This window comes from Schistocerca nitens, chromosome 6 (genome assembly GCF_023898315.1).
Source record: "Schistocerca nitens isolate TAMUIC-IGC-003100 chromosome 6, iqSchNite1.1, whole genome shotgun sequence".
NCBI lineage: Eukaryota > Metazoa > Arthropoda > Insecta > Orthoptera > Acrididae > Schistocerca > Schistocerca nitens.
Window position 1 is genome coordinate 477,732,881 of NC_064619.1, and position 111,616 is coordinate 477,844,496.

At 41.5% G+C, this 111,616-nt stretch overlaps 1 protein-coding gene across 1 annotated transcript; it reads left to right on the top strand.

The window, feature by feature from the left end:
* Positions 1–16,408: 16,408 nt before the first annotated feature.
* Positions 16,409–79,956, top strand: LOC126262616 (V-type proton ATPase subunit d). The gene is made up of 7 exons (XM_049959372.1): positions 16,409–16,659; positions 16,741–16,912; positions 17,203–17,381; positions 22,564–22,721; positions 56,662–56,838; positions 59,583–59,660; positions 78,961–79,956. Exons 1-7 carry the CDS (start codon positions 16,539–16,541, stop codon positions 79,120–79,122), a joined length of 1,047 nt encoding a protein of 348 aa, XP_049815329.1. The 5' UTR covers positions 16,409–16,538; the 3' UTR covers positions 79,123–79,956.
* Positions 79,957–111,616: the final 31,660 nt, after the last annotated feature.

Below are 111,616 nucleotides of genomic sequence, written 5' to 3' on the forward strand. Positions count from 1 at the left end.
AGTGATTACAAGCTACACTAAGATGGTAGCAGAAAGAGCGCTAAACCCAGACTGCAGTACGTAGTAAAGACAATGAAAGATGTTCAAATACAGGGTGCTTCAAAATGAATATAGGGGTTTTAAGGCTTTATAGCACATATTACATTAACCTTACAATTATAAACAATACACCAATTGAAACCGAGCGAGGTGGCGCAGTGGTTAGACACTGGACTCGCATTCAGGAGGACGACGGTTCAATCCCGCGTCCGGCCATCCTGATTTAGATTTTCCTTGATTTCCCTAAATCACTCCAGGCAAATGCTGGGATGGTTCCTCTGAAAGGGCACAGCCGACTTCCTTCCCCATCCTTTCCTAACACGATGAGACCGATGACCACGCTGTCTGGCCTCCTTCCCCAAGCAACCAACCAACCAACCAATTGAAAGAGAAACACAAACAGTTTTATTTTATTTTTTTTACAGTTATTCAGTGTGAACACCAATCACACATCGAGTCGACAGGCGAGTTGTTCCCAGTCCTTGATCAATGTGTCAGGAGTAACTATTGCAATAACACTGTCTCTAAAGTCGGATAGGTCAGCTGGTATCCGAGGCACATACACATAATTTCGTCAGATCGTGTGTGAACGTGGAGGTCATGCATAAAATGCTGTGTCAACCGGCCCCTTGCGCCCACTCTACAACGTCGTTTAACACTGAGTTATGCCAGTGAGGCGTGCACCATCTTGCTCCCTAATAAAGATGTGCTGATCAGCTTCTTCCCATTGAGGTATAGGCCATAGTTGTAGCACATCAAGATAAGAAACATCAGTTATAGTTGATTCATCGAAAAAGAAAGGCCCATAAACTTTCTGCGAGGCTCTTTCTTGGGGCTAAGCCTGAAAGACTCGCACTCGTTCAACACGTTTATCACTCTTTGTCATTCCACACTCTTCCCAGTGTGCACAGGTATACAAACAAAATTGTTTGAGATGCTCTTTCATTTGGAGTATTATTTACAATTGTAACTTGAACGTAATAAATACTACAACACCTTAAAACCGGTATGTTCATTTTGATACACCCTGTAGTTGAATGTTTCCCCCGCCGCCCGTGAACGGCTGGTGACGTACATTAAATCTCGTCACTCGTTATGTGTAACATCGCTCGTTAAGCGAGTCAATTTTTTTTACAATTTGTTTTACTTGTTACGCGAATTGCACGTTTTGGGTGGTGCTCGTTATGTGAGGTTCCAGTGTATAGTGAACTAAACAGAAATCCACGTCCCCGACAGTACAAGATCGATGAAACAACTGATGCGAGGTTTTGCAAACATGAGAAAATTAATCTTCTTCATCATTCCTCGCTAGCACCACAGGCTTGTTTCCTGTGGGCATATCGCGATATAAAACTGCTTAGGCGAATGAATGGATAAAAATACACATAAAAAATAAAATGTACATCGATGTAAGTGAACTAGCATAAATCCCAATAGGTGCCCCCCCCCCTACCATATACTGGCGTGGTCCACGATTACTGGACTACAGTATACAGTAGCGGTGCCCTTTTCGATATAGAATTGTAACATATTAAAATTTATTTTCAGTTATATTGCATCTTTGGCCCTACTGGGGTTTAAAATACCTTTATTGATGGCCAATCTCAGTTTAATGTGTACTATAGATAGGCCAGCTCTCTCTTATTTTAAAGTATTATTTACATATTCTGAAAGTTTAATATTCCAAGTCCATCCTGCGGAAAAGGGTATGTTCAAAGTTAGAGTCCGCGGCTCCACGATTGCAGAGTAACCACTACACGGCTCTTGCACGGCTACGCTCACATTAGATTACATAAGATTTACTTTCATTCCAATTGATCCGTAGTGAGGAGGTCCTCCAGGATGTAGAACATGTCAGAAAAACAACAATACATGACAAATACTTACAACTAAAACAAATAAGCTAATGTACCATTCCACAGGTCCCAAGTGGAATGATCGTCATTTTTTAATGAACACTAAGAGTCATTTTACAAATACTAATGCACTGAATTTAAGATAAAAAAGTTTTTTATTTATTTATTTATAAGGTAATAAACATGTAATACAACTACTGTAATACTTATTTACAATGAAGACATTACTGCACTGAAATGGTGCAGAAGTTAGATTATACTTACACACACACACACACACAAATTTTCAACGAACACATTACTGCACTGAAATTGTGCAGAAGTTATGTTGTACTTATATACAAATCAGTTGGTTTTACTAAGAAATTCATCAATGGAGTAGAAGGAGTTGGTCACCAATAAATCCTTTAAGCTTCTCTTAAACTGAATTTCATTGGTTGTTAAGCTTTTTATGGCTGCTGGCAAGTTATTGAAAATGTGTGTTCCTGAATAATGCACACCTTTTTGTACAAGACTAAGTGACTTTAAATCCTTGTGAAGATTATTCTTATTTCTAGTATTGATTCCATGAATTGAGCTGTTGGTTTGAAAAAGTGATATATTTTTAATGACAAATTTCATTAAGGAATAAATATATTGGGAAGCAGTAGTTAATATCCCTAGTTCCCTAAACAGGCTTCTGCAGGATGTTCTTGAGTTCACACCACATATAACTCTTACTGCACGTTTTTGTGCCCGGAAAACTTTAGCTTGGCTTGATGAATTACCCCAAAAATAATCCCATATGACATTATGGAATGAAAGTAAGCATAGTATGCCAGCTTTTTCATTTTTATATCCCCTATGTCTGACAAAATTCGCATTGGAAACAGAGATTTGTTAAGACGCTTCAGCAGTTCTGTGCTGTGCTCCTCTCAGTTGAATTTATTATCAAGCTGTAATCCCAAGAATTTAACACTGTCCACTTCTTCTATCTTCTTGTCATTGTATGTTAGACATATACTCTTGGGACACCCCTTACAAGTTCTAAACTGCATGTAGTGTGTTTTTTCAAAGTTTAGTGACAAAGAATTGGCTAGGAACCAGTGACTAATGTCCACAAATATTTTATTAGCTGATCTTTCTAAGACTACACTTGATTTGCTATTTATTGCAATGTTTGTATCATCGGCAAACAAAACAAACTTGGCATCTGGTAATGTTACTGATGAAAGGTCATTGATATGCACAAGAAAAAGTAAGGGCCCCAAAATGGAACCTTGTGGGACCCCACATGTGATTAGTTCCCAGTTGGATGATGCCTGATAGCTTGATACATGTCTCTTTCCTAATAACACCCTTTGTTTCCTGCCAGAGATATAAGATTTGAACGATTTTGCAGCATTTCCTGTTACACTATAATATTCTAGTTTACTTAAAAGGATATTGTGATTTACACAGTCAAATGCCTTTGACAGATCACAAAATATACCAACTGCCTGCAATTTTTTATCTAATGAATTAAGCACATTTTCACTGTAAGTGTAGATAGCCTTCTCAATATCAGAACCTTTTAGAAAACCAAACTGTGACTTTGACAGTATGTTATTTGAGATAAGATGGTTATAAAGACGAATGTACATTACCTTTTCGAAAATTTTTGAGAATGCTGGCAACAGTGAAATTGGAAGGAAATTTGCTGCTATTTCTTTATCTCCCTTCTTAAACAGTGGCTTAACTTCAGCATATTTCAGCCATTCAGGAAATATTCCACTGATAAACGACTGGTTACACAGATAGCTTAATATGTTATTTAGCTCAGAATCACATTCTTTAATTAACTTTGTTGATATTTCATCATACCCACTATATGTTTTTGATTTTAAAGATTTTATTATGGAAATTATTTCTGTTGGGGTAGTGAGGGTCAAATTCATATTATGGAAGTTAATTGAAATGTCTGGTCTAAGGTAATCCATAGCAGCATCTACCGAACCTGACAACCCCATCTTTTCAGTAACAGTTATAAAATGTTTGTTAAAAAGTTCTGCAACACTATACACATCTGTCACCAATGTATCATTTACTCTTAATGCTATTTGTTCCTCTTCATTTCTGCTTCTACCGGTCTCCTCCTTCACTATATCCCATATAGCCTTTATTTTGTTATCTGATATGACTATCTTTTCCTTGTAATATATTTACTTTGACATCCGTATTACAGTCTTTAATATTTTGCAGTATTTCTTATAATGTGCTATAGCATCAACATTGGAAATGTTTCGGATTGACAGATACAGTTTTCTTTTTTTTTACAAGATACCCCTATTTCTCGAGTAATCCATGGCTTCTTTGTAGACTTTGCTCTAACCTTGGTAAGTTTTGGGGGAAAGCAGTGTTCGAATAAGGTAAGCACTTTATTAGCGAAAATGTTATATTTTTCATTCATGCCATGAGCTCTGTAAACATCAGTCCAGTGAATGTCTCTGAGGAGTGTACTAAAATAATCAATTTTTGACTTACTGATTACCCTCTTGAGCTCAGATTTAACAGATTTTATATCCTGTTCAGTATTAACATTTAACAGAAGGAACTGCATGTCATGGTCTGAGAGGCCATTGGCTATTGGTTTTGTAATATAATTTTGTTCATTGGACTTTTCTATAAAGACATTATCAATGGCTGTTTGTGAGCAAGTGGCTATCCTAGTGGGGAACTTTACAGTGGGAATTAAGTTAAATGATAGTGTTACTAACTCAAATAAGGTCTTATTGGGAGAGTCTTTAAGGAAATCTACATTGAAATCACCAGCAACCACTATTTCTTTGTTTTTGGTTGTTAAATGGGCCAATACAGCTTCAAGGTGGTTTACAATCAGATTAAAGTTACCTGCAGGTGCTCGATATACACTTAATATTATGAAGGATTTTTTGTGAAATTCTAATTCTGTTGCACATGCTTCCATATGCTGCTCTAGGCAAAATTTATGAATGTCTATGTTCTTAAATTTATGACAGTTCCTGATGAATGTGGCAACTCCTCCTTTCTCCATTTCTGATCTACAAAAGTGAGATGCTAACCTAAACCCTGTAACACTTAAAAGTTCTATACCAGTGGTCACATGATGTTCAGAGAGGCAGATTATGTCAGTGGGGTTTGAAGACTCTAATTCATCTATGCAGATAGTTAATTCATTAATTTTATTTCTCAGTCCTTGAATATTTTGATGCAATAAAGATAGCTGACATTTCACATTGACTGAGTTAAAATTGGGTGGAGTTAAAATATCTGCTGACAGTTGAAAATTCTTAACCAATGGCTGTTTATGCTGATGTAATGAGCTGGAATTATATTTTTTGATTTCTTTCTCAAACTGAAGGTTTGTCTCAGTTCTAACCTCTATTAAAATTTGCTTTCTTTCTGTCCTCCCTACCCTAAAAAAGGGTCTTTTCTGAATCCTATAACCACTGGTATTTTACCACTCATGACAGTGCCTCCCCCCTTTAACGTTCATGCTATTTCCCCAGCCAATTTACCCTTCCCCTTCCTGTTGAGGTGAAGGCCATGCCTAGTATAATCCCACCTACTGAGAGAATCAACATGAACCACACCAATGTGTGACCCCGCTCCCGACATGAGCAGCCGTTCCAGCTCCAAATTAACTCTCAGCAATATTTGATGCGCGTGCACCTCACAAGTCCATTGGTGCAACATGGCTAGACAGTGCAGTTTGTTGACATAGTATTAACACTCTGCCATCCTGCGACACCACACTGGTATGCGTGAAATAGCGGTCAACGGCCGGCGACACAGCAAGGGTGTCGTGAGCGTAGTATCGCGCAGTGGCTGGCGACAGCACTTTAGTATCTTTTGCATTCTGTTGGTGTTTTGTTCAGGTAACAATAAGTTACACACGTCAACATGGTTTTTTTTGTTTTTATAAGTTCTTGTGCCCTTTCATCGTGGCAGATGAAAGAGACGTTAGGATTATTTACGATGAATGCGCGGACGTCTTGTCTGACGTTCCGGACGACTTGGCCGATTGGGAAGATGATTATGAAGTCCTATACTCCTTGACAGAGCATAGGGGACGATGCGGGAGGCCCGCATCACTGTACTAGACAAGGACCTAGCGGAGGTGGTTTGCCATTGCCTTCTGCCAACCGTAATGGGGATGAATGATGATGATGATTATTTGTGGGGACTTCAATGTTGATTCACTGAAAGAGTGTTATAGGAAGAATGACCTGGAAGTCTTGCTCGGTTCTTTCAATTTGACATCTGTCATTAATTTTCCTACTCGGGTAGTAAAGGACAGCAGCACATTGATAGATAACACTTTCATAGACCAAGATAGGTTTAAAAACATAAATTCTTGTCCTGTTGAGAATGACCTTTCTGATCATGATGCTCAGCTAGTTACAGTATATGACATAGCTCCATTCAGTAATTCAAAACTACCCTCCAAAGTTGTGCATTCAATTAATGACTCAACAATTAGCAATTCCAGAGAAAATCTTCAGCAGTTAGACTAGGATGGGGTGTACAAGGAATCCGATGCTAATTTAAAATATAACTTATTTCATGATACACTTGTAAGAGAATTTGAAAACTGTTTCCCCAAGAAAGTAGTTAAATCTAATTGTAAGAAACCATGCAAAAAACTCTAACTTACTAAAGGAATAAAAATATCTTGTAACAACACAAGGGAACTGTATCTAACAACAAGAAAGGGTAATGACCCAGAAACAGCCCAATATTATAAAAACTAGTGTGCTACATTAAGAAAGGTTATTAAAAAGTTCAGAAGCATGTGCATCATGTCTGAAACTAATACTTCTGATAACAAAATCAAAACAATTTGGAATATTATTACAAGGGAGACAGGGCAACCAAGAGTACAGGATGATGGCATCACCATCAAAGCGAATGGAAACTTGATAAACAACACTCCGTAAGTCGAAAACATGTTGAATAATCATTTTTTAAATGTTGTAGAGAAAATAGGATCTAAATGTTCATTAGAAGAAGCAAGGCAGTTAATGGAAGAGGCCTTACCCACACCATTTGATGCAACTGAAATTCCACCCACCTCTCCTTCTGAAATTAGGAAGGTAATAAAATCTCTCAAGAATAAAAAAATGGTTCAAATGGCTCTGAGCACTATGGGACTCAACATCTGAGGTCATCAGTCCCCTAGAACTTAGAACTACTTAAACCTAACTAACCTAAGGACATCACACACATCCATGCCCGAGGCAGGATTCAAGCCTGCGACCATAGCAGTCGCGCTGTTGTGGACTGAAGTGTCTAGAACTGCTGGGCCACCGCGTCCGGCTCTCAAGAATTAAAGCTCACATGGAATTGATGACATTTACAGCGGGATAATAAAAGCTTGTTCCCAATAAATTAGTGTGATTCTTAGCCACATATGTAATAGCTCTCTGAAGCAGGGTATTTTCCCAGATAGACTCAAGTATGCCATTGTTAAACTACTGCATAAAAAAGGGAATACGTCTCATGTCAACAACTACTGCCCAATCTCTCTTCTGACTGCCTTATCAAAAATTCTTGAAAAAGTGATGTATTGTAGAGTAGCTTCACACCTTTGTAAAAATAAAGTTTTAACAAAATGTCAGTTTGGTTTCCAGAAGGGTTTTTCAACGGAAAATGCTATATATACTTTCACTAATGAAATATTAAATGCTCTGAGTAACCGGAAGTCATCCGTTGGGATTTTTTGTGATCTATCAAAGGCTTTTGATTGTGTTAATCATGGAATATTTCTAGATAAGCTCAAGTACTGAGGTATGACTGGGACAGTGCTCAAATGGTTTAAATCATACCTGACTGGAAGAGTGCAGAAAGTTGAAATAAACAGTTCACATAATATGCAAAAAACTGGTGATTTCCAAACTGGAGAACAATCAAGAATGGGGTGCTGCAAGGTTTGGCCTTGGGTCCTCTGCTGTTCTTAATATATATTAATGACTTGCCATTCTATATTCACAAAGATGCAAAACTGGTACTTTCTGCCAATGATACAGGTATAGCTATCACACCCAACAGACAAGAATTAATTGCTAAAATTGTAAATGATGTTTTTCAGAAAATCATTAAGTGGTTCACTGCAAATGGGCTCTCATTAAACTTTGACAAAACACAGTTTACACAGTTCCACACAGTAAATGGAATGACACCATTAATAAATATAGACTTGGATCAGAAATCGGTAGCTAAGGTAGAATACTTAAAATTTCTAGGTGTATTTTTATTCCATTAAAATTGCTACACCAAGAAGAAATGCAGATGATAAACGGGTATTCATTGGATAAATATATTATACTAGAACTGACATGTGATTACATTTTCACGCAATTTGGGTGCATAGATCCTGAGAAATCAGTACCCACAACAACCACCTCTGGCCATAATAATGGCCTTGATACGCCTGGGCATTGAGTCAAACAGAGCTTGGATGATGTGTACAGGTACAGCTGCCCATGCAGCTTCAACACGATACCACAGTTAATCAAGAGTAGTGACTGGCATATTGTGACAATCCAGTTGCTTGGCCACCATTGACCAGACGTTTTCATTTGGTGAGAGATCTGGAGAATGTGCTGGCCAGGGCAGCAGTCGAACATTTTCTGTATCCAAAAAGACCTGTACAGGAGCTGCAACATGTGGTCGTGCATTATCCTGCTGAAATGTAGGGTTTCGCAGTGATCGAATGAAGGGTAGAGCCACGGGTCGTAAAACATCTGAAATGTAACGTCCACTGTTCAAGTGCCGTCAATGCGAACAAGAGGCAGCAGTCGAATATTTTCTGTATCCAGAAAGGCCCGTACAGGACCTGCAGCATGCGGTCGTGCATTATCCTGCTGAAATGTAGGGTTTTGCAGGGATCGAATGAAAGGTAGAGCCACAGGTCGTAACACATCTGAAATGTAACGTCCACTGTTCAAAGTGCCGTCAATGCGAACATGAGGTGACCGAGATGTGTAACCAATGGCACCCCATACCATCACGCTGGGTGATACGCCAGTATGGCGATGACTAATACATGCTTCCAATGTGCGTTCACTGTGATGTCGCCAAACGCGGTTGCAACCATCATGATGCTGTAAACAGAACCTGGATTCATCCGAAAAAATGACGATTTGTCATTCGTGCACCCAGGTTCGTCGTTGAGTACACCATCATGGGCGCTCCTGTATGTGATGCAGCATCAAGGGTAACCGCAGCCATGGTCTCCGAACTGATAGTCCATGCTGCTGCAAACGTCGTCAAACTGTTCGTGCAGATGGTTGTTGTCTTGCAAACTTCCCCATCTGTTGACTCGGGGATCGAGACGTGGCTGCACGATCCGTTACAGTCACGCAGATAAGATGCCTGTCATTTCGACTGCTGGTGATACGAGGCCGTTGGGATCCAGCACAGCGTTCCCTATTACCCTCCTGAACCCACCGTTTCTATATTCTGCTAACAGTCATTGGATCTCGACTAACACGAGCAGCAATGTCGCGATACGACAAACCGCAATCACGATAGGCTACAATCCGACCTTTATCAAAGCCAGAAATGTGATGGTACGCATTTCTCCTCCTTACACGAGGCATAACAACAACGTTACACCAGGTAACTACTGTTTGTGTACGAGAAATCGGTTGGAAACTTTCCTCATGTCAGCACATTGTAGGTGTCGCCACCGGTGCCAACCTTGTATGAATGCTCTGAAAAGCTAATCGTTTGCATATCACAGCATCTTCTTCCTGTCGGTTAAATTTCGCGTCTGTAGCACATCATTTTCGTGGTGTAGCAATTTTAATGGCCAGTAGTTTATGTATCGAAAACCATATGCTGGTGAAGCCATTCAGAAAAGGATTATTGTATGTATGTCTGGGATCTATCCCCATACTCCAGGGTAGAATTCAGCTAAATTTGACACACAAACAGCAAACTCGCCTAGTATTAACACTGTGGGGTTTATAACCCCCTAGGACCCATAGGGATGGAGATAGGTCATAATGAATTTTTTTTAGACCATGTTTACTTGCTGCCCTGCACAACAGGAAAGATGTGTGAAACATCAGCCTGCATTATTGATCTGCTTTGTGAGGCAGTCTACACATTGGTTGTAAGAAAATTTTTTCCAACTCTCCGACATGCCTACATCATCAACCTGCTTTGCATATGTCAGGGGAAAACCTGTTTTCAAAGCCTTGGTGTGTACGTTGCCCTGCATGATAAGCATGAGGTGGGAGTAGTATTGGCCTGCCTTATCATCTATTGTAGGGGCTACTCCTGTGGTTAGGAATGGCCGTGGGGAAGTTTGATATGGGTAGAGGATGGGATATACAGAGAGGGGCAGAAGGGGATGGATAGAGAGATGGGGCAGTAGAGGCTGATAGAGGAGGAGACTGAGATGATCAGGGAGGGGAGGAAGAAACAGATAGTCAGAGAGAGGGGAGATATGGAGATAGACAGAGAGGGGGGGTAGAGGAGATGTACAGAGAAAGAGGGGGTGGAGGAGACGTACAAAGAAAGAAGGGGAGGAAGAGATAGACAGACATCGGGAGAGTAGGTGGACAGAGAGAGGGGTGGGAAGGATAGATGTGGTGATATGGGGAAGAGGAGATTTGCAGGAAGGGAGGTCAGTCGAAATAGGCAGAGATGCTGAGAAGAAGACTGCAAGAAAGGCGAAGGAGGATTTGCACAGAGACTGGGTTGAGGGAACAGATTGGCAGAGAGAAGGTTGAGGATGAAATTGGCAGAGAGGTGGAGAACGAGATGGACCTAGAGAGGGGAAGAAAGAGACGGGTGCATTATGTGCGATATACTAGTATGCAGATTAAGCTGTGGGGGGCAAGGCTAGTATATTATTTACTTGTGTGCATGTGGGGGGGGGGGCTGTGTGTGTGTGTGTGTGTGTGTGTGTGTGTCCATGACCTCCTCCCAGCCCTCTGGATCGTTTTCAACCAAATTTAGCACACAAACAGCAAAAGTCACGTGTATCAGCCCTATGGGATTTATAATCTCCAAACTACCATAGGCAGAGAAATAAGCAAAAAAATAATAATTTTTTTAGCCCCTGCTCTATAGGCTATCCTTCATGAAACACAAATTTTTTGGGAGAAGTATCGGCCTTCTGGGACTATTGAAGAATGAGATACAACCTGTCGGCCTTGAAAAATGACATCACAAGTCACCACAGATGATACATTGCAAAGACACAGACGAATGTTGAGAAGAAAAGGAATGTAGTACAGTGAACACAGATTGTAGACATATACCACATATATCCATATTTCGAACGTCATTTAAAGATATCACTTTTATCACAGTAGAAATTATTAGTATCCTATTCTTTAGTTGATTTATATAGGTCAACTTCTTAGTTCAACTTGGACACAAGATGCTATTGTTATGTATGCCACCGTTCTTACTTATGCTAGTACTAGTAACAGTAACTAGTAAATAGAAACAGCAATTGGAACGACTCACTATGAGACAAAGGTACAATTCAAAATGTGTACACAAATGATTTAAAATTACCACAAAAGCATACTCAATATCTAATCTCTTAATGACACATTCATCTATTTTTATTTACTATTACACTTTGCCACAGAAGGTAACAAATTTGTTATCATTGCTCGAAGCTGACGAGTTGTATCCCATTCTTCAGCTGACCCAGCGTTCCTTATCGACCTGCTTTTAAGGGCAGCCTACGTGTCGGGACAAAAAAACGGAGAGGACAACCAGTGAAAGGGGAGAAGAAGGAGATGTGCAGAGAGAGGGGAAGGAAGGGATGGTCAAAGATTTTCCAGTGCAGGAAGAAAGAGAAATAGTTCTATATGACGTGGCCTGCTCCTCATCTTTATGCAGTTTCGGTACAGGTAACACTACTTGAGTTGTCTAATCTTCTGTTAATGCGTTGTTCATCCAAAGTTAGTTAAATATCTATATCAGTTTCTGGAGTGCTACTTCAGCGAGATTCTCTATAATTTGGCAGTGGGTGCTGTCCTTGCCAGGTGAAGCATTTGCCGCACTCTTAATACTCCTCATCAGTTCGTCATACAGAAATAGCACCTTGAGAGGATGGCTGTGATCCCTATGTTCTGGGAAACGAAACTGCTGCTTGGCTGCAGAAGCTGAAGCTATTAATTTGACGAAAGCTTCTAAGGAAACATCAGTCGATGGCTGATGATTAATCAAGTTCTTGTGTTTAAAAAAACTTCAATTCTTTCCATACATCAGCAAGACTAACATTATTAGTTCAAGATTCACAAAAAGTTTCCCAACTGTTCTATTTAATGTCATTTAATTGTCGTCGAACTCCCACAGCTATTTTCTGATACGCAAGGAAGTTTTCTATTGTCTGTTGTTTCCGAAAGGTACTGTACCCAAGTTTTCGCTGTGCTATAGCTCTAGAGCACTTCAGTGTCCACCAAATAGGGGGGCATTGTTTTAAAGCAGTGATTTCTCTTTTCCTTGGAATGGAAGCTGTTGCAGCCTCTTCAATAATTGAAAGGGGCTGTTGATAGGCATCTTTTGTAGCTAAGAAACTGTTACAGGAGTGAAATCCCTTGGCTTTAGCATTGTACAGTGGCCATTCTGCTTCCTTACTATGCCAGCTGCTGGTTGGATAAAACATTAACTGGATTTATGCCGTAATCTAGCGCAATTTTCAGAGGAACATGATTCGAGCTAAGAGTCTTTTTTGACTGTCCATTCCATAATACGGTGAAAGTCAGTACAGCAAAATGTTTATCAATGGCTGACGGTTGTCTGTATGGGTCACTAAGAAGTACTAAATTGAGAATAACGAGAAGTAAAAGAAACTCTTTGCCACCTACGTCGTCTATTTCACAACCCCATGCAGTGTGGCGTGCGTTAAAGTCTACACAGAGGAGAAACGGCATTTGAACCTAGTCAAGAATCTAATCTAGGTCAAGGTTTCGTAATTTACACTGAGGGGGTGTGTAAATTACAGCGGCCACTGTTTGGAAGTCCATCATCTTAAGATTGGTAACAGATTTCTTGCACTGAATGGCATCCCTAATTAAAATGGGACACCTCCTTTTCCATCCTCTCTGTTTTGTCTAAGTGTTGCATACCTGTAGGCTTTGAAGTATATCTGCTGGGATGGCTTAAACCAAGTTTCGCAGATACTAGCTACCGATATGTGATTGCTGCTAACTTCTCTACAAAGACTTCCTCTGTTCGAAACAGACAATCTTGCATTCCGTTGGAGAACTTTAAAAGCCACTGTCAGATTTGCAGATGCCTTCAACAGCATTCCAAATGAGCCCATGTCCTTACTATGTCACCGACTTTACTAGTTTTTTTTAAGGGAAGAAAGATCTGCAGTATTAAAGCTCAAAAATTTTTAAGCGCCTTCTCAGTGTGGCTGAGCGGTGGCCAGAGGAGTGGGATGATATGGATTTCTTTGTATTGAGCGCTGTGGGCCCTGAAAGTCATATAATATGTCAGAATAGCCATGCCTGTATGGACTGTGAGTGAATGTCTTCTTTTTGTAATACCTGGGACCTGAAACCGATCTAACTGCATGCTTAAAGCCTGGATGGAGTCTGTTTTCTGTCATTGGCAAACTCACTGCTTTCCCATATATTTTAGGCCAGCCACAAGGGGAGAGATCACTCGAGACGGAGGAATATCGGCTGTAACTTTCGCAAATAATGGTTGCTGAGGCGGAGCACCAAATATGTAAGAAGTACTGTCTGCTTCACTGTGCTTGGCTTCCATGTACTGCTGATAAATTGGGTAAGAGCGGTCGTTGGCAACGTGATTTGCGTTGCAGTGCAAACATCAATGCTCCGCTATGGAAGCACTGTGAAGTCTCATGGGCTCCTGGGTATTTAGCACAATGGGCACTACTGTGACACTGTTTAGTTAAATGGAAACATCGATGGCAATTTTAGCATTTCAAAACTGACTTGTTATACAGTGCAACTAGACAGCAATTACCGCACAGATGTACATATTGTGGAAGTTGTAGAGATTTAAATGTTAAGGCACATTTAGGAGTGGGAATGTGCCTCACCTCATCATCTTCAATGACTTTCTTGTGGAACCTTCTCATGTCAGTAACTAAAAATTCATACTGCATTTCTGCAAGGATGTCTTCATTAGATAACTCAATATCAACATCTCGAATGACGCTCCACCTCTTTCCAAGAAAACTAAAAATGTAAGCCTCCATAATCCCTCTTCCAAAAGATATCGGACAACCATAATTTATTTGCTGACTGCCCAGATTTGGTTTCAATTTTATATATGTTTCTGCCAACAGCGGAGATATTGAGAATTTCATGCCACAAATCTTTACTTTCTTTAAAGGACATTCTGCCCAGTGCTATTGGATGCATCTTTCCCACATTACCATTTTGTCTTCTACAAATACAACATACAGACCCACATCTGTTGACTGGTGTGCATTATCCCTGCTAGCAGTTAATACAAGCATGGCTATTCTGATATGTTATATGCCTTGCAGGGTCCACAGTGCTCAATATGAAGCAAAATCCACTGCTCTGGCCACCTGGAAGTTCGTAACATCTTCACGGAACTGCCTGTCTCAAGTTACCGGCCAATATCCATAGTCCCAGTTTTCTCAAAAGTTCTAGAATGCATAATTTACCAACAATTATCTGTTTACTTTGATAACATAGGATTAATAAGTGGATCACAGTATGGCTTGAGGAAAAACCTGTCAACCATTGATGCCATAGACAATGTTGTTAAATACATCCATCAAGTATTTCAACATAAATGCTTTGCCCAAGTGACTTTTTGTGACCTAAGCAAAGCCTTTGACTGTGTAGAACATACACTACTACTCGAAAAAATGGACTTTTAGGGTGTTAAAGGTAACAGCCTTAAGCTATTAAGATCATATTTACAAAACCGTAAGCAAGCCGTCTGTGTTGGGAAAGAAATGTCCAGTATAGAACAAGTTGAGGTAGGTGTTCCTCAGGGATCCGTGCTGGGCCCTTTCCTTTTCCTAATAATGATAAATGACCTGCCATCATTTATCAAATCCAGAACAGTACTCTATGCTGATGATACAACATTTCTGAACAGCAGTAATGATCTTAATAGCCTTAAAACATGTGTTACACAGACAATTGAGCAAGCTTCACTCTGGTTTGAAGCAAATGGGTTCTTGCTTAATTAAAGCAGTTATATTTTTGGGGGTATATTTGGATGATAAACTTTCTTGGAATCCACATATTAAGTATATTAGCGTTAAATTGTCTAGGGTAATCTATTTGTTAAGGCGATTAATGCACTGTGTACCTAAAAATTATGTTAGAGTATCTTATTACTCATTTTTCCAAAGCATCATATCCTATGGCATTATTTTATGGGGAAACTCCACTTGTGTGCATGATATACTATTGCTGCAAAAGAAAGCTATTGGGATAATTACAGGCTCACCATACAAGGCTCATTGTAAACCTTTGTTTACCCAACAAAAAATCATGACAGTAATAAACCTATATATTTATTATGTTTTAATCTACACAAAAAAGAACTTACGTAAAGTAAAACGCAGGGCAAATATACATTGTTACAGCACTAGGATAAACAGCTCTATCTATACGCCCTACCACAGACTGTCAAAATCAGTTAACAGTTATGAACTTATGGGCCACAAATTATTTAACAAACTTCCACAAGGTATACAAAATTTACCAGAGCAACAATACAAACAAACACTTTATGACTGGTTAGTTGTAAACCCATTCTACAATGTAAAGGATTTCATGACCTGTGATATTAAACTGTAAAGTTCTTAACAATTCTGTCCTTCTATAGCATGTACTGTACTGTATTGTATTATATGTATGACTTTGTCTATTGCTGTAATGGCTTAAAGGCAATAAAATTATTATTATTATTATTATAAAACTATTATTATTATTCCGTATTTGTTCGCAAATAGTTTCGCCAATCGTTCGGTTCGCCTTGTAACTTGACAAGTATATTAATATTTGAGTATTACCGTTGCTTAAGGAGCCATTGTAGATGGTTTCATCTGCCTCTGGCACTAATTCATTTTTTTGGAAGATAAGTTACGAATACTGGCCTCAGAAGGATTTACTCCGTTTCGAGTTTGGACTTAAATATCCGTTACAAGATGACTGGCCAGCATAAAATTGATACTGTGTGTTGTGAACGCACAAGTGTACCAGGTATTTATTGCATGCACAGACAGATCGTTGCGTTTGGACAGGGGCCAGAGCCAGCCAGGTTGTTTCCACAGGCAAGTTGACTTACCGGCTCGGTCGTTCAGGGATGCTTGCGCAAGTTTCGTATTTGTGGGAATGCGGTTTACTCTATGGTACGACGCAATCCGCTGGAAGCTACAAAACAATTATGGAAGGTAGCAAAAATATTGTCGTTGAGAAACAGGAGAGTGCGTTGAATGTGTATCTTACAGGAATATCTAATTAATTATGACAATTTATTGAGGAAAGGCCGTGATGATAAGACTATTGCTTGTCAAATAAAGTCTCTGACACATCACATGACAGTTGATTGGAAGTGGAGCAAGTGGGAAGGGCCGAGTGTTATAGAAGTGCAGTGTAAATATATAAAAAAATCTATAGTTATTTTCTGTACAAATTCGAAATGATTGGGTGTATGTTCAATATTGATGCTGGTTACTTGGAAGGCCTGTGTAGAGGGTTCAAATGTGGAATTTTAAAACAGTCAGATTACTTGAACTTAGTACAATGTGAAACTCTTGAAGGTAAATATATGAATAATATTTTTATGACGTTGGGCGTATTTTAATTCTGAATACCTTTGTCAGGAGTTTAACTTGTTCCAGATCTGAAGTTACATCTTCAGGGCACAGATTATGGAAGCTTCTTAGCAAATGAACCAAGTCCACTCCAAGTGTCTGTCATCGATGATAAGCTGAGGGAAAAATTGGTTATCGAATTTCAGCACATGAGACATCATGCAGTTGAACCATTGTCCACTTTTCTGGACTATATTACGTAAGTAACAGTATAGCATGCAAGTTCTCGTCTGCCCTGTTTAACAACTACATTGACTACTGCATCGATCTTATTTGGCTTAATCTTTCGGAATTAATATGAAATTGATGACGAGAAGTTGAACATAAGCGTATAAATCCCACAGCGCTTTGCGAATAAAAATATTTGATGGCGTAGAAGGGTGCTAGGAAAGTCCCAAGATTCATTTTACCACTCTCCCTAAACTATATTGCATGATCGAATTTTTCTGACAGTGATTGATGTTGTGAGATAAAATATTTACTTTTCAGGTACAGCTACATGATAGATAACATCATTCTTCTTATCACTGGAACCTTACACCAGCGACCAATATCAGAATTGATCCCAAAGTGTCACCCACTCGGGAGTTTCGAGCAGATGGAGGCTATTCATGTTGCTGCAACACCTGCAGAACTATACAGTGCAGTCTTGGTTGACACACCACTAGGTAGGTAAAGCTGTATTCTGTGCTTATAAAATTAGACACGTAGCTACTAATTGAACTAAGATTAAAATGTGTATGGTAGATATAGAAAACCGCACTGTTTCTGTACTTAGCCAAGCATAGTTAAGTATTACATTGAAAATAAAAGCACTCAGTTTACATTAACTGTTGAGGGATGCATAAAGAAAAATATTTACAAAGAGACAGAGGTCTGAATGGAGGCTTGCCGTGTGGCCAGGATAAAAAAAAAAGCAATAGACGGTCACAGTCAGAAACTGGATGTTTACTAGGAATTTGACACATTTGTTTTGGAAGCTTGTCTAGATCCAAAAATGCACTGTGTTAGCACCCTTACGTGCCTCCCTCTGCCTGCTGTGTTTTCAGTGTTTAATAATTGCGGAGAGTGTAGTCACTTAAGGATTAGAAGTATGAGTTCTAAAAAAGACAACAGAGAAAATAATTTCTGGATGTGGTACTGTAGGATTACTTTACTAGTCAATATTGGGTTGATGGAAAATACAATAAGCACGAGAATTAAAGGTACCCTTCAGGGAGCAGCCAGAGACGGACGCTGGGACATGAACCCCGCACACGCATCCCCCCTACCACCGGCTGCTCCCGGTGAATCGGGCGATTCCGTGGGGACGTGATTGGCTGGTGGCAGGAAGCGGAGAAAGGTGCAGCAGAGATATCAGCCCACGACCGACAATATCCTGACACTTCGGCTGAAGATAGAGATACATTCCATTGAAACATTGCTACGAGATGACGACGCTACTCGTCTGACAACCTGTGAAGACTTCATATATGAAATTCCCTGAGAAGGCCCTCACTGACATAAAAGTCAATGGCTTTATTATAACTTTAGGAGCTACACTCAGATGCTGCAGTATGGTGGCCATGCCCCTAGCAGCATATAGTGAGGTGGGTGCAAGCAGTGCGGTGTTGACCGGCATCCGACCAGCAGCCTCTGACATACATGCTCCAGAATGCTGATGACTCTGACTGACTGACCAGTAATATGTAGCCCAGTTACACATGCCACACTGTGCATGTGCTGTCTTCAATGCAGGAGGGGACCAGAACTCTTGCAGAGGGTGCCAACCTCCAAGGGGGAAGTCATGTGCCCATGAGTGGTGGCACAAGGTGCCAACACCAGCATAGAAGGGAGGGCAACTGTACCACCCCAACTACCCCCTAGCACAACCAGCTGCCCCCTGGCAGGAGTCGAATGGTGGTGCTGGTGCTGGTGCTGCTGCTGCTGCGTGAGCCTGGAGTGGCCCACCAGTGAAGTGAAGACAGTCCCAGAAGGCAGATTTGGCACTAACAGGTGAAGCCGTGGTGACTGCTTGGTATTCCTTAGTGTGATGGTGCCCGGCATAGCCCCTTCATCATTGGTCTGCAAGGCTGTGCATTTCTGCTAAAAAGTCACAGCTATATATACGAGATAGTGTCTCATTTGCTGTGTCGTGGCACCACATCTAGTCAAGTTTCTGACAACATTTCTGCACTCTACCAGTTGAGAAACTACTTGACCCAATCTGTAACACCCCTGCTTTATTGCTGTGCTGGATGGTTTGTGGTGCTGGGCCTATTCTGTCTTTTAATACGAAAACAGCTGTGTTCTTTTAATCAGTATAGCAACATCCTGTGTCTGCTGGCTGGCTGTGGCATCTGCAATGCTATGCTTCTGCAGAAAGTGGTGGCGGCTCTACAATCGAGACGAACATCAGAATTCCCAGACTCCTGAACAAGACTTGACAAGAGGCTCATTAACTTATACCACATATTGCTCATACTGCTCATTTTGGAGCCAAAAAATACCCTCTGCAAATAAGATGACGTACCTCAGAATATAATAGCATGCACAAATGAATGAAAATAAGCAAAGTAGACTAATTTTCCTGTTCAACTATCACTTAACTGCAGATACTGTTCTGATGGTCATTATAGCAGCATTCAGGTTTTGAAGAAGATCCTGAATATGGGCTTTCGATGGCAGCTGGTTATCTATTTAAACAGTAGGAATTTGAATTGTCCATGCTGTGTAATCAAAACGTCAGTTTCAGTTGAATGGTGTGATAGAAACTGTAAAAACTGAGTCTTACTGTGATTTAGAATCAGTTTATTTTCTACAAGGCATGAACTTGTCTTAACTGCACTTTTTGATACATTGCCTATGTTCCACTCAACATCTGTTAGTACCAGGAATCATCTGTCATATCATATATAAGAAACAGCAATGGTCCTGGCACTGACCCCTTAGATACTTCCTGTTTAGTTGTGCCCCAAACAGGTGCCACCTCATAGCCTTTCTCATTACTGTATAGAATGACCTTTTGCTGTCTGTTCTTAAAGTATTTGTGGAACCAGTTGTGAACTGCTGCTCCTATTCCATAGTGGTTCAGTTTCTGTAGTAATATTTTGTGATCAACACAAATGCCTTAATTAAATCAAAGAAGACTCCTAATGTTCTGAATTTTTTATTTCATCTATCCATTGCCTCGCAAAGAAAAAAGAAGATAGCGTTTTTAGTTGCTAAACCTCTTCTGAAATCAAACTGTACATTTGACAGCAAATTATGTGAACTGAAATTATCAGTGGCCCTTATAAATACAGTCTTTTCAAAAACTTTTGCAAACACCTATGGCTTAGAAAAAGCTCTGAAATAAAGCAGTTTCACTATTACTTTGACTGGAAGCTGTTTGATCATCTACCATACAGTTCTTTCCTTGCTCCTAGTAATTTCCATCTTTCTGTAAGTCTTGAGAAAATCAGAAAGCATTTTTATAATGATGAAGAGCTGAAGACTGCCACACACCGGTTCCATTTCGAAGTGGCAGACTTTTGAGACACAGGAATACAACAGTTTATCTCACAGTAAGATAGATATCACAATTCTCTGGTGATTGTCAAAAAATAGCTCGAACATTGCTGTATCTGTTGCCAGTGAAAGCTCTCTTTTTTGTAACACATTGGTGAAACTTTTCTGTAGGTGTGTCTAGTATGGAGGCTAGTTCTGGCAACACAGATTCCCCTACAACTGTTGATTATATTTTTTATTGTGTTGTATAGTATTATAAATCATCTGCAACAAGCCCCCATGACTGTTATCACGAACAGCTATTGTGAAATATGTCTTAACTGATTTGAATTCTGATGCTTCCACTTTAATCTTCCATCACAACATAATTTGAGTTGACTCTTCTGTTTACTTAAAGGTTTCTACTTCAAAGAATGTTCCTTTTAGACTGTCACTCCCAATAAAATGTCACATTCTCATTCATAATTTAAATGATGTAGAGTTAAAATTAACTCTCCCTCTTTCCCCTTGTACAGAATCTTGAACTGAAAAGATGTATAATATTCAAAATTTTGTGCAATATTTGATGATAAAATAAGTTGTCTTTCCTCTGTGGATAACTGCAGGATTTCACAAAAGATCGACCTGATTCATGCTGCAGTTGGCTGTATGCTGGTAGCAATTGCCGTAACTTTTACGGGGTTCAACAGAATTAACAGTGGGATAATATAACACCATACGAATAGTCACCATCTCATTCTGTGCATTCCTCCAGGTGGCAAACAAAAGCTTCCATCACCTGACCCAGTATGTTCAGTGGGATCTTCTCCACAGCTGTACACATGTTTTTCTTGCGTTCAGCCACAATGTGACGAAATGTAGCTTATGCTTAACTCTTCAGTATCCTCACTAGAAAAACTCAGACACATTTAAATTGGGTGATTGAGCTGGCCAGTGAATGTCTGCAAATGTGGAAATAAAGTGACCAGGAAAATGTCACTGCAAGACATTCACTGACTGGCAAGCCATATGATTTGTTGCACAGTTCTGGTGAAACCGCATTGTTGCTCAACATTTAAAGAAAAAAAGTCATTTAATATTTGGATCTAGCTATCACTAATGACCATTGGTGCATTGCCATATCGGTCCTCAAAAAGATATGGACTGGTGATGCCAGATGAAGCTACACTGCACCACACAAATGTTCACTGTATAGGGGTTTCTAATGCAGCCAGTGAATATTATGTTGGTTATGTGATACTCAGTACCTATAATTCTGTTCATTTACTGCACTGTCTATATGAAGTGGGCTTCATCCGACATCAGTACTGTTTTGCATCTGTGGGTTGGATACTAAAAGTTCCAGAAGGTGCAAGGCAAAGCTTCATCGGGCAGCTGCATCTCTTTTGTTTAGTTTCTGCACAGCCTGAAATTTGTATGGGTGGAAGTGTAGGTTATCATGAATAATACTCCACCGGGAACAGTCTTGACATTTTTAGCACCAAAGCATATTTGGCTGAATGGTAAGGACTTCGGATGAGTTGCTTGATGCACCTGCTTCACTTGCTTTGTGGTCTGCTGCATCCTTTGTTGCCCTTCACTTTTCTTCTTTGCACAAGATGCAGTTGTCTGGAATTGTTGCAACCCCCCCCCCCCCCCCCACTCCCCACAATACAATCATCTGATGATCCAGGACTTTCATCATGTCATTTCAACTCAGAATAGTGATGAAAGAGTCGCTAAATTGTGATGAGAGTCCCTTTTTTTATTGCTTTGACAGCGAATGCTTGATGCTCTGAACTACACAATTTCATAATTACAAATGGCCATTTCCTCAGTGCAGCATGTGCATACTTTTTTTGCAGGCACAACAATGATACTATACTATGACTCAGATTGTACTGTTCATTGTGTTGGACCCTGTATATGCTTTGCCAATTCATGGAACGATATTTCTATTATCTGCCTTTCTGCAAAAGTTACCATGTAACTAAAGGGAAAAAAAAAATTGCTACCTACGTTACCATGGGTGGTGTGAGTTTTAAAGTTATTTCATTTAGTGTAATTGTTTTGGAATTGTCACTGTTCTTATCATTTTTTTCACCTAACAAATAAGTATGTACTCTTTCTAATTAAACATATTGTATTTGCAATATTCCTCAAATTTTGTACTGACTGTTCCAGAAATATGTTTCTTGACACACAAATAGTTCTGACTGAACCTTCTTTATTAGCTGTCAGTTAATCTTTTTCTGCTGTTTAAGAGCATGGCATTTCTTTGTTTTTGAATGTGAGCATTCTGACATTAATTTAACTGAAAGAATAACTACACAGATGAAGACATTGAACTTGTAATATTACTTAACTAAATGTTTTTCCCAGCTCCGTTCTTTGTGGACTGCATCAGTGAACAAGATCTTGATGAAATGAATATAGAAATAATACGAAACACTCTGTACAAGGCGTACTTAGAAGCATTCTACTCTTTCTGCAAAGAACTTGGTGGTACAACAGCTGACACTATGTGTGAAATTCTTGCTGTAAGTGAAACAGTACTTTTGATTTGTTACGAGTAATTAAGCTACTAATAATTTACATCTTTTGTTTGTGTTTATATTATTGTCTATGAATTTCTGCCAAATATGGGAGAAAGGCATGTACCCTACCTCTGCATCTCTCTTGTTTAGCTAAGAGAGTAATTAGTGTTTGAAAATGTATGAATTTAAGAAATGTTTCACCTGTAATACCATATCTTCCTTTGAATTTTTAGTGTTTACTGGAAAGGGAGTAAGCAGCAGTAGCATCCTGTGGGATAACTATCATCTTTATGTGACAATCTAAGGGAGGTGTTGCAATGTTTGACATTGGATGTACATTCAGGAGGCATTGTCTCGATCCAGATTTAAGTGTTCCATTGTTTCCTTTAATCACTGGAATTGAATGCAGAGATGATTCCTTAAAAAAGGACACAGCTTGTCTCCTCTTGTCCTTGCTGAATCTGAGCTGGTACTCATAGTTAACGACCTCCAGATGAATGATGCATTTAGTCTAACCTTTGTTCCTTCTTCATGGCCCCTTAGAGTATGTAGCGAACCCCTAAGTCCTGCTAAGGCGGGGATGTGACAGTGTAAATTGAAATTTAACAACCCACAAAATCTGATCTCCATGATGATGAATATTTGGTGTACCCTTTGTGTTAATCGAACTGCAGTAGCACAGATTAAATAGGCAACATAATTGATGGCATTCATGTGGCACAAATAATGCTCTGAATGGTTTCATCACTTTAGATTTGTCGTCATTTGCTCCTGGCAACATTCCACAAGCAGATGTTCAACAAGGCTAACTATACACTTTACAGCCAACAATCTGTGTTTCAGTATCATTACAATGGTCAGGATTGGTGAGGCACATTACAATTGTGATCTATCGAACTGCTGATGCATCTATTTCAAGTCTTGGGGCAGCTTATGAAGATGCTTGTCCTGAGTGAGTGAGGAATGCTGGTCTGCAATGAGTGACAGGTGTGTAGCCCTGTGATAGTTCAAAAGCTGACTAACTGCAGAGAACTGCACAGCCTGTTGAGTAATGAACACTATCTGCCATAGAACTGATAACCCTCTGACTAGTTAACTCATCATGCACTGGTGCTCCCCATGTGCTATGGATGTGTTTGTGTGGCCTCTGCATCATCCTTGAACGCTGTTGACGTATTTATATGTCCCATTCTGCCAGCCGTCTCATTGCTGTCGATGAGATTAAGCACACTGAGCCACAGGTACCCGTGTTCTCTAGAGCGTTAAGACACAGAACTGAATTTCTACAGCATACTTTGAGCTCCAGTTGCGTATTGGAATGTGCATCTACATTTGCTGCTGTGGTCCCTCACTGCAGATTTCGATATTGATATATTCGTTTTTGTCAGTATTGACTTCACATTCTTCTGTTGTGCATTGCTGTGGTTCCACAGATAGTATCCGGAAATGATCACTAGGAGTGACAGAGTGTGTAAATTCTCTGATGTCAGTACAATGATGAGTCATGAATGGTGTCTCAAAGTAATAATCCTCAGCCCTAAAAATGAGCTGGTACAACACACTAGTTTGATGTTTCTACAAGAGGTGGAGTCAGGAGACATTCAGGATCTGTAGAATCAGAAAATGAAATACTTCAGCGAAGAACACACCTTAGTAACACTTTTGATCAGAAACAAACTTATTTCCAGCCATTAAATAATGTGTTTGATGAGTTGCCTCCAGGGCACACATGTCAGTCAGTTAATGACTCAAACATACTGTTATTTTTTATGATATTCCTGTCAGAAGACCTGTTTCATTCTACAACAGACAAAATATGTCGATTTTGCATATATACCAAGGGTACTTGTGACTCTGTGCATTATTGACTATCAAGGTGGAATGGTAGGCGATTTGAGGAACTATAGTTTTGTTGCTATTTGTCTTCTGATTTTTCAAGTTAAAAAGTTGAAAATAAATGCTTATTGGTCCATATATATACTTTTAACACTCCAGTTTTCAGCAAAATTATTTCTAGAGACCATTTTATTTTACTTTTGGAAGTGCTACTTTCGAAAATGCTACACTTTTATGACAGGTGACAGTTTGTTCAAAATTAGGAATATTGTTGATAAAGTTCATATGTCATTTCACAGCTCATTTAGTCCACATTGGAAGCTTTACATGATGAAAATCTTTCATTGTTTCAAGGTTGATGATCTTTTAAACAATTTATCCATTCAAGCAAAGTAGAATCAGAAAATACATATCTGTGCTGTTTGCCTGCCGTACTGGGTACATTTTGAAACTCGTATAGAACAGTGCACTGTTTATCGTCATCATCTTCATCATGATCATTGGTAAAGGTTACCTTAAACCCCATGAATTAAAATAAATAAAACATTGATCTTGCCAAAAGCTGAGAATTGGATTTTCTTTGAGTTATATCTCTCTGGGCTGCCCTTGGATAGTTAGTGTCCCTGGGTGACTCAGTGGCTCGATGCAGGCTTGATTCCACTTGTGCAATGAGAGCTGGCACATCTTGCAGTGCGTCTAGGTTTGTTAGGCACGGCAGACGTGTTTACCAAACCGTATGTGATTACCACAGTCACCAGTTACAGAAATATTTTTCGCAAACTCCATGTCTTTTAAACCAAATAAAAATAGTTTCAGTACTGTCTACTTTTCGTGTACTACAAGTACAGAGTGTCAAGACTGTATCAGAAACATAGTACGACCTACCAAAGTCTTTATTCGCAACCTCACCAATATGATGAGTGAGATAACAAAACAAATGACAAGAACACAATAGCAGTAGAAGCATTACTACCAATGCTTACAGTAGCAGTGGTCAACCAATCATTACCATGACTGAAAGTATCATTGTTACTAATAATAAAGTTATAATAGAGGGAAACATTCTACGTAGGAAAAATATATCTAAAAACAAATGTATCTAAAAACAAAGATGATGTGACTTACCAAATGAAAGTGCTGGCAGGAAGACAGACACACAAACAAACACAAACATACACACAAAATTCAAGCTTTCGCAACAAACTGTTGCCTCATCAGGAAAGAGGGAAGGAGAGGGAAAGACGAAAGGATGTGGGTTTTAAGGGAGAGGGTAAGGAGTCATTCCAATCCCGGGAGCGGAAAGACTTACCTTAGGGGGAATAAAGGACGGGTATACACTTGCACACACACACATATCCATTCATACATATACTGACACAAGCAGACATATTTAAAGACAAAGAGTTTGGGCAGAGATGTCAGTCTAGGCAGAAGTGCAGAGGCAAAGATGTTGTTGAATGACAGGTGAGGTGTGAGTGGCGGCAACTTGAAATTAGCGGAGATTGAGGCCTGGTGGATAACGGGAAGAGAGGATATATTGAAGAGCAAGTTCCCATCTCCGGAGTTCGGATAGGTTGGTGTTAGTGGGAAGTATCCAGATAACCCGGACGGTGTAACACTGTGCCAAGATGTGCTGGCCGTGCACCAAGGCATGTTTAGCCACAGGGTGATCCTCATTACCAACAAACACTGTCTGTCTGGATAATAATAAAGTTAAATACACATCCTACAAATACACAAGTACCATCAAGGATAGAGGTGGGGGAATCTACTTTCAGTTTATTCTTCACGACATTGGCTAGAGGGGCATTCCCAATTGTTAAGTCTATTGACAACATTTATGTGAAGAGTGGAACTGGAGTTAGTGTCAGGAAGAATAAACTGAAAGGAGTTGCCTGTGCCTCTGTCCTTGTGTATTTGTAGGATATGCATTTAATTTTAATGTTAATAATAATTATACTTTGTCATGGTATTGGTTGGTTGACTGTTGCCATTGCACGAGTTGATAGTAATGCTTCCGCTGTGGGGTTCCAGAGTGTTGATTCTCATAATGTGATTTGTTATCACACTTATCGTATTGGTGAAGTTATGAATAAAGACTTTGGTAGGGCATACTGTTTCTGATAAGGTCTTGACACTCCATAGTCATCAAGACTGCCCGAGGCAAATTTAGGTAGCAGAAACATTGCTTGAACTGAATGATGTTGCATGGCTGATTATCTGAGAGTATCTAAAGATATTATTTTACAATATTTCAGACCAGCGCCGTAGCTAAATGCGTTTACAGATGGGTCTAAGCAGGACATCAGTACCTTGTGCTGTGGCTTACCCTGATTGTGTGTACAAGATCTGCTCCCTGAATGAATTCACTGCTTATGGTACATATGTACATGCAATTTTGAGGACAGTGGAGGAGATTAAGCACGAAAGTTTCTCTCATCTGTTTTGACTGTGTTCACTCAGTGATACCTAGTACTTGTATCCGAAAGGGAAACTATCCATTTATCCAGAACACGACTTGCCAGGCATTGTGATTGATGAACTCTGGCACAGAGTCGAAGCAGGATAGAATGACGTGTGTTAGATCAGTTGCTGCTGCCATATGTGGCAAATCTGTGTAATAAATTTCGCATCCTGTCTAACACCAGATAACCTATAAATTTAGTTGTGTATTCTTCCTACTGTACTTTGTACCCATAGTAAGTAAAATTTTGAATTTATTACCCTTTCTGGTGTTGCAGTTTTAGTGGCCAGCAAACACCAAATCAGAAGTCCCCAATTTTTTGCAACTCCAGATTCTAGCACTCTGGTGGAACTAGTTCTTTTTTACCTGCAAGAGAAAAAACAAAATCTATGAGTACAATACATACATTTTCCTTGTACCAATAATTCCTACAACCATCTATCTCTTTTTTAGCCTGTGGCACCAAGAATTCCTTGCTTCGATTAGCAAAACTGAGTGTTACATATGTTGCCATCAGTAATATAATCTAAAATTACTATTTTGCTTTATGGATATGTTCAGCACATACATTATGGTTTGTTCTGGTAGAAATGCCTCTACCTCCATAGTTTTGAGATGCTGGTAGCAATTCTCAGTATCTGCATCTACATCTACTCTACAAACCACCATGAGGTGTAGGGTGCAGGGTACATCACACTGTACCAATTATTAGGGTTTCTTCCTGTTCCATTCGCATATGGAGTGCGGGAAGAATGATGATTTGAATGGCTCCGTGCATGCTGTAATTATTCTAATCTTATCCTTATGACCTCTGTGTGAGCAATATGTAGGGGTTGTAGTATATTCCTGGAGTAATCATTTAAGTCCAGTTTTTAAAATTTATTAATAGACTTTCTTGGGATAGTTTGTCTGTCTTCAAGAGACTTCCAATTCAGTTGCCTCAGTATATCTGACCCTCCACCATGGATTAAACAAACCTATGATGATTCATGCTGCCCTTATCTGTAAAAGTTCAATATCCCTGTTAGTCCTATCTGTACAGGTCCCACACACTTGAGCAATATTGTAGAACTGGTCACATGAGTGATTTTTAAGCAACCTCCTTTGTAGACTGATTGCGCTTCCGTAACATTCTATCAATAAACTGAAGGCACCTGCTTTATCCACAACTGAATCTGTGTGATCATTCCTTTTCATGTCCCTACAAAGTGTTACATCCAGGTATTTGTATGAGTTGGCAGGTTCCAACAGTGACTCATTGATATTATAGGCATAGGATAATACATTTTTTCTTTTCGTGAAGTGCAAAATTTTATGTTTCTGAACATTTAGAGCAAGCTGCCAAGCTCTGCACCACATTGAAATCTTACCAAGATCTTATTGAATATTTATGCTGTTTCTTTCAGATGGTACTTCATTATAGATAACAGCATCATCTGCAAAGATCCTGATTTTACTATTGATATTTCTCGCTAGGTCATTAATATACAAAATGGACAGTAAGGGTCTCAACACACTTCCCTGGAGCACACCCGAAGTTACTTGTACATTTGATGATGACTCTCTATCCAGGATAACTTGCTGTGTCCTTCCTATCAGAAAGTCCCCAATCCAGTCACAAATTTCACTTGATACCCCATATGATTGTACTTTAGACAATAATCGTAGGTGTGGTTCTGAGTCAAATGCTTTTCAGAAATCAAGAAATACTGCATCTACCTGATTGCCTTGATCCAAAGCTTTCAGTATCTCGTGTGAGAAAAGTGTGAGTTGTGTTTCACATGATCAGTGTTTACGAAATCTGTGCTGGTTGGCATTGAGGAGGTCATTCTGTTCAAGATATCTCATTATGTGTGTGCTCAGAATGTGTTCTAAGCTTCTACAACAAATCAATGTCAGAGATATTGGAAAGTAGTTTTGTGGATCACTTCTACTACCACTCTTATGAACGAGTGTGGCCTGTGCCTTTTTCCAAGAACTGGACATGGTTTTTGTTCAAGGGATCTATGATAGGCTATAGTTAGAAGAGGGGCTAACTCAGCTGCAAATTCAGTATAGAATCTGACAGGGATTCCATCGAGCCCCGGAGCTTGGTTCAATTTTAACGATTTCAGCTGTTTCTCAAGACTACTGGCACTAATACTTATACCATTCATCTTTTCAGTGGTACGAGGATTAAATTGGGGCACTTCTCCTGGGTTTTCCTTTGTAAAGGAACTTTAAAAGTTTCTGCTTTGCTACCCTCAATTTTGGTTCCTATCACATTCAGTAGGGGCTGGACACGAACTTTGGTGTAACTAATAGCCTTTACGTATAACCAGACTTTCTTTGGGTTCTGTGAAAGATCGCTTGACAGTATTCTGCTACAGTAGTCACTGAAGGCATTATGCATTTCTGTCTTGACAGCCAAACACATTTCATTAAGCATCTCTCTATCTATAGTCCTAAGCTTTGTTGTACAACTACGAGGGGCATTTAAAAAGTCTGTGCAAAGTCCGAGAGATGGCACCACCGGCATGTATCGAGGTAATGTTTAGTTAGTAGCATCTTTGGAAAGAATGCACACCAAGTTTCAGTCATATTGGTCTATTTCTTTGTGTTTGGCATTCGTGTGAATCAAGGAAATTGAGTGATTGTCAAAAAATGGACGAAAAAGAATTTCGTGTGGCGATTAAACATTACGTAATGAAAGGCAAAACGCCTCAGGAGACTAAAGAGAAGCTTAATAAACATTATGGTGACTCTGCACCTTCGATTAGAACAGTTTATAAGTGGTTTCAAAATTTTCGGAGTGGTCAAATGGGCACAAGTGATGCTGAAGGCTCTGGACGCCCTGTGGAGGTTACGACTCCAGAAATCATTGATAAAATCCATGATATGGTGATGGAGGACAGAAGAGTTAAGGTGCATGAGATTGCTAGTGCTGTGGGCATCTTGAATGAACAGGTACATAATATTTTGCATAAACATTTGGACATGAGAAAACTATCCGCAAGATGGGTTCCGCGATTGCTCACGCTTGAGCAAAAACGGAATCGTCTGAAGTGTTGCAAGTGTGGTTTGCAGTTGTTCAGGAAGAATCTGCAGGACTTTAAGTGTCATTTCTTCATGGTGGATGAAACATGGATACATTATTATACCGCTGAGACCAAACAACACTCTAAACAATGTTTACCAAGGGAGAATCTGCACCAAAAAAGGCAAAGATCATTCCTTCCGCCAGAAAGGTTATGGTGACTGTCTTTTGGGATTCGCAAGGGATAATCCTCATCGACTATCTGGAAAAGGGTAAAAATATCACAGGTGCATATTATTCATTGTTATTGGACTGTTTGAAAACAGAGCTGAAAAAAAAAAGAAAAAAAAAAGGCCAGCGATTGGAGCGCAAAAAAAGTCCTTTTCCATCACGACAATGCACCAGCACACACCTTAGCAGTTGTGGTTGCAAAATTATTTGAAATGGGATTCAAACTCATTTCACATCCCCCCCTATTCTGCAGACTTGGCTCCCTTGGACTACTATTTGTTCCCCAATTAGAAGAAATGGCTGGTGAGACAAAGATTTTATTCAAACGAGGTGATTGCAGCAACTAGTAGCTATTTTGCAGACTTGGACAATTCCTATTATTCGGAAGGTATCAACAAATTAGAGCAGCGTTGGACGAGGTGTATAAGTCTAAAAGGAGACTCGAAAAATAAAAAAGGATTACCCTAAACACGTAAGTAGTTCTTATTTTTGCACGGACTTTTCAAATGGCCCTCGTATTATGCAGTAATCTGTTTCTTTAGGAGTTTCTTTACGGTGACTGTATACCATGGAGGTTCCCTTCCATCATGAACAGTCAGACATTTGGAAATAGTTAATGAGATGAGGCTCAGTGATTCCCTTTCATGACTTTGCCTTTGATGGTTAGGTAGAGCTAATATTTTTGTTGCTGCTGGAGAGATTCATGAAGACAATTTACTTGTTTTCTGTCTGTAGCTTCTTGTTCATTATTATAAAATTGTCAGCTTCAGGCAGTGTCACCCATCTTGAGATCTGCATTTCTTGTAGTTGCAAAGTTGTCAGTCTTAACAGAACAGTCAGTTTGTTTCATACATTTGTTGTTTTGATTTTTAATCATAATTGGCTGCAAGTATGTATCACTGTTTAAGCCTTTCATTGCCTAGGCTTCCAATACCCATCTCACATAGTGCTGTATCAAGCTGTAAGATATTTTTAATTGGCATATTGGTGGTTGCTGAGTGAGTGATTCCTTTACCAATTTCACTAAGTCCATGCCAACACAAGTCATTGGCTCTCCTCCTCCTCCTCCTCCTCCTCCTCCTCCTCCTCCTCAGGAAGATCATATTCTCTCTTCCCCATTACTGGATCCTACTTGAATGGCCTCCATACCCTTGATTTGGCACTGAATCAAAAGCATTTTGAAAGTGTAGAAATGCCAGATTAATCTGGTTTCCTGTACCTATGCCATTGAAGATATTATGTACGCAGGGTGCAGGTTCAAGTTTGCATGATCAACATTTTCAATACTGTTTTAAATGTGAAATATGTTTTAAGCTTTTGTCACAAATAAATATGAATGATATAGACACGAGTCTGTTTAAGTAAAAGTAAGGTTGCTGATTGATCTGTGTATAAATAATAGTAGTGGCTTCCAGAATTAACTGAGTATAGATGATTCCAGGAATTATAGAATGAAAGTTTCACTGTGGAGTGGAGGGATGCTGGCAGGTTAAAACTGTGTGCTGAACCAAGACTCAAACTTGGGATCTTAGCCTTTCATGGTAAAGTGCTCTACCAACTGATCTATGTAAGCACAACTCACAACCTGCCCTGACAGCTTTGCTTCTGACAATACTGCATCTCCTACCTTCCAGACCGCTTAGGGCTCTCCTGTGAAGCTTACAGGACTAGGATTCCTGAAAGAAAGGACATTGCACTCTTGGAAGAGAGTATATCGCAGAGATTTGGCTTAGCCACAGCCTGCCGGGAAGTTTTATATCAGAGCACACTCTTCTGCAGAGTGAAAATTTCATTCTGGAAACATCCCCCAGGTTGTAACTAAGCCATGTCTCCACAGTACCCTTTCTTCCAGGAATGCTAGTTCTGAAAGTTTCGCATGAGAGCTGCAGTGAGGTCTGGAAGACAGGGGATGAGGTGTACTAGTGGAAGTAAAGCTGTGAGGAGAGTATTAGCTCACCAGAAAACAATAGTCAGGAAAAATGGACGTTCTGTCTGGGAGATTAACCGGCCACTATAAAAGCCAGAAGGCCGACACCGGATACAGAGGATACTATGATGCCAAAGTCCATAACTTTCATTCCATAAGTTGCCAAAGTTTTGTCTAAGATAACCAGAATCTTACGAAAATCTAATCAAATGCTGCTAGTACTAACTTTACTAGTTCTTAGTCAGGACTAATCATTCACATTATCTCTACATACATTCAAAACATTTTAATTATATTAATACTATTTGATAACTGTCAGTGATTTTAAAATTATTGTTATTTCCTAGGAAACTATGATGTAAAACAATACTGTATTTGGGAAACACTGGTCCAATATGAGAGGGCCTGAAGACCTTAATCTGATAAGGTGAAATGAATAAATTTTCTGCCCTCTGTCTAAGATTGAAGACAGTCTGAGAATTAGTGAAGGATGATTTACTCTTGTGAAATGAAATGTGAGAGTTTATAAAATAACTTGTCTGTGTGCTATGTCCTACATAGATCAGAACATTTTAGTGACCACAAATGCTACTCTAACCATTTGCAACCCACAGAGTATGGTATTACTGTATTTTCACTGTGTATTCAACAGATATAAAAAAAAATTCTACAGCAAAATTGTTTGGAGACTCTTTGAATCCGTGGAGTGAAACTTATTGATGTGATAACAGATATTAGTCGGATAATGCTTCGACTTGTGTTATTTCAACTGTCCTCTCTCTGTGTGTGTCAGGCTATGCAGAAGGCCACCCAATTGAACAGCTTAGTGTAACACTTCATGTGTTACTGGGTCATGTGGATAGTCTTTCATTATGATGATGATACATACACAAAATGCATACAGTGCACTAATAGATAGTGCGACATGGGAAGCCTATGTTGGTTACCATTGACTCATCTGAAGATAACTGGTATATGTCAGATTGAAATAGTGTGCTTGGAAGTAAATGACAACTGAATAAAATTCTCTCTAATGAGTATGTTGGGGAAACACTAAGATAAACAATAAAAATGTTTTATTTCTGACTATTCACATTCATAATGTCAGTATGTTATCTCCCCACTCCAGGGGGGCCCACAGTCCCTTTTGTGGGTATGCGTGTGGCCCGCATGGGGTCCCGAGCCGTTACAGTCTTCTTCCTTTCTCCAGACTGCATTACCATCCCTGTTCCTCTCCTTCCCTGTCCTTGCTCCTTTTTCCCTGCCCCCTCCTTTCCCTCTTGGCAGACTTCTTTACTTCAAACTGGCTCTCCTCCCGGCTTTGTTTTGGTATGTGCTATTGTTTAGTTTGCTGTTTCCATCTCCTTTTCGGCGTTTTTGGTCCCCTTGGGGTTTGACCTCCATTTCCAACGTTTTCTGTTCAGTGTGAGCCACTTGGGGATGAACTCCCAACCTAGTTTCCATGGTGCAGGTTCCTCTCCTACTCCCCTCTCTTCTCCCCTTGCACCCTGGCTCCCTTCCTGCTAGGTCACCATCACAGTAGCCAGTCCAAGTGGTAGGGCTGTTAAGTACCCACTTGGCTGAGCCCCCTGACAACACAGGGATCACACTGCTCACTGCTGGTACCTGAGCTGTTAACGCCTCGTGTATGCCAAGGTGTCGATGCTCATCACTTTGGGGCATCAGAACTCCCGGCAACGGCCGCCGTGCCAGATGGCCCTTGCTGTGGCTGGGTGGTGCCCACGGGGCAAGCCCCTGGTCGGAGTGGGTGGTACTATGGCGGACACCTTGCACATGAAGCAACAAAAGCTTCAACATCCTGGCCATACTGTGGCTGTCTCTAAGAGTGATAGACGACATGACACACCTTCTTCTGATCCTTCAGCCTTCCCCTCCCTGGCCACCCCCTAGCTTCCCAGCTCGCCAACTTCTGTTGAAACCTTTCCCTTGGTACCTGTTTTGTACCAGGACTGATGGTGAAAGTTTTCCCATGACCAAGCCTTTGTTTTTCATGCAGACGATTGAAGATAAGTATGGTGAAATGGAATCCATGAGTAAAATGCGGTCTGGTTCTTTGCTCATAAAGACATCTTCTGCTGCCCAATCTGAAGCCCTGCATGCTTGTGACCATCTCGGTGACGTCCTGGTCTCCGTCGCACCCCACCAATCTTTGAATTCAGTACAGGGCATCATTTTACACCGGGATCTTCTTCTCCAAACTGACGAGGAGCTCAGTACAAACCTCAAGCGGCAAGAATTTCGATTTATCCACCATATACTGCGAGACCTTGAAAACAATCACACCAGTACAGGCACATTTATCTTGGCCTTTGACGGGGATACCCTCCCAGAGAAGGTCAAGGTGAAGGTGTATCGGTGTGATGTAAAACCTTACATTTCACCACCGATGACATGCTTTAAATGCTTACGGTTTGGACACACGTCTTTCCACTGCACCAATGATCCCCTCTGCAGTGATACTGGGTGCCCCCTCCATGAGGGAAGTGCCTGTGCTCCCTGCAAGTGTGCGTAAATTGTAATGCGCAGCATCCCCCACGCTTGCCAGCATGCCTGGTGTATGTGGAAGAACGACGGATTCAAGATAGAAGACCTTAGATCGACTTACCTACACCGAGGCTTGTTGAAAGTAAGACTGGCTCCATCCCGTGCCTATAACTTCTACTTTTACTTCAGTTACTTCCATTCCCCCTCTTACTCCCTCATGTTCCCAGCCCTGCTCCATTAACTCTACACTTTCCGCCTAGCACTCCCTCTCGCGTGCCCCCTCCCTCTCCCCACACCCACCCCTTCGGGTGTTGCTCTCACTCCCCTGCCGGAGAAGCGCTCCCCTTCTTTGGCAGCCGCTGGTTGTGGAGCTCCTTCTTGAGACTCTTCTTCCCGGCACCCCCCTGAAAAGTGATCTGCAGCACTGCATTGGCCGCAAGATCTGCGGCTGGTGGGCGCCAAGATTGCCAGGTGTAATTCTGTGCCTGACCTCGCTGCAGTCTTCCCTTATATTCCTTCACAAGAGAAGAAGCAGAGACACAAGAACAAGGGTAAGGTCAAGGCTCCTCCGGTACCACTTGAGGTTCCGCCGCCTTCCCCTCCTCCAGCCAATGAACCAACGGAGTGTGACCCCACCTATATAGACATTGCCCCATCCTTATCGGTGACAGATGGTGACTCGGCGGCATGACCGGCTTCAGTTTGTTCACTTGCCATTTGCACTCCAGCTTGAGAATCCTCCAGTGGAATTGTAATGGATATTTGCATCACCTCCCGGAGTCGCAGCCCCTTCTTTCCTCCTACTCTGCTGCCTGCATTGCTCTCCAGGAGACCCATTTTGTCAATTCTTACTCGCCCACCCTTCATGGGTTCCACACTTTGTCAGAACTCAATTGGCCTCTTGCAGGCTTCTGGTGGTGTTTGCACCTTGGTCCGAAAGGTCATTGTTAGTAAATGGGTTCCCCTCTATACCACTCTGGAAGCAATTGCTGTCAGGGTCCATCTGGCTACTCCAATCACAATATGTAATCTCTACCTCCCTTCTGACAGGCCGCCCACATTCCTTGCCCTAACCACCTTTCTTCAACAACTCCCTTCTCCCTTCCTGCTTCAAGGGGACTTTAATGGCCACAACCCTCTTTGGTGTAGTCACTCGACTACTGCCCTGTGCAGGACTGTTGAAGCTGTTCCGGCAGGGCTTGACCTCTGTCTAGTAAACACCAGCACTCCCACACACTTTAGTGTGGCACGCAGCACTTTCTCTGCCATTGACCTCTCCATCTGCAGTCCCAGCCTTCTTCCCTCCATTCAGTCGGGTGTCCATGATCACTTATGTGATAGCGATCATTGGCTAATTGTTTTGCCCGTCCTTTCAGTGTATGTCACTCTGTCACCCTCCCAGGTGGGCCTTCTCTAAAACTGAGTGGGGTGCCTTCTCCTATACTACCATCCCCCCTGTACTACCACACAGCAGTATAGATGAGTCTACACAGACTTTGACTGCCACCATTCTTTCCGCAGCTGTTTCAGCCATCCCTTTTTCCTCAGGTTCCCCCCGTCGGAAGATGGTCCCTTGGTGGACTCTGGAAATTGCTGCGGCCATAAAAGACTGCCGCTGTGCTCTTAAACACTTCGGGCAGCATCCTTCTACAGCTCTCCTTCTTGAATTTAAACGATTCCGCACTCAGGCCCATTACCTTATCAAATTTCAGAAACGGATGTGCCGGGAACAATATGTGGCTGCCATAGGACCACACACACCCTCTTCACAAGTCTGGGCGAAACTCAGGTGAATTTTTGGCCATCGTCCTCCCCCCAGCATTGCAGAAATTTCTGTGCATGGTGTTGTTCTTACCCATTCAGACTTTGTCGCAGAGCATTTTGCTCAACACTTTGTCCAAGCCTCTGCATCATCTCAGTATCCACCCACATTCCTCCTGAACGCTCAGAATGAGTGTCTTTGTCTTTTGCTCCTTGCTGCTTGGAGCCATATAAAGCCCCATTTAGTGAATGGGAATTCACCAGCGCCCTCGCCCTTTGGCCTGACACGGCTCCTGGACCGGATCGGATACATAACCAAATGCTCCAGCATCCATAGGTGGCTGGGCACCATCGTATACTGACCCTTTACAACCGTCTGTGGAGTGACGGGGTATTTCCTACCCAGTGGTAGGAAGGCATTGTTGTTTCGGTGTTCAAGCCAGGGATGCCATCTCTTCAGTTGGATAGCTAGCGTCCAATTAGCCTTACCAACACCCTCTGCAAGCTCCTTGAATGCCTGGTGTGTCAGTGGCTGTTTTGGATCCTTGAATCTCATGACCTTTTGTCATTGACTCAAGGTGGTTTTCGCTGTGGCTGCTCTACAGTGGATAACTTGGTGCACCTGGAGTCTGCTATCCAGTCGGCTTTTGCCCATCAGCAACACCTTATTGCAGTCTTCTTTGACCTGCATAAAGCCTATGACACCACCTGGCGCGACCACATCCTCACCACACTTCGAGAATTGGGCCTTCGTGGCACTCTGTCCATTTTTATCCATAACTTTCTTTTTTGTCGCTCTTTCTGGGTCCAAGTTGGTTCCTCCTATAGCACTTCCCATTGGCAAGAAAATGGGGTTTCACAGCATTCTGTGCTGAGTGTCCCTTTCTTTCTCGTAGCCATTAATGCACTGGTGGTGGCTGCTGGGCCGATGGAGTCCCCCTCTTTGTATGCTGACGATTTCTGTATCCACGTCGCATCCTCCGTCATGGGCACTGCAGAATGCTGTCTACAGGGGGCAATCTTCTGGGCGCAATCTTGGGCTCTATCCCATGGCTTTCAGTTTTCGGTGGCCAAGTTGTGTGTCATGTATTTCTGCCATCGCCATACAGTCCATCCCCATCCGGACCTGTATCTCAATGGCCAATCCCTTGAGGAGGTGGACACCCATCGCCTCTTGGGTCTGGTCTTCGATGCATGGTTGACATGGCTCCCTCATCTTCACCAGCTGAAGAGGATGTACTGGTTACATCTCGACGTTCTTCGATGTCTGTACAATACCACCTGGGGTGCAGACAGCTCTATCCTACTGCGACTGTACCAAGTGCTGGTCCAGTCTCATTTAGACTACAGGAGTCCTGTCTATGGTTCTGCATCACCTTCGACATTGCAGATACATTGTGGTTTACAACTTGCGACTGGTGCCTTCCAGACTAGCCCCGTGATTAGCCTTCTCGCAAAAGCGGGGATTCCACCACTGGGAGTTTTGCACCAACAACAGCTAATATCTTACGGGCTCTGCATTTGCTGCACGGCAAAAGCATCCTAATTATGGCCACTTGTGAAACTTCCTGGATGATTAAAACTGTGTGCCCGACCGAGACTCGAACTCGGGACCTTTGCCTTTCGCGGGCAAGTGCTCTACCAACTGAGCTACCGAAGCATGACACGCGCCCGGTACTCACAGCTTTACTTCTGCCAGTATCTCATCTCCTACCTTCCAAACATTACAGAAGTTCTCCAGCGAAACTTGCAGAACTAGCACTCCTGAAAGAAAGGATACTGCAGAGACATGGCTTAGCCACAGCTTCGGGGATGTTTCCAGAATGAGATTTTCACTCTGCAGCGGAGTGTGCGCTGATATGAAACTTCCTGGCAGATTAAAACTGTGTGCCCGACAGAGACTCGAACTCGGGACCTTTGCCTTTCGCGGGCAAGTGCTCTACCAACTGAGCTACCGAAGCACGACTCACGCCCGGTACTCACAGCTTTACTTCTGCCAGGAAGTTTCTTATCAGTGCACACTCCGCTGCAGAGTGTGAAAATCTCATTCTGGAAACATCCCCGAGGCTGTGGCTAAGCCATGTCTCCGCAGTATCCTTTCTTTCAGGAGTGCTAGTTCTGCAAGTTTCGCAAGAGAACTTCTGTAAAGTTTGGAAGGTAGGAGATGAGATACTGGCAGAAGTAAAGCTGTGAGTACCGGGCGTGAGTCGTGCTTCGGTAGCTCAGTTGGTAGAGCACTTGCCCGCGAAAGGCAAAGGTCCCGAGTTCGAGTCTCGGTCAGGCACACAGTTTTAATCTGCCAGGAAGTTTCATATCAGCGCACACTCCGCTGCAGAGTGAAAATCTCATTATGGTCACTTTTATCCAGACACGGAGATTAACCTCCCGTGGTGGTGGCCACGATGTTTGCTTATCATGGCTGCCCGCATTCAGTCACTCTTTTCTGAGCTCCAGCACTTCCCTTTACCACCCCTTTTTTCCGCTCATGCCTGTACCCCTCCATGGTGCGTCCCTTGGCCATAGTTCTGTCTTTGTCTCTCCATCAATTTAAAGGATTCTCTCCCTCCGGAGGCCCTTCACCACCAACTCTACTGTCTCCTCAGTTCATTTAATGGTTCAGAAGTGGTTTATACTGATGGCTCTTTGGTTGCTGGTCACACTGGTTATGCTTACATCTATGCAAGACACACGGAACTTCGGTCCTTGCCAGGTGACTGTAGTGTTTTTACTGAAGAATTGATAGCCATCTTGCGCACACTGGACTATGTCCACGTCTTGTCAGGTCTGTCGTTCACTATCTGTAGTGACTCCTTGAGCAGTTTGCAGGCTATCGGCCAGTGCTTCCCTCGCCACCTGTTGGTCATAGCTATCCAGGACTCCCATTCTCTCCTTGATCAATGTGGATGCTCAGTGGTTTTCATTTGGACCCCAGGCCATGTTGGGATCCCTGGCAATGAACTTGCCAATTGACTGGCTAAATTGGGTACTAACAGGCCATCTCTTGTTATTGGCATTCCAGAAATAGACCGCTCGGCATTACATTGTCAGGTTTGGAGGCTTTGAAATGCAGAATGGCACACTCTTTCTTCGCGGAACAAGCTCTGGGCGATAAAGGATTCTACAACTATGTAGCGGTCCTCCTTACGGGTCTCTCGTAAGGCTTCTGTCATCCTTTGCTGGCTCTACATAAGTCATACCTGGCTGACACACAGTTATCTCCTCCATCGTGAGGACCCTCCTGTCTGTCGTTGTGGATCGATGTTGACTGTGGTTCACCTCTTACTGGACTGTCCCAACTTAGCCGCCGTGAAACGGACTTCTAGCTTTCTTGACTCACTACCGCTGGCATTAGCTGACAATGCCTCAGCAGCTGATCTTGTTTTACGATTTCTTCGCAATGGGGTTTTTTATCGCTTTATTTAAGAATGAGACCTTCAACCTGATTGTTGGGTGGAGGCGATGGCAGGCCGTCTTGCTCCCACCTTTGCCCCGACTGGACTGGATTCGACTGGGCTTGGTGGTTCACCCCTGCCCTCTGCCTTCCCACTTCTTTCCTTATGGGGTATTTTTTATCTCGAGTGTCTATCTTGTCTACCTGTGCTTCTTCCTCCATGCCCCTGTCATTAGTCACTTTCTTTCCCTCCTCTCTTCTTTCGCCTTCCTTCTTTGTCAATAGTTTGTAATTTTATGGCCATTGTAGTTCCCTTGTATAGTGTGAGGTTTTGTGGGTTTAAGTTATTCCAAGGTCGGAGGGACTGATGACCGCATAGTTTGGTCCCTTCTTCAATCCGACCAACCAACCATGTTATCACTTGCATTTGTTGTCCATATTTCTGTTTTGCCCAGGACTTTATCATTAAAGTCCTGGGCAAAACAGTATCATTACTCTCAAATAAATAATATGCAGTTGCCCATGAAATACTACGTGCAACATCAATGTCTCTATAATAATGCAGTGTGTCAATATTTCACACAAATTTTATAGCAGGACTCATACCAAAGAAATGCAAAAGTTCAGTGAGCAAGTGCAAACTATCGAAACAGCTGCTACAAGAACTCGGAAGTTCAGTGCATAGCCTGTGGGTGACTGAGTGCTGTTTGGCTGAGCAATAGGCATGTGCATCAGAAAATTACTAAAACCTTTGTGAAAACTTCTAAAAGCATCGCATGTCTCAAGAATCCTTGTGGCAAGCATTTTCCTATACTTGTTTTGGTATCTTTCACCTGTCCTCGATGCAGTTGTCAATGATACAGCTCGAGGCTTGCAAGGAAGTTGCTGTCAGTTTGACAAGAAATTGATGATGCCAGCAAAAACCCACAGAAAACTAAGTGTATGGGCCTATTAATTCAGCATTCTGTTTGTTTGTCTTGGAGGTATATTGTAAGCCTTCTGATGCCTCTGTGTTGTTAGGTAGTGTCATGCTGAAAGGATGGCGGTGGTGATGGCTGTATTTGCCAGTAACATAAACCAATGAACTTTTTTGAAAACTGGCATTATGAGACCTTGGTATGTAAAAATAAAAGATAATTCATTTCCATTTTGGCATATTTGGCCTCCCTTTGGGGTTTGACTTTCACTTTTAAATTTTCTCTCTGTAGTGTGAGCCATATGGGGAAGAACTCCCTCCCTGGCATCTACAGTGTGGATTCCTCTCCCACTTCCCCATATCTCTTCTTCCCCTCTTCCTTCCACACCCTAAGCCGATTCCCCCCACCCCCGCCAATACTGCGCCATTATGTCACCAGCATGTCTAGCCAGTCAGTGTGGTGTGGATGTTATGTACCCATCTGGCTGAGCCCACTGAAAACACAGGGCTCACATTTATGTTACCAGAGCTGTTATCTCCCCATATATGCCTAGTAGTGGTTGCTTGTCTTTCTAGAGCATTGGAACATCTGGCAACAGCCGCAACACAAGACGGCCCTTGCTGTGGCTGGGTGGCATCAGGGTGGATGCTTTGGGTACACGATGTATTAAGCACCAAAAAACTGTCTGTTCTTGTACGGCCGTCTCTTCCTTCCCTGGCTGCACCCTGGGAGGAGGGTCAGTTTTTCTGGCTTGGAGTGAAACACCTTCCCCACTATCTGGTGTGCACCAGGACTTATGGGGACACTTTAAACACCACCAGGCCATTACGTTTTGTGGAAAGTATCAAGGACAAGTTAGGTAAAGTGGACTCTCAATAAGATGAGGTTGGATTCACTGTTGATCGAAACTACTACTGCCACCCAAACTGCAGCCCTCAGTGCTTGTGACCATCTTGGTGACATCCTGGTGTCCATTACTTCTCACCAGTCTTTGAATATGTTTCAGGGAATCATTTTTCATAGGGACCTCATCCTTCAAAATGATGAGGACTGCCAGGCCAATATGGAACGATGGAGCATTTATTTTGTTCGGCACGTTCAGAGAGGTAGTCAGGACAATTGCTCAGATGCTGGCGCCTTTATTCTGGCATTTGAGGGAGATACCATCCCGCAGATGGTCAAGGTTGTGTGTTATGTGATGTGAAGTTGCAGATCCTGTCACCCATGCAGCATTTTCCATGCTTGCGCTTTGAACGTGTATTCCAGCTATACGCAGTGAATGTGGGCATCCACTCTAAGATGGGAGCCCCTGTGTTTCGCTACCCATGTGTGTTAATTGTCGTGATCATCACTCTCCACACTCACCAAATTGCCTGGTTTATAAGAAAGAAAAGAAGATATAGGTGTATAAGTCCCTTGACTCTTTTATCTTACACTGAAGCTCATCAGAAAAATGACTGACTTCATCCTGTGCCAATGACCTGTAACTTTGCTTCTGTTATGTCTGTTCTCCGTCCTCCCTCTTCCTTACCCCAGTCCCATCCCCCTCTTCTCTTCTTCTGCCCTGTGGTTCCCATGCCTTCCCCTCAGGGGTGCCGCTCCCTCTCCCTGGCTGGAGAAGTGTCCCCCTTCTTTGACACCCGCCAGTGTTGGAGATCCGTCCCAGGACCCCTTGCCCCTGACATCTTAGAGGCAGTAGGCCTGCTGCAACAACTCAGCCACAGGACCCATAATCCGTGCGCTGCAAGGATGCCCTCTGTGTGTCAGATCCGGATCTTGCAGCAGCCTACTCTCCCTCTGTGCACTGCCCTCCTCATCCTGTGAAAGAGAAGAAGAAGAAGAAGAAGAAGAAGAAGAAAAAAAACATAAGATCACCCCCCCCCCCCCCAAACACACACACACACAACCTGAGTCTGATCTCTTCTTTGATGTCACCTCATCATTGTTGGTGACGGATGCTGACCAAGCGGCACGATTGGCTCCAGCCCATTCACCTCCCATTTGTGGATCCCTGTTCTCTTATTCAGTGGGACTGTAATGGATAATACCATTACCTCCAGTAGTTGCAATCCCTTATTTCCTTTTATTTGCCAGCTTGTGTCATTCTCCAGGAACTGGGTCAGTCCTTTGATGGTTTCCAGTGACGTTTGCATCTTGATTTGTATCGATGTTGTTAGTACATGGACCCCCCTTCATACCACATTGGAAGCAGTTGCTATCTGAGTCCACTTGGACTCTGCGGTCACACTTTGCAATCTCCTTCCTGACGGGCCACATACCCTTCAGCAACTCCTCCCTCCCTTCCTCCTCGTCCTCGTCGTCCTCCTCCACGTCGTCGTCGTCGTCGTCCTCGTCCTCCTCCTGCTCCTGCTTCTGCTCCTGCTCCTTGGGGTTTTAATGCTCATCACCCTTTGTGGGGCAGTGCTTCATCGTCTAGTTGGGGGCTCCTCATAGACCAGTTTCTTGCAGACTACATCTTGTACCTTCTTAATGATGGTTTCCCTACTCATTTTAGTGCCACATGTGGCACATTCTCTGCCATTAATCTTTTGCTCACTTCCCCTGCCCTTCTTTCTTCCTTACACTGGTTGCTGCATGGTGATAGTGGCCACTTCCTGTTGATTCTCTTGTTCCTGTCCCATCTACCGGTGGCAAGGCTGCCCCACTGGGCTTACCATCGTGTTGGCCTCTGTATACCTCCCAGGTTGTGTTTACACCTTCTTTTTGAGGCTGTAGTGATGAAGTCTTTTGTGATCTGTCGGATAAGGTAATTGCCACTGCCACTTGGATCATCATCATGCCTTGCAGCATCTTAATGACATCTGTCCTCTGCCGTTCTTATTGTCATTAAACATCTTCACGACAAAGCCCATTACTTAATCAAACAGAGCAAGTGGACGTGTTTGAAATGTTGTCTCCTCCATAGGTTCTTGCATCCCTTCGTCACAGTTGTGGACTACATTCCACACTCTCCAAGGTTGTCAGAGGCCGTCTTCTATTCTGAGCCTTGCACTTCCAGGGGATCTTTGTACGGATCCATCAGTTCTTGCAGAACACCATGCGACGCATTTTGCACACCTTCGGCATCAACCTCATATCCCGCCACCTTCCTCGTCTGGAAACACTGGGCTGAAGCTTCCCGCTTATGTTTTACCCCTTGTGAGGCAGAATCCTACAGTGAACCTATTACTGAATAGAAACTTCTTCTGGTCCTCTTTTCTTCCCATGATTCAGCCCCTGGGCCTGATTCCATCAATAACAAGTTGCTTCAACACCTCAATCCTCCACAATGACAATATCTGCTCTGGGTGTTTGACCATATTTGGCTCCAAGACATTTCCCCCTCAATGGATAGACAGTATTATAGTTCCTGTCCATTATTCCTGGATAGTTACTGGCCAGTCAGTCTGACCAACGCCCCTGCAAATTACTTGAAACGATGGTGGCTTGTTGGCTCAGTTGAGTCCTCAAATCTTGGGACCTTTTATCTCCTTACCAGTGTGGCTTCTGGGAGGGACAGTCTCCTATCCATCATCTACTTCAGTTGGAAACTGCTGTTCGACTGGCCTCTTCTCAGTGTTGCCATGTTGTCACAGTTTTCTTTGATCTTTGTAAGACCTACGACACAGCTTGGTGCCACAATGAGCAGTGTCTTCTGGGCTCCCTCCGAATTCTTATTTGCCAGTTCCTGTCCCACTGGTCGTTAAGAATTAAGGTTGGCACTGTTCTCATCTCTCCACAGATCCAGTACAATGACTTTCCACAGGGCTCTGTATTAAGTGTCCTTGCTTCTCTCATTGCTATTAATGGACTTGTGGCCTCTGCCAGACTGTTGGTCATCCCTGTTCCATATGTGGATTATTTCGCAGCTCCAGGGTGCTATTCGGCGCATATCCTTGTGGAGACTCTTTAAAAAGTTTTCAGTTCTTGGATTGTGTTTTTTTAACAATAAGCTTCTTTGTTGCCCCAAATGCCCCAAATCTGCCTTCTAAAGGTTGGCTGTTTTTGTAAACTCAGTGTCCTTCGCATTACCTCTTGGGATGCGGATCATTTGACCGATTTCTACCTTTATCGGGCATTGTTCTGTATCATCTGGACTATTGCTGTCAAGTTTATGGATCAGCTGCCCCTTCCCTACTGCTCCTTTTGGAACCAGTTCACCATTGTGGTATCCATTTAGCCTTTCACAGTAGCACTGTCTATAGCCTTCTCGATAACGCTGAGATTCCCCACCCCCCCACCCACAGTTTTGTGTGGTGATCCCAGCTCCTGGTTTCCTGTGCCATCACTATCCGCTCTTCCTCTGCTCACAACCCCTGTTCTATTCTTCTTGCGGCTTCAGGACATCGCCCACCCACTGCCTGTTGTTCGCCCTTGGGTGGGTTTACCTGGTGGGCACCGCCTCACTTTTCTCCAGTGTGATTTTCATCTTCCCCTCCTTGTCCTCTTCCCCATGTTCTCTCCTGACCACCACCACCACCACCGCCACCACCAGAGCCCAGGGCACTCACCATTCTTTGGCGGTTTCTTTCTTTTCTACCATGGGGCCCCAGCCTTTGCAGCATCTTTCTCTCTCTGTGCTGCATGTCTACCCCCTTGCTATTCCTTTCCCCTTCCCTTGGGAACAGGTCTGGGTTGTTTTTGGGAATGTGTTCCACATTTTCGGTAGATGACATAAGAACAGTCTCACCACTGTTTTTTCGTTCCTATTTTCCTTTCTTCGTGCACCTTCTCCTATACTCCCTCCACTTCAGCGTTTGAGGCTCCTTTTTTCCTTCTTCCTCCCTGTGCATTCCTGAAGGCCAGCCCACATGGCCAACGCATAACAGGTGACCAGGTAAAGCATAATTCCTAGCCCCAGGTCAAAAGGTATGGCTCGCACATACCCCCGTACAGGCCAGGCCCAGGGAGGGATGATTTCCTGAGCTGCTACCTTCGCAAATTGCCGATTGGTCTCTTGGTCATGTGTTTGGGAGGTGTGATCTGAGGTGTGAACAGTCACCTAAGGCGGGTGGCCATGCAGACATGCTACCTCAAATTCAGCACTGCGGTTCTGAAATTGCACATTGTCATGGTAGCTTCGCCGTCTCCTTGTACAGCTGTGCAACAAGCCACCAAACATTCACCTCCTGGGGCAAAGCCACCTGCTACACAACTGGCCGGCCGGGAAGGACAGGAGGAATACTACTGCAAAGACTTCCTATGTCCCTCCAGCCAACCAACATCTGAGTCTTCCTCTGCCAACTGGAAAGACTCCAAGAAGTGAAACAGAGGGAAACAGTCTTCTTCTTCGCCAACTCAGAGATCCTCTTAGACAGTGTCGCCACATGATACCCTCACTCGGCTGACCTCCGGATCACTGGTGCACACCACCAACTGTTTTTCTGCCCTGAACTAGACTGATCAACAGAGGGAGAATGCTGACACCTTTGGAGATCTGATGAAGCAGGATCCTCCAGCCTCTGTGCCCTGTAGCAGCGATCTTTGAAGGCTGGCACTCGGTAGCCGCCAAGGTGACACCCCTTCATTTTTTTCCGTCCTCCCCTTTCCTCGTCATGACTCTACTTCAATGGAACATTCGTAGCCTTCAAACAAAGAGAATTTACGGCTGCTCTTAGAATCACAGTGTCCGCATATCCTCTGCCTCCAGGAAATAAAAATGCATCCTCACAACCACTTTAAGCTTTCTCATTTCTTCCCGGTCCATTTCGAACTTTCCCCAGAAGACAGCATTCATGGGGGAGTCGTGCTGCGCTTATGGGATGATGATCATAGTCAACCCATCTCCCTGACTACCTGCCTTCAAGCTATTGCACCCCTCAGGGGCTCAGCAATCGTTTGCTGAGTACAGGCTTGACGACCCTCGGGTTTCTGAGTTGGGTACTGGTAAGCACTACCAGCGATGGAATGTTGTGTGTTTCGGAGAACGGGGCTCTTGGCTTCACCGCCTGGACCACGAGGAACATACACACCCCTATAAAAAAAAACTCAACCTCAAGGTGTGCTATGTGCTGAGGAGGTGAATGGCTGTTGAGGTAAAACAGTCTTTAGCAGGCAACCTCCGGGGCACCTGTCACCCCCCAGTTGTATCAGGCTTGTTCAGGCATGCAGGGCTCTGCCTGGTTCGACAGTTGTTTCCCTAGCATCTCATGGGATCCCTATGGAACTGTCTCATGAAGCTACTACTCCTGACGGGATGGGTGTACCGTCAGGCAGCACCTACACGCTCTCCTCAAAGAGAGCTCGGTTAGTCAGTACTCCTGAAAAGAAGCCTCAGAGTAATAGTAACAGGGCATTAGTGTGTCATAACACTTTCATTGTAATCAAGCGAAACGGGGGAAGCTTTGAGAAGATATCCCCTTTCTATATTGACAAGGCATTGGAAGGTATTGCTGGGTCTCTGAAAAGTGTCAAACGACTTCGTAATGCAATGCTTTTAGTTGAAACTACTAATTCCAACCAAATATCTGAGATTCTGGGATGTAAGGCCTTAGGTGACTACCCAGTCGAGGCTGAATTGCATAACACCCTTAACTATAGTAAGGGCGTGGTTGCCTGCTCGAATGTAATGGAGATGGACCCCGCTGAGTTACTTGAAGAGTGAAAGAATGTGGGCATCACAGAGGTGCAGAGTTATATGAGGAGAGTCAATGGCAAATTGGAAAAATCTGCAACATTTATTCTAATGCTTAGTACTCCCGAATTACTGGAACATATCCTTGCTGGCTGTATCTGCCTTAAAGTTCACCCATTTGTTCCTAACCCCAAGCGATGCTATAAATTTCAAAGATTTGGCCATACCACTGTGGGATGTAACAGGAAAGCTACCTGTGGCAATTGTGGAGGCTCTGCTCATGAGTCAGGGACTTCTTGTACACTTCCTCTGAAATGTTTAATCTGCTCTGGGGATCACCCAGTGTGGAGCAGAAAGCGTGGGGTTTACAACGAGGAAAAGAAAATTCAAGAGTTGAAAGAAAAGAGACGCATACCTTATGGTGAAGCTAAAAAGGTTTACAAAGCCATACAGCCACCGGTTTTTGCTGCTACTTTTGCATCAGCCCTAAGACAACAATCGCTAAGTGTGATGCCTCCACACAAACTCGGACCACAGATTCCAGTACGAGCACATGCACTTGTCGATGTACCTGTGGGGGAAACGCTCCACCTGCAACTGATGTCATTTGGAAGCCATCAGCAGTAAGCTTACTACCTAAGCTACATACCACTCTCCAACATTAGAAGCCAACTAAGCCATCCCCACAACCCAGGCAGCTGCCGCCTCCTGTCAGTAAAGAAAAACGTCCTTTGAAAAGTAGTTCTGAGTCCAAGAAAGCGGTAGGTAAACCTTCGGATCGACGAGCTCTCTTACTTTCTGATAGTGACTATGCTCTTGAGGATATAGACTTCCAATCGGAGGAACCAGAGCGCACAGAACTGGCTAATATTCCCCCTGACCTCCCCCGCAAATCACCACCTCCGAGGGAGAACGCAAAGAACCACCATTGCTAACCACTGGCTTCCACAGGGACTTCTGTTTTGCAGTGGAATTTGAATGGGTATCACTCATATTTGGAAGAATTGCAGCTGCTGGTCCAGGATAAACCTTTCTGCATCTGCTTACAAGAGACGCATCTTAAAGACGCACCTGCACTACGGGCTACCACATATACAGAAAGGACGATACTACTGGAGACGGGCTAGAGGAGGAGTGGCTATTTTCCTTGATGACAGATGCCACTCCTCTCCTGTCCCTCTTACCATGACCATGCAAGCAATTGCTTTGAAAGTTAAGTTCTCGCACCCTTTACTATCACAGTGTGTTCTTTGTACCTGTCGATTGGCAATCAGGGCCAGACGGACAGCTCTGCGGAACTTCAAACAGTGTCCAACCAAAGACAATCTTCATGCCTTCCGGTCTGCAAATGCACATGCAAGGCGAGTGATGAAAGAACGGAAGAGGGATTCCTGGAGGGAATTCCCAACTTCCATTAATCAGTCCACTTCCGCTGCGCACGTTTGGTAATTAATAAGATGGATTTCAGGCAAGGGTAGTCCACATTCTTTTATGGCCTTGTCAAATAACGCGGTCTTGGTGGACACGCCAGAGACACTGCTCCAGGACCTGATGAGATCCATTATACCATGCTTCATCATCTGTGCCCTGAAGCGAAAGGTCAGCTCCTCTTGTTTCAATCAGATCTTGTGTGATGGGCAGTACCCCATGACTTGGAAGGAGGCGATATTAATTCCATTCTGGAAACCAGGCAAGGACTGTAGTACCCCTAACAGTTATCGGAGTGTAGCTCTTACCAGTTGGAGGGGTTAAGACTCTTGAACGCACGGTCAACCACCGCCTCGTCTGGCTGCTCGAGTCCCGAGATCACCTGAGCCGCTTCCAGTGCGGTTTCAGGCACTACTATTCCACTCTTGACAACTTAATTCTACTGGATGCGGTGATACAGGAGTCCTTCTTATGCCAAAACCATTTAGTTTGTGTGTGTTTGGCCCCGAAAAAGCATACGACACTACTTGGAGGTATAACATCCTTCGCCAACTTCATGAATAGGAACTAGGTGGATGCCTGCTGCTTCTGATCCAGTCCTTTCTTGAAGACCGGTGTTTTCGTTATCGCATGTGCAATGCAATGTCTGATTGCTTTGTTCAGGAGAATGGTGTGCCCCAGGGCAGTGTCCTCAGTGTCACGTTGTTTGCCATTGCTATCAATGGCACTTCCTTCGCAGTCAGGCGCCCTGTCAAATGCTCTGTTTGTGGATGACTTTGCCATCTTCTGCTCTTCCTTTGACCTTGAGACGATGACGAGGCAGCTACAACTGAACATTAGGAGGCTGGAAACCTGGGCCCAGACAACTGGTTTTCGGTTCTCCCCCGAGAAGACTGTGTGTGTCAATTTGATTCGTGCTCATCAGAGTTTAAACCAACCAGAGCTTACAATGGGGGACCGTATTTTACATTTTCAAGACACTGTGTGCTTTTTGGGTTTATTATTTGACTCTAAATTAACCTGAAGACCTACGAACAAAGGGCTTCTGGTTGTCGAACATTTTGAAATGCCTTGGTGGAGAAACATGGGGAGCTGACAGGTCCCGGCTCCTGCAGTTTTATAGGGCATTTGTTCGATCACGCTTAAACTATGGCGGCATGGTCTACTCATCGGCCCATCCTTCCTACCTCCGGATGTTAGATGCTGTCCACCATGAGGACATTTGGATATCAACTGGAGCCTGTCGGATCATCCAAGTTCAGTGTGTGTAGAGGCTAGTGAGCCACCACTCAGGAGTCGGTGATGTATCTTTTTGGCTCAACAGGCGCTGAAAATCTCTGTGTCACCTCAGTCTTTGGCATTTAGTTCAGTGATCCAACCCACCTTCGAACGACTGTTCAGGAAACAGTCCCAAGCGACCCAGCCATTTGGTATATGTGCTACGGGCTGTCTCAAGGATCTGGATCTCTCGGGCATGAAAATACACACCCAGGGATGGAACCCACTGCCACCTTGGTGTCTTCAGAGGCCCAAAGTGATTTTACGCTTGATACAGTACACGAAAAGTTGTACTCCAGATGTGGTTTTCACAACTTTGTTTTCATATATTTTAAGTATGTACTATAGTTTTATCGTTACTTATACAGACAGATCCCAGCAGGAGAATGTTCTCAGCTGTTCTGTGGTTTTCCCTGATAGGGTTTTTAAAGAGCATCTCCCAGAACAGTTTACAAATTATGATGCTGAGTTATATGGCATTCTGATGACACTGGAGAGGGTTTACAGACATCACTGTATGAGTTTTCTTCCTGTTGAGACTCTCTTAGTGCACTGCAAGCACTTCACCAAATGTATCTGGTAGACCTGCTGATTCAGCTCATCCATGACTCCTTCCAGCGGCTCCAATGCTGTGACAAGAAGCTGATCTTTTGCTGGGTACCTGGCCTTGTTGGGGTACAGGGTAACGACGTGGCTGGCAAAGCTGCCAAGGAAGCATATTGGGATGGTGCTGTCCATCAATGTCCCATCCCGTTGCACACCATTATCTCATTTTCTGACAGATGCATCATGCATCAGTAGGAGACTGAAGGGTTGCAGGTGTTGGACATCAAACTGCGGTCACTCAAATTGACCACAAAGGCTTGGCGGACTTTGTGTCAGCCTCACCGCTGGAAGGAGGTTTTGCTTACCAGACTGCGCATCAGGCATAGCCCTTTCACACATGGCTTCCTCCTCCAGGGGAAGGATCCACCATTCTGTGAAGTTTGTAATGTGCCGCTTTCAGTTCGGCATATTGTGGCTATATGTGTCCTGTATACTGATATTAGGGCAGCCCTCGGTCTCGCTGGAGATCTGCCCACCATCCATGCGGATACTGATACCAGTCTTAACTGAGTGGTGAAATTTTGTGAACTGTCAGGCATCATCCCTAAACTGGTGGGGAAGAGCCACAGACTTTAGTACGTTATAAACTGCTCCGCATGTTGGGACAGCCTTCATCCCCACTCATGAGGTTTCATGTCGACTTTTCGTCAGATCGCTGATGACCATGATGTCGAGTGCCCCCTCAACCCAAATAATAATAATAATAATAATAATAATAATAATAATAATATCATCATCAAGCCGTTGAAGTTCACCTTTTCCTTCCTCACTTGACCTTTTCACTTCCTACTGTTACATTCCTCTCTCATTTGATGTTACCAGTGCAGACTTTCTTCAGCTTATTGGGCAGCTACCTCACACCTTTCTGCTGCTCTGTGACTTTAATGTGCACCATCCCCTTTGTGGTTCTCACAGGACCTGTCAGAGAGGTGCCCTCTTGGCTGACTTTCTCAATCAACTTAACCTCATCTGCCTTAACATAGGAGCATCAACGTTCCTTTCAGATTCCACACTGGGGGCCTTACTCCTCCCTGATGACCTTCGATGAACATCATTTCCCCAGTGGTGATAACCAGGTAGAATATCTTACAAACTTTATCCTTACCACCGCAGGACGTTCCGTGCTTTGCACTTCCTCTTTACCACACCGTGTTCCAGTCCCTTGGTGGACAGAGGTGTGCCGTGATGCAATTCGTGTGCAGAGATATGCTCTACATGTTTTTAATTGTCATCCTATGATGGCAAACTGCATTCATTATAAACAGTTGTGTGCACAGTGTCTTCTGGATAGCAAAAAAGCTAGCTGGATTTAATTCACTAGTTCTTTCAACAGTTCCACTCCCTCTTCAGTCGTGAGAGTCAACCTCCGGCGATTCTCTGGAACTGAGATCTATTCCCCAATTTCCGGCCTGACAGTTGCAGACGATATTGTAGTGGATCCATGTTGCAATCTCAAACACCTTGGGCCTCCACTCCTTCATCGGGAAGGAGTGGAAAAGGCACAAGGATACCCTTCTCTTCTCAGAATTGTGACTGCCGCAATTCCGCCTTTACTATGAAGGGACCTAGATCATGCGCTAACTCATCCCGAACCTCCGCCCCAGGGCCAGACGATGTTCACATTCAGATGTAGCAGAACCTACCCAGACGCTGGCGTAAATCTAGTCATACCCATACCTAAGCCTGGTAAGGACAAATACCTTCCTTCTAGCTACCGCCCCATTTCTCTCACCAGCGGTGTTTGCAAGGTGATAGAACATATGATTCATGCCTGGCTGGTATGGTGGCTTGAGTCTCGTAATTTAGTAACCACTGCATAGTGTGGATTTCGAGCATGCTGTTCTGTAGTTTACCATCTCGTCACTTTGTCCACCCATGTCATGAATGGTTTTCTGTGGAAATCCCAGACTGTGGCAGTGTTATTTGATTTGGAGAAAGCCTACGAACACTTGCTGGAGGACTGGTATCGTCCATACTCTTTACATGTGGGGCTTCTGTGGCCACGTCCCCTGTTTCCGTGAGGAATTTTTAAAGGACCGAGTTTCCTAGGTAAGCGTGGGTTCTGCCTTGTTGGACCCATATATCCATGAAAACGGTGTGCCCCAGGTTCCGTCCTGAGTGTCGTCCTCTTTGTTGTCACTATTAACCCTATAATGGCCTGTCTCCCACCGGGCATCTCCGTCTCTCTTTTCATTGACAATTTTGCCATGTATGGCAGTTCTCTATGGATTTGTCTCATTGAGTGGCATTTTCAGCGATATCTCGATCTTCTTCATTTGTGGACCGCTGACAATGGTTTTCGTTTTTCCTTTGACAAAACTGTTTGTATGAAAGGCACAATTGATTTCTTCCACCATCTTTACATCTTGGGCCTGTTGCTCTTTCGTTCGTTGAAACTACGAAATCCCTGGGGCTCATGCTCGATGGGAAACACTCTTGGTCTTCCCACATGTCTTACCTGGCAGTCCGCTCTGTGGGGTCCCTCAATGTCCTATATGTCCTCAGTGGTACTTCCTGGAGAGCAGATCGAACCTCCCTTATCCGTTTGTAACGGTCCCTTGTCCGTTCGAAATTAGACTATGGTTGTTCCATTTATACGTCTGCACATCTGTCCCTCTTATGCTGTCTCAATACTATCAATCATTGTGGCATCCATTTGGCCACAGGCGCCTTTTACACTAGCCCATTTGAGAGTGTGCAGAAGCTACTGAACTACTGCTGTCCTACCGCCGTGACTTTCTCCTCGGCAGATATGCCTGCCATTCGTCTGCCATGTGTGGCCACCCATCCTATGCCTTTTTCTTCGATGACTCCTTTGATCACTAGTGTGGGGCACATCCCTCTTCTCTCTTACTTCCTGGAGTTCGCTTTTGGCTTTTGCTCCAGCAGCTTTCCCGGTTGGTGTGAACCCTTTACCACCTTGACTTCATGCGGCGACCCGCGTTCATTGTGGCGTTCATTTGCTTCCTAAGGACACTATGCCAGCCTTGTTCTAGCACCTTCAGTTTCACAACCTTTGCGTGGAACATCGCAATAGTACTTTTGTGTATTCTGTTGGCTCTTAGACTGACACTGACCATGGTATCAAGTGTGCCTTCATCACTGGCACCGATGTTTTTCGGTATCAGTTTCCGGAACACTGCTCACTATTTACAGGAGAGTTTTCGCCCTGTATCAGGCCATGCAGTACATGTGGCAACACAGTTTTTTCAATTGCGTCATCTGCTCCGGCTCTCTCAGTGCCCTCCAAAGCTTCTGTGTATTGTACACCACCCATCCCTTAGTGCAACAGGTCCAGGAAAGCTGTCTCTTGCTCACTCTTGATAGAGCCACTGTGATGTTTGTGGGTTCCTGAACACATTGGTCTGACAGGAAACGAGGCCACTGATACTGCCGCCAAGGCTGCAGTCCTCGTTCTTCAGCCCATTGCTTCTTACATTCCCTCCGATAATCTCTGTATTGCTGTCTGTCAGCAAGTGGTTTCGATTTTAGCCATAACCGTTTGTTAAGTGGTGCTCCCCCACCACATTGTACTCAGCCTTTGACGGTCCGCCATTCGCTGACAGAATGCCCTTATGTTTGCCATCTGAGTGATCAGCCATTTTAGCGAATGACATGCGGGCTGTCAACCACCGCGTTTTATGTTCTACCCGTCATAGCAATCTGGCGAAGGCCATTTAATTTTTTGTACCTGTCTTCTCTTCTGTGGATTGGGATTAAAGTGTAGCCGTTTTTAACTCTGTCTTCGTGTTCTATAGTTTTGACATGGGCTTATATGACCCTACTTGTTTTTGTGCCCTAAGATAAAACAAAACCTCCACCACCATCACCACCCCCTCCCGTCTTGCCCCCCTGCCCCCTTCCTTGATTAGTTCCTCGGTCCCGGATTCAAACTGTTTTTCCTGGGTTTTGAGAGCCTCAGTCGCTCCAACTGTGTTGCATTGTTTGTTCCACCCGATCTTATGGGAGTTTCAGGATGCCAGTGATTTTTATACTGATAGTTCTAAATCAACTGATCGAGTGGGATATGCCTTCATGTCTTCTGTTGGTTCAGAACACCATCGCTTGCTTGCCATGTGTGGGGTCATTACTGCGGTATTGATGGCCATCTAATGGGTTCTCTGCTTTATTAAATAGTCCTCCCTAACCTGAATTCTGTTGTTTATGGATGCAATGAGTGATTGCCAGGCTCTTGCTCAGTGTTTTTTCTCCTACCCCTTGGTCTCTGTTATCCACCGCTTCTTCAGTTGATTCCTTTGAGTTTCCCACCATGGGGGTATCCTAAATAATAAACTGGCTGATCATCTGGCTAGGGGGTCAGCCACCTACACCCTCGTTCTCCGTGATCCTTCTAGTTGCAGATTTGCGGCTTTACATCAAATCCATTTTTCCTCAATCATGGGCTGACTCTTTTGGGAGGAGGAGGGGGGGGGGGGACTACCGCCTCTCTAGTAAAATACAGACAATCAAGGAGACTGCCACCATGTGGCATTCTTCCCTCTTTCTCTCCCAGCAGTAATCTACCATCCTCTGCCATCTTCGTATCGGCCATACTAGGTTGACCCATGGTTTTTTACTCCACGAAGAGCCCCCCCCCCATGGTGATATGCATTTTGCTGGACTGCCCCTGTCTTTTGGCCCCTCACACTAGATATACCCTCCCACCTTCCTGCATCCGGGTATTAGCAGATGACCCTCGCTTGGTTATGTCTGTCCTCTGTTTTCTACATGAAAATGGTTTGTCCTCCCAGGTTTAAATATCTGAATTTCCTTCAGGAATTGGTATCACTTGGTTAGTGTTGGTATTGGTTATGGAGGCCTTGGCATTGCGTACACACTGGCCAGCCGCCCCCCCCCCCCCCCCTTTCTCCATTTTATTTCCCTTTTTCTTGTGTCTGCTTCCCCTGGTGTTGTCCCCATTGTCATTATTACGGTATGGTATGGGAATCGGGAAGAATCAGTGGCTGTGCTGGTGACCCAACTTGTGTAGTGTTTCTGGGGCATCCCTGCTCCCACCGTTCCTGTCCTCCTGTTCTTTACTCTTCCTGCTGTACCAGTGTTCCTTTTTGGTTCTTTGTTTGCCTGTTTTCCATTCCACTTGACTGAATTGTGATGTTTATGTTCCTTCCTTGGTATCTGCCACCAGAGGTCATGGGCCAATGGCTTCGCTATTTGGTGTGTCCCCCCCCCCCCCCTCCCCAGACCATCCAACCACGTCCTCTGCATTACATGAAGACAATTAATGGCGAAGATGGTTTTTGTGCAGCAACAAGCAAGCTTTATTCCAACTGCTAAAGAGTTTATGTAACCTAGGCATTTAGAAAGGGTGTTGCTGTTTTTATTATTATTATGGTACCTGTTGTTTTAAAAATATGCCTACACACACAACCAGTTTGTAGTGGTCTGTTGTGAGTTTCTACACATTTTCACTCAGTTATTCATTTGTTTCTTCATCACCGATTTCTCCAGGACACTCACCGTTTTCAGAATGGAAGTTTTATCCAGTCGCATCATTCCCCTACGCTCTGTCAGGAAGCATGGGACTTAATTTTTCCATTTCCGTCCAGTAAATATTCCAGTGAAGTGCTCCATATTTGCAGTACTTTTCCAGCAATTCATATTTTTGCTAATTCCTCAACAGTGGCATCAACATTCATGAATCCCAGTGATCTGTAAAATATCTGTTGGTGTGATAGGAAAATTGTGAGGTAACTGATACGTTTTTCTACCAATTCCAGAGGTACTGTAAGGCTACTTTTGCACTAGTAGCTGGAAAGTGCCAGTATACAAATTTTTACAGCACTTGAATGCAGCAAGTTTTGCAATATCAGACTTTCTAAAAATAAATAGGAGCACCACGTACTATACTAGACACAGGTTTTTTATGTTTTCATTGAAATTGTTACTATTTTATGTATTTTGAATCCTTATTTTGAATATTCTGTAATTATTACTTATGAATTTATGATGGCTTTCAATATAAATTATGTTGTGATGTATGACTTGCAGTTTGAGGCAGATAGACGAGCAATTATTATTACAATAAATTCATTTGGCACTGAATTAACAAAGGATGATCGTGCCAAACTGTATCCTCGTTGTGGGAAGCTACATCCTGACGGTCTAGCTGCTTTGGCACGTGCAGATGACTATGAACAAGTAAAAGCTGTAGCTGAATACTATGCTGTAAGTATCATACTCAAGAAAATCTTTGGTCTGAACGTTTCAAATGTTATCAGTAGTAATTACCAAGATTGAAAATATTTTAGAGCTTTTAAGGATAATTTAGTGAGATTGTTAGCAAAGTAATCTGCTGGCGGTGCATGATTGAAACTGTAAGATTTATTATACATGTTAGCAAGATAAACAACATTACACGAACTCTCATACAATACTGTCCAGAATAAAGAAACACAAAAGATATTTATATAAGTGAGGCATAGATTCTAAATTCTCACCCTAATTATAAATTACAGTAGATAAAATTTTGCACTAATCAGTGATTATAGTCAGAGGCATAATGGACTAAAAAAGAAAAAAGAGCTACAGGAAAGTGTGTGATGTATCTTGTAAACAGCATTTTGGGAAATGTCTTCTATAAGGAGAACGTCTTCCCTCCTCCCGTTACTTTCAATCTGGCTGCAAAGTCTTGGCAACAATAAAATTCTAGGAGATGAATTTGTTCCGGCTGAATTATGTCAAAGTAATAACAGCAGGTGGTAATGAACTTTTTGGGAAACTGTAAAACTTACAAGGATTGCTGCATCAGAATTGAAATGGTAGTCCTTCTTATTGCTTCAGGACTACTTCATGTGGAGTGAATTGCGGCTTTTGTAAGCTTGTTGATGTCTTCAGTTAGTACAAGGAAAATGTGAAAAGTTCTTAGCTGTTACTACAGAGATGGCATTGGTATTAATGACACATTTTTGTTACATTGATATCTGTCGTGCAAAGTGCAAATAAGGTGTTAAGTTTCTCTGTGGAATATATTCTTTATATGGCTTTTTAAAGTTGTCATATTGTGCGTATTTCATTCATATGGTTTATTTTTTCCTTCCGTTGTTAAGCTAATTCGTCCTTTTAAAAAATAGGTGAATCCTCTTTAATCTTGAACTAACAATAAAATTTTAGTAGATGTTTCCATGCCTCTCTGTTTTCTGCCAGTTGAAATTTGCAACTGTCTTCAATTCTTTATCCCAGAGGTTGGACAGTCTGCTTCGTAGTCTTCGTCTTTCTCTGGTAACTACTCTGCTACTACTATTCATTCATAAACAAGAAACATCATCCAATTATAAAATTATTTATTTTGGTTTATTGTCTATAAATATTCATTCATAGTTCATTAAGTTTTGTAGGTCATGCCAATTTATTTCAACTGTTTTGAAAAGTGTGATTGTATTCAGAGGTGATTTTACTTTTGAATACGCAAGAACAGTATCCCAAGAAAGCGACCACAGATGAAAACATGGAGGAAGTGCACAAAGTGGTATTTCACAGATTGTAGTTAGACATATCAAGCCATGGGCTTATCAAAAGAAAGAGTGCAGAACTTATTTACATCAGAATTAAGTATGAGAAAGTTTCAAACAAGGTGAGTGTGGCACTGTTATTGAATCATTTGACCGATACAGCTAATTCGTTTAGCAATTTGTTAATGATAAGTGGTTCCACCACTTTATACCAGTAACAAAATTGCTGTGAAAGCTGATTGAGTTGCAGAAAAGAGAGAGAGAGAGAGAGAGAGAGAGAGAGAGAGAGAGAGAGAGAGAGAGAGAGAGAGGTATATATCAGATTTCCTTTGCTGGAAATGTGTTGACCACTTTCTGGGATGTGAAAGAGATTCTTGTCTTTAACTCTTCATGGGTGGAATCTAACCACTGTTAAAACATTGGTCTCATTTATTGACATAAAAGGAAACCAGTTTTAAAAAGAGGCACAATTTTGACTGCAGAACAATTACTTGCCATCAGGCTGACAAATTTTACATTTCCCTTGTTTTTATAGTGTGACTATGTCCATAGAAACCTAATTACATCCCATACATTCCACAGTAGACTTTTCTGGTGTTTGTGTTCTTTTCCTTCTCTCTATATGTGGGGTACAGTTGTAAGTGGTAACAAAAAGCTTATGAAAATAGTTAAATCACTTACAGGACAGTATAATGCTGTCAAAGGAAATAATAGTATAATAAGCTACCTTAAAGCATTGCAGTGGTGAATGGTTGTTCGTTCTGTGCTATAAAAAGGTATTCAGTGGATGGAAGAACTGACTGTCAGATCAGTTGATTATTCCTAGTTCTTGTCTTGTTATTTAGCACCTAATTCCATTGGAGTGAGTTCTTATTCAACCGCATAAGTGTGCCTCTTTTTAGAATTAAAAAAAAAAGTGTGCAGACAAAGGAAAAAAGAAGCTAATAACATAGGAAATTATTGCTCCTAGAAGCAGAGTGAGAAGTTAAAGAGAGTGAATTTGAGGTGAAAATTGGAACCATTCTTCAAACTTTGGAGGAGCAGGAAACACTATGAAAAAATCCCAACATATTAAACAATAACATGTTCTAAAAACAGAGATAGATTGACACATTTATGAACACCATATAAAATGATTCTAACGTATTCTTGGACATGACACAGGTGTGGAAAGGTACTTTAATTACCTTCTTGAAAGTTAAGTTTGGCTTGCGTCATCCTAACAGTGTTTTTAACCAATATAGTTACGTTGTTGTTGTTGTTGTTGTTGTTGTTGCAGTTTGAAGACTAGTTTGCAGTTCTCCATGCTAGTCTATCCTATACAAATTTTTCATTGTGTTTAGAAATAATATACTTTTAACTTTTTCTGTTACTTGAGCCCTGTGCACTGTTACTTGGGGTAGTAGAAAAAGAACATAATTTTTATAATATTGAAATTAGCTGTATTCTTTTCTTCTTCAGGAATACAGTGCTTTATTCGAAGGTGCAGGGAACAACCCAGGAGAAAAAACATTGGAGGACAAATTCTTTGAACATGAGGTAATGTTACTGCTAGGTTATATGAACTGTAAGAGTATATACTGCATGATATCATGCATATTGATGTACAGTTGAACATTTTAAGTGTGTGTGTGTGTGTGTGTGTGTGTGTGTGTGAGAGAGAGAGAGAGAGAGAGAGAGAGAGAGAGAGAGAGAGCGCGCACGTACAGTTTTTACACATTGGCTTCAGTCAATATCTGATTCTCTCATACGGTACTGAGACTAAATATCTATCACTTTGTATCCATTAATATTAGTGTAAACAAAGCAAATAAATGAAGAAAGTGGAGCTCCTAGTGTAACACCATATGCTCGACTTCATAAGACACATTCTAAATCTGCTGGTATTCCTGTGATTCACATTAAAGCCTTCATAAATGATAAATGATGGCTTTAAGTTGGCTAACAATATAGTTCAGAGTGATTGTTTCTGTAGCTAGTGTGGCTCCTATCCCTTTTACTACAAACATGATGGCAGGTTCTCCATGTGTGTACAAATATATGTTAACAGCACATTTTTCTCCCAGTCTACTCAGCTTTTACTTACACCGTTTGGACGCGTGACAGTACACTTGAGATAAATCTTGCAATTGAGGCATGCTGTTTGCAGAGCAAGGAGCATTGCCTTGCTGTCACAAAGTATCTCACAGCAGTGAACTCACAAGGCCTAAACTACAGCAATAGAAAATAGGGAGAAGAGTGTCTGGCAAGTTTCTTGGTTTGGTTGAACATTCTACTAACCCCACAAATTTGAGATGCCAATGTAAGGGTTTATGGTCGTAATGGCACATTACAGACGACGTTTTTTCCTGGAGAAGGTTGACAACAGTTGGAGTAAGAGCCTACGTAGTGATGGTGTACTACACTCTGATAATGGCCACTGACAACCAGGATCCAGTTTTCTACTGCTGTCAGAGACTGTGGCAGTTTAGAATTGGAACTTCGGTTCTGAACAACAGTGAAATGTGGAATGCTCATGTCTTATATTGGATCTGCTGTCTGCAGAGTCTGAGGTCCAGCAAACTGTACCTGGATGTCATTGAATGCAGAACAGTATATTAATGCACTGGAGAACAAATGCTAAGGGAGTGTTGGTCTCATTAGTATGAGAGAGTCCTATGTGATTCCCAGTATCCACAAAACTACTTTACTCCTCCAGTATAGGTTCAGAAGGCATTTTTCCAACCATGAAAATGTGAACTTCCTGTAGACAGCAGGACACCACTCTCTCTTATGCAGTTGTAATTTTTTTTAATCCAGAATTGGTCTGTGATAGCACTTGGAGGCATCATATTCTTGTACAGCTCCACAAGTCAAGTTACTGCATTCTTCTTCCAAAATGTTGAAAATGCCCTCTCTTCTTATATACATCTGATATACTTAGATACTTAAACTTAAATAAAAGAATTTTGTCCCTCAGAGATCCATTGCTCTACCAGTTAACGGTAAAGCCTCCATAGTACCTGCTGAAAGTGTCTTAATATTGTTTATGGATAATTTTGTAATTTATGGTTCTCATTCTCCTTGCAGCAATTACTTGTCAGTTTTGATAGAGTTGGGTTAGTAGCAGCATCTTCAGTCCAGTTTCTTCTTTTTTTCTTATCAACCATGTCATTGTTTTAAAGTTGACATTTTTTACTTTATCTGCTCTCAAAATGAGCAATTTACCCATAAAACCGTTTTAAAAAGTGATTTATTATTCTTTGCCTCACATCTGATAAATAACTTACATGGGTATTGTACCTTAAGGATTTGAATGCATAGGGATATCTCAAAAGCCCTTCAGCTGTGGATATATGGCTCTGAAACTGGCTAGTCTAGTGGATGAGATAATTGACTTCAGTTGAGTAGGAGCAATGTTCAAATTTCTGTGAGATCATTTATATGAAGGTTTTCTTTATTCTCCTTAATTGATTAAGGAAAATGTCTTTATGGATGCTTTGAAGAAACCAGGGCCATTTTCATGCCACATCCTTGTTCCTTCCTAGCTAATACAAGCTGTTCATTGAGGGATGAATTGTGGCGGGGGGACTAAAATGTGATATATGTTGGAAAATGATTTAAAAATGCTGCTTAAATAATTAAAAGGGAAATTTTTAAAGAATAATTGAAAGAAATTGGAAGGTACGCCCGAGTGAACTTTAACTGGCATTAGGATCAACAGACCCTCAATATTCAATATAGATATTCAGCATTTAAATTTACGTACTTCTTTTTCTTGTTACCACCATTGTGCATTGAAATTGGTATGACAATACTGGTTCTGGATCTCTCATCTTCTGCTCATGTAAATTATTCTTGTCTGCTTCAATCCTCTTGATGCAGGATTCTCAGCACACCTCAGAATGATGAATAGTTGGCTATGGTCATCGTGAATGTGCAAATAAACTTTACTAGCTCAATCAGTTTCTATTACACCTTTTAATGAACAATTGGAATGTATATAAAGAAAAGAATGAGGGAGAAAAGAAAAGAAAATAATAATAATAATGATAATAATAATAATAATAATAAACCCCGTGGAGGTCTGGAAAAGAATAGGCCTCTGGTATGTTCTGCCAGTCATAAAAGGCGACGAAAAGAACAAACCACTATGATTTAAATCCAAATAGAGGTGTTTTGCTGCATATGCTTCCTGCAACCACTCTAGAAGGAAAACAGACAGAGGATGAGATGGTCAGATGAAGTTAACAGACGCCTCATGTTCTGTTATTACCAAGCAATAAACTTAGGAACCAACACAACTGGATACAGATCACAAGTATACACAACATTTATTACCAGATACCCAGATTTAAAATTTTTAAAGAACAATGACTAGCTGATCAGATCCGTGTAATAATCAAAAATAACAGGATACCCCAGTCAGAATTAGAAAACATCAAACAACAAGTACAACAAATACTGGAACAAAATAATGTGCAATCAGAAGAAGAAGAAGAAGAAAATACAGTAATGGACTCAAACATCCCAGAGCAAACAAACAAAGAACAACACGCATCAATTAAACAATCAGAGGAAAACGAAATCTTAAGGCAGCCACCAGAACAAGCACAAATAGAACATGAAGTGACACACATGTTAAATATAGAAGAAAAATTTCAGCTAACATATATAGAATACAAAGACACAAATACAGACATTAGACCATTCTTGCATAGACCACCAAATAACCCACAAGTCGAAACAACAACAACTATCAACACAATCATACACAACAAAATAAATTAAAATACAACTATGGAAGAGTTACAACTACTGGTTTATGTAGGAGCACTCACTACACTAAATATACACACTAGGCAGAGATCAGAACAAACCAACACACAGAAAAAACCCACAAAACCAGCATGGCAACAGGCTACAGATCAGAATAGAAAAACTGAGAAAAGACATCGGACAGCTAACACAATTTATAAGAAATGAAACATCAGACAAAAAACAAAAAAGGTTAGGTAAAATCTCACAACAAGAAGCGATAGAGCAATTAGATGTAAAGAAGCAGAAATTGCAAGCATTGGCCAAGTGACTTAGAAGATACAAAAAAAGTGAAAATAGAAGGAAAAAAAACAAACATTCAACACAAACCAAAAGAAATTTTACCAGACAATAGATAACACACACATTAAAATAGACAATCCACCAAACATAAAAGACATGGAACACTTCTAGAGCAACATATGGTCAAACCCGGTACAACATCAGACATGCACGGTGGATACAAGCAGAAACAGACACATACAAGATAATACCACAAATGCCTGAAGTGATAATTTTGCAACATGAAGTCACCTGAGCAATTAATTTTACGCACAATTGGAAAGCCCTTGGAAAAGATAAAATAGCAAATTTCTGGCTAAAGAAGTTCACCTCAGCACATTCACATCTAACTAAATTATTTAACATATATCTAAAAACAAAGATGATGTGACTTACCAAACGAAAGTGCTGGCACGTCGATAGACACACAAACAAACACAAACATACACACAAAATTCAAGCTTTCGCAACAAACTGTTGCCTCATCAGGAAAGAGGGAAGGAGAGGGAAAGACGAAAGGATGTGGGTTTTAAGGGAGAGGGTAAGGAGTCATTCCAATCCCGGGAGCGGAAAGACTTACCTTAGGGGGAAAAAAGGACGGGTATACTCTCGCGCGCGCGCGCACACACACACACATATCCATCCACACATATACAGACACAAGCAGACATATTTGGGCAGAGATGTCAGTCGAGGCAGAAGTGCAGAGGCAAAGATGTTGTTGAATGACAGGTGAGGTATGAGTGGCGGCAACTTGAAATTAGCGGAGATTGAGGCCTGGTGGATAACGGGAAGAGAGGATATATTGAAGAGCAAGTTCCCATCTCCGGAGTTCGGATAGGTTGGTGTTAGTGGGAAGTATCCAGATAACCCGGACGGTGTAACACTGCGCCAAGATGTGCTGGCCGTGCACCAAGGCATGTTTAGCCACAGGGTGATCCTCATTACCAACAAACACTGTCTGCCTGTGTCCATTCATGTGAATGGACAGTTTGTTGCTGGTCATTCCCACATAGAATGCATCACAGTGTAGGCAGGTCAGTTGGTAGATCACGTGGGTGCTTTCACACGTGGCTCTGCCTTTGATCGTGTACACCCTCTGGGTTACAGGACTGGAGTAGGTGGTGGTGGGAGGGTGCATGGGACAGGTTTTACACCGGGGGCAGTTACAAGGGTAGGAGCTAGAGGGTAGGGAAGGTGGTTTGGGGATTTCATAGGGATGAACTAAGAGGTTACGAAGGTTAGGTGGACGGCGGAAATACACTCTTGGTGGAGTGGGGAGGATTTCATGAAGGATGGATCTCATTTCAGGGCAGGATTTGAGGAAGTCGTATCCCTGCTGGAGAGCCACATTCAGAATCTGATCCAGTCCTGGAAAGTATCCTGTCACAAGTGGGGCACTTTTGTGGTTCTTCTGTGGGAGGTTCTGGGTTTGAGAGGATGAGGAAGTGGCTCTGGTTATTTGCTTCTGTACCAGGTCGGGAGGGTAGTTGCGGGATGCGAAAGCTGTTGTCAGGTTGTTGGTGTAATGCTTCAGGGATTCCGGACTGGAGCAGATTCGTTTGCCACGAAGACCTAGGCTGTAGGGAAGGGACCGTTTGATGTGGAATGGGTGGCAGCTGTCGTAATGGAGGTACTGTTGCTTGTTGGTGGGTTTGATGTGGACGGACGTGTGAAGCTGGCCATTGGACAGGTGGAGGTCAACATCAAGGAAAGTGGCATGGGATTTGGAGTAGGACCAGGTGAATGTGATGGAACCAAAGGAGTTGAGGTTGGAGAGGAAATTCTGGAGTTCTTCTTCACTGTGAGTCCAGATCATGAAGATGTCATCAATAAATCTGTACCAAACTTTGGGTTGGCAGGCTTGGGTAACCAAGAAGGCTTCCTCTAAGCGACCCATGAAAAGGTTGGCGTATGAGGGGGGCCATCCTGGTACCCATGGCTGTTCCCTTTAATTGTTGGTATGTCTGGCCTTCAAAAGTGAAGAAGTTGTGGGTCAGGATGAAGTTGGCTAAGGTAATGAGGAAAGAGGTTTTAGGTAGGGTGGCAGGTGATCGGCGTGAAAGGAAGTGCTCCATCGCAGCGAGGCCCTGGACGTGCGGGATATTTGTGTATAAGGAAGTGGCATCAATGGTTACAAGGATGGTTTCCGGGGGAACGGATTGGATAAGGATTCCAGGCGTTCGAGGAAGTGGTTGGTGTCTTTGATGAAGGATGGGAGACTGCATGTAATGGGTTGAAGGTATTGATCTACGTAGCGGAGATACGTTCTGTGGGGGCTTGGTAACCAGCTACAATGGGGCGGCCGGGATGATTGGGTTTGTGAATTTTAGGAAGAAGGTAGAAGGTAGGGGTGCGGGGTGTCGGTGGGGTCAGGAGGTTGATGGAGTCAGGTGAAAGGTTTTGTAGGGGGCCTAAGGTTCTGAGGATTCCTTGAAGCTCTGCCTGGACATCAGGAATGGGATTACCTTGGCAAACTTTGTATGTGGTGTTGTCTGAAAGCTGACGCAGTCCCTCAGCCACATACTCCCGACGATCAAGTACCACGGTCGTGGAACCCTTGTCCGCTGGAAGGATGACGATGGACCGGTCAGCCTTCAGATCATGGATAGCCTGGGCTTCAGCAGTGGTGATGTTGGGAGTAGGATTAAGGTTTTTTAAGAAGGATTGAGAGGCAAGGTTTGGAGAGGGTGATTTTGAGGAAGAGGAGGTGGGTCCCACTGTGACGGAGGACGGAACTGTTCCAGGCAGGGTTCAATTTGGATAGTGTCTTGGGGAGTTGGCTCATTAGGAGTAGGATTAGGATCATTTTTCTTCGTGGCAAAGTGATACTTCCAGCAGAGAGTACGAGTGTAGGACAGTAAATCTGACGAGGGCTGTTTGGTTGAATCTGGGAGTGGGGCTGAAGGTGAGGCCTTTGGATAGGACAGAGGTTTCGGATTGGGAGAGAGGTTTGGAGGAAAGGTTGACCACTGAATTAGGGTGTTGTGGTTCCAGATTGTGTTGATTGGAATTTTGAGGTTTTGGAGGGAGTGGAGCTGGAAGTGGGAGGTTGAGTAGATGGGAGAGACTAGGTTTGTGTGCAATGAGAGGAGGTTGAGGTTTGCTGGAAAGGTTGTGAAGGGTGAGTGAGTTGCCTTTCCGGAGGTGGGAAACCAGGAGATTGGATAGTTTTTTGGGGTGAAGGGTGGCATGCTGTTCTAATTTGCGGTTGGCCTGTAGGAGGATGCTCTGAACAGCGGTGTGGCTGTGGGAGAGGAAAGATTGAGGACTTTTATTAAGGATAGGACTTGACGGGTGTGTTCATTGGCTGAGTTGATGTGTAGGTGAAGGATTAGGTGGGTGAGGGCAATGGATTATTCAGTTTGGAACTGGTATAGGGACTGATGGAAAGAAGGGTTGCAGCCAGAGATGGGAACTTTAAGTGTGAGGCCTTTGGGGGTAATGCCAAATGTCAGACAAGCCTGAGAAAATAGAATATGCGAGCGTAATCTGGCTAGGGTGAAGGCATGTTTGTGGAGGGAATGTAAATAAAACTTAATGGGGTCGTTGTGGGGGTGTTGTGAGGGTGACATGGTATTGAAGGTGGAAAGTGTAACATGAGGTTGAGATGAAAATGAAAATTACTGGAGAAAGTAACTGGAAATCTGTTGTGAAAAAAGGCGAAAAAGTGTTGGTTTAAGCTGGGCTATGTTGATCCTGTGGTGAACTTGGGTTGGTAGAGAACGATGTGCACATAGGTCAGGTGGTTGTGTTGCCGCCAAAACACGTTAAAGGATGGAGAGATTCGGGAAAATTTCGAAAAAACGGCGTGTAAATGTATTAAAAAGAGTGGTTTTGTGGTGGCAGATTATGAAAATGAGGCTAACAATTGTCTGGCGAAGAAATAATGACGTTAAAACCTGTGGGAAGCGGCTAAAAATTATCAGTGATATGGGAAGAACGGAAATGGAAATAAAGCGAAAGTTATCAGAACTAGACGAAAAGGTTGTTTAATAGGTGAAATGAACTGATTGTGGACTAGAAACGGTGGATTTTATAGCAGCGGTAGTGTTGAGAGCGGAAAAAAATTTTTGGTTATGGTTTGGAAGTGGGTGACGTATTATTGAGTCTATATAGGCGGGATTAAATTGTATAGTAGATTACGGTAAAAAGGAGAAGGTGAATAGAAAGTGAAACTACTGGCACAAACAAAAAGAGAAAATAAGATGACAGAAAAGATTTCGAAATACAACAGTGACAATAACAAACGTAAGTTTTGGGTTCAAATTAATGATATAAATTAATAGAGGGAAACATTCCACGTGGGAAAAATATATCTAAAAACAAAGATGATGTGACTTACCAAATGAAAGCGCTGGCACGTCGATAGACACACAAACAAACACAAACATACACACAAAATTCAAGCTTTCGCAACAAACTGTTGCCTCATCAGGAAAGAGGGAAGGAGAGGGAAAGACGAAAGGATGTGGGTTTTAAGGGAGAGGGTAAGGAGTCATTCCAATCCCGGGAGCGGAAAGACTTACCTTAGGGGGAAAAAAGGACGGTTATACACTCGCGCACACACACACACACACACACATATCCATCCACACATATACAGACACAAGCAGACATATTTAAAGACAAAGAGTTTGGGCAGAGATGTCAGTCGAGGCAGAAGTGCAGAGGCAAAGATGTTGTTGAATGACAGGTGAGGTGTGAGTGGCGGCAACTTGAAATTAGCGGAGATTGAGGCCTGGTGGATAACGGGAAGAGAGGATATATTGAAGAGCAAGTTCCCATCTCCGGGGTTCGGATAGGTTGGTGTTAGTGGGAAGTATCCAGATAACCCGGACGGTGTAACACTGTGCCAAGATGTGCTGGCCGTGCACCAAGGCATGTTTAGCCACAGGGTGATCCTCATTACCAACAAACAGAATGGACACAGGCAGACAGTGTTTGTTGGTAATGAGGATCACCCTGTGGCTAAACATGCCTTGGTGCACGGCCAGCACATCTTGGCACAGTGTTACACCGTCCGGGTTATCTGGATACTTCCCACTAACACCAACCTATCCGAACTCCGGAGATGGGAACTTGCTCTTCAATATATCCTCTCTTCCCGTTATCCACCAGGCCTCAATCTCCGCTAATTTCAAGTTGCCGCCACTCATACCTCACCTGTCATTCAACAACATCTTTGCCTCTGCACTTCTGCCTCGACTTACATCTCTGCCCAAACTCTTTGTCTTTAAATATGTCTGCTTGTGTCTGTATATGTGTGGATGGATATGTGTGTGTGTGTGTGTGTGTGTGTGTGTGTGTGTGTGTGTGCGCGAGTGTATACCCGTCCTTTTTTCCCCCTAAGGTAAATCTTTCCGCTCCCGGGATTGGAATGACTCCTTACCCTCTCCCTTAAAACCCACATCCTTTCGTCTTTCCCTCTCCTTCCCTCTTTCCTGATGAGGCAACAGTTTGTTGCGAAAGCTTGAATTTTGTGTGTATGTTTGTGTTTGTTTGTGTGTCTATCGACGTGCCAGCACTTTCGTTTGGTAAGTCACATCATCTTTGTTTTTAGATATATTTTTCCCACGTGGAATGTTTCCCTCTATTAATTTAAATTATTTAACAGTTACATTGCAGACCCATACACATTCCCAGATACACTTACACAAGGAATAACTTATCTGAAACCTAAAGATCAAGCAGACACAGCAAACCCAGCAAAATATCGCCCCATAACATGCCTACCAACAATATACAAAATATTAACTTCAGTCTTTACACAGAAATTAATGACACATACAACACAGAACAAAATTATAAATGAAGAACAAAAAGGCTGCTGCAAAGGAGCACGAGGATGTAAAGAGCAACTGATAATAGATGCAGAGGTGTCATATCAAGCTAAAACTAAACAAAGGTCGCTACACTTCGCATACATTGATTACCAAAAAGCTTTTGATAGTGTACGCCCCTCATGGTTATTATAGGTGGCGCAGTGGTTAGACACTGGACTCTCATTCGGGAGGACGACGGTTCAATCCCGCGTCCGGCCATCCTGATTTAGGTTTTCCGTGATTTCCCTAAATTGCTCCAGGCAAATGCCAGGATGGTTCCTTTCAAAGGGCACGGTCGACTTCGTTCCCCATCCTTCCCTAATCTGATGAGACCGATGACCTCGCTGTCTGGTCACCTCCAAACAACCCAACCCAACCCCCATGGTTACTGCAAATATTGGAAATATACAAAGTAGATCCTAAATTGATACAGTTCCTGAACATAGTAATGAAAAATTGGAAAACCAAACTTAATATCCAAACAAATTCAAATAATATCACATCACATTCAATACAGATTAAGCATGGAATATACCAAGGAGATTCGTTAAGTCCTTTCTGGTTCTGCCTTGCTCTGAATCCACTATCCAACATGCTAAATAATACAAATTATGGATATAATATTACTGGAACATACCAACACAAAATCACACATTTGCTATACATGGATGATCTAAAACTACTGGCATCAACAACTCAGCCTACTAAAGATAACAGAAGTATTCAGCAATGATATAAATATGGCTTTTGGAACAGACAAATGTAAGAAAAATAGCATAGTCAAGGGAAGACACACTAAACAAGATGATTACATATTGGATGACCACAGCAACTGCGTAGAAGTGATGGAAAAAAACTAGATTCCTATAAATATTAGGATACAGACAAAAAATAGGAATAGATAATACAAATATTAAAGAAGAACTAAAAGAAAAATATAAACAAAGACTAACCAAAATACTGAAAACAGAATTGACAGCAAGAAACAAGACAAAAGCTATAAATACTTATGCTATACCAATATTGACCTACTCCTTCAATAAAATTCTTCAGGGTATCAGACCGCATCGTCATAATTTAAAATGCGCCAACGTTTCGGCCAGCGTTGCAGCTAGCCTTCATCAGGGCCTTACGTTAACTGCTAAAAGAACACACTTGGTTCCTTAAATAGCTGCACGAGAAAACCGTGTCGTTACTTGATTGGCTGTAAAAGGAGGAGGAGGAGGGGTGAAAGGTATGCTTTATTGGTGTTTCCTTTATTATCTGTCATTGGCTGAAATAGCTGTTTTCTATTGGTCTTTATATTAATCCACCCCATTGGAGGAAACGGACGAATAGCGAACAGGTGATGGCTGTGACGTCACACTGTTTCCATGCTGTCCAGAAGCCGGCTGCGGCGTGCCATTGCTTTGTGTGCTCGCGACCACCACTGCGGCCCTCCGCGCGTCCGCATGGGCCGCCACGGCTCTGCCGCCGCTCCGTAGCCCTGCTATTGCAGGCAGCCAAGACCTCGGAAGCTTGTACCCGTCCTCTCTATTCATGTTGTCGGGTCTTTTGGCTATTTCTATCACCTCTCTAATCTTTCTTTTGAAAGTGAGAGGCTGTTTCGCCAGGACGCGGGCTTCTTGAAAAAATATTGGTTTCCCGCACTCGTCTCGGTGTTCCGCCACTGCTGACTTAGTGTGTTGTTTCAGGCGGATATATCTTTCATGTTCCGAGAGCCTTGTGCTAATCGGACGTCCTGTCTCACCTATGTAGACTAATCCACACGCACAACCAATTTCATACACGCCAGCTGTGTGTAGTTTGTCAACTGCATCCTTGGTAGAACCGAGCATGTCTGATATTTTGTTTCTGCTTCGGAAAATTGGTTTGATGTCGGCTTTTCGTAGAATTTTGCCAATACGTTCAGTGATCCCTTGTACATATGGTAACACAGCAATGCTCTGTGCCTCCTTCTCCTCTTCCCTATTAGTCTTCTCCCTTGTCGACATGGTGCTGTCTATCATCTGCTTCCCATAGCCATTAGTTTCGAAGATGGACCTGAGGCGTTCAAGTTCTGTCTTCAGATGTTCTTCGTCGCTTATCCTGTACGCTCTCTTCGTTAGCGTGTGCAGGGCGGACTTCTTCTGCGTGGGGTGATGGTGGGAGGAGGCGTGAAGGTACCTGTCCGTATTGGTTGGTTTCCTGTACACTTTGTGGCCAAGTTTACCATCAGGTTTTCGATAAACTTCCACGTCGAGAAAAGGCAGCACCCCATTCTTCTCTGTTTCCATTGTGAACTGAATTTTCCTATGCTGTTGGTTAAGGTGCTTGTGGAAGTTCTGTAACTCCTGTTCTCCGTGGGGCCAGATGACGAAAGTATCATCGACATAGCGAAGCCAACAATTTGGACGTAATGGTGCGGACTGGAGGGCTGTTTCCTCAAATGCCTCCATGAAAATTTCTGCTGCGATAGGCGATAGGGGTGAGCCCATAGCTACACCGTCAGTTTGTTCATAAAATTGACCTCTCCACTTGAAATAGGTGGTCGTCAGACAGTGGCGCACAAGCTCACATATATCAGGTGCCACGCGTTCTTCTAGGATGTTCACAGTATCTGACACTGGGACATTCGTGAATAGGGATTTGACGTCGAAACTAACCATCAGATCTTGGTCCGTAACACGCATTTCCTTTAGGAGAGACACGAAGTGAGTGGAATCCTTAACGTAGGACTCTGTTTGGTGCACTAGGTGTCGGAGCCTAGGTGCCAGTTCTTTCGCTAGGTAGTAGGTCGGCGAATTTATACTGTTAACTATGGGCCTTAAGGGGAAGTCGGTTTTGTGTACCTTCGGTACACCATATATCCTTGGTGCCTGTGTCACTTGCGGGATGAATCTTCTGGCCTTGTCGAAGTTGATTCTAGAGTGCTTGAGCAGTGCCTGCGTCGTTTTGATTACCTTGGCCGTAGGATCTCCCTGAAGTTTCTTGTAGATAGGTTCTGCGAGAATATCTTCCATTCGTTTGTTGTAATCAGTTGTATCCAAGACTACAGTGGCGTTGCCCTTATCTGCCTATACCACTACTAAGTGGGGGTTGTCCCTGAGTTCCTTGATGGCATGGTATTCCTCAGCGTTGATGTTTTGCTTCGGTGGCTTTGCTTTATTCAGAACTCTGACCGTTTCCTGCCGGATCTTCTCCACCTCGGCCTGTGGCAGATGACGTACCGAAGCCTCTACGGATTGTATGATATCTTCTTTTGGAACTCGCTTAGGTGCGACTGCGAAATTCATCCCCTTGGCCAGAATTGCTGTGGTTGCTTCGCTCAAGGTGTGGCTGGAGAGGTTGACCACTGTCCGTCGCCTGTCCAGCGTCAATGTTTCGTCCGTGGCTTTCTGTTGTAGTTTGTCGTACTTTCTCATCTGGCGGTTAGTAATACTATTGCTGGTCCTTGATGCTTGCTGAAAGGTTAACCTGTCGACTTTATCCCAGTCTTCCATCTGAAGTTTTCCGGCCAGAAATAGGTGCAGATCACACAAATTCCTGTTGTGAGCATCGAGACTTATGCGGATGTGGTGGATCCTTTCCCGTAGCAATGCTTTACTGGCTTTAACACAGATATTCCTCGCCTTGTTCGTTTTTATGTGAGACGTCAACCGCAAAGAATACGGCACAACACTCGTGTCTCTGCATCTCTTCAAAAAAGCAAGGTCGTTCAGCAGTTTACATCTTTTTAAACGCAGTGCTTCTAACTTCTTGATGTTTCCGTGGATTTCCTGCCCGTACAGGTTGGTTAAATGTAAGCGTAGGCTTCCGCGGCCGTTGTCTTCTTCAATAAAATTCTTCATGGTATCAGACCGCATCGTCATAATTTAAAATGCGCCAACGTTTCGGCCAGCGTTGCAGCTAGCCTTCATCAGGGCCTTACGTTAACTGCTAAAAGAACACACTTGGTTCCTTAAATAGCTGCACGAGAAAACCGTGTCGTTACTTGATTGGCTGTAAAAGGAGGAGGAGGGAGTAGTGGTACAGGCAGATAAGGGCAACGCCACTGTAGTCTTGGATACAACTGATTACAACAAACGAATGGAAGATATTCTCGCAGAACCTATCTACAAGAAACTTCAGGGAGATCCGACGGCCAAGGTAATCAAAACGACGCAGGCACTGCTCAAGCACTCTAGAATCAACTTCGACAAGGCCAGAAGATTCATCCCGCAAGTGACACAGGCACCAAGGATATATGGTGTACCGAAGGTACACAAAACCGACTTCCCCTTAAGGCCCATAGTTAACAGTATAAATTCGCCGACCTACTACCTAGCGAAAGAACTGGCACCTAGGCTCCGACACCTAGTGCACCAAACAGAGTCCTACGTTAAGGATTCCACTCACTTCGTGTCTCTCCTAAAGGAAATGCGTGTTACGGACCAAGATCTGATGGTTAGTTTCGACGTCAAATCCCTATTCACGAATGTCCCAGTGTCAGATACTGTGAACATCCTAGAAGAACGCGTGGCACCTGATATATGTGAGCTTGTGCGCCACTGTCTGACGACCACCTATTTCAAGTGGAGAGGTCAATTTTATGAACAAACTGACGGTGTAGCTATGGGCTCACCCCTATCGCCTATCGCAGCAGAAATTTTCATGGAGGCATTTGAGGAAACAGCCCTCCAGTCCGCACCATTACGTCCAAATTGTTGGCTTCGCTATGTCGATGATACTTTCGTCATCTGGCCCCACGGAGAACAGGAGTTACAGAACTTCCACAAGCACCTTAACCAACAGCATAGGAAAATTCAGTTCACAATGGAAACAGAGAAGAATGGGGTGCTGCCTTTTCTCGACGTGGAAGTTTATCGAAAACCTGATGGTAAACTTGGCCACAAAGTGTACAGGAAACCAACCAATACGGACAGGTACCTTCACGCCTCCTCCCACCATCACCCCACGCAGAAGAAGTCCGCCCTGCACACGCTAACGAAGAGAGCGTACAGGATAAGCGACGAAGAACATCTGAAGACAGAACTTGAACGCCTCAGGTCCATCTTCGAAACTAATGGCTATGGGAAGCAGATGATAGACAGCACCATGTCGACAAGGGAGAAGACTAATAGGGAAGAGGAGAAGGAGGCACAGAGCATTGCTGTGTTACCATATGTACAAGGGGTCACTGAACGTATTGGCAAAATTCTACGAAAAGCCGACATCAAACCAATTTTCCGAAGCAGAAACAAAATATCAGACATGCTCGGTTCTACCAAGGATGCAGTTGACAAACTACACACAGCTGGCGTGTATGAAATTGGTTGTGCGTGTGGATTAGTCTACATAGGTGAGACAGGACGTCCGATTAGCACAAGGCTCTCGGAACATGAAAGATATATCCGCCTGAAACAACACACTAAGTCAGCAGTGGCGGAACACCGAGACGAGTGCGGGAAACCAATATTTTTTCAAGAAGCCCGCGTCCTGGCGAAACAGCCTCTCACTTTCAAAAGAAAGATTAGAGAGGTGATAGAAATAGCCAAAAGACCCGACAACATGAATAGAGAGGACGGGTACAAGCTTCCGAGGTCTTGGCTGCCTGCAATAGCAGGGCTACGGAGCGGCGGCAGAGCCGTGGCGGCCCATGCGGACGCGCGGAGGGCCGCAGTGGTGGTCGCGAGCACACAAAGCAATGGCACGCCGCAGCCGGCTTCTGGACAGCATGGAAACAGTGTGACGTCACAGCCATCACCTGTTCGCTATTCGTCCGTTTCCTCCAATGGGGTGGATTAATATAAAGACCAATAGAAAACAGCTATTTCAGCCAATGACAGATAATAAAGGAAACACCAATAAAGCATACCTTTCACCCCTCCTCCTCCTCCTTTTACAGCCAATCAAGTAACGACACGGTTTTCTCGTGCAGCTATTTAAGGAACCAAGTGTGTTCTTTTAGCAGTTAACGTAAGGCCCTGATGAAGGCTAGCTGCAACGCTGGCCGAAACGTTGGCGCATTTTAAATTATGACGATGCGGTCTGATACCCTGAAGAATTTTATTGAAGAAGACAACGGCCGCGGAAGCCTACGCTTACATTGACCTACTCATTTGGAGTAGTGAAATGGAGTAACACAGACCTAGAACCACTCAATACACTTTCACGATCACAATGCCACAAATATAGAATACATCACTTACATTCAGCAACAGAAAGATTCACATTAAGCAGAAAGGAAGGAGGAAGGGGATTTATCGACATAAAAAACCTACATTATGGACAGGTAGACAATTTAAGAAAATTCTTTCTAGAACGAGCAGAAACTAGCAAAATACACAAAGCAATCACTCATATAAATACATCGGCTACACCATTGCAATTTCATAACCACTTCTACAACCCTGTAGATCACATAACATCAGCAGATACGAAGAAAGTAAATTGGAAAAAGAAAACACTACATGGCAAGCAACCGTATCATCTAACACAGCCACACATCGATCAAGACGCATCCAACACATGGCTAAGAAAAGGCAATATATACAGTGAGACAGAAGGATTCATGATTGCAATACAGGATTAAACAATAAACACCAGATATTACAGCAAGCATATTATTAAAGATCCCAATACCACAACAGATAAATGCAGACTTTGCAAACAACAAATAGAAACAGTAGATCACATCACAAGCAGATGTACAATACTAGCAAATACAGAATACCCCAGAAGACATGACAATGTAGCAAAAATAATACATCAACAACTTGCCATACAACATAAACTAATAAAACAACACATTCCCACATACAAGTATGCACCACAAAATGTACTGGAGAATGATGAATACAAATTATACTGGATCAGAACCAGTATAACAGATAATACACCACCACATAACAAACCTGACATCATACTCACCAATAAAAAGAAGAAATTAACACAACTAATCGAGATATCCATACCCAATACAACAAATATACAGAAGAAAACAGGAGAAAAATTTGAAAATTACATCCAACTGGCTGAGGAAGTCATGGACATGTGGCATCAGGATAAAGTTAACATTATACCAATTATACTATCAACTACAGGAGTCATACCACACAATATCCACCAGTACATCAACGCAATACAGCTACATCCAAACGTATATATACAACTACAGAAATCTCTAATTATTGGTAAATGTTCAATTACCCGAAAGTTCCTAGATGCAGTGTAACATATACCGTACAGTTAAAAGGAAGTCACGCCTGTTCAAGGTCTGCTTCACTTTCCATTTTTAACCAGATGTCTGGGAAAGGAAAGAAATAATAATAATATGTTACATTACAAGGAACATTAAACACTAATCCAGCTCTCCATATCCGTCTTCTAAATTAAGCTTAGTAGTTACCAATTGCAGCCTAGTGTTCACTCTTTCCTTGTTGTGTGACCCACAACCAGTGACATTCCATATGTAGCTTGCGTAGCAGTTAAGTGAAATTTAATGTGCCATCTTGAAACAATAAGGCCATTTGTGATCCATTTCAAGCAGAAGGTTGTGAAACTTGATAGAGATCAAACTGGCCTTAAATTCAGTTCTCCACTCTAACTGATAAAGGGTACAGAATTATTTATATTTTACAGGAATGCAAAGTGTATTGTGTTTATAAGATTTAGACAATAGTTTTTTTATATATTTTAGTTCAGCACTGCACATCTAATATTGGACATGTATAGATCTAAGAAGGCTGCATTGGTAGCCCCTGACTGAATGTGCATTGTAACTGGTTGGTTGTTAAATTATGGCAAGGACATGTTTTTTCTACCAGCTGAGCTGACACCTAATAGGTTAGAAGAAGAAGAAGAGGAGGGAGTGATACATGTTTTATTGGATCCATCCAATTACATTATATCTTCAAAAAGTGATTATTTTCATTGATATATTATTATTATTATATATACTGGCAGGCACAGACCTGTTTTTGTAATTGACCAACTTATATTTTTCCAATTTTTTCTTTCAGCATATGACTCATCAGTGTATGTTAAAAGTATATTTCAAAACAAAGATTGTATGGGTAATTCTTAATGTAATCTAATTTTGTGCATAAGTCTGTCAGATAATATAAAAAAATGGGTTTCATCCCAATCACTACATAGCTTTTGAGTAAAAATTCATACATTATGGCAGCTTTAAACTTTCACATATGGAATCAGATCATTATGCCAATAGCTTAGTTAGAAGAGGGTGCAGAAGTTTATGCTGGAGGTAAACTAGTCTCCTGTTCAGACCTCTGAATACGACTTGCCCAGGAGGGGTTATTTGGTCCAGGGTGAAAGAGACTAACACTCTACCAGCAGGAGAGTAGTATGTTGTCATTAGCTTCTAAATTTGTGATACCTTTGTGGTACTTTTCACAATTGTTGTAATACTGACTTTCATTTGATGTACCTGATATGGTAAAGATCATGTTACAATTACATCGTTTTTAGTGACCACTCACCTGGCTGAATATATCAGTACGAAAAAACATTATCTGAAAGATGTTTCAAAATGAATGCTGTACACGTAGTCTGCTGTTATTCAGTGGTGACGGTAATGACAGCAATCCAAAGAAGGAAGCAACTTGCTCTTCGGCAAGAATGAGGAGCTTCCCTACTGCTGAAAATATTGTGTGTATTGCAAAAATTGCTCTTTAACTAATTATAGTTAACCATGTTTCCAGTTAATGAGAAGTGTGACATTATTAAGAACAAAAGGAAGATTATGACATAGTATGCCAGTAGCTACTTCACTGAAAACCATTAGTATGGGCAGCACCAAAACATTCAAAGAAGCAGATAATAGCATAATATGTTATTGGATTTACTATGACATTCAGCTAGTATCCATCTGTATATCATAAGTGGGAAGTAAATATTGAGAATAGTGGTTGTTACTTCAACTGCATCAGTAAAATGTTATAATCCTATGATTTTACCATTTTGTGTACAGTTAAAGGTAGGAACATGTATGAAAGCAGCAATGTCATCCAACAGCAGTGCTATAATTACTGAGCAGTGCTCTGTGTAACAGTGGCAACTAACCTGCTCCCAACTCACACGAATTGCCACCAGTTTTTGAACATTGTGCACACCACATCATCAGTATTTAAACAGCTGTTTTACTACCCAAGCCATTTACAGCCTCCTGTTTCTCCACTACTGTATGGCTACACAACTGCTAGTCAACCTCTGGAATCAGTCAACCCTATTAGACATCTGGAACTAAGCATATGGAGTGATTTAAGGTGTCATGAGCACACAAAATAAATAGCAGGAAAGGCAAATGCAAGACTAAGATCCATTGCGCAAATCTTTGGGAAGTGTAGTTCACCCATGAAGGAGGTGGCTTACAAGACACTTGTTTGATATACTTGAATATTGCTTGTCAGTCTGAGACCTGTACCAGAGAGGAATGATAGAAGAAATAGAGGAGATCCAGAAAGAGCAGTGCACTTAATGACAGATTGTTTTCGATAAATGGGAAAGCATTGTGGATATGCTCAACTAAATCCAGTGGCAGATGTTTCATAAGCTATCTTGCAGAATATAGATACACTACTTCCTCTAAATTATAAATTTTATTCCCCTTCTGTAACCTCTCTCTCTCTCTCTCCTCTCTCCTCTCTCTTTCTCTGAGCATATGCCTAGGTGTGCATTCCTGAGTGTTGTTATCCAATTATGCTAGAAGAGGTGAAAGATCTTAATGAGCTTATGATATCTCAAAGTGTCAACATGACACCCAAAAGTAATCCACTGATAGGGCGTTGCCTTCTTGTGTTTCTGTTTCTTTTTAATAGTGGATGCATCACATCAAGTGGTAAGTTACTAGACACAAAAGTAGGTCTTGAAATTATTACTTAGTAAGAGAACTTGGACTAAGAATGAAGGAAGCTCTCCAACATTATGTAAATCCTAGCCATTTCTCTTTTCAGGTACGATTGAATGTGAATGCATTTTTACAACAGTTCCACTTTGGTGTATTCTATTCGTACTTGAAACTGAAGGAACAGGAATGTCGTAACATTGTATGGATTGCAGAATGTGTTGCCCAGAAACACAGGGCAAAAATTGATAACTACATTCCAATATTCTGAGACAATTTCTACTACTGTAATATATTTAAAAGTTATGTGCTGAAGACCACTGATATGTCTTCACTTAGTGTGTAAAAACAAAACCTGATTCTTCATTGTGTGTGTCACTCTTTTTATTTGGTAACTCCTTAAATTATACAATAATAAAGCGTGCATAAAGTACACCATGAATTTGTAAATAGAATTGTCATATTGTTTCCCCACATCCTTTCACAGTAAAGTTTTATGGGCTGGGGTATATAAGGGCAATAGGTGTAACAATGGTTTGGTGGAAGTATAGTGTGTACTGGATAATGATTGTATAAAAGTATTAAAATTGGAAGAATATCCATTATTCAAATGTTGTAGTGTTTGTATTTTTTTGCCTTCAATAGTAATCGTACACTGTCATTTAGAGGAGCTATTTCAGTGTCTTAAATTAGAACAACTTCCATGTACAAATTTTGGCATGTGTTCAGTATTAATATACATTGATTTATACCATAGGAGACATGTTTTTAAGCACAGTATGTAAAACTGACATTGTTAAAAATACTAATTATTGTGTTAAATATTCATTGTGACCCCAAATTTTGTACATATAGGATAGTGGTTTACATAGCAAAAATGTGACTGCAGAAAATTTTATTGTGATGTAATATTTTGTTTCCCAGTCTGTGTTGTACATTCCTGTTGTTACAGACGCATGTGTCATATACCTGTACATCAAGTAATATTTTGTGTGTGTGTGTGTGTGTGTGTGTGTGTGTGTGTGTGTGTGTGTGTGTGTGCGCTAAAGCCACAGATTGTACAAACTATGTATTATCCAAGAAATACAGTTTTCCTCACAAATCATTAATTTTCCATTAATTACTCAGTAAGTTAAATGTGAACCTCAGTCCACTAGTTAAATCATTGACTTGTGAATATTATGCATTAATATGCCTGCAGAAATTGCAACATATAAGCATAAACACGGGCAATCGTTACATTGCATTTCTTGGAGACGATAATACTTCGTTATGCATTTGCAGATACTAAGACTTTATTTGCTACTTTCTTTCTTATAGGAAGAAAGTGTCTGTTCGTCTGTCATTCCTGGCTTTCCTGTTAACATTTTTTGTTAATAACACTCAAGATTTGTAACAGTTATTGGTTTATACATCTCTCATCACTGTATTGTGGCCCTAAGTACTTGTCTGTGCATGTGTGCGCACACTGTTCACGTTTTTGCAGATGTCCTTTCCCCAAGACAGCTGTGGTTTATAGAAACAGTGTAACAGAAAACTGACAGTACTTTCATCCACTTTCAAATATCAGTTAATGAATTTCGCCTGTCTACATTTAGCATGAACTAGTGTGCAAGTGAGTACCTCATTCTAAGTAATAATAATAATAATAATAATAATAATAATAATAATAATAATTTTTTCTGTAGTATTAATAATGTACTTATAATAGTGGGAAACATTCCACGTAGGAAAAATATATCTAAAAACAAAGATGATGTGACTTACCATACCACACAATATCCACCAGTACATCAATGCAATACAGCTACATCCAAACACATATATACAACTACAGAAATCCGTAATTATTGATACATGTTCAATTACCCGAAAGTTCCTAAATGCAATATAACACATACCGTACAGTTAATAGGAAGTGACGCTTGATCAAGGTCCGCGTCACTTTCCATTCTCAACCAGACTTAACGTCTGAGAAAGTAAAGAAATAATAATAATAATATTTATTCAACATTGAATAATCATATAGAATCCCTAGAAATAATACAGTTTCAGGACATCATACAGATTATTCTTCTGAATACGTCAGTTTATAAACTACATACTAAAGATTTGTTTGTATTAATAAATTCTACATTTTGATGGATTTTACATTTGGTAGTATACAATCACAATATTACAAATATTGTTTTTATCAACATTATATTAGTTGTAGGTTACTTAAAACTATGAGCTTCACATACTTATGAAGCACTTTTCATACAGATATAATACTCGTCTAGGGAATAAAAAGGGTTTTCAATTAGAATTCTTTTTAGCTGATATTTTAATTTGTTAGTAGGAAGGGTTGTGAGACTTGTTGGTAGGGCATTGGCTAGCTTCAGCCCAGCATGAAGTGCATTATTTTCATATAAAGCTGTTCTGTGGCTATTTACATGGTATCTGAACTTTTGCCTTGTATCGTACTGGTGCAGGTCACAGTTGAAATTTGGATTTATTGTTTTCACAAGCAATATAACTTTTAAGTATGTATACACTTATAATGGTAAGCACACCTAATTTTGGGAACAGATTCCGACATGATTCTTGAGGTTTGGCACCACAAATAATTCTGATAACTTTTTTCTGTAGTATTCATAATGTACTTATAATAGTGGGAAACATTCCACGTAGGAAAAATATATCTAAAAACAAAGATGATGTGACTTACCAAACGAAAGCGCTGGCACGTCGATAGACACACAAACAAATACAAACATACACACAAAATTCAAGCTTTCGCAACAAACTGTTGCCTCATCAGGAAAGAGGGAAGGAGAGGGAAAGACGAAAGGATGTGGGTTTTAAGGGAGAGGGTAAGGAGTCATTCCAATCCCGGGAGCGGAAAGATTTACCTTAGGGGGAAAAAAGGACGGGTATACACTCGCACACACACACACACACACACACACACACACACACACACACACACACACATATCCATCCACACATATACAGACACAAGCAGACATATTTAAAGACAAAGAGTTTGGGCAGAGATGTAAGTCGAGGCAGAAGTGCAGAGGCAAAGATGTTGTTGAATGACAGGTGAGGAATGAGTGGCGGCAACTTGAAATTAGCGGAGATTGAGGCCTGGTGGATAACGGGAAGAGAGGATATATTGAAGAGCAAGTTCCCATCTCCGGAGTTCGGATAGGTTGGTGTTAGTGGGAAGTATCCAGATAACCCGGACGGTGTAACACTGCGCCAAGATGTGCTGGCCGTGCACCAAGGCATGTTTAGCCACAGGGTGATCCTCATTACCAACAAACACTGTATGCCTGTGTCCATTCATGCGAATGGACAGTTTGTTGCTGGCCATTCCCACATAGAATGCATCACAGTGTAGGCAGGTCAGTTGGTAGATCACGTGGGTACTTTCACACGTGGCTCTGCCTTTGATCGTGTACACCCTCTGGGTTACAGGACTGGAGTAGGTGGTGGTGGGAGGGTGCATGGGACAGGTTTTACACCGGGGGCGGTTACAAGGGTAGGAGCCAGAGGATAGGGAAGGTGGTTTGGGGATTTCATAGGGATGAACTAAGAGGTTACGAAGGTTAGGTGGACGGCGGAAAGACACTCTTGGTGGAGTGGGGAGGATTTCATGAAGGATGGATCTCATTTCAGGGCAGGATTTGAGGAAGTCGTATCCCTGCTGGAGAGCCACATTCAGAATCTGATCCAGTCCCGGAAAGTATCCTGTCACAAGTGGGGCACTTTTGTGGTTCTTCTGTGGGAGGTTCTGGGTTTGAGAGGATGAGGAAGTGGCTATGGTTATTTGCTTCTGTACCAGGTCGGGAGGGTAGTTGCGGGATGCGAAAGCTGTTGTCAGGTTGTTGGTGTAATGCTTCAGGGATTCCGGACTGGAGCAGATTCGTTTGCCACGAAGACCTAGGCTGTAGGGAAGGGACCGTTTGATGTGGAATGGGTGGCAGCTGTCGTAATGGAGGTACTGTTGCTTGTTGGTGGGTTTGATGTGGACGGACGTGTGAAGCTGTCCATTGGACAGGTGGAGGTCAACATCAAGGAAAGTGGCATGGGATTTGGAGTAGGACCAGGTGAATGTGATGGAACCAAAGGAGTTGAGGTTGGAGAGGAAATTCTGGAGTTCTTCTTCACTGTGAGTCCAGATCATGAATATGTCATCAATAAATCTGTACCAAACTTTGGGTTGGCAGGCTTGGGTAACCAAGAAGGCTTCCTCTAAGCGACCCATGAATAGGTTGGCGTATGAGGGGGCCATCCTGGTACCCATGGCTGTTCCCTTTAATTGTTGGTATGTCTGGCCTTCAAAAGTGAAGAAGTTGTGGGTCAGGATGAAGCTGGCTAAGGTAATGAGGAAAGAGGTTTTAGGTAGGGTGGCAGGTGATCGGCGTGAAAGGAAGTGCTCCATCGCAGCGAGGCCCTGGACGTGCGGGATATTTGTGTATAAGGAAGTGGCATCAATGGTTACAAGGATGGTTTCCGGGGGTAACGGATTGGGTAAGGATTCCAGGCGTTCGAGGAAATAGTTGGTGTCTTTGATGAAGGATGGGAGATTGCATGTAATGGGTTGAAGGTGTTGATCTACGTAGGCGGAGATACGTTCTGTGGGGGCTTGGTAACCAGCTACAATGGGGCGGCCGGGATGATTGGGTTTGTGAATTTTAGGAAGAAGGTAGGGGTGCGGGGGGTCGGTGGGGTCAGGAGGTTGATGGAGTCAGGTGAAAGGTTTTGTAGGGGGCCTAAGGTTCTGAGGATTCCTTGAAGCTCTGCCTGGACATCAGGAATGGGATTACCTTGGCAAACTTTGTATGTGGTGTTGTCTGAAAGCTGACGCAGTCCCTCAGCCACATACTCCCGATGATCAAGTACCACGGTCGTGGAACCCTTGTCCGCCGGAAGGATGACGATGGACCGGTCAGCCTTCAGATCACGGATAGCCTGGGCTTCAGCAGTGGTGATGTTGGGAGTAGGATTAAGGTTTTTTAAGAAGGATTGAGAGGCAAGGCTGGAAGTCAGAAATTCCTGGAAGGTTTGGAGAGGGTGATTTTGAGGAAGAGGAGGTGGGTCCCGCTGTGACGGAGGACGGAACTGTTCCAGGCAGGGTTCAATTTGGATAGTGTCTTGGGGAGTTGGATCATTAGGAGTAGGATTAGGATTATTTTTCTTCGTGGCAAAGTGATACTTCCAGCAGAGAGTACGAGTGTAGGACAGTAAATCTTTGACGAGGGCTGTTTGGTTGAATTTGGGAGTGGGGCTGAAGGTGAGGCCTTTGGATAGGACAGAGGTTTCGGATTGGGAGAGAGGTTTGGAGGAAAGGTTACTACTGAATAAGGGTGTTGTGGTTCCAGATTGTGTTGATTGGAATTTTGAGGTTTTGGAGGGAGTGGAGCTGGAAGTGGGAGGTTGAGTAGATGGGAGAGACTGGGTTTGTGTGCAATGAGAGGAGGTTGAGGTTTGCTGGAAAGGTTGTGAAGGGTGAGTGAGTTGCCTTTCCGGAGGTGGGAAACCAGGAGATTGGATAGTTTTTTGAGGTGAAGGGTGGCATGCTGTTCTAATTTGCGGTTGACCTGTAGGAGGATGCTCTGAACAGCCGGTGTGGAAGTGGGAGAGGAAAGATTGAGGACTTTTATTAAGGATAGGAGTTGACGGGTGTGTTCATTGGCTGAGTTGATGTGTAGGTGAAGGATTAGGTGGGTGAGAGCAATGGAATGTTCAGTTTGGAACTGGTATAGGGACTGCTGGAAAGAAGGGTTGCAGCCAGAGATGGGAACTTTAAGTGTGAGGCCTTTGGGGGTAATGCCAAATGTCAGACAAGCCTGAGAAAATAGAATATGCGAGCGTAATCTGGCTAGGGTGAAGGCATGTTTGCGGAGGGAATGTAAATAAAACTTAATGGGGTCGTTGTGGGGGTGTTGTGAGGGTGACATGGTATTAGAAGGTGGAAAGTTGCCGCCACTCATTCCTCACCTGTCATTCAACAACATCTTTGCCTCTGCACTTCTGCCTCGACTGACATCTCTGCCCAAACTCTTTGTCTTTAAATATGTCTGCTTGTGTCTGTATATGTGTGGGTGGATATGTGTGTGTGTGCGAGTGTATACCCGTCCTTTTTCCCCCTAAGGTAAGTCTTTCCGCTCCCGGGATTGGAATGACTCCTTACCCTCTCCCTTAAAACCCACATCCTTTCGTCTTTCCCTCTCCTTCCCTCTTTCCTGATGAGGCAACAGTTTGTTGCGAAAGCTTGAATTTTGTGTGTATGTTTGTATTTGTTTGTGTGTCTATCTACGTGCCAGCGCTTTCGTTTGGTAAGTCACATCATCTTTGTTTTTAGATATATTTTTCCCATGTGGAATGTTTCCCTCTATTAATAAATGACTTTCATTAGTTACACTGTTGCACAGTACCTCCAGACTCTCATAGTCTTTGTGTTTACACACTATTGATGTGTCATCTGCCTACAATATTTTTGTACAGTTAGGAGAACAATACTGTATATCATTAACATAAATCAAGAAAAGAACAGGTCCCAAGACAGAACCTTGAGGCACTCCATATTTGATATCAGTAATTTTAGATTTGTAAGACCCACTGTTTGTTTTAAGCAAGACAAATTGTTTTCTATTGCTCATATACGATTTTATTAGCTCATAGCCAGTTCCTCTGATACCCAGGTTCCACAACTTGTAAAGTAATATGTTGATGTTGACACAATCAAAAGCTTTTTCTAGATCAAGGAACACTCCAGTTACACACTCCTTGTTCTCTATGGCCGTTATTATTTTGTCTATTAATTGTGCTGCTGCTACTGATGTTGACTTGTTTTTCATAAAGCCATTCTGATTTTCAAATATTAAATTGTGTTGACTCAGGAAAGTCATTAGTCTAGTATAAATAACTTTCTCAACCTTCTTAGAAAATGCAGGTAAGAGAGATGGGGCGGTAGTTTTCAATTTTAGATTTATCACCTTTCTTGTAAATTGGGGTTACTTGTGCTGTCTTTAGACTATCTGGGAAACAACCTGATGCAATTACATCATTTACTGCTGTGGCCATGGCATCAGATATGTTGTCTAAGCATCTTTTCAGTGTACTGATAGACAATCCATCATAGCCTGCTGATTTTGTATTTTTTAATGACATTACTATGTTTTTGACTTTCTTGTTATTGGTTGGGGCCAAGTATATGCTTTGTTTGATTGGAATGCCCCTATATCTATGCTGAAGATTCTTAAAATGGTCATTGACAGATTTTCCAACAGAAGAAAAGTACTCATTAAAAACATTTGCAATCTGACATTGACATTTCATGATATGCCCTTTATGGTTTCTAGTAAAATCACTTGTTGATCTGTTCTTACAATCCCTAAAGCTATTTATTACTTTCCAAACAGCTAAACCTGTGTTAGTAGATTTTCTTAACATTGTGGCTACATATTTACTTTTAATTTCTAGCAGAAGATCTTTATAGTAATCCTGATAGTTCTTAAATCCTACCTTTAGTCTATTATTATTATTATTATTATTATTATTTATCATTGCATATTGGAAAAGTCTAAGTTTCTCTCTTGCTGTTTTGACTTCATGATTTATCCAGCTATTTTTTTTTTTTTTTTTGTATCTTTTTTGCAGTCATTTACTGTAAAGGTCATTTCTGGACTTGAGACATTGAAGCAATAATAAAAATCTGATGAAAAATCACTGAAAGTAATGCTGTTTTTTCACCCCATTGTAAGCTTTTCAGCAAACTGTTGAAATCTTTAACATTGTCGTCATTGGTGATTCTTTTTGTCACATATTGTTTCTCTTTTCTATTGACATGAAGATTTTCAGCTTCTATCAATACCTGTACTGCATGGTGGTCGGAAATGGCAAGCTTCAGAACTGATGCACTACATGTAAAGTGGGACATGTTATTTATAATGTTGTCAATGCATGATTTTACACTATTGACCTCTCTAGTGGGCTTGTTTATCAGAAATGTTAAGTTAAATTGAGCTAGTATTAGCATTAGTTTTTTTAGGTACAGGGTCATTGGACAGCAAGTCAATGTTTATATCTCCAGTTAGTATTATGTTAACCCAGCCATTTTTATTGCAGTGTTTACTGTCGTCAATGTCAACAAGCAGGTCATTAAGAACATCAAAGAAACTATCTACGCTACCAGATGGAGGTCTGTATAGGCCTATAATAATTAAGTTCTCTGTCCCCCACTTATAATTAATTGCTGCTAGTTCTATTACACCCTCAATGCTAAAAGCACTTACATCTATTACATTACAATTACTTCCACTGGCTGCAAAGATAGCTACCCCACCACCACGTTTCTCTTTTCTACTGAAGGCAGAGCAAAAGATCATGGAAAGTGGCTTACATACACTGATAAGCTCATCTGTGTACCAGTGTTCACTTATAACTAAAACATCACGGTTATCAATTGCTGCGATGGTATCCAACTCGTGCTTATTGCCAAGACTTTGAAAGTTCTACTGAATTAATTTGAAAGTGAGTTTGGATTGTTGAATGCTTGATCGACGTGTCACCCTACCAGAACCACTTATACATTTAACCCTAAAAAAGAAAGATCAGCTTACAGAGTGGGTTTGGTATTTTTCACTATCCATTTATTCAAGTTGGTCTGTTTCCATGTACTGGGAGCCTGGGAAGAATCAGCTTTACCTGGTGTTTTCAGCAGCCATTTGCCCAATGTCGTCTATCTATACCCATTCCTGCAGTCTTCTTGTGTTGTGGAGCACTCATTCTTCGAATGTGTGTGTTTTGAGTATACGTTGTTCCTAGCATTTACGACGATTTCACAAATAATGGTCACTAAGTGATTTTTTCCGCGCTGATTGAGGTGAAGGCTGTGAGTGGTGTAAAGATCTCTACTAAAATGTTGCACGTTAACCATTTGTACATTTGCGTAACGGTTGCAAATTTCTGCATATTGACTGTTTGTATATGCTACTGCCCTGTTTACACACGAGAATTGAGGCAAGTCATACCTGTGTGGAATATAGAGAACAATGACGTTTGAGTCATTTAGATGGTTTAGAGCAGATTTTAGGGCATTAACAGCATGCAAACCATCGTTGTGAGCGACGTCATTTGCACCACCACATATTACACTGAAGTCTTCCTTCATTGTCTTTCGAGAGATATTGTGTACAGTTGAAAGCACTTGGTCAAGACGAGTGCCAGGTTTAATAAAACCTGAAGCATTTACTTCACTGTTTACGCTTTTTATTTCGTGTGCAAGGCCTCCAAGATGACTATCACCCATTAAACATATGTTTATTCTTCTTGCTGCATTTGTGGTGTTAGTTAAATTGACTGTCGTCTTGAATGTTGAATTTACCTTGCTTCTGTTTACGAGTGATGGTTTTGGCTGGCGAGGTTCCACATTTTGCTTAATAACAGGCTTTTCTTTCAGATGGTGCATGATTTGATCTTTTGTAGATAGGCCTACCATTTTTTGGAGCATGGCAGGAGAATTTATTACTAAAGACGACGAAATGATTGCGCTATGGTTAGCGTTACCGGTACACCCAGAATGTGTTGGAAAACTTGAAATGGTGACAGAATCTTCGGTCACTGTGTACAATTTATTTCTGTCGAATTCACTTACGCCCTGCTCGGTGGTTTTTAGTTTTCTATGATCATTTTCAAGATATTTGAGTCTATCAGCTAGCACTTTGTTTTCTGCCAAGAATCTGCGCACAATTTCTTGCAACAAATTAATAGTTTCAACTAGTTTTGCTTTGTCAGGATGGACTTCACATGTTACACACTTACATTTTGATCTGGATGATTTTTCACTGCGGGTTTTTTGCGTGGCACTAGACTCGAAACTTTGCGAAGCACTTTTGTTGATCATATTGATGCCGGATAACATTTGAAATTTCTCAATCGCTGCCATCTTGAACCAGTCCAGTTACTTAAATGGTCATTTTAAATACTGTGAACTCTTGAGGTCACGACTGTTCAGTATGTAACATGTTTGGGGTAAGACCGAGCAAAGGGCGCAGTGGTTATCGCACTGGACTCTCATTCAGGAGGATGATGGTTCAAACCCAGGTTCGACCATCCTGATTTAGGTTTTCCGTGATTTCCCTAAATTGATTCAGACAAATGCTGAATACTTCTGGTACAGGTTAGGAAGGGGGCCTTTCTGGGTTTATTTTCTAAAAATTTGGAAACTGGGGACGCATACCTTTTTGAAAGTGCACAGCCGATTTCCTTTCCATCCTTCCCTAATCCGAGCTTGTTCTTCATCTCTAATGTCCTTGGTTTCGACGGAATGCAGAACACTATCATCCTCGTCCTCCTCCTCGGATATCCGTAGATTGATGAAAACTGATTTCACAATCATTTGTGTCCATGGTTCATCCTGTTTGAATAATGTTGCTCTACAAACTGTCTTGAATGTTGTGTGCTGCTCATGTGATCTTTATGGACATAAGTGAGAATATTGCAGTAGTCATGTGGAGCAATTTACTCTGATAATTTACTAGCTCTGTACTGAACACTGGCAAGTGAAGTACGGAAACTGGGGGGAGGGGGAATCTTGTTTGAAAGGCAGCAGTTCTGGCCCATGCATGACTACTGGAATTTAATCCACAAGACGACTAGTAAAAGTGCTCAGCAGGTTTAATAAGCATACAAGCTTCAAACTCAGCAACAAGTGGAAGGGGGCATTTGATACAGAGATACTATCGAGAATTATACTCAATAGCTGACATTCTGCTGTGATGGTGTAGGTGAAGTAGCGCTATTGACTCTTACGTATCCTTGGATTGCAGGTGGTACTATTACAGAATTCACCCCCTTGTGTTTCCACCTTCTGTATATCACTAGAGACCAGATTATATGCATCATAAAAACTTAAAATAGCCATGAAAAATGCTTAAAAATGCATGAACAGTGTCAAAATATGCAAGATCAAATAATAAAAAAACATGGTAGTTACTGCGTACACTATATCTCACCAAAGTCGAACCTGTGCATATCAATTACGAGGAAGAGCGCCGGCCATGTGAAAAATCACTACATTTAGAATGGTGATATCATTTTCTGAGTACTTCTGGTACAGGTTCTGGGGTTATTTTCTAAAAATTTGGAAACTGGGGACGCATACCGTGTTTCAAGAATTTTTCCTCCTTTGTATTGTCGGTAAGAAGCGGATGCGATGCGAGGGAGTCAGTGAAACAATTGATATGTACAGAACCAACTTTGAGATGTATCGCACGCAGAGGGGCACGTTCAAAAGCTCCATAATATTTTATGTAAAAAACAACATACGCTCATGAATTTTTTAAACAGCATTAACTATTAATTAATACTATTGGACCAAAGCATCATTTACAATTTATTGTACATTTTTCCAATATTTTAAACATAAACAACCAAGTACTGTTCCAAATGTTCAGTAGTAAGATTTTGTTCTTGATCACTCAAATCATTTTTATAAGCAGAAAAGGACCATTCTACATCAACTGCTGTTGCTGGGCAGTATTTGAATTTGGGTGCTATGTTGGCAGTTATTGTTTCTGGTAAAAGTTCATCCATCCCATTAATAAAACTCGATTTGGCACAAGGGTTCAAAGCCTGGGTTATTGTTTAAAAGGTTTTCAAACTTTTCTTTAAGTTTTCTTGGGAATACCTCCAGCTTATGAAGAGTTCACTAGAATAATTTTATCTCTTAACTGAATAGTCATTCAGTGCCAAACCTGAGTTCCAAGCTTTTTAATACTTGCAGGTGTATGAGAAAAACGAGTGCTAATCACACAAATGTCTCTTAATACCGGAATTATTAAACGCTTCCTTGCATTGGCAAACTGCCAAAGCCTCTGCACTATCAAAGTCATTTACTACCCCTCTAATGGCCTCAAAATGTTCGTTGCGAAACAACACAGCTTCAGCCCAAGTACACCGAGTTACCGTTGGTTTGGGAGGTAAAGGCACATTTGGTAGTTTCTCTTTGTAGGTCTTGATGTGAGCAGGAGCCTTTAGAAACACTTTCTTTGTGGATGAGATCAGTTTATTTACATTCACAAACACGGAACGTACTTCATCAGGGTGATGTACTCCATGAGCAAAACACCTAATATGAATTAAATTGGGATAAAATACTCAGAGGGCTTTTCCTGCTTTGATCATAAGAGGAGCAGCATCTGAAATAAACACAAACACCCTTTCATCTGCAGAAGATTCAGGAAATATTTTCTAATACCCTTATTCACAAATCTGGTAATCATAGAATGATTTACTTTTTCAAGTTCTTTGCAGGTTGCTAAATAGTAAGGAGTGGCTCTTCTTTTAAAGCACCAACAATTAAATTTGTAATGTAATGGTCAGAAGTGCCTGTAATTTCGCCAACTGAAATCCAGATAATGCTGTGCTTGAGTTCACTGCATATTTCTTCCAGAACATTTACGAAAATTGTCAGTATGTAATTTTTGCGCAATGTTGATTCATCTGGTATATTTTGATTTAAGCAATATTTGTGCAGGAAGACCTTAACGATAGGGTTTGTAAGTTTGTGCAATATTGCTTGCAATGAATGCTCCACATAGATTCATGTTAAACCAACTTTTTTCGTTACCTTTGGACAAATCCCTGCTGTTGCAACTTGCTGTTGTCAGAGGTTGTTGTCTTGGTCCTTTCTTATGCATTCCTGTGATATGAAGACTTGTCTTAACATGGTCTATTTCAAACTTTTTCTTTTTCACAAAATGTTTCTCTCGCAAGCTCGACAATATAAAACAATTCTGTCACATGTAAATGTTCGAGGATGGTCAGCTATCCATGAAACGTTTCTTTTTTCGGGCAGCATGGCGCACAACATGTTATGCACTATTTGTCGTAACGTGTTCAACTGTGTGCAAGTAAATAGAAAGATAAACTGAAATAGTGGACGTGCGACTAAAACCTTGCATAGTTTAATTTAATTGTTGCCAAAGCGTTCGGTTTGACAGCAGAAGGGATTAACTGGAGGGGTGGGCACAGGAGCATTAACTCTGTCTACCAGTTCCTGTTACTCTTCTGTAATGAATTCGCTAGGCAGTGGCCTCTTAGTTAGCGATTGCACACAGTTTTAGGTCGCGGTCAATCTGAGACACATCAAAACTAGATTGAGCTTGCCTGCCTGTCTAAATTATTAAAATATTGTAAACATAGAGCGAAAATATGCAATAACCGTGAAAAAGGAGCCAAATATGCAAATGCACATGCAACGAGTATCTCTGGATATCGCAGTGTAAGCTGACCTATCAGAAAATGGGTATCTCATTTAAGAGGAACTCCCGTGTGTAGGTGTGTCAGCTTTTTCTGGGCCTATGAAATATTTTCCATAAGTATGAAACTTTATGAATTTGAGCTGGAAAAAGTTTTAATCTAGAATACTCAGAGAATGAAGCAATTTTCACCTTTGGTGTAACTTTACTTTGTAAGTGTATTAGCGCCTCAGAAAATTAACGCCTTAACATAGAACCTAGAGTTATCTTGTTTTTCTTATTTTGACAGAAACTTAAAACCCAAAAGGATAATTGTGCAACTTAATAAAAGACCTTTAAAAAAATAAAATCCACTTATATCCATTGCAGCACTGATAGTTGTGTGTACGCCCGCTAGAGAGTACCTGTTACTACATTTGTACCCTGGCTGTTGCGTTTTGGTTGAGGTGGTTGCCACTAGATATTGTTTAGTTTTAGTTATGTTATGTTCCATAGATCATTTTCCTGATCATTTTATTGATATGATGTGGAACAAGTCAGATTACAAGATATATATAATATACTCATATGTATAGTGCTAATATTACTGAAAATTTTTAGTTCTACACATGCAACTACATTTAGATGTACATTTTTTTTTTCTACCATTTCTGAAACAAACTCCTCCACGGAGTAGAAGAAGTTGTCCAAAAGAAATGATTTTAAGCTAGATTTAAAACTTGATCTGCTACCTGCCAGACAATTCATGTTGGGCAAATGATCAAAGACTTTTGTTGCTGAATAATGTACTCCTTTTTGAGCAACTGACAGCTTCAATAAAGGATAGGAAAGTTCATTTTTCCTTCTAGTGTTGCACTTATGAACATCACTGTTCTTCGCGAATTGAGATGGATTATTTGTAATGAATTTCATTAGTGAATATATGTACAGTGATGGTGCAGTTAAAATACCTAACTCCTTGAAAAGGTGCCTACATGGTGTCCTTGGGTGAACGCCACTAATTATTCTCACTGCTCTCTTTTGTGCAATCAATACTTTATGTCTAAGTGATGAGTTACCCCAGAAAACTATTCCATAAGACATTATTGAGTGGAATTTGTCTTTACTGTGTGCAGCTTTGGATGCACGACGACAAAACATGCACTTTCAGACACTCACTGGTACTGTTGTTTAGGCAATGCTTTCAAAAAAGAATTACAATAGTGAAGATTGACATTGAATTTAGCAACTATGAAAGTGAAGAAGTATGTGATGTTACACCATTGAAGACTGAAAGTAACGACAGTTTGTAAGTTGAGGGACAAGTGTCCTCCAGTGGTATGAGATAAATACATCCAGGTGTGCTCCAGACAGCTCCTCCAAGATTTATATTCACAGGAAACCATTGTGAAATACATGGTTAGACTTAATAGCTACACAGAAACTAAAAAAAATTTTTTCAAGTTTCAGGATAATTTAGTGAAAATCCAGTGCAAGACTATATGTGGTATTATAGTACTGATGATTTTCAAAATTTGGAACGCAGTATTTTGAGCTTTACATGTCTATACGTAATTTCATTCATTGTAGGACTTTTTCATAAATAAAAAATATTTTTTGGAACATAATTTTAAATAAAAAAAGATTATTGAAGGGTTAAATTAAAAACTTATACATGTAATGCAACCATTCTACTATGATCAGGGAGTGATGCTTGCTATGTTCATTGTATTTGATAAGCTATACATGTTCCTTGGTTTGTGCCAAAAGGAAAGCATCTCGGAGAACTCCGCCAGTGTTTCATGAGTATATACTTGGCAAACTCTGGGGTTTTTGGAGCTGGAGGCTGGTGAGAGCCACTATGTCTACATTACTTTAAGCTCTAGTATTGCATCAGTGACAAATGTATGGCTTGACACAGGAACATTGTGTATCATAAGGAAAAGGGTGTTCATTTAACTGCCCAGTTCATGTGGATGGTACCAACTTCTGTATAAATTCTCAACCTCCAGGTGTATCTATTGCTAATGGGATGGATGCCTGTTAAGGTGGAAGTGTCTCCCTCTGGGGTGCCTGTCATACCTTTACATTATGCTTGTCCAAATAAAATGGTGATCAGTTTTTGTTTCCCCAGCTATTTGTAGAATGAAAATGAATATTATTTCTGGGTGAACTACTAGTTGAAATTTTTCCGACGACAACCAGAGAAGGCTGTAAGGTGGGGCCTGGAGTAATCAACACCAAATGTTAGGTGGATTAATAACTGTACATGTGAAACAAAATGTGTGTTTGTTGGAATATTGGGGGAAGAAGTGACGATCAATAATGTGTCAAGTTCCTAAATTCAATAAGCTCTAGAATCTATTACCCCCCCCCCCCCAACCTTAAAATCAATTAAATGTCTTCAGTATGGGGCTCTATTTATTGAGGTAGCACCTTAATAAGTAAGAATGATAATCGAATTCTAGAATTTGGGCAATACCCATTAGTGAACATGTCGTCATAGCGATGATGGTTGCTTAAATTAATAAGTCCATCAAGAAGGCTAGAAAAGTTTTTATGCTGCAAAGAGCAGATAAACAGTTATCATCATCCTACTTAGACAACAAATGGACATGTTTAGTTCCAATATGATGGATGTAGAGCAATTACTGACAAAGTTTAAACTTAGTGATGGGACAGCCAACTGATTTTAACAACTGGTTGGTCAGTCAATTTTTCTCATTCAGTTGTTTTTTTCAGTCGAATGGAACTAGTTCCTCTAGTTTATAGTGGCAATGTGAGACGACTGACTGACTGTTCTATGACGGTTCGGCAGATATGGATGGAAACTTCTCTGTGGGTTTGAGCGGTTTTACTTACAAACTGTCACCATTGTTTTAGGGTGTATGCGAACTGCAAGTACATTTGCCAACTTTTTTGAGAGACAAATAATGTGTCTTATTTCAAGGAGGTTGAATAAAAAGCTTATTTCTAAAAATTAAGTATTTCCAAAATTTATGTATTTAATTACTTAAGTGTGAGTTGTTCATGCTTCTAGTATTAAATGTTGATTTTTGGTTGGTTTTCAAAGGTTAATAACCAGTGCTGCATTATAAATTTACATTTAAATACATGAAAAATTAGTTTTTACTTCAATTTATTGAATCTCTGTCTCCCAATACTTCTATTTCAATAAATGTTAAGGTGATGTGAACAAAACACTTGTAAGATACAATTTTTTGAATCCTTTGGGGACTTAATCACTTACATTTTAAGCATATATCGCCACTTGTCAGAAGTATTTTTCACATGAAATATTTATCCCCATTCATTAATTTTCTTTGAATTTCTTTGATTAATATAGTCATCATCCTTGCAGATACTGTATGTTACACTGAATGTATCTTGTGGATCACTTTTATCCAGTCGTATGATTTCTTCCATTCCTTCACCACCGAGTGGTTTGGAATTCTGACCCAGACAAGAAGTTCACTATCAAGATAAAGCCTATTCATACACATGAATGAAAAAGTGAACTAAAAGCTGCTTATTGCACTCAGTAAAAGGGAAAAATTGGAGCAGTGATAACAGCTATAACAGTGCAGCCAATAGTGATGATTTAACAATGGCAAAACGATCAAATGTGTCTGCTCCGAACTGAATCCACCAGATTGTGTCAACTGTTTCTGCTTGGTTGCTCCCACGGATTAGTTTCACTCAAAAGACTGAATGAATAGTGCAATTGATATTTAAAGCTACAACCGACTGAGTCAATAAATCGTGCACTGGAGGGCATATGCCAAGCAAGTGGCTTAAGGACAGAAAATATCCACTGTGATTTAATGACAAAATTTAGAAAATGCTGAGAAAGCATAAACTATTGTACGCTCAGTTCACAAAAGAGCACTGAAATGTCAACATGCAAGTATTATTAAAAATTGCGTGCCTACAAAAACAACACACACAAAGCATAGTGTTGATCATCCTACATTATCAGAAAATCTTGCCGAGAACTTGAGAAAATTCAAGTCCTACATAAAATCAATAAGTGTATCATAAGCTTCTATCCAGTCACTTGTTGACCAGGCTGATGTGGCAGTAGAAGGTAGGTAAAGGAAAACTGAAGTTTTCAGTTTTGCACCTAAGAAATCATTCACCACAGCCTGCTGTATGGAGGTCACAGAAGTAGGCATCCCTCACATTGAGAAGCAACTGAAAACAAACAAGTCTCCAGGTGAATAGAATCCCAATTGTTTGTCATAGCACTCTTCAGAATTGGCCCCTTTCTTGGCTTGCATTTACTGCAAATCTCTCGACTAGTACTAAGTCTCAGGTGACTGGAAAAAGTGCAGGTGACCCTTTTGTATAAGAAATGTAAAATAACAGACCTGGAAAACTGTAGACCAGTACCCTTAATGTTGGTCTGCAGCAGAATTCATGAGCACATACTAAGATTGAATATAATAAATTTCCTTGGGGTAAAAGTACTTCTGTCCACAAATCAGCACAGATTTAGATAGCATCACTTACGCAAAACTCAGCTTGCCCTTTTCTTGCTTGATATTCTCCAAACCATGGAATCAGGGCTACCGGCAGATTCCATTTTCCTAGATTTCCATAAAAAGGTTCGCACAGTGCCCCACTGCAACTGTTAACAAATGCCTGAGCACAGAATAACTTCCCAGATATGTGAGTTACTTGAAGACTTGTTAATAATAGGACACAGTATGTTGTCCTGATTGGTGAGCGTTCATTAGAGGCAAAGGTACCACCAGGGCAGTGTGATAGGACTGCTCTTGTTCTCTGTATACATGAATGATTTGAGGGATAGGGTGAGCAGGAATATGTGACTGCTGATGATGCTATAATATACGGGAAAGTATCATTGTTGAGTGACTGTTGGACAGAATTTATATTTGGTGTAAGGAATAGAAGCTTGCTGTAAATGTGGAAAAATGTAAGTTAATGCAGTCGAGTAGGTAAAAACAGTCCTGCAGTGTTCAAATGTAGTATTAGTTTGTGTTGCATGACACAGTTATGTCACTGTCCTGCAGTGTTCAAATGTAGTATTAGTTTGTGTTGCATGACACAGTTATGTCACTGTCTAGGTGTAATGTGGCACAGCGATATAAAATGGGATACGCACGTAAGGTTGCTAGTGGGGAAGACAAATGGTCAACTTTGGTTTATTAGCAGAATCTTACGAAAGTGGAGCTCATCTGCACAGAAGACCACATGTAGAACACAGATGTGACCCACTTTTGAGTGTTTGGGATATCCACCAGGTCAGATTAAAGGAAGACATTGAAACAATTCATAGATGTGCTGCTAGATTCGTTACCAGTAGATTTGATAAACACTGAAGTATTGTGGAGATACTTTGTGAACTCAAATGGAAATCCCTGGAGGGAAGACAACATTTTCACGAAACACTAATGAGAAAATCTGGTGACCTGCCATCTGCAGCTTGCTGCAAAATGATTCTACTGCTGCCATCCTACATGTAAAATAAGGACTCATATGGAGACAGATAAACTGTCATTTTTCCTTGCTACCTCTTTGACTGGAATAGGAAAGGAAGCATCTAGCAGTGGTACAAGGTGCCCTCCACCACACACTATATCATGGCATGTGGCATGTGTTTGTTGATGTAAATGTAGTGGCTGAAAAGCATAATTCCCATAAGTGAAGAGATGACCTCCTGCCACAATATTAGGTATACTTACATGAAGGAATCTCTGAATGCTGAAGCAATGGTGTGATGAAAGGGAAGTGGTGTCAGAAACATTATGATGGGAGTGAATGGCAAGATTTGGGGGTGGGGTTGTAAAGTCTCCTTTATTATTGCTGTTGATTAATCAATAGAGAACATTAAGGCAGAGTTCCTCCATCTAATAATACATCCCTATGTTGAAATGTTTTGAGTGACAGCCATATGGTCATATGAAGCTCTTATGTAACAGTCGGTAGGAACAGTTGAAGGAGGAGTCATGACTTTGCACATGATATGAATTAAATAATTCTGACAATTGCACAGTATAGAGCCAAATCTGCTTAGTGTTTCAGGATGCACAGAAGGTGCAGGAGACAAGTCATCAAGTGTCTTACACCAAGACAAAGAAGCTGTACAGTAAGTAAGAAGCTGGTCAGCGAAGTATATGTCCACTTATTATGCATACTAAGAGTTTAAGGAGAAGTACATACTCCTGCAAGAGAATTTGTAAAACAATCATTACTTTCCTGTCAGTAGTCAAACAAATCAGTTGGTCAAAACATTGTGAAGGTTCAAATACAAACTCACTGCACATGCTGGTAGGAGCCTTGTGCAGCAAATGATGTATCAAACATTGTGACACAACCATTGGTGAATACTCATAATAATGAACCATGGACCTTGCCGTTGGTGGGGAGGCTTGCGTGCCTCAGCGATACAGATGGCCGTACCGTAGGTGCAACTACAACGGAGGGGTATCTGTTGAGAGGCCAGACAAACGTGGTTCCTGAAGAGGGGCAGCAGCCTTTTCAGTAGTTGCAGGGGCAACAGTCTGGATGATTGACTGATCTGGCCTTGTAACATTAACCAAAACGGCCTTGCTGTGCTGCTACTGCGAACAGCTGAAAGCAAGGGGAAACTACAGCTGTAATTTTTCCCGAGGACATGCAGCTTTACTGTATGATTAAATGATGATGGTGTCCTCTTGGGTAAAATATTCCGGAGGTAAAATAGTCCCCCATTCGGATCTCTGGGCGGGGACTACTCAAGAGGACGTCATTATCAGGAGAAAGAAAACTGGCGTTCTACGGATCGGAGCGTGGAATGTCAGATCCCTTAATCGGGCAGGTAGGTTAGAAAATTTAAAAAGGGAAATGGATAGGTTAAAGTTAGATTTAGTGGGAATTAGTGAAGTTCGGTGGCAGGAGGAACAAGACTTTTGGTCAGGTGATTACAGGGTTATAAATACAAAATCAAATAGGGGTAATGCAGGAGTAGGTTTAATAATGAATAAAAAAAATAGGAGTGCGGGTAAGCTACTACAAACAGCATAGTGAACGCATTATTGTGGCCAAGATAGACACAAAGCCCATGCCTACTACAGTAGTACAAGTTTATATGCCAACTAGCTCTGCAGATGATGAAGAAATTGATGAAATGTATGACGAGATAAAAGAAATTATTCAGGTAGTGAAGGGAGACGAAAATTTAATAGTCAAGGGTGACTGGAATTCGTCAGTAGGGAAAGGGAGAGAAGGAAACATAGTAGGTGAATATGGATTGGGGGGAAGAAATGAAAGAGGAAGCCGCCTTGTAGAATTTTGCACAGAGCATAACCTAATCATAGCTAACACTTGGTTCAAGAATCATAAAAGAAGGTTGTATACCTGGAAGAATCCTGGAGATACTAAAAGGTATCAGATAGATTATATAATGGTAAGACAGAGATTTAGGAACCAGGTTTTAAATTGTAAGACATTTCCAGGGGCAGATGTGGATTCTGACCACAATCTATTGGTTATGATCTGCAGATTGAAACTGAAGAAACTGCAAAAAGGTGGGAATTTAAGAATATGGGACCTGGATAAACTGAAAGAACGAGAGGTTGTAGAGAGTTTCAGGGAGAGCATAAGGGAGCAATTGACAGGAATGGGGGAAAGAAATACAGTAGAAGAAGAATGGGTAGCTCTGAGGGATGGAGTAGTGAAGGCAGCAGACGATCAAGTGGGTAAAAAGACGAGGGATAATAGAAATCCTTGGGTAACAGAAGAAATATTGAATTTAATTGATGAAAGTAGAAAATATAAAAATGCAGTAAATGAAGCAGGCAAAAAGGAATACAAACGTCTCAAAAATGAAATCGACAGGAAGTGCAAAATGGCTAAGCAGGGATGGCTAGAGGTCAAATGTAAGGATGTACAGGCTTGTCTCACTAGGGGTAAGATAGATACTGCCTACAGGAAAATTAAAGAGACCTTTGGAGAGAAGAGAACCACTTGTATGAATATCAAGAGCTCAGATGGCAACCCAGTTCTAAGCAAAGAAGGGAAGGCAGAAAGGTGGAAGGAGTATATAGAGGGTTTATACAAGGGCGAAGCACTTGAGGACAATATTATGGAAATGGAAGAGGATGTAGATGAAGACGAAATGGAAGATAAGATACTGCGTGAAGAGTTTGACACAGAACTGAAAGACCTGAGTCGAAACAAGGCCCCGGGAGTAGACAACATTCCATTACAACTACTGACGGCCTTGGGAGAGCCAGTCCTGACAAAACTCTACCATCTGGTGAGTAAGATGTACAAGACAGGCAAAATACCCTCAGACTTCAAGAAGAATATAATAATTCCAATCCCAAAGAAAGCAGGTGTTGACAGATGTGAAAATTACCGAACTATCAGTTTAATAAGTCACAGCTGCAAAATACTAATGTGAATTCTTTACAGATGAATGGAAAAACTGGTAGAAGCGGACCTCAGGGAAGATCAGTTTGGATTCCATAGAAATGTTGGAACACGTGAGGCTATACTGACGTTACGACTTATCTTAGAAGAAAGATTAAGAAAAGGCAAACCTACGTTTCTAGCATTTGTAGACTTAGAGAAAGCTTTTGACAATGTTAATTGGAATACTCTCTTTCAAATTCTGAAGGTGGCAGGGGTAAAATACAGGGAGCGAAAGGCTATTTACAATTTGTACAGAAACCAGATGGCAGTTATAAGAGTCGAGGGGCATGAAATGGAAGCAGTGGTTGGGAAAGGAGTGAGACAGGGTTGTAGCCTCTCCCCGATGTTATTCAATCTGTATATTCAGCAAGCAGTAAAGGAAACAAAAGAAAAATTCGGAGTAGGCATTAAAATTCATGGAGAAGAAGTAAAAACTTTGAGGTTCGCCGATGACATTGTAATTCTGTCAGAGACAGCAAAGGACTTGGAAGAGCAGTTGAATGGAATGGACAGTGTCTTGAAAGGAGGATATAAGATGAACATCAACAAAAGCAAAACGAGGTTAATGGAATGTAGTCAAATTAAATCGGGTGATGCTGAGGAAATTAGATTAGGAAATGAGTCACTTAAAATAGTAAAGGAGTTTTGCTATTTAGGGAGTAAAATAACTGATGATGGTCGAAGTAGAGAGGATATAAAATGTAGACTGGCAATGGCAAGGAAATCGTTTCTGAAGAAGAGAAATTTGTTAATATCGAGTATAGATTTAAGTGTCAGGAAGTCGTTTCTGAAGGTATTTGTATGGAGTGTAGCCATGTATGGAAGTGAAACATGGACGATAACTAGTGTGGACAAGAAGAGAATAGAAGCTTTCGAAATGTGGTGCTACAGAAGAATGCTGAAGATAAGGTGGGTAGATCACGTAACTAATGAGGAGGTATTGAATAGGATTGGGGAGAAGAGAAGTTTGTGGCACAACTTGACTAGAAGAAGGGATAGGTTGGTAGGACATGTTTTGAGGCATCAAGGGATCACAAATTTAGCATTGGAGGGCAGTGTGGAGGGTAAAAATCGTAGAGGGAGACCAAGAGATGAATACACTAACCAGATTCAGAAGGATGTAGGTTGCAGTAGGTACTGGGAGATGAAGAAGCTTGCACAGGATAGAGTAGCATGGAGAGCTGCATCAAACCAGTCTCAGGACTGAAGACCACAACAACAACAACAACCAATGAAAATGGTATAGTCACAAAATATGTTGAGATTTGGCCTCCAGTAATATTTATTGTTCCAATGGTGCTTGAGATTGCTCTCACATAACATTTAAAACAAGAACTACAAAGAACTCCAGAACCTTTTGGGTTAAGAACTATTAAAGAAGCCTATTTGTGCCTCTACAGTGCATTTTGGTCCCCATCCTCAAACCGGGCTCCTTGTATCTCAGTTTTGAAGTGGTGTCCCATTGAGCATTGTAGGAAAGACATTGAAGCAAATAATAAACTGTCACCTGTCACCGACCCTGGAGCCCAGAAACCTTGTTAGCCACTTATGTGGATTCAGGGGTATCAGTTCACCATCAAATAAGTTAGCAGTGTGAGGACAGTACTAGCTCTGTTTTTCAGTATCAACTGCATAAAATAATTTACTCAAGAAAACTATAAAATTGAGACACAGTACTGCTGGCCAAAACGTACCTTCAGGAGGTGAAATATTTAGGAAACCTGAAACACACAAAAAAAGTAACTATACCTGTATTGGCAGTACTAAATATTTTACCTCTCAAAGGTATGCATTGGTCAGCAATTCAGTCCCATAATTATATAGTTTTTCTACTTTTCAATATGAAAGATAACATTGTTCCACAGCTGACTCGTTTTATGTCCCTTTATTTTTATTATTGACACATTTGGCTGTTATACCTTTATCAAACACGTAAATACATACCAGAAAATAAAAGTAAAAGTTTTCTACCAATAGAATGAGAATTAATATTAGTTAAGGGGGCTATGAATACACTCAGGATCGTATTTAGAGAAGTAAAATGAACAGAAATATAATAGTCTAAGTGGATGGTATAGCTCTTGAGCAAGAGCACAAACCATTTGATAATACGAGGGCCGTTCAGAAAGTAACCTCCGGTTGATTTAAAAAAATACACCAAGTTAAATAAAAATATTTTAATATATACATCTTACAACTACATCTTTGCACTATTTTTCTACATAGTCTCCATAGCGATTGAGGCACTTATCGTATCTCTTCACAAGCTTTGAAATTCCTTCTGCATAAAAATCACCCGCTTGTGCCTGGAGCCAGCCTGTGACCGCATCTTTGAGCTCTTCGTCGTCATCAAACCGCTGTGACCCGAGCCATTTCTTCAAATGCATGAAGAGGTGATAATCACTTGGTGCCAGGTCTGGGCTGTAAGGTGGATGGTTGATAACGTCCCACTTGAAGGACTCAAGAAGGGCCGTTGTTCTGCGAGCAGAGTGAGGACAGGCGTTATCGTGCAAAAAAACGATACCGGAAGTCAGCATACCACGGCGTTTGTTCTGTATAGCCCGTCGTAACTTTTTTATTGTTTCACAGTACACGTCTTGATTAATGGTCGTACCACGTACCATGAATTCAACCAACAACACCCCTTTGGCATCCCAAAACACCGTTGCCATCAGTTTTCTGGCAGAAAAATCTTGCGAGGCTTTTCTTGGTTTGGTAGGCGAATTTGAATGTGCCCACATCTTTGATTGTTCTTTTGTCTCAGGGTTCACGTACTTAATCCAGGTTTCGTCACCGGTCACGATTCTATTTAACAATGGTTCTCCTTCGTCCTCATAACGTGACAGAAAGTCTAATGCAGAGGCCATTCTTTGAGTTTTGTGGTGGTCGGTAAGAATTTTGGGCACCCATCGTGCACAGAACTTACGGTAACCCAATCTTGCTGTCACTATCTCGTACAAGAGTGTCTTAGAAATCTGTGGAAAACCAGTAGACAACTCCGACATTGAGAAACGTCGATTTTCACGAACTTTTGCATCAACTGTCTGAACGAGCTCGTCAGTCACCAATGATGGTCTACCACTCCTCTCTTCATCATGAACGTTTTCTCGTCCACTTTTAAATAAACGTACCCATTCACGGACAACTCCTTCACTCATAACTCTTGGTCCGTACACAGCACAAAGCTCACGATGAATAGCTGCTGCAGAATATCCTTTGGCTGTAAAAAACCTTATGACAGCACGCACTTCACATTTGGCGGGGTTTTCTATTGCAGCACACATTTCAAACTGCCACAAAAACTAAACTAGCGCAGGTACGACGTTCACTCGACCACGGCTTGATGCCGACTGACCTGTTGAGTGCGTGAACGCACAGATGGCGTCGCTACTCCCCCCACAACCCGCACTGTGACCAATCGGAGGTTACTTTCTGAACCGCCCTCGTACTTTCGAGATTCGTGACGAATGACTTTGATACATGTAACATCCAATGTCTGATGAAACTGAATCTGTTGTCATTACACATTTCCATTTGTAGATGCAAAAATAGTTGATGTCCACTAAAGTTCAGTATGTGCAGCACCAAACCCATGAACATTATAATAATTGTTATTAAGGGATAGCAGTGATGATGCCTTTTCTCCTCAGATTCCAACTTGAATTTCCAAGCAATTATTGCACCAAAACTCTGACTAAGTTAAATTAAAGAAAGATCATTAAGGATGTGTAGCAAGCACTGGTAATCTGCCCAAAAAAAGGGAATCCAAGTAACCATTTCCTTTATAGTTAGGTAAAGAAATACTTGTATAATTTTTTTTCAATATCTGAGAGGCAGTAAAGTGACATGAGATGTGATACGAAAAAGACATTTATTTGCAATAGAAAGTTACTGTGCCTTGAACATACCCTGTAATTTTCTAGAATTCTTTGTCATTGTTGAGAAACTTGGTTTTCATACTATTTTGTTCTTTGCATATTGCATGAAAAGCTTTGAAGTGAATGTGCGAGGTATAAAAGCTTTCACTTTTTTGGGAGGGAGATTCATTATCTCTCCCCCTCAAATTTGCACATATGAATTACAAGAAAAATGGGAGGCTACTATGTGGGGCTAGCCTATATAAAATAATGAAAAAGGTATATAGTGAACTTAACGAAGCAGCAGCATTTTATTTATTTAACCTGATCTGTGTAGGACCATCAAGCCCTCTCTCAGATGGGATCAGCTTTTCACAAACGCAGTACCTTTCTGTGTCATAATTACCTAAGAAATAACAATTTTAAAGTAACTAAATGTATTACAATGATGTGTGTGTGTGTACTGAGACAATGCGAGTAAATATACTAAGAACTCATAAAGTTGTTACTGCTGTTGCTGTTGCTGCCGCTGAGGAGTATGACGATGATGATGATGGTAGAAGCATGTATAAAAATAATTTATAGGTGTACAAAATAGATATTTTCTGATATAGCAAGTACTAGGAAAGGGAAATTTAATGAGACTGTACCAGCTAAGAATACTGGGAAATTAGGATGACCTGATTGAAAGGACATAAAAGGGGTAACAAGTGTGTACAGGGACAATGGAAGTCGCCAAGTTGCTTCAGTAGATATGTTTTTAACAGTCTTTTGAAAATGGAGATGTTCTTCAATTCTCTAATATAATGTGGGAAGTTATTCCAGAGTTGAGTTGTTGCTACTGACAAGGACATTGAGGAAGTGGCTGAGTGACTGAGTGGCACAGAAGAGATTTTGCTGTGTGGGGATGGGTGTTTCTGCCATGTTGTTCCGACAAGTGCATTAAGGTCAAGGTATGCAGTTGGTCATTAATTTCCTGGATATTCTTCCCCTTCAAGCAATTGGAACTCTCCTGCAATGGAAAGGATGGCTCACCCCAGAATCCACATATGGTGACATAGAGTGTGATGAGGTGGTACTTTCATGGACTGTTTTGCCACAAGGTAAGTCTTTCCGCTCCCGGGATTGGAATGACTCCTTACCCTCTCCCTTAAAACCCACATCCTTTCGTCTTTCCCTCTCCTTCCCCTCTTTCCTGATGAGGCAACAGTTTGTTGCGAAAGCTTGAATTTTGTGTGTGTGTTTGTGTGTCTATCGACCTGCCAGCACTTTCGTTCGGTAAGTCACATCATCTTTGTTTTTATATATATATGTCTGCTTGTGTCTGTATATGTGTGGATGGATATGTGTGTGTGTGCGAGTGTATACCCGTCCTTTTTCCCCCTAAGGTAAGTCTTTCCGCTCCCGGGATTGGAATGACTCCTTACCCTCTCATTTCTAGCCCAGTTCCTGGTGTATAGAAGATGTCCTTTAATAAATATCTTAAAACATTAAGGATTTTTACATTCAACCCTAATTTTATCTGTTAACTTTTTAAATAGGCTTTGGACTGTGAGGTCAATCTGTGTGAACCACAGAAACCTTCATCTAATCCCCTACTCCTACCCTATATGGATTTCTAGCTTGATGAAAGGATAAAGGGAAAAACAAACTTACCCCATTCAGATGGCTCTCATAGTGCAGTGGAACATTAATTGGTTCTGAATGCATGTGGAATATTTGAAATTCCTGGTGCATGCTTGTAATTGGAGGAAACATATTAGTGCCTGAGGAGTTATACCCTGCACTGCAAGTATGACTTTACTGAAGACAGGGTCAAATGTGGCATGACTGCATTTAACAATGACACATGGCACTCCTTCAGCATCACATGCACTTCATCACTACTGCAGGGTCATCATCAGCCATAGATTCCACAGATCTCTTGTTTTACTCTCCAGTTTGTAGATTCTTATCAGTGAGAAGTTACTGATTACCAGTCCAGTGAACAATTGTACCAGATGGAGCAGACCTGTAAGGAAGCTACCGAGATAGGTGATGCACAGAGCAAAGTAAATGCTAGAGTTTTAACTGTGTATTTAGTAAAATTAAAATAATGTCCATGGTAAACCACATCATAGCAATCTACCATGCCACTGATTTATCCATCCCTAAGTCTTCAGGTCACCCTATCACTTGGTGGAATGGTGGGTGTTGCTCTGCAATCTGGTAAGGTGTGCAGCTCTGTTACAGTTTAAGTTAAAACTAACAGCAGAAAACTTCTCTGTCTTTCAAGTTGCAAAGGGCAAAAATTGACAAACAGTCAAAGAGTGGAAAAAAGAGGTCCCGGGAAGTGTTACTGGACTAATTCAACGATTCCGCTATCTCCACTCAAGTATGTCAAATAATCACGAAAATTTCTCTTGGAACACTTCAGCCACCTATTATGAGGATGCTGTATTTCCAGGCATCTGGAGACATTATGAAAACAAAAGCAGAACACTTTGATGGCATCTGCTGCTGTCAACCAACATCTATCATTCAGCCACAACTATGTGATTGTGGAGAGGGGCTGAACAGATTTCTGAATGACAACTAACGAATGCTATAAATGTCCTTGCTCCCTGTGTCAGCTGGATTCGGCACTGTGACCAATCTGAACTTCTAGAGATTTTTGCTACTTGACTTTCGGTTTGTGGGTGGATAGTGGAAGGGGAAGTGTAGTTGAATTACAGCCTCATAACATATTTGCTGTAAATCCTTTCACAAAATACAGACACTCACACTTCAGTTTCTTTTATTTATTACTAGTGAATCCCGCAATGCTTAATATGTATGGGAATTAGATATATGTTCTAATCTCCCCTACCTCTTCCGCCTCTCTGACCTTGAGCCTTGTTTCCTGTTATTGCAAATAAAAGCTCAATTGGGGACTGAAGTCACTTAAAATGAATGGCTAAATCACATGGGATGACTGATATATGGGGTAGAACAAGACCACTCCAGCTGCTGGATCTGAGAGGATGTGGTGTGTGTCATATATAAATATAAAAGTCTGAGATTTTTGCTAATGTTCGAGTCACATTAATGTTATCACCACCTATATTTGATGTCAATGTCCAATAACCACTCACAGATGGCAGGGATACCAGTGGTGGAAGGTACTTGTATAAAAGTTGTTTAAGGGGGACATGGAGAACAGTGATATTGTTGTAATGCAGGAATGGAATGATTTATCTCACTTCCACAATGACCTCATCATAGGCTTTTGGGCTAAGGGTGGAAGCATTTCTGAAAAAGCTAAGTTTGTAAACTTTTTGCACGCTGCTGTGGTTAAAGAATGCTGTGCCTAGTGAAATGATGCTATCCAAAAGTGATGCCAAAGCAGCTGTGGCGCACCATGGGCCAGAGATGACAGGGGTGGACGATGAATGCAGAGATGTGTACAGACAATTAGATGTGCAACTGCGGAGCAACTCACCACCCAGAGGAACCAAGGAGCTACCAACACCAACTCCTCAATGACCGTTTAGCAAACTGCTGCTTAAGGGCCTCTGCACTGGCACCTGGTTCATGCATCCATGTTGACTGTTGTTCAGTGTCGAAGTCTGGAATTTGCAAGCCAGTACCACAACTGGATGTCCATCAAGTGGTGGCAGGTGGTCTTTTCAGATGAATCACGTTTTCTGCTCCATCGTTCGTGAAACATCTGAAAGCAAACTCCCTGCAACAATCATCAGACGGGTCCAGACCAGAGGAGGGAGCGTTATGGTCTGGGTAATGTTTTCATTGCATTCACTGGATGAGCTCCTCATTCTGAAAGGCACTATGGATCAGCTCAAGTATGCACCTATCCTTGGGGACCATGTCCATTGCTACATGCAGTTTGCTTTTCCTTGGCTCAAAGGCATCTACCAGCAGGACAATGCAATGTGTCACAGCTCACAGTGTATATAAATAGGTCAAAGAGCACCAGGATGAGTTCACTGAAATATCCAGGCCACCAAATTCCCTGGATTTAAACCCAATTGAGAATCTGTATGACCACCAGGGTCGGGCTACTCACGCCATGGATCCTCAAATGAGAAATCTAGTGCAACTGGCTACAGCACTGGAGTCAGCATGGCTAAACATCCCTGTCAGTGCCTTCCTGAAACTCACTGACTCTCTTCCTGCATGTCTCAGATTAGATTAGTTTTCGTTCCATAGATCCGTGCTGAAGAGATCCTCGTGGATGTGGAACATGTCATTTTTTTTAAGCTGAAATAACAATACTAATAGTATGAATATATACAATACATCATTTGTTTCTATTAAAAAATTCGTCAATGGAGTAGAAGGAGTTGGCCACTAGTAAGTCTTTCAGGCTCCTTTTAAACTGATCTTTATTTGCAACTAAATTTTTTATGTTTACTGGCAAATTATTGAAGATGAGTGTTCCTGAGTAGTGGACCCCTTTTTGAACTAAAGGAAGTGCTTTTAAGTCCTTGTGCAGATCATTTTTGTTCCTGGTATTGTATGTATGAACTGAGCTGTTTGTTGGAAAAAAGAGATATATTATTTAGGACAAATTTCATTAATGAGTAAATATACTGAGAGGCAGTAGTTAGTATACCCAGTTCTTTGAAGAGGTTTCTACAGGACGTCCGTGAATTTACTCCACAAATAATACGTATTACACGCTTTTGGACTCTGAAAACTTTTGTTTGACTTTAAGAGTTACCCCAAAATATTATACCATATGACATTATGGAATGAAAGTAGGCAAAGTATGCAAGCTTTTTCATTTTTATATCGCCTATGTCTGCTAACACTCGAATTGCAAATACAGATTTGTTAAGGCGTTTCTGCAGTTCTGTGGTGTGCTCTTCCCAACTGAATTTATTATCAAGTTGTAATCCCAGGAATTTAAGACTGTCAACCTCTTCTATCTGCTCTTCTTCGTATTTTATGCATATGCTGGGTGGAAACCTCTTACAGGTTCTGAATTGCATATAGTGAGTCTTTCGAAGTTTAATGTCAGTGAGTTGGCTTTAAACCATTTATTAATATCCATGAAAATATCATTAGCACATCTTTCTAGAACTACACTTGACATACTATTTATTGCAATACTTGTATCATCTGCAAACAAAACGAACTTTGCTTCTGGCAGTGTAACTGATGAGAGATCATTAATGTACACAAGAAAAAGCAATGGCCCTAAGATGGATCCTTGTGGGACACCACATGTAATTTCTTCCCATTCCGATGATGACTGATGACTTAATTCACTAGTCCCTTGCACTGACACCCTTTGTTTCCTGTTAGTGAGGTATGACTTGAACCATTTTGCAGCACTGCCCGTGACACCATAGAATTCTAATTTACTTAAAAGGATGTTGTGGTTCACACAATCAAATGCCTTTGACAAATCACAAAAAATACCTGCTGCTTGTAATTTGTTATTTAATGAATTAAGTACATTTTTACTGTAGGTGTAAATAGCCTTCTCGATATCAGAACCCTTCAGGAATCCAAACTGTGTTCTTGATAATGTTATTTGTGGTCAGATGGTTGAGCAGCTGCCTGTACATTACTTTTTCTAAAATTTTTGAGAATGCTGGCAAAAGTGAAATCGGTGTGTAGTTTGATGGTATCTCTTTATCCCCTTTCTTGAATAGAGGCTTAACATCTGCATATTTTAGCCAGTCAGGAAATGTCCCAGTTATAGTTGACTGGTTACACAAGTAACTTAGAATTGTACTAAACTCACAAGAACATGCCTTAATTAACTTTGTTGATATTTCATTGTCCCCTCTAGAATGCTTTGTTTTTAAAGATTTTATTATGGAGGTTATTTCTTTTGGTGAATTGAGTGATATATTCATGTCCTTGAAGCTATTTGTGAAGGCTAGTTTCAGATATTCAAGGGCATTATTTACTGATCCTGAAAGTCCCATTCTATCAGTAACAGATATAAAGTACTTGTTAAATAGATTTGCCACACTATGCCCATCAGTTACTAATGTGTCATCTACCCTTAGTGCTATTTGCTCCTGTTACTTTCTGGTTCTGCCAGTCTGCTCTTTCACTATATCCCATATTGTTTTTATTTTGTTCCCTGACATTGCTATCTTCTTCTCGTAGTGCATTTGTTTAGACGTCTGAATTACTTTTTTTAATGTTTTACAGTATTCCTTGTATTTAGCTAAATCATCAGCATTGGAGCTATTCTTGGTTGACATATACATTTTCCTTTTTGTCTTACAGGAAATCTTTATTCCTTGTGTAATCCATGGTTTTATTATAGACTTCTGTTTAATTTGAGTAACTTTTAGAGGAAAACAGTTTTCAAACATGGTACTGACATTGTTCATGAATGTGTTATATTTTTAATTCATGTCATGAGCACTATAAACATCTTTCCAGTTCATATCTTTGAGCAGTTTTCTAAAACACTCAATTTTTGGTTGATTGACTACTCTCCTGTACTCAGATTTAGCAGTCTTGGTAATCTGCTTAGAATTTACATCTAAAACAAGGAGCTGCATGTCATGATCTGATACTCCATTTATAACAGGTTTTATGATATGATTTTGTTCCTTTGATTTGTCTATAAAAATGTTATCAATGGCTGTCCTTGAGGATTTAGTGATCCTAGTTGGAAAGTTTACAGTGTGAGTTAGATTGAAAGACAACATTACTAACTGCAGTGAATGTTTATTGGAAGATTGCATTAGAAAATCTGTATTAAAGTCACCAGCAATCATAATTTCTTTGTTTCTTCCTGTTAAATAACCCAAAAGAGCTTCTAGATGATCTAAGAATAATTATAATTTCCTGCAGGTGCTCGGTAAATAGTTATTATTATATAGGATCTGTTATGGAATTCTACTTCTGTTGCACATGCTTCTAGATGCTGCTCTAAACAGAATTTATTAATGTCAATGTTCTTGAATTTATGGCAGTTTTTGATAAATGTGGCAACTCCTCCTCCATCCATATCTACTCTGCAGAAGTAGGAAGCTAGCTTAAATCCTGAAATGTCTAACATATCTATATCAGTGGTCACTTGATGTTCAGAGAGGCAGATTATGTCAATTTGGTTAGATGAATTCATTTCATCGATACAAATGAGTAGTTCATCAACTTTATTTCTAAGTCCCGGAATGTTCTGGTGTAATAAAGATAACTGATACTGCATACTAATGGGATTGTAACTGCTTTGGCGAAGATGAACTGGCAGTTTCTGATTACTTTGTGTTAAACACTGTTTAAATGGAGGCTGTAT

Bases quoted from the DNA above. Each gene is read 5' to 3' on its own strand.
- LOC126262616 (XM_049959372.1), top strand. From the start codon at position 16,539: ATGATTGGGTGTATGTTCAATATTGATGCTGGTTACTTGGAAGGCCTG. The intron at 22,722-56,661 runs GTAAGTGAAACA...TATGACTTGCAG, and splicing joins CTATGTGTGAAATTCTTGCT to TTTGAGGCAGATAGACGAGC. The intron at 59,661-78,960 runs GTAATGTTACTG...TTCTCTTTTCAG, and splicing joins ACAAATTCTTTGAACATGAG to GTACGATTGAATGTGAATGC.